General features: G+C 38.8%; 3 protein-coding genes and 1 long non-coding RNA gene across 6 annotated transcripts; 2 read left to right on the forward strand and 2 right to left on the reverse strand.

The window, feature by feature from the left end:
• Positions 1-33,298: 33,298 nt before the first annotated feature.
• LOC134136415 (uncharacterized) lies at positions 33,299-37,880 on the reverse strand. Its single transcript, XR_009957503.1, has 3 exons — positions 37,795-37,880; positions 37,563-37,661; positions 33,299-33,371 (listed from the first exon to the last, which is right to left on the reverse strand). It is a non-coding gene; the product is annotated as an uncharacterized LOC134136415 (long non-coding RNA).
• A 1,767-nt stretch (positions 37,881-39,647) lies between these two features.
• MRPL15 (mitochondrial ribosomal protein L15) lies at positions 39,648-47,774 on the reverse strand. 2 transcript variants are annotated; one of them, XM_062568224.1, is made up of 5 exons: positions 47,643-47,774; positions 44,793-44,950; positions 42,019-42,184; positions 41,388-41,511; positions 39,648-40,240 (listed from the first exon to the last, which is right to left on the reverse strand). In XM_062568224.1, the coding sequence occupies exons 1-5, from the start codon at positions 47,739-47,741 to the stop codon at positions 39,903-39,905; spliced, it is 885 nt and encodes a 294-aa protein (XP_062424208.1). In that variant the 5' UTR covers positions 47,742-47,774; the 3' UTR covers positions 39,648-39,902. The 2 variants fall into 2 exon arrangements, with proteins under 2 accessions (XP_062424208.1, XP_062424209.1); XM_062568225.1 differs by lacking the exon at positions 47,643-47,774 and adding an exon at positions 46,678-46,731.
• Positions 47,775-50,978: 3,204 nt separating this feature from the next.
• LYPLA1 (lysophospholipase 1) lies at positions 50,979-63,429 on the forward strand. Its single transcript, XM_062570361.1, has 9 exons — positions 50,979-51,099; positions 51,427-51,458; positions 54,624-54,689; positions 56,186-56,233; positions 56,672-56,742; positions 57,418-57,491; positions 58,207-58,308; positions 58,963-59,139; positions 60,103-63,429. Exons 1-9 carry the CDS (start codon positions 51,031-51,033, stop codon positions 60,154-60,156), a joined length of 693 nt encoding a protein of 230 aa, XP_062426345.1. The 5' UTR covers positions 50,979-51,030; the 3' UTR covers positions 60,157-63,429.
• Positions 63,430-68,012: 4,583 nt separating this feature from the next.
• Positions 68,013-99,204, forward strand: TCEA1 (transcription elongation factor A1). 2 transcript variants are annotated; one of them, XM_062570359.1, is made up of 10 exons: positions 68,013-68,173; positions 75,307-75,369; positions 80,707-80,812; positions 88,617-88,704; positions 89,734-89,882; positions 91,822-91,878; positions 92,893-93,047; positions 95,972-96,118; positions 97,033-97,104; positions 98,180-99,204. In XM_062570359.1, exons 1-10 carry the CDS (start codon positions 68,105-68,107, stop codon positions 98,186-98,188), a joined length of 915 nt encoding a protein of 304 aa, XP_062426343.1. In that variant the 5' UTR covers positions 68,013-68,104; the 3' UTR covers positions 98,189-99,204. The 2 variants fall into 2 exon arrangements, with proteins under 2 accessions (XP_062426343.1, XP_062426344.1); XM_062570360.1 differs by lacking the exon at positions 68,013-68,173 and adding an exon at positions 79,276-79,458 and having other exon boundaries at positions 75,314-75,369.
• Positions 99,205-102,709: the final 3,505 nt, after the last annotated feature.

A 102,709-nucleotide genomic window follows, 5' to 3' on the forward strand; every position in this document is an offset into this window, starting at 1 on the left:
GGCTCAAGTTAGGCTTACCATTGGAGATAGACTGAATTTAGGACAACAGGAACTTAAAAGCTAAGGAGACCACAGGATCCTGCAAGGCCACATTGAGGACTATTACCCTGTCAAAGCAGTGACTAACGATATAGATTAAGTTACTGGCTTATGACTATAGCAAAGCAGTTAGTTCCATACAATTATAAAACTAGCCAGTACAGGGTTACTGTTAGGGCTGGAATTGGCAATTTTGCCTAGTGACCCAAATACATTTCCAAAAGTCACTGGCTGAGCTTGCCATTAGGAACTCTGTAGCAAAAGCTACTGTAAAATCCAGTGGAAAAAAAAAAAAGCTAACTCTTCTACCGTCTTAGCTGTAGTGTCCTGGGCCCTATGCCTTGCTCCAATAATTCAGTTTTAACTACATTTCAAAGATTTCTAGCAGCCACAGAATTAATTGTGAAGTATTTCACCTTGCTGTCTCAAACCTTAGCTCTTCCTAGGTCTGCATGCTTTGCAAGCTTCAGCAATAAAGCTAGCTCTTCTTTGTCCCTTATCCTGAAGGAAAACTCCTTACCCAGCCTTGGCCATATTGTGGTGACTCACAGCACTAACAATAAGCCGGTCACTTCTGCCAGCTCTGGCCCTTATCCTCACGGTGCCAGCCTTGCTCTTTAATGCATTCTGCAGTACAGAAGCAGTTCTTAAAGCGGGATATGATTTCTCATGGGGATGCCTGACTCAAACCTGGGCTGCATAAGAAATCCTGAACATTTCCATCTAGCCCTTGCCTCTCCCTCACTTTCACTCTCTTATTTTCCTGTTTCTCTTGCTCTTCCTTTGAGCCCACCAGCACTCTTTTTTCCTGCAGCTCTGTGGCATGTGCCTCATGTAACGCTGATGCAGTGTGCATGGGAGAGGACAGGCAAGCGATAACAGAGGCGGTGTCTGTTATAACATGTGTCTGGCAAGCAGCAGCCAGCTTATAGGACAAGAGCTGCTCCTCTCTTCACCCCTCTCTTCCCTTTCCCCACCTCTCCTTTCTAGAAGCCAGGAAAATTCAGGGCAGCAGCTACCTCTGTCTTGTGGGTCCAGCAGTTTGCCCAGGGAATGCTTGGGCTGGTCGAGCAGAGTAAGGCAACTAGGACATTAGGTCACATCCTCATGGTGTGGGCTGCCATGGGAAGAATTAAAAATTTTGGCATAAACAAGAGGCCAGGGCCTGCAGGAACCAGGAGCAAACTGGGGTAGTCCTGGTTCTGCAGTGACTGCGGAGATATAGGTACCTAGGGAGGCAGGCAGCAGGGATGAAGCAAGCTGATCAGGTCCCCAGCAATGTACAGCAATGTTCTCCTTGACTTGAAAAGGGAGATGCACCGAGACCAAAGCGAAGCAAGCCCTTTTTAGTCGGGCTCTGAGCTTTCCAGGTAATGCAGACGAGTCGCAGCTTGCCGGTGCAGGACACCAGGGCACCGGCTCCCCACCTGCCTGCCCTGCACGCCAATCCACAGCCTCTGTGTCTGCCACCTCTCCAGCACTGTATTTACATGCCAATGACGTTTGCTCTGCTCAATCACAGATAATCAGGCTGCTGGGGAACAGAAAGCGGTGGTCATTTAAAAGGCAGGCCTATATTTTGCACTATCAAAAATGTAAATACTCGATGTCATTTTAAAGCACTGTAGGAGGGGAGGGATTGGTGGGAGTTATCAAAGGGTTTGAAAATAGCTGTAAAACTTGGGCCAGGCTGTCTCTCTGGCAGTCCACAGCACCCAAATTAGCAGTGAATGTGAGCAATGAAAGGGTTCCCAGGAGCCGTGAAGGAAATCTCGTCCGTTCCAGTTTTGAGCTAAAGGTTCTCATTTTCCTTTCCTTATCATTTAAAGGTTACAGATTTGCTTCCAGGACATTCCACAGCTTCTACTTTTAATTTACAGCTATTGCAGTAGCTGTTAGACAAGGTCCATATGCAAATGGACTACTTCCTCCTCACCCTCATGCTTGATCAAAATCACTGCCACACTGAAGGGCTTTTTAGATCATGCTGACAGCCACTTGGCCCATCAGGCGGGCAATTACTTCTCTTGCTGCATAAGTTCCCTTCCTTGAAAGGTTCAAGGATTCCAGCTTCAAGTACTGCGCTAACTATCTTCTTAGGGTAGCAAGAACAGGCTTGTCCAAAGGACAAGCAGGGACTTGTTCGTTTAGCGGTCCTTCCTTTCTTCTTTCTTTTTTTCTCCTCCTTCTCTGATTAGCACTGCACTTCACTGTGGCAGACAGAGAGCTGAACCATGAACCATTCAGCCCGTGGGCAGAATTTGTAACAGATGAGCTAAATGATATTTACCTTCAATTCAACTAGTAAGGGCTTCAGCGTACTGCCTGGATACATCATGGGTCTGTTCCTCAGAACTGCAGCACCTCAACATTTCATCCAGGTAGAAAGTACTTTCCCAGTTGAGTGGTGCCTCCAGAAATTGCAGTAAGCAGCTGTAACTTAAAATATAGACACATATGATATGAAATATGAACCACCACTGGCATTATTTTTTTTTCTTTAGATTTTGGAAATAGCTCGGAGTATCTTCTAAAATCAACCAAACAAACGAGTGAACACTTCTACAGGTTTTGAAGCCCTGGAGGCCCATCTGTTTTCAAAGTTTGAGATTTCAAGAGGTTAGACATATTTCCAAATGATCAGGTATTTTCTAGGGTGTTTGTAGGAGAAATCTGCAAAATTTGAAATAGCAGGCATGTTTATAAAAGTGGCTACTTTTTTTTTTTTTTTTTTTTTTTTTTTAGATATTTCCAGGTTATGAAACCAATGCAGAACAAACTGTTTTAGTGAAGACATTTGCCATTTTTTGTCACTATTGTTTGCTGTTGAAATACAGGAATACCAACTGTGCACGAGTGTGCTCACTAAGGAAAATCTCTGTTTGAATGGCAGAGTACATTACGTACGGTAAGGATATTGTGTCCTGGATTCTCATACCTTTTCCAGACCTGCAAGCTTGGCTATCAGCCTGCACTAATAGGAGGTGCTTAACTGATTGCTAACAACAAACAGTACTTTCGGATCTTTAATCACTGATAGACAAAGTACAGTATGTGCTGTAAACTGTATTTCTTATTCAAAAGGAGAAACTGTCCAAACAGGGCATATAAGGTATGAGCAGAAGGCAACTAGACAAAACCAGGTTGTGCTCCCAGAACTCTCCTAACTCTGGGTTCTAACATTGCCTCAACATTATTTCAGTGTCACCTGAAGCATCTGACAGTGACAATTTCAAAAGCTACCAGCTCTCAACAGTATTGATTCAAGAAGCCATACCAATCTCAGCTTTACAGCAGACAGTAGGTAAGCCTGTCAGCAACCTAAATAAAGTAGATGAATGAATGCAGCCGTCTGTCACATGTGCATTGTGTGCAACAAAGGTAAATTTAAGTTGAGCTAAGGATGTTTTAAGAGCAAGTGTGCAAAGCTGAGCTTCTGAATAGGTATTATGTCCTATCAAGGACTCATTGTTTAGCAGATCCTATATCTAACAATGCCTCATTGTGAAGGCTCCAAAGATCAGTGCATTAAATACCAGTTTTTCAGACCCCTTCACATTTTCAGTGTCTTCCAGTGCCGCAAGCACTTGGATATCCCTGCTACTCGCATACCTGTGTGTGCATCTATTGGCCATGTCTACCTTATTCAATGGATGGGAGAAACAGCTCATATCAGCGGGTTTAATTCTTCAAGAATCTGCTTTTGCCCCATTCCAGAGAAATCTCCTTCCCTGGATATTGGAAAGCTATTGCACATGTGAAAAAGGAAATTTGGATTTCAGAAATGATTCCACCTGGATGGCTATTTCAGTCGGAGACCAGGAGAAATACCAGTGTAAGGACTCTGTGTGTGATGTATGTGTTTACATCTCCAGGCTCTGTGTATGTAACTGGAGGGAGGATATGGCCTTCTATAAGACGAAAGATTCTGGTTCATTATACAGCATGTAAGAAGTGGCTTTATGCAATGCTGCAACAAGTACAGAGCTACAGTACTGCTTTCTTGCTGACAGCTACAAGTGTGTGGAAATGCTATAGTTGGATTACCAAAAATTAGTGGAGGACTGATAACAGAACCAAGGACAGAGTGGCATCAGGATTCAGAAGTGCCAGCTGAGGGATCTCCACATCTACTGCTGAGAAGGTGAGATCTAGCTGTGGATTTGAACATCGATGTAATAAATTGCAGCAAATGTTTGATTTTGAACAATTCCAGCATGAGATGTGTCCATGAGATTGAGCTGTGACACAGGTGGAGGGAGAGTGGGGGCTCATCAGTCTTCCAGGTAAATTAAAATAAGGATTTGCATTTCTCCCTCTGGCACAGCCTCCAGCAAGGAAGCCCTTAGGGGCAGGTTGGAGGAGGAAGGGGAGGAAGGCGGAGTGAAGGGGGAGGAGGTCCTTGAAATCACTGCTTAGGGATCGCACTGGGATGTTTTCGTGTCTCAAGCAGCTCTCCTAACCTCTGCACAGGTACAAGGAATCTGCTGGGTTTCAGAGAAAACTACAACCTCTGCACCTTTTGCAGGCAAAGGAAGGAGAAAGAAGATTACGATAAATGTCCCTTTCCTGTTGTTGAAAAGTAATATCTAATAAATGCTGTACAGTGAGTTTGACCAAGACTTCCCCTGGGCTTGTCGCGCAGGCTAGTTGTTTTCAGTTCTGTATCTCAGCCTTTGTAAACACAAATCTCTGCCCCAGCTTTCTGCCGGCTAGTACAGAGCATATAATAATCCACCAGCATCATGGTAAGAAGAAATGTTACAGCCCAGTTTTGCCATGGATAGCAAACAGCTTGCTGGCTCTTTGATCTAACTGAGCTCAGCTGGGTCTCAGAGGAGCAGACACTGCATTCAGAATATCCAGCTTAATAATGGAATTCGCTTAATCAAAATCTGCACATTTTACACATACCTGAAACTCCTCTGAAACAATTGAATGCCAGCGACTTAGGTATTACAAATTCTTGACGTGTGCTAGACTTGCCATTTACAAGCATCTTTAGAGACTAATAAGAGTCTGGGTCTGTCCATATGAGGATGATTAAATTCAACTGTAAAACACCATAAGTCACTGTAGAACATGCTCACATAAAATCAGCTATGCTAAAGCACAGTTCAAGCTAAAGATGTTTTCTTTACCTGCATATTTAAGTGCTCTTGTTACCATATTAAGTTAATTGGTTTATAAAGCTCCTCCCTAGCAGAAAAATTTCCCATTACAGAAAATCAGTACAGTAGAACTGCTGCCAATTCCTCCTTGCTCCTCCTCCAAAAGCTTTACATTAATATGAAGAAGGAAAAAGGTACAAGAAAAAAGTCTGAACGCATTTAAGTTCAAATGTAGCAAATCCCAATATTCAAATATTTCAGACTAGATTTTACTTCCGGGTCCGTACTGGTGAGAGATCTGACTCATATTGAGCACAGAGCAATGTAACGTTTGAAATTCAGCATCAATTTTTAATTGAATCTACAATCCTTCAGAGCTGCTCAGCTCTGCAACTCAGCAAAGGTGTTTCCAGCTTGGGCTAGTTTAGAACAGCTCTAACTGCTTTAAGTTTTATCAACACAAAAATGCTCTCCACTATGTCTTCTCCTGGCATTCAATGGCCCTGATTTCTGGCACTCTCCCTCCTTCTCTTGAAATGATAGGGTTTTTATCTGATTAGCTCTAAGTGATCTTGATAACTACTCAGATCTAGTTATTTCTTGAATTCATTGCTTGGAAATCAAACATTACATCACAAGGACTTAATCCTGTTCCAAATGAAGCCAAGGACAAAACTCCTATTGACTTCAGTGTGTGCAGGATAAGGCCATAAATCCTTGAAAAGGTGAGTGTCCAATTTTCAAATTAAAACATAATGAACTTAATAGTCATAGATTTGAGGGTTATTACATTTCACATCTTGCCTGAGATTCTGCAGCTGTGTTATAAGCACTTTTCAAACTTTGATGCTCTGAGGGAGGGTCATTTTCTAGGAGTTCACATCATTATCTATCAGGCCAGTACACAAAACACACAATGGAAGTGATACTGCCCTGACTGCAAACAATGCCTTTGGAAAGCTTCAAACAATTTCTTAGTAAACAACTGATCAGGGTAATTACATTTTCTAATCTGAAATGGTGCTGTGACATTGTTTCAGGTAACACATGAATCATGTTAAAGGGTTTTCCTCTGCTAGTGCTGGCTAGATTATCTAAGCAAGCACTAGTCTAAGGATTGCAACCTAAGCCTGATGAAGTATTGTAGTGGCCCTGCAGGTAGCCGCTCCACCACCTGCCCAGAGACTCCTCCAATCCACTGCTATTGTTGGGCAGATAGCTCAGCAGGTAATTAAAAGAAGAAGAAGAAGAAGGAGAAGAGGAAGAAGAAGAAGGAGAAGAGGAAGAAGAAATAGCGAAGCTGTGCCTAATGCCTCATGATCCTAACTCATTCTCTCTTGGAGATGAGGCATCAGATGGGACAACGTAGCTGCATATCTGAATGAAGCTGAGTCCAAGCAAGAGAGCTACAGCCTCACTTAACAGGAGAAGGCAAACATGGCTTTGATGACTTTGCGCTTGCTAATGAACACAAATGACCTAAAACACAATGAGTGCGTCTCCCACCATCTTTAAGCCAAGCTGCAGTGTAATGAAGTGGCTGTCAAATCCTCACCATGACTTGGGATTGTGTTAACAAACCAGTCCAAGGTTATTTCACAAAGCATGATTAAACACAGAAAAGGCAGCTCTAGCTTTCTGTTTTGTTGGATTTTGTTTTTTACGGTAGTTACAATAGAACTGCAGTATGACCTGGCCCCTCAGTATTCTTCTATTCTTCAATCCCTTGTCATGGATGCAATCTGTCCACTGCTTAATTTTTGTTATCATTGCCTTGGATATCTACCAGCTATGATTGTCATGATTAAATCAGTATTAACTTAATTACAAAGGGCTTTACTCAAGATAAACAGTAAAGAAGTGATCCAGAACAGTGAGAACTGCAGTGCTGAGGATGTCTGGCAAAGGCCTTTCAAACAGTGAGCTATCTTTTCTTTTAGTCACTGGAGATTTCTTTTTTTAATCTAGATGTGTTGTTTTTGTCAAATCCCAGAAATAAGATCAGTCTGTCACCTCAGAGTCTGCTCCTTGAAGCCAGCCTCTTCAATGCCTTTGGCCATGATCGCTCTTTACTGCCTTCGGCAGCTACGTTTTTAAGCTCATTCCAGACTCAGTCTCACTGATGGTCTGCCATGAGTCAGACTCAAAGGTTTTCCCTAATTCCTCTTCGTGGCAAAATGAACAAAGGACATCAGGATCTGGCCCTGTTCCCACGTTCATCTCCCACTCCAAGGTATTCCCGTTCTGCAGCAAGAACACAGAATCACTGATCTCGCTTAGTCGGCTTTGTGGAACATTAAATGTAATTTAGGGATTGAATCTGCCTCAGCCTTTCAGGCCTTTTCTAATTAGGGAAGCAATCGTGTACTGCCGACCCCACAGCTAATGATCTGATCTTTTAGGAAGCCTTTTTTTTAAAAAAATCAAACATTTCCACAAATTTTTTTAAGATTACTGAATAGCCAATATACATAAGTCACGTGTAAATAGATGGAAGGAACATTTCAGCATTTTGAGTGAAAAGCTCAGTTTCCACAAATTATGCAAGGTTTACTTAAAAATTTAGCACCAAACTATTTTTTTCAGAGACCACAGTCTGTGTATCCAGTTGTTTGATTCACAACTTGTAACCAACCACTATCTATTCTCCAGAGAGAAGCCTGAAAACCCTGGCATCAGCAGAAGTACAAATATCCTGTTTTTTCCCCTCAGAACCCTGCCTTCTCGAAAGATTACATTAGCGTTCCCCTGAGTACTGTCAGCAGAAAAGGAGACATGGTATTCAGCAGGGAATTCAGATGTGGATTTTTTTCTGAGATGTATTCTAAAGAGAAAATATTACCAGATACTGAATCTTTCCTAACTTCTCCTGCATGTACATCCAGAAATTCTGCTTGTTCTCCAATAGCGGAAAAAAGGGGACATCCTAACACTCTACCTCACTAGTGGAGCAGAAATGCTTATTTCTGGCCGATTTCCATGAAATGTCACTGGAAAGGTCAGAAGGGACTACCTTGTCTCTTCAAATGGGTTCATTCTTCTGCCTGTTCTCCCTAATTACTTAATACTTTGCAGAGACCAGAAAATAACTCAGTTAGGGATCTGTCCTTTCTCTTCACAGATATTATTTTCTCATTTTTTTTCCCAGTGAGACAGCTACTTACAATCTTCTCTGTTACATTTTGGCCTAGCGCAGGATAGTTGCTCTTCTGTTACTAGATACGTCCTATTTGGGACTAATCTCTTATGGACAGGCTGATTCTCAAACGCAGAGATTCTGTTGTGCAGAGATGTTGGGGGGGGGAATGGGACAGAGGCTGGTTTCTGATCCATGTGCTTCTGGCAAAAGTCAAAGCTCAAAGGCAGACCTATGGAGAGGATGCTCCTATGGAAGAAGGAATGATGATTTTCTGATCTTTCATACACTGTATGTCATTTCTGGCTGAAAGGAACTTCGTAACGTTCAGCAGGAACAAATGAAAGGTCCTGCCCCTGGGACACAAGAAACCCCTACAATGGTACAACCTGGGGACCGACTGGGGAGGGAGCAGCTTTGCAGTGCAGGACCTGGGGTAGAGAAAACGTTGAACATGAGTCAGCAGTGCGCCCTGGAGGCAATGAAAACTAAGCACATGCTGGGATGTATTATTAAGAGTATAGCTTGAGGGAAGCAATTATTCCCTTCTAATCGGCACTGGTGAGGCTGCATTTGGAGTACTGCGTCACATCCAGTTTGGGGTTCACCTGTAAAAGGCACTTATTACTGGACCAACTCTGTTGGAGGTCACCAAGACTGTGGGGTATGACATTCAAAGAAAAGCTGAGGAAACTGAGTTTGTCCAACCTGGGGAAGAGAAGGCAGGAGCTGCAAGGGGATCTAATTATAATCTTCAATTACTTAAAGGGATGTTACAGACAAGATGGAACCAGACTTTTCACAGAGGTGCACAGCCAAAGGACAACAGGTAATGGTCACAACATGCAGCCAAGGAAATTCTCAATGGGTATTAAAAAAAAAATCACAGTAAAATTGGTTAAATCCAACCAGAGAGGTAGTGAAATCTCCATCCTCAGAGATTTTCAAAACTTCACGGGACAAAGCCATGAGCAACCTAACCTGACTTTTAAGTTTGCCTTGCTTTGAGTTGGACTAAATGACTTCCAGAGGTCCTTTCTAACCTAAATTATTCTCTTATACTATAAATAAAGTTATAAGGAAAAGGACCTAAATCAGATTCAGGAGTGGCCTGCTTCTTTCCCGTGTTGAGAGAATAGGCCTGCAGGCTGTTACTACCACTGACCTCTTAAGGGCTAAATGATTGAAAATCACTCCTGGACACAGCAGAGCACGTGTCCCCAGCGCTGCACTTGCACTGAGCCATTCCCAAGTTTCTCTAAGCAGTGGACTTATCTGGCTGGAGTGCTCTCAGACAGGCATTTTTTTCCTTCAGATTTTCTCTCACCTCGTGCCACCACAATGCATTAAACCCAGTCTGTTAAAAGGTCTCACCTAAAAATTCACGCTCCAGGAGTGGGAGTGTAAATGATGTTTGTAATAATTTCAATTTGACTTTTTATAATTGCAGTTAACAGAAGGCCATTTGTACCTTTGATGACATAAGCATTGCACAAATAAAAGGCTTCCAGTTCTGCACAGGTTCTAATTCCTGACCTGGATTAGAACACCAGTCAACAATAAGCAAAAATGACAAGAAATATTCCCATCTCTTTCTTTTAGCTTAAAATGATTTTACTTAGAATAAATAGGACCCATATTTTAATAAATCAGATAACTTCAGAAAGTAGTAGATAGGAGTGACAACATTTTTCATGTTTGGAATATGTACTTTAGTTCCTAATAAAAAATGTTCTGATGTATTTCTTAGAAAAGTTTTACTTAGCTGTTGGCCATCCGCCTTCCTCAATTTGCACACAGTAATATTGATTAAAAAAGAAAACCTTAAAATCACGGAGTTGGATTTTCAGAGTGGTCAGCTGTAAACAAGGAACATTTTCATCTGGTTATACCCACCATTTATGGGAAGCCAAGAGACTAATAAAGTGGTCTTGTTTTCTTTCTTCTGGCAAAAAATATTGGAGTTTGGATTTTCTTGCTTCTTATCGATGTAAATCAATAAGCAGCTCTGTGCATGCAAGTAGTTATAGTAATGAAGATTCTCTTTTGTTTAAGTTGTTCCTAATTTATTTTTCATTTGGTTCAAGCCTGTAAGAGTAACAACCTGTGATAACAGTAACAAGAAAGGTCTATGCTACAATAAATTCAATAGACTTACAATATTTTATGAACAAGTTTTTCACTCTATTACTTCAGTTCCCCAAATTTCCACACTTTGAAGATCTTCATTTTTTTTTCCACCTGATATTAGTAGAAATGTTATCTTGTGTTAAAGTCTTGCATTTCCTCATATTCAAAATTTGGCATTGACATGCCTTAGTAAGTCATCTTTGCTTATGGAAGGAAAGATGAGAAATGTCTACACTATAAAATTAACAGTAGGTCCAAGAATAGGCTCACATGTAAGAAACTCCATAATCCTGGCACACATTCAGTCTGAACAGCTGCCTATTAGTCCAGATAGGGCTTAAACTCAGAATACTCATAGGATATGTTCTAAGGACTGTAGCATCACACTCAACCTGTCCATCCTGTGGAAGAGGAAGCTCAGGTCACCCCACAGGACCAGTGTGCTAAGGCTTTCCTCTTAGCACACCACAGCTGAGACTTGGACACATGCTTACCTGACAGTGGAAGTAGTCTCCAGCTGGTCAAATTATCTCAAAAGTGATTAAGATGATAAGTAAGTAGACAAGCACTTTTTTTTTTTGAGCTGCGTTAAAATATTTTCTACCAAAAAAATCAGTTTTGTTTTTGGTTCAGTTTGGGGCTCAGCTTCTCACCAGTCCTTACACTATATTTGTGTAGTCAAGTGCTACACTCTGAAATCCATTAAGGTCAGCATTTTCAGACAAAAAAAAAATGTCTTTTTTATTTTTAAGAAAACCCAACTTTTAGCATTTGCTGAAAGCAAGAGCCTTTAAAACTGGGAACTCAGAAGCACATGTGGAAGTTACATGCAGTAAGTCATCCAAAGACCAACAGAATTAACTCACAAGTCCCTAGCTCTTCTTTAAATAGGCTGTTTAACAAGTTGCAGAGTTTAATGCATGCTGCCACATCCCAGTCCTATTGCAATACATGGCAAAACGCCCATGGATTTCAGCATTTGTAGGCTTTAACTCAAAGTTGACAAGTTTAGAAAGAAATAAAATAAGGCAGTAACATTTTAAAGCCTTTATGTCAGAACAAAAAGCATCTTAGAAGTTCTATAGCAGCAGCAAAGACTGAAACTGGAATTTAACTCCAGTTTTATGCGTACTTCTAGCCTTTATGCCCGTATACTGACCAGTTTCTTTAAATACAATAGAAACTCTGCCACTTTGAAGATAAGCTCTCACAGTTAGCTTAAAACAATAATTCTGTACTTTCTTTCCTGTTTCTAGATTTATTTTAAGTATTAGTATAAAATGTCAGAGTCTGATAGCAGCCAGATCAGTTTGTATAAAAATCGACTGCCTGTTTGTAGTATATTACAGGCTATATTTGACACAGGAAAGCACTTAATCATGAATGCTATCAGCACACCACACCCATCTTTGTAAGTGCCTTATAAGCTAGATTTATCACCATGAACTTGAACTGGATAGAGACAAGTAATAATGAATAATGCAAACCCCTTCTGAGGAGGTAGGATTAAAAGTGTATTATCCACGGTACAGCTGCCAGACTACAGCACAGAAGCCATGTTTGTGCCTACGAGCTGCGCAGAAACATCAGGCTCAGTTCTCCTTAAACTTGTATTGATGCCCACAGGACTAGTTCCAGATAAACAGAGTTCAGATAAAGTGACAGAGTTTGTGTGATAATGTGCTTGAGACAGATTTTTTTTTTTCCTTTCTTTTCGGTATTTTATATGTCTTGGCTCATTTTATTTTTCATAGCAGAGCTGACAGCCCTCCAAAACTTAAAATAAAAACAAAAAAACCAAACAAACATCCACTGTCACGAGTGGAGTGTCATTTTACCTTAGCTTTCTAAGTTTTTATCTTTATTCTAGCTTTTGAGTTCTGTTATACCACTTTTTAGATATGTGCACTTCAGATACATCCTAAAACACACACACACGTTATGTGGGGGCACAATACTGCTCCCTGCCCTAGAGACTGCCCCTGTGGTCTGCCCCTCCATCTCTCCGTGCCTCCTCTGGGCCTCTCTTCTCTCATGAGCTTTTCCAAGCTTTCTCCTCAGCCCGTATATAGAGCCGACCAGTAAGGATGGAGCTCTGCGGGTCTGCGGTTGCCCCCCTCCCCTTGCAGGATGTATCCAAAAATTTAGGAGTGAAGCAATTAAAAGCACTACAAAAATTACAGCACTTGCAGAAACTAACTTGTGAGTAAGCTGTGATGGTCACTTTGAGATTTATTTGTGTATATGCAAGTTTTCTGCACAGGCTCAGTACTGGATATATTTGTGCACATAAAAAAAAACCTCAACTGTTAATGACATTTGTTTGCAGCAGCCCAGTTAGCAACCATATTTTAAAATCCGAGCCCTTATTCTCATGGTTAAAAGAGAAGTATTTTGGCTGGGCTTTTTTACCATGTTAAGTTAAACCTAAACTCAATAGCAGTTTTCCTCGTATAGGAAGCCAAAGCTTTTTGGCCCTGCATATCCTCAGAAGTTAAGCAACACTTACTGGCATAGTATTACCCACTGAAGGCTTTGCTTTGCATCCACAGGGGCGTTACGTGTTTGTATGCATCGTGAATCACTTCCCCCTTCACAGATGCCTCTCACTCAAGCACTGAACATGAAAGCTGCCCACCAGCACGCTGAAACCCACTGCAGTTTAAGAGAAATGCTGATGGCAGAACAGAGAAATACTACCTGGCTACAACATCGTTTTCTCTCTGGTGAGGAAGAGAGAGCTTCTCATCACCAGTTTTATACGTTGTCTGAAGGATGCCTCCTTCAGCGGACGAGTCCCAGAGCGCAGTGGTGAAGGACCTCTTCACAGTGCCTCAGAGACGGCGTGCCACCTACCACGCTGAATCACCAAAGCTTCCTGGAGCACCCACAAGTTCCCAGGTGGCCCAACTTTGCCAGCTTGGGGTGAGCTAATAGGGCTGCAGACTAAATAAAGACAGAAATTCCTGAACAACATTCAAAGGGTTATAGCAAGGAGATGTATTTTGAATTTTAATAAATAAAAGTCACTCTCATTTAGGAACATGATTCTTCCCCCTTTCTATGCCACCATGCAGAAGTAGATACCCATCCATTCAGGAACTTCTTTTTGGATGTTGTTAATGAGCAATTTTTATTGAATTAGCAAACTCTACTGCTTTACTCCCTTAATACACTTACTCAACTACATAATGCTATACTTAGAAGAAATAATAGGTTTGCTACCCCTAAGGATAGGTTTGAGCATTGAAAGGCAAAACAACGTTAGATTACCTTTATCTCACCACTCTAGCACTGGCTTTTTTACCCAAACATCATAAGCGTTCATACAACTGATTAACATCTTAAAAAATACAGATATATTATTGGCTGAATAAGGTAGAAAATACCACAGACCGTCATTTCATTCATTAGAGGTAGGTAATCATCTGCGGGTAGGAGATCTAAGTTCAAAACAACATGGTGTAGGATGGAAAAAAAAACATTAAAAAGACACCATTGATATTAAGGCTTCACATTACATCAGCTGGAAAAGAAAAATCAGCAGAATGCAGATGTACAGAGTGGGCAAGATCCTAAATGAGCTCACCCTAGGACAAGGAGACTGTAACAACTCGGGGGGAGCAGAGCTAAGTCTCTGACAATCCCACACCCAACACTTTCAGTATTCAAAACTTTGGTTATATGTGAACATTTTGAAAGTTTTGGGATTCTGCTATAGGTCTGACCCTCCATGTGATCTGCAGGTATGCCAGAGAATTTTTTGTGAAAATAATTCAATTATGACGCATGATACCTGGAGGTACAGAAAACAGCAAAAAAAACATAGATAAATGATAGAAAATAAAGGCAGTATTAAGTAAATAAATTTGCTGTTAATTTAATGCTCATCAAATGAAATGCCAACAGTATATTTGTTTCATAGAGGTAGCATTAGAAAAAAATGTTAATCAATTCTAACTCACGAAATGGCTGAGCCAGCTCAGCTGCTGCTTATACACAGATTCTTAAATCCATCTCTGCTGCCAGCTGCTTTTCACGTTTTTGTGGCCAGATTTAGCCTTAAGACTTGCTGTGACCCACACTTAACGACACAGAAATAGAAAATAAATCGTTATGTCTGATAATCATTTCTAAAGTTATGGAGATGCTTCTCTATATGCTTCTCAAAATGCTGTTTTCATTACTGCCTATATTTTCCCTCAAACAATATGAAAATCAGCTGGAAGGGGATTTCACAACACAGATGCCAGGAAGATGAGGGGCCTGAAAACGAAGGCCTAAAAATTGCTTCCGAGCCTGTGCGTGTTGCTGATCTCCCTCGTGGGGCGATGCCTCAGGGGCTTCAGAGCGCCAAAGCTTGCCCCGCTGCCCCGATCGCCGTACGCAGCGATCGAAGGAGAGGCAAGAGCGGGCGAAGAGGCGGCAGGGCAGGAGCGGCGCTGCCGAACGGCGCCGAGCCGGGCCCCGGCGCGCGATGGCGTGCTCTGCCTTCCGGGGACCCTCACGCTGCCCTGAGACACGCGGCCGCCGTTTGCACGCGTGCAGCTAAGCAGTGGTACCACGGCAGTGGTCTCAGGGCTCTGGGTTTCAGCTCCCAGGCAGACGTGGAAACGGATGGACTTGGGCATCGCAATGTATCTATGCATCATTAGGCTTATGTGTGATGAATTTGCTATTGATATCATAGATAAATTAAATTTCACCACCCTCTGTCTTATATGCTACAATCACCCATTTTAACTCGGTAATAAAATATCTTTATAATCTCATCCAGCAGATGTGCACATTATGGTCTATAGGCAAGGAGAAGATATCCTTTTTCTAAATTGTTCATTATCATTTAACTTAAGGAGATGTTAAAAAGCTGACAATGCTCTTACCCCTCCAACCCAATGGCAGAAATACTTTCCATTAAATTTGTCAGCTTTCACTCCTGTCTTATCATTATTTCAGCTTGGTCACAGACTGTTCCAGGGACAAGCGCGATTCAAGTTCCCGATGTTAGAAAACAAACAAAAGAAACATAAGTAGAGAGAAAAAAAAATAAGAAGAAATCTAAATCTCTTTTCTGCATTACAACACAGCCAAACCAAAGCATACACCCACATTCACCCCACTTTGTAGTTTGCTTTTAAGTAGTGCTGTGTCCAGCAGCTGGAAGTTGTCTTGCTGTATTGGACTGTGTGCAAGGATGTGCCAGAGATTCGCTCTTACTCCCTTGGGCGGGATGTAAAAAATTCCTCTCTTCATAGCTGACATTCCTACTGCACTGAGTCATTTTGTAACCCAGACAATATCACACAAGTCTTCTTCAAACACCAGCAGAAATGGGGATTTTTTTTTCCTAATCATATAAATATTACAATGTTCATTGGATATGAAGCTTACTGGCCAAAATGTGAGAACCTGTATTAAAAAATAGAGTAGACCATACTCACCACCAGCAGTTAGAAGAGATGCTTCATTCTTATCCAACCTTTCCTAGGTTAATTATGAACATACAAGACTGAAGGGGATTCAATTCATAGTGCAGCTATTGAAATAAATGAACACATGGAAGACGTGAAAGTCAATAATTAAGAGATGGTGCCTGTTCATTCCTCCTAGTAGCAACCAGCATAAATACCATAGTCTGTGTTACTTATTGTTCCTGAGCGTAAACCCACACGATCCTTCAGCAGTAGCCTTGGAAGGACATGCCATCCTGTCTGGCACGTTTGTGCTGCAGCGGCACGGTAGAAAGAGAAGGGTTGATTTGCTTGTGTTTTTAAAAAAGAGGCAGTTAGTTGGAAATACAAATGCTAGCCGAAACTGAAGATGGTTACAAGTTGCTAAAGTTGGATTTCTGTTTTGAAGGCATTATTACGCATCTGAACATAGATATCACTGTTGTATAAGACTCTCTTGGATCTTGAAAAACCTATAGAGACAAGAGGAAGAGAGGAGAACTAGTTGGTTCAGATTTTGAATTTAGATCCTATTTATTAAAACCCCACTAATGTTGTGATGTTGGCACTCATGGTTTTGGAGCAGATTGAAAAGAGTGGGAAGATTTAATTGCAAAATTAGGGTTTGGATTTTACACCAATTTCCCTCTGCCCTTCCAGGCTGAAGTGATTGATATCCTCACTGACGTTAGCGATTATCGTTCATCTGGGTTATGAGACTGGTTATCAGGTGAGGGTGTGCGGGGGTGTATCAAAGCTCTGGGTGTGCCAGAGGGACACGGGGATATCAGATGTGCTTCTCTGTGTGAAGCAGACGGGCACGTTTGGGCTATGCTTTACTACAACTCCTAGTTCTTGGTACACTTCGCTTCGTACCTTTGCTCACACTGAGTTTCTTCTATTCAGATTGCCCAAATCAAAGAGCCTTTCTCCCCTCAGGATTAATTAAATGTGTGTCAGCTCCCTGAGGTTTAGATATTTCATTCAGTTATTTATAACTGGTTCCTACTTCTTGTCCCAGAATCTGATGAAGGTAACTTGGAATTACAGGACAGTGGATCCAATTCATCTTGCAATATATACTGAGTAAAGCTATCTTGCCATTTAACAGTAGATCTAAGGAAGGTAACAGGATTAATTCCTCAACAACATAAATTCTTCCTTTATTTAATTTACTACTGTTGTAGCCTCTGACTGAGAGACAAAGACAGATCGACTAGAAAACAGATGATATTCTGTTGATCAAGTCAATCTCTTGGATTATGCCTTAGTTTCCTGGCCTAATGTCATGGGGCTACTTTGCAGTGGGTCAGTCTTTCTGATTTTGCATATACAAAACACAGAAAGCCCCTGAAACATCTTGGGCTTATTTCAGTGCAAACCAGGAAACATTTTAAACTGTAGAAAAGTTTAATGGAAATCAAAGATAATTTCTTGTTGGGTCCACCCAATATCTACCCAAACACCTACCAAAACTGACGTTGCATCCAACACTTGCCCACACAAGAATTTGGATTCTGGATGACTAGAAATTTATCAACACATTTCACACACAAGTAAGAGCTCTGTTTTCTGCAAGAAAAACAGATGCAGTGTATCCATGAGTTAAGCTTTGGAAACTGTTTTAATAAAAAAAAATATGTTTACTAATGCATATTTTTTGTATACACTAAAACATGCTAAAAGATAATTGACACATGGTATGCCATGGTCCTGGCAGCAGGAACCAGGACATCACTAGTGTCTGGTGTGTTTCTAAACCTATTGTTGGCTTAGACAAGTAACATCAATTTTAAACCACAGGCAAAATGAAGTCACTTACTGGAACTAACCTACTGGTTCATTTTGGGTCACTTTCTCCACTCAGTTCAATGTCAGGGCACCAGTGACTCCTTTCCTGTGCTGGCTGGGATGAGGATGTGCCAGCTGAGGCCAGAGACAGCCAGGCCCTGGGGAACTGCAGATGAACCAGAGGAACTGGACTGGAACATCTCTCATATAAGGAACGGCTGCGAGAGCTGGGCCTGTTTAGCTTGGAGAAGAGAAGACTGAGGGTGGCTCTTACTAATGCCTACAAATACCTTAAGGGAGCGTGTCAAGAGGATGGGGCCAGACTCTTTTCAATGGTACCAAGCAACAGGCACAAACTGAAACACTCTGTCTGAGTATGAGGAAAAACTTCTTTACTGTGAGAGTGATGGAGCACTGGAACAGGTTGTCCAGAGAGGTTGTGGAGTCTCCTTCTCTGGAGATCTTCAAAACTCACCTGGTCGTGATCCTGTCTAATGTACTGTAGGTGCCCCTGCTTGAGCAGAGGGGTTGGATTAGCTGATCTCGAGAGGTCCCTTCCTACCTCAACCATGCTGTGACTCTGTGAGCTGATTACAAGCAGTGGGTGAGGAGCTTTCCATAGAGAGAGAGATGGACCCTGCTGAAGAAGGGAGTTTATTTATCCAGTCTCCCACTAAAAAACAAAACAGTAGGTTACAAAGCATAAACATGCAGAAAAGATAAACTGATTATTTAACTAATGTGTACTGAGCTAAAACAAAATTATTTTTTAGCCAACCTTTACAAAAATCCCAATTCTCTTGTTATTGTAAAAGGTATCACTACGTGCAACTAAGCCAAGCTTCTCTTTGTATATCAACATGTTTACTTAAAAAAAAAAAAAAAAAAAAAGAAAAGAAAAGCAAAAAACATAATGTAATCTTGTCAGAAATGTAAGACATATTGGTGCATAACTGTTATATAATAAACACATGTCCTTTACATGAAATTTTCATATAGCTTTAACTGGCACAGCAACTGCACCTCTACAAATGGAGGCAGTAGGTGCTCAGTACCACTAGCACTATGGCTTGTGGTCTTCTGGTCCCACTAGCCACAGTTTCAAGACCCGTTCCAAAAAACCCCTCTCTTGTCATGCTGTATAATGAAGAAAAGACTTTTCTGCTTTTTTGTGTTCTTCTTGCTTCCTAGTGTGTTTCCCATGATTTCCGTAGCACTATACCAAGCATAAATTTGATGAGGTAGTTGTGAACCTTTATTAAGGGAAAAAATTGTAGTATCTCTTTTGCTAGGTTAAAAATAAGGCAGCTAAGATCCTCAAAATAATCCTATTGCCCACCGTGATTAACTACACTCACAGCACCAATAACCTGTCTATCAACTTGCAAATGTAATAAAAGTGCCAACTTTTTTTTTTTTTTTTTTTTTTTTTTTTTTTTAAGCAGAGAGTTAAAGCATAAAAAGTTAATCCAGTGACTGCATTCCGTAGGGAAAAGTGGTTCATGGCTATAGCTTACTTTGCTTTCCTGCAGTTTCTCCTTTCTACCTTTGTATGCTCAAGTTTGATTTTGATGTTTCAACCAACATTATGATTAAAAATCTTCTAGTATTTTCCTTCTATGTATAAAATCCTCTACATTCAAAATCTTGTCTTTTTAAGAAATAATAAAGCATGTAAGGTTGTTGTCTCCCACTTTTTTGGAAGCGTTTTGCTTTTATTCCTATTTAAAAAGATAGAAAACACACTTGATCTGCAAAGCTCTCATAGTTTCTTCAGAACGCTATAGAAGAGTGACTGGCTCAGAAATCATGTTTTCTTTGTAGATTGTGAGTTCAGTTGCCAGTAAATTCTGCTGGATCCTGAAAGCAGGTCGAACAAGGCTCTGGGTGCATCAACCAAAACACTGCCATTCTCATGGAAATGCAGAGCAATGCATCAGCAAAAGAGTTCAAGAAAACTTAGATTTCTTTGATCAGGCTCAGATGCACCCATTTAGTGCTGACAGCAGCCTTAATACAGGGCGTTGCTCCAGATACTTTGCACCACTTCACCCAGATAGTGGTTTTGGTACTGTCCTCTGAATTATGTCTTAAGTAGCCTATGTGATGTCTCCCTGGTAGTGAGCTGCTCCCACACGCACTTTTCTGCCCACATCCAAACGAAAGGAGGTGTAGAAAACGAGGAATAGCCATGACACACATAACTTCAACAATTTCTGCTTGCTGTTGTGAAAGCTGTTATCACAGGAGTCAGGGCTGTGTCCGGGTTGCTGTACAGATGATACCAGGTGAGCATCAGTAGAGTATGGGCAGGAGACACATTGCACCACAGGCCTCCTCTGCTTCTACTGAAGTTCTGCTGACACTGGTCACTAGATTGAACATAACTGAGCAAAACAAACAAATCCAGCACCAACGTGGAATCGAATTCTGACCGCCTGAATTTTCCCTCAGCCCTCCTTTCTAAAGATCATTTTTTCAGAAGTCCCCTTTACATAAGTGTTTTACCTGTATTCTGTTTTATAACTCTGTCATGCTTGCTTCTCCCCCCTTTCTTGTGCATGTGTGTGCATGTACTCTTTTGTTACTTGTATTGTATAAGGTGCCTGGGGATATTCGCATCCTGTGCATTGTGTGGCATTGTGTTGAATAGGAGGTACAGAAATTAAAAGAGGGTCTCCTCCTACCCACATATGCCTTTTCTTTTGCAGGTTTTCCTGGAAGTTTTGTGTGAGGAGGGAAGGGAAGAGGTAAAATATGACTTGGCTGAGATTGCCGGATGCTGAATCAGCTGTGATTGCCTCACGTTTTTCCTTTCTTTTTAAATAAGGGGTACAGCTTTCAAAAACGTCCATCTGACTTCAGGTCCTACCCAGCCTGGCAGCCCCTGGTAAGTCACTTTTTTAAAATGGTGCATAAGCTCCTAAGTCACATGGGCACCTTCTGAAATGCCTTTATAATCTTTCCCTTCCAGGTCTAAAGACTAAGTGCTCCGGGATGCAACAACCTGCTGCAGCTGCTGCCAGCTAGCACAGCGCTCATGTCAGCCCCCGAACTGATTTTCCCCTCCCTTAAGCATTCTCTGCAGAAAGAGGAGATAGTCGCACTCCCTCCCTCCCTCCCTTCCCCCCTAAAAAAAAAAAAATAAAAAGAAAAAAGAACCTTAAAAGAAGAAGTTTGTTCCGCTGCACTGCTATGTTTAAGGGAGGCGACTCCTGAGAGCTGACTCCCTGCTCCTCACACCTAACCCTTATGCACAGGCACAGGTCGCTCTGGCAAAACTGCCCAGAGACAGTGGGCTGGGGCAAACGTGAGCGAATCTGGGAGCAAGCAAGGACTTTAGCATCAAAATCCTTCAAAGCCTCAAAGGGAGCCTTTTGTTTTTCTTTTCTTTCTTTCTTTCTTTTTTTCTTCTTTTTTTTTTTTTTTTTTTAAAAAAAAAAAAACAAGACTTACGCATCCTGGAGTTTCAGACAGATGAAAAATGCTATGAGAAACAGAAAATAATTCTAATTTCTTCTCATGACTGACAAGAACTGGCTTGTACTCGTATCAGTGGAACAATTGGCTTCACAATTTATTTGAATCAATTCTTGTTTTGTTCGGATTCCACCTTCTAATAAGGGTACTGCTGATTTTGAACTAGAAATCAGACATTGGCTAGGAGCTAATTGCCGTGCTCTGCAGGCATGATGTCTATTTTTGGCAGGGGTTAGTTAGTATTTTATTTCCACAGCATCTTGGTTGTGCACTAAGTGTCTCCTCAGGTAAAGGCTCATCCAGTCCCGCTCGCCTAGCGAGGCAGCTGCTGGGACTCGGTATTTGAAACCCTGGCAGAAAAGCAGAGGAAATTGGGGTGCCAGAGACCGGGGCCCTTGGAGGTGCGCTAGGAGAAAGAGTGAGGACCTGGCAAGCAACCCTTGTGCGTTGAAAGGTAAGAAAAGTAGCTGCCAATTGACATTTTTTCGCTTTCTCCTTTGCAGAAATGTATATGTATTGGTCTCATACAGCCAGCATTCAAGGCCCTTATAACTGGTTTTATATGCTCTCCTAAAGGTTATTAATTCTTCCTACGGTGTTGCAGTTAGTTGTAGTACCTTATAATATAACTTCCTCATTAACATCAAGAGCTGTGATTATACAGTTGTGTTACCAAGGGCTTCAAAGACACAAAGCCTAAATATAATCTTACAGTAGCTTGTTAGAATACAAAGCACATCCTCTAATACATTTTTTTTTGTTTGCATAAAATGCAGTACAATAATGGTTCACTTGACCTTTGCTCCCCTGTATAGTTCATTTTAACATTGTTTGAAGAGCACACAGTTTGCATTTTGCCGGGCACAGGTGCTCCATCGCCTACTGGACATTGAGGCTGAGCCTCGCGGTCTTAGCGCAACCCTTCTCCCCCCTCCAGCAGCTGGACTCGGGGGATTGCTTTTGTGGTCCACCAGGAATTTCCTGTGATAGAATATCAGAAACCTACTGGTGACTGGTAGGAGGTGACTTCACAGGGCAAAAGTTCTCCCTCCACAATAAACATTCTCAGCGCCGCTGTGTAGATTTCCTACGCGGACCTGACAGCAGCGAGCTACTTGTCATCTTGACAGAGAATGGCTCAGCAGAGGAATCGGAGCCCTCTACCACTCCGAAAGCGAGGCTGCACCTCAGCTGGGTTATAGCAATTCACCTCCTGAGAAATGGAAGAATTCCCGCCACCTGCGTTTATTAAAACACTCCAAAGACCATGACTGAAAAGACTGTAAAAAAACACAAATCCACAGGCAAAGACAGAGCATACACTGTATCACGCGGCCGGGTATCTACAGGCACTGTGATATACAGCAAGAGGACTAACTCGGTAATTAGGAGAGCACGGCACCGTACGCAGGCTTCCTTGGAGGATGTGGTGGTGGGGACAAGCAGGGGATATGCAGTACAGCATTTCTTGCAGGGGACTGTCATGGGGAAGATCCAAGGAGTAAATCCGACACTGTCACGTTTCACCAGGCCAGATGAAATAAAAGAGCTGTCAGCGGGCACTGGATTTGTTTGGCTGGCTGAAGTAACGTGCAACTGGGCAGAGTGCAGTGAAGTTTACAGACTGAAATAGCTTTGGGGAAACAATACATTAATTTCCTGTGGAAAATATGTCTACTAAAATGGAGACTAGCTTTGGTTGAGTGCAACAAGATAAAACAGTAAGCTGTAAAGCTCAAAAGAAAATACAGCTCAATGTTGGCTTGGAAGCTGCAAAATGCTGAAAAGTAATATTATCCTCAGAATCAGGGCTGTGCCAATGTTGTCCTTGGTACAGGCAGTGAGAGGAAGAGCAAGGATTTCCAGAAGATACGTTTAAGCTATCCCACCAATTCCTCAACATCCTTTAGCATTAGGCACCCAGCCTGCAGCCATGTCCTTCACTAAAGGCTTTCTGACCAGGTTTCACATTCAGTGGACAAAACTCAGCACAGATCAAAGGCGCTTTATTTCTTCTTGAAATCTCATCACCAGCTAAAGGCCATTTCCACAGACAGGCCTCCATCAGGACGTGTACCTGTCCAGCATCTCCTAATTGCACTGCAGCTAGCAGCTCTGCACCATGAAGAGGTGAAAAAAGGCAATGGGAGACCAGCAGGAATACCCACAGCACTGGAAACGTTTGATGCTACACACTTTGCTTGCCGATCCTGAGGTGCTCCTCTGCTCAGCCACGTTTGCATCAGCCCACTGTCGCCGACTCCACCACTTTGTCAGAGCAACCTGAGCCTCTGCGCAGAGGCGTGAGGAGCAGGGAGTCGGCACTTGAGCTCCTTCAACCAGAGCAGAGCAGCGGAGCAGAGCAGAGCTCTGGTTTTAAGATTTGTTTTCCTCTATATTCTGAGATAAAAATTCCCCGCTCCTAGCCCCATTATAATGTTGAGAATAGCACGATTTCTCTGAGCACTCTGAAGATTCTCTCCAGAGAGCTTAATTCAAAGAAAAAACATCCACCTTACTGCACCATCTGCTAACGATGTCCTGGGAGAAAAGACAATATATTTAACTTCACTGTATTAACTAAACTCAAATTAGTTTTAGTGCAAAATAGATGTTTGTGCTGAGGAAAGACTAAATCCATCCGTCAAATACTTTGTGTGTATGATCAAGGTTGATATTTTTTCAAGTCTCAGTGACTGAACTTCAGATCAGTTGCTATGTACTTAGGAGGAAGAAACCAGTTTGGTTAGCTTTTTTTCTATTTCACAGCAAGCAGAACACTGTATTCCATCTCTGTGGACCGTGACATCCCATGGCATATTAAAAGCCTTATTCAAACTGCAAGACAGCCATATTTTACACTCAGCAGGAGACTTTACGAAGAAGTATGAGGCCAGGGTTATTCTGACTCTGGACAGCTTGTCAAACTGGGTGCTAGGAACAAAGCTTAGGACATTCTCTGCCTGTTCATATGATCCTGAAATAAATAAGTAGAAGATTGCCTCAGCTGGGATTTTCTTTATATTACAAGAGGCTCTACACAGAAAAATGTCTAAATTCATAAGTAACTGAACCTGTACCAGTGTTTTTGTTCCAAATCTCCATCCATTGTGCAGTATCACAAAATCTGTGGAAGTGCTGTGGGCAGTTCTGCAAAGAACAGGGTTTAATCTTCCTTGTCCACACTTGAACAGAGTATTGAAACAGCAATACCTCAGTTTAAGACATGGACAAGACTCACTGGTATCTGGGAACTCCTCTTGCAACCTGGTCTGCATTGCATGTGCTAATCCATGGTTTTACCTAAAAACCATACCAAAGTCATTGGGTAACAGAAGAGCTTGAGAACTCCACTATTTGTCTGCTCAGCGTTTGATTCCAACTATCTTTTCAAAGAAATGACAACTTCATTGATAGAAACCACAGGAATCTCCTCTGCTTTCTGAAACAACAAACTACATTTATTGATCTCTAAAGCAAAGTCTCACGTGTTACTCTTCATTTAAAGAAAGAGTACCTTCTATTCCAATGTTTAGCCAGTTCGACTGTGCTGGAGAGAGCGCTTATGTGGCTCCACGTGCCAGGAGCCCTTTTTCTTCTTCCTTTCCACTCCAAAGCCATCTGAAGCAACCAGAAATGGCAATTGCTCTGCAAGCTGGATATTCTTCTTGCTCTTCCACTTTAGCATGTAAGGCTGGATTTAAGCTGGAGAGACTGATATCTTGAGTGTGTGCTGAATGACATAACTATTCACATCTCTCCTGAATGCCATATGAAGAAGAATTAGAAGCCTCACTGACTTAAAGTGATTGCTTTCTGTCTTCTTAGCTTAAAACTACCTATTAACAACCAGATGGTGACAGATCTATATTTCATGTACAGCTTTACCTGTTTGTAACACTGGAGAACTGGCCATATTGTGGCTAGGTCCATCGAGTGATTTGATTTTTGGGTGAAAGAGAATAGATGCCTTTTTCCTTCACAGTAGGCAGCTTAGTGTCTCATGCCATGTTACAAACACAGAATGCACATCACAAAATTGACTTCTCATTACACTTTATTTATAGAAACAAATACAAAAAAAATCATTCATTTGTATTACAGTTGACTTTCCCCAGTTACTTGTCTAGCATTTGGCTGTTTGGTACTGCTTTCATGCACAGAAGACTAAGTCTCAGCATATCTTTAATTTGCAAGCAGAGCCCTAGAGAAATAACTTCACTCCCACTACTCCCACTAAGCAGTAACTTCACAAGCATCTTAGTGGCACTGTTTGCAGAGTGAGTGCAAGGAAAGTAGTAGCGTAATACAACTCTAACCCCCTTGAAAACTAGTCCAAACATATTATGCTTAATTAGTACTTTTCATTGCTACTTAAATCTTTTAAAATAAAGAAGAAAAAAGAAAGAAGAAAAAAAGGGCCTTTTTGTATTATCTGTCTAATACTTCTAACAAGCTTAAAATGTTCGACACAGTTTAATTATTTCTTTGTAATGACAGTATTCATCTAACCATTTTTGACTTACAGATATCCTCAAAGATCCTCAAATATTGCAGTTTTTAACACCAGGAAATGTAAAGGTACTAGAGCAGCAGATTTCCTATTTGCTAACTGTTATCTTTTAAAACTCCTCTTTCCTTCTCCCAGAAGTTGTTGCCTCATTAATCTCCACGCCTGACTGAAAGTGTTAAAAGCTTTCATGATCAATTTATTATAAAAAGATATCTCAGAGAAGCTGTACTTCCTCTATTTTTAAATAGTACTTTCTGTTTTGGTGCAAACCACATTTTTAAATGTTACAACCTCAAAGCACCTTAGAGACTTTTCATCCCAAATTATATAGATTTTAATCACAGTAACTACTTAACCAAGAATTGAAGTGCTTGCTCTGGTAGCTCAGGAATAGTAACAAGCCCAGCTGGCGCAGAACAGCTGGGATAATATCTCCCCCCAGTGGTCATTAATAACCGTCATGCTTAGACACTTCTCTACATTAATCTGTGCAGGTAGTTTTAAAGAAAAACAAAGACTTCAGCCTTAATTCTCACTTCTTGTAAAGCGGCAGAGAGTTCATGGGCATACCTCCTGCAGTACAGCCACGGAGGTATCTTCTTGCAAGTAGAGCCTGGTACCACTACACGCTCAGAGCTTTGCAAGCCACAATTGCAACAGTCCTGTGCAGGCATCAGAAGGACTTCACATGTTGACTGCTTTCTTAACTGATGGCACAACCCCAGAGGGCTAAAAAACACTTCTACAGGCTAGAGGCTGCCCGTTGGTGCCTGCTTCCTCCTTACCTCTTGCCACTCTCCACCTTCATCTGCGTTGTCCTTGGAAGACAAGCCAGGTCTTCCTACCTTCCTCCATGAGTAGTCAGCTGCCCCTTCTTCTGGGTCCTGCTCTTTTAAGGAATAAGAACATTTTGGTGGCTAAATCCCCTAGAGAGAGGCCAGGAAGTCAGCAACATACCAGCCAACCTCTTTCTTGAGCAGTGAAACACACTCTGGCTCTGCTGGTGCTTCTGCATAGCTGATTTACCTCCTAATTTCCTGCTGACTCACAGAGGCAGGTGCACTTTCTTAACTCCAGCCAGGGCAGAAAAGAAGCTGGTTCCTCTCCCAAAGAGAACTAAAAGAAAGAAGGGATGTTTCCAGGTAAATGGAAAGCAGTCCACATCTGGGGAAGAAGTTTAGGCTAAACATCATGCTTGGTGTTTATCTGAGTAATCAATAAGCCAAGCTGCAGATGGGATAAGTTAGAAAAAGGATGACTGTTCCTCTCAGAGAAAATTAGGAAATGATCTTATTAATGTAATATATATACTAGGCTAGCAGTAGCTACTTGTCTTTCGTATTCTCAGTATATGCACTCGAAAGCTGTCTGTCTGCGATACCACTGAGCATCAAAATCTGTCTTGTCAAGGAGCAGTAAGCGAGGAAAAAAGTGCAGTCAGAGTGTAAGCGAAGAGAAGTAGGTAACTGGCACAGATCAGCATAGAAATTCCACGTGCGAACTTCGTCAAATACATTCTGAATGCTTTCGGAAGCTGGGAACTTCATGATGTAAAAGCGAAGGGTTCTAACTGCCACGGCGTTTTAACCTTGAAGGGCTGTCAGCTTCACGTAAATCACACTGCGACGGAAAGCGTTGGTTTTACCAGTGTTATATAACATTAAGATTGCTGCCGCTGCAGAAAAAATTTTTAGGGAAAAAATGCTTTTGTTTCCGTGTTGCTTCTGACGGGATGATTTGTGGATTCCCCTCTCTGGTCAGCATGTTTGTGCGCATCCTTCAGCCAGCGGCAGGGAAGGGATGTGTATGCCCACACAAATAATTTCAGAGCAGCACAGCTACGGAAGTCCAGCTTCTCTGGCTTAAAACTTGGAGTTAAATTTTCTGTAGTCTAATGAGAGGAATTCATATTTATGCCTGTCTTGATGTGGGGAACACATTAGTCTCTTTTTTCTATCCAGCTAGATCAGCAGGATTAGCAGACAGGCAAGCATGTGCAGTTGCACAGTGTTTGTTCCCTTAGGAAACTGAACCGAAACAGGAAAACTTGGTTGTAGCATCCTCCTAAAGCAAAGGAACGCCGCTTGTGACTGTGAGAGGTTATGATAAGGAGCCATCATGTTACAGGAGTGTCAGCTGGTGTTAGTATTAGCTACCAAAGCATATTTCATTTCCTTCGTGACTGGATCTGTGGCTGAACTTTGCCGGCTCTTGAACAAGTGGCTGTGCAGGCGCTGCCAGCTCTTGCTGTACCTGGGCCTCCCAAACGTTGTGCCCAGTGGACTCCTAGCAATCGTCCAAAAATATTGTAAGCTGTCATGCATCCAGGTCGAAGCTTTATTTGAAAACGCTGTAAAGATTGTTTAGCATGATAGCTTATTTATGACTTGCAAGCCACAGCTTGAGAAAAATCAGTGGCTTACATACCTTATTCTTTGACCAAAAGAAATTAATACCCAGGGAATAGCTTGCTGATGGGATTCTGATCGTCAGCTAGGGGTTAAAAAAAGTATGCTTCAGTGTAGATTTGTTTTCAGATTGAATATGGAAGAAAGCAAAATAAAACAAACAAAAAAAAAAAAAAAACAAGGAAGATATCTAATTGATCCAGACAGGGAGGGCTTAATCAAAAATGAATTATGCCATGAGTCGGAGTGGCCTGTGTCCCATGGGATCAGCAGAGAGGTTTGTCACATGGTCAGAGAGGCCTCAGAGTCCTAGAAAGGATGGCACAGAGCTGGTGGAAATGGGGGAACGGAGGAGAGAAAACATTTAAATTCCAGGAAATTAAATAACCTTTAAAGTTTCTCCCATGTCATAAGAAAGGCCTCATATGAAAGAAAAAGTTATCTTTCCCCTTTGACTTTTCTTTTAGTAACAGTTTTCTGTTCATGCTAACAATCTGAATGAATTGCTCAAATATCCAAAACAATTCAGTTACTTCTTAGGGACTACGAAAGATGCATCATTATTTAAATGTCTCTGCACTGTACAGCTTAGGGCATGAAGCTGCACTTCCCTGTGTTCTCTTCACTTAGATTAGTTGATATGCTTCTACTAGGAAGTGGCATTAAAAATTTCTTCCAATTTTTTTCAAAAAGAAGTCAAAATCTTGACACTGTAAGCAGAAATAATCACAGTTGCTTTCTTCTAATAATGAGTATTAGTGGATAGAGATAGAAACTCAAAGGTCTCTCCATAGTGTTTCAGTGTAGATCATGCACTTCCTGATGGTTTTCTGCCACTAGAAGAAATAAAGAACCTCGGCAATACAATCTGATATTTGAAGTTTCACTACTTGGTATTTTTAGAAGAAAGCTGGGTAAAATTCAAGTGAATGTGCAATGGGCAGAAATGCTGAACCATGAGAAGACTAAGATCAAGTAGGTACACTTAGCTTTAACTTGCACAATTCTTTGGCTGTGACTGAGGTTAGGAAATGTCTCTATAATTGCAAATGTATGATGAATGCAGTCACATTATGAATAAAATACAGGTAAAAGCCAAGTGAATTGGTGGAAAACCTTGTGAAGTAAAAAAGGAAGTATATAAATAAATGGCCCAATTCCTTCAATAGTTCAAAAAAGTCTCACTGAAGCGCTTGAAATTTTGGATGCTTAAGAAAATCAGAAGAAAAACATCAGGATTATATGACCATATTTTTTTTCCCCAATGCTGTATGCAAAATTCTTACAAAGGCAATTGAGTCTGAAAGATCAAGCTCTTCTGGTATGCTGGTCTCGTTTCATTTGCAATTATTCAGGGAAAGGAACCACTTACAAGGTACAGCTGACATTGGGAACCTTTAGGTGAGTTCCTCTGGAGGACAGATGAGAGTGTAGTCCCACGGTAACGCATTAGCAAAGTGTCCTTCATGCACAGACGTTCCAGACTTTAGACAGAGGTGTGCAAACTGCTCACTGGCAAGTCACTATCTCTGTCCCAGGAAGAACAACTTTGCCTCAATAATTAATTGGAAAATATTAAAAGAGACAGCCCAACTCATTTTCAAAGCTACCCCTTCTTAAAATCTATACCCTAGTCTTAATCATATGGCTTTTCTTCCAGAAAGGGAACAGTGCCTCCACACTACTGAGCTTGTAGGCTTCCAGGTGGAACAACAGGACAGAGATTTCCACCTCGAATATGTCTGAGACCTGTCTGCTGCTGCTTTTCCTCAGAGGAAGGCTGAGCAGGTAGCATTGGCTTTCTCCTTTTAGACTACTGCCTCACCCTCATCCACAGCTCTCCTTACTGGATGTGCTTCCAGCTCCTAACCCAGCAGCAAAGCAGTTCAGTGCAGGGAGCCAGGTGGGCTGACAACCTGCTCCCCATCTGCTTAGGACGCTGGTGCGGGGAGTGCTGTAGCCCACGCTGGGATCACAAAGCTCTCCAGGGGTCCCTTTCTCCAGTGCTTAACATTGCTGGAGGACTATAAGCACACGAGGGGTGGGTCAGGGACAGTTTTAAGCATGTTGGAGGGTGTCACTGAGTGCTTTCCTATGGCTATGTCTGCGAGTATTCCTGTGTCTACGCTGCTAGTGCTGTATACTACATCTGATTTCAGGCTGATCAGACATACAGCACAGGATTTATAAAGCTGCCTGAGACTCTGGGTAGATTTTCCAGGTGTAAAACCCCAATCGAGCTTTTTTCCAGCTGTAATGTTAGCACTAGTCATTGCTAAACCCATTTAAAAGAGCTCTAGTACTAGTTCATGTGCTGCGGTGCCTGCAGAATAGATGTATCATTCACGGCTTGTAACAGAGTTTGCAGTGACAGACAAGCAGCGCTGCAGCTTAACGCCTAACCTGACACTCAGGCATCTGGGCTTAAATTTCCCTCTTGTGTGAGCAGAGATAATCACTAAGGCCCAGGACCACAAATGGATTAGAGCGACCCAAATGGGATTTAAATAGAATTTAAGCACCTACAGATACAGCCAGACCAACACAATTATTACAGCTCAACGCATCTGTCAGCCAACCTCACCGCCTGACGGTTTGCGGGTGTTGAGCCTGCTCGATGGAGAAACAGCACAGTAGCTGCAGCCACGAACGCTCTGCTTGCCCTAAACCGAGCTGATCGCACGGGGCCATGGCATCACCTTAAAGCTCCTCTCCTGCTTCTTCGCCAGCACCGGCGTCCCAAACACATCCAGCCAGCTCCGAGTGCGGACAGGGCAAGCCTGCAGCTACCCTCACTGTCCACGCAGACACAGCTGTTAATCAGTGCCCTGCTTTACTCCCTACAATCACAAGAAGGTACTTCGACACTGGAAAACGTTAACTTATTTTTCCCCATAACACTGCTGGGAACAAAGACAGGAATCTTGCACTTACGGTCTGAAGTAAGGAAAACAAGTGGCTTAGTCTAACTGATCAGCAAAACTCCCATTACCTCAAAAACAAATGCAAAGAAGGGGAGTCATTAAAGACCTGATCCTGTGCTCCTTATAAACTTAAAGGTCACAGTCAAGGTCTTCTGAATATTTAGCTTTCAAAATTAAGAACCTGAGTTCTCTTTATGACTAAGACGGGTCAAGTCACTGTCTGTGACTGAATGAGCATAACACAGCATTAGCTTTCCAGTGTGAGTAAAATTATCTTTGAATTTAAGTCAGTTTTCAAGATTTTTTAAGATAATTATTCAAACTGACTATGCACATGAATTTCCTTTTAACCTCATTGGTAAACTCACTGTGGAGAAGAAACCAAGGAGAGCTGCAAATGCAGGTGAAAAAAACATGCAATTTTTCATTCAGGTAAATATTAGCAGGCAGCAGTTTTGAGACACGTATCAAATTCCATTGTTAGTTTTTCAAAGAAGGAAAATATTTGCATTACATTTGGGTGTAAAGTGTTGCCGTTCTCATTCCTGATGCCCAGGCGCCGCGGGGTCCCGGGGGCAGCGTCGGGCACTGCCACGGGGATGAGGATGTGACTGGGTGGGCACCAGGATCAGCCTGCCAGCGCCCTCGGGGTCCTGAAACCTGACAGAAACCTGTGAAAACTACAACAATATAAAAAGAAAAATAAGCCACAACTTTGCAGACTACTTTGCATAAAAGTGAAGTTTCATGCATAAAGCATCAGAGTATCTGAATCCCAAGCTTACAGAAACGCAATGACTGTTTCAAGGTTGATATTGCTTAGAGATTTCAATCTGCTGCCTTTGATAAAGAGATTTTTGCCTCAGGAATATGTCAGCCATGCCTCCAGAGAAACATTCCAATCACTGATGGTTAGCTGATGAAAATACAGTGGATTTTAAAATACAGAATCTTTATTTTTCTCATGGGTTAATTAGAAACATACCACGGATACAGAATCTAAGTTGCATGGAAAATGACTCAGATGTAAATAATTATCCGGAGGGAGGGAAAAAGAAAAAGAAAAAAAAAAATAAAAGGCAGCTTTTTCCATTCAGCAGCACAAGGCTGGTACAAGTTCCTAGGTATTTCATCCAGGAAGAACCAAAGTTTTCTCTCAACCACAGAAAAACACTGTGCTCTTGACTCTTCGTATAGCCAAATGCTGTGCTAGTAGCAAAGAGCTACACTGAATCAACCAGAATTTATATTTTCAACATTCAACAAACATTTGAAAGACAAAAGACCCAGTCCTGAGGGCTCCTCTTTAGGCCTACAGCTTGGGTTTCATGTGAAGCCCACTAGCGTGGGGGCAATTCAGAACATCACAGGCTGAAGTCTGATTTTTCTTACAACGAAAAATGTTGCTTTGGTTACACTGGGAAGGTTGTTTCCCCAAATTTATATGGTTACTTTTTTTTTTTTTTTTTTTTTTAAGCAAAAATCACACATAATCAGCAGTATGTTATAAGCTTGAAAATTTAGGTTAAAAAAAAAGAAAAACAGAAGCATTCTGGAACTTAGCCTTTTAGTTAGCTTTTACTCTTCATCTTTAACAGAAAATTTGCTCAGCCATAGTATTTCCATCAGGATCTGCCATGGTAAAGGAAAAGGTAGTGCTTTTCGGGTGGCAGTAGCCTTGTCAGGAGTTTTGCTTGGGAGGCAGACATCAGTAAACAGAAAATTCTACGACTCGGAGAATATCCCTCCGTGCTTAACGTTGGATTCTCTAAAGCGGGATGTGCAAAGAGAATCCAGACAGCCACGATTTTATTGAGGAAAGAAAATAAAATCAGGACCTTAAGCTGAATGTCCTGGCGATTGGCGTTGGCTGTTGCACAGCTTGCTTAGGGCAGCTGCAGGCGGCACTCCCAGGAGACTACCAGCAAAACCTTCAGGGCTCCAATGTTTAAACAAGCTTCCAAGCGACCTTAATTTAATCTTTGGAAGACTATGCTAAAAACAAAGCCCCAAAGCAATGATGGAATAAATGAGCTGTTCACTCTGAAGTTTAAATCTCCCAGATTAAAAGAGTGAATAGTCACTGAATTCAGTGAATTCCCATAGGAATAAATGCATCTGGTCACTAGGTGTCAGCCTTGTCTGCACCAGAAGAACTTCTCCCTATCCAGTGAGCAGATGCAATTCCTACACTACTAATGAGCTTAGTGGCCTTGTAAAATGGGGAGAGGAGTGAGAAGAGGATGTTGTTTGTGTGGGATGGTTGCATAATTTGTGTTGAATGGTCACTGGATAATATAATACATGTTACCTGCAGGGAAATGTTGAATGTTTCTTTCACGCTGAGGAGACTGGACACTGGAGGTCAAGTGCAGAGACTGTAGAAGATCTGAAACAATGAACCAGGGAGCCAGAGGAATAAAATCAGCAGGGCATAAGTAATGAATCAGTAACTGTTTTGCAAGGCTCACAATATTTACTGTTGGTCTTAAAACACCAGTTGTTGGAATCATGCCAATGCATGAAAATGCTGGCTCCAACTTTGTTTTAAATTTATTTCTAGCCTTCTTGGATACAGGAACAATGCATGGAAACAAGATTCCTGCAGAGCTGAAAACTAAGGACAACAAAGAAAACCTAAAGCGTATTCTTTAAATGATTTCTGGAACACTTACAGTTAATAACAGTATAGTCAGCAAAAGCAAATCAGCAATGCAGCAGAGTCTGAGCAGTGTTTGCAGCATACTAGTACATTTATGGTTTTGGAATTTCTTCCAGTGGAGACTATTATGCTTTGTTTCTCATTTTCCCGGATCTGTGAAGATTGTCTCTCTCTTTTTTTTTTTTTTTTTCCTGCTAGAGTCAACTACACTACCACAGCTGCAAATCACTGCCTGCTCACTGGGAGTTACTGCCTGTACGGATCTATTGCAATTGCAGTTTCTGGGCATGGCTTCGCTCCACTGAAAGCAACAGTTTAGGCTGGAAAAACATGCATTTTTCACAAGATGCAGCAAAAATGATTTGACTGCTTATAGCCCTCCATTTTCTGCCTAGGCTGTCTTAATAGATAGATACGCTTTTCCACAATTAATGAAGACAATATTTGATTCCCTCAGATACTGACACAGGCAGCGTGTTTACATCCTGGCTAGGGTAATTCATTTCATGATTTCCCTATAGTGAGCACCTATCTTGAATGCTGAACTTGTAAGGGTGTCTTCCAATAACAAACAAACAAACACACAGCAATAACAAAAAACAGTAAGAAAGCCACAATTAGCCCAGATATTTTGCAAGTCCTGGAAGTCAGGGAGGCAGCAATCTGATGCCAGCCAAGCTCAACATAAAACTAGTAGGATAATATTTTCACTGGAACAGTCTCAAGTCTAATGCATGGCCCATACCCAGACTGTCTGCTGTGGGGATTAGTGTGATTTACTTTGCAAAGAAAAAGGTAAATAATTGCCTACGCACAGAACAACAAACAAGGCTGTTGGGTTTCAGGGACCCAGAAATCATTGAAAATAGAAGATATGGCAAGTTAAGACCTGCAGAAGGATCAGTCTTGAATCTGTTTTATGTATAAAGATCACCATTCATCACAGCTGTTCTGCGTTGAGGACCCTGAGACACATTGGACGACTTATTCTCAGAGCACAGTGAGTGTGTTTAAATATCTTGGTCACCTTTTCTGGTAATCACAAGCACCACTTGCCAAAGCAGGCACATTAAGGGCGCTACCCTCTTCTCCCATTTTCCCTAATTTGCAAGTGCAGGTGGCTTTAATTTCCAAGGCTTGCTTTCACAGAAAATGTGTACTTTAAAGATAGCACAGATATTAGCAACTTATTAAACAGGTATCAAGAGAGTAGGCAAACAAATTTTGAATGGCAATACCATACAGAGCTGGGAGTCATCCACTGTGAGAGAGCCAGAGGCTTCTAGCTGGGGTTGCCACTGACTTCTGCATCCTGGAAAAACTGCTATGCCCTATAGCTGCACAATAACATTGATAACCTGATTGCTAGCATTTCATCTCTTGTCACAGCAGAATTTGCTCCAGCTTGGTTTTCTTAGATCAGCATGCTTATTTTCAAAGACAAATACAATCTACTATACGAAGATTCAATAGTTCCCAAAGATGAGCCAGGTTTACAGCATGTATTAGGTACTTCACACCGGTGACATGGATCCTGGAGGAGATACCCCAATCATTAACTTCAAGCAACTTTTGTCACTGAAGACAGCCCTTCATATTTAAGTTTAGATGTATAAAAACACACTATATGTTAAAATTACCTTTATAGTTAGAAGAAGCTAGACAGCAATTTATTGATTGCTTATCTGCTTCAGGATTAACCCAATCATTCTTCAGGCTCCACTGAACATACCCATCAGATTTCCACTTATTATAAAACAAGCTTTGATAACTGTCTAAATGTGAGCCATATGAATCTAGACTGGCGTTACTTTTGAAATAGAAAGTATCTCACTGCATTAAATTTATAGGGAACTGAGATTCCAACTTTTGAAGCTCTGAATCATGGCTATGTTAAAAGGAATAAAGAATGCAAGTAGAGAATCTATCCCTGTTACATATTAAGAGTGAATTTATACAAGGTACTCCACTTTGGGAGCAAACTGAACTACACTTCATCACAAGAAAGTCCATAGAGAACCAGTTTATTTTAAGTTTACACATCAGCTTATTTTCCAAAGCCAACTCGACCAGACAGCACAATCCTACCAGGATACTAGGATGAAGCTTACGGAGGTCGGAGTTCAGGTTTCCAAATGTGCCATGAGAGACTGATTTGGGCAGTGACACATCGAAATGCAAAGCATCTAACCATCAAGACTAGTATCTTGTGTACATAATTCTGAGTTAAATTCACAGGTATCCTTGTAGGAGTTTTTCTCAACTCCACATAAACTCAGAATCTATTGCTTAAAGGGTTCTCCAGATCACTGTTTGCAAGCGCCTTGGAATCTACGAGGTTAACAACTAAACAACATTGCTGTTGACATTTTTAACAACAAAAGCAACACCAGTGCAGGAAACTCAAGCCATGAAAAACCCCATCGTATAAACAGATGCAGGAATGATCAACACTTTTCCTGCTCTAGAGGCACATAAAACAACCAGATTTTCAAACTTAGAGTGGGCCAGACAGGATGACACTGTGAGAATGACTGAGCCTTGTAGTTCCCACAATTGCAACTGAAGAAGTGAGAAGAGACCTCGAAAGATGCAGATTCAACAGAAGGAACATTACCAAAGTGGTTGGAATAGATCTGAGGATAGTTTGTTCAACCGAGAAGCTTGACTGTTCTTTAGATAATGCCATATTTCTGCTGCAAAAGACCAAGATGGCCACTTGGGCTAGGAGATGAAGGAGCATAAAGATCGTAATCTTCCTCTAACTGGTAACTATACCAGACCAGGACTTTTAACTCTGTATTTTCATATACTAAAGCACAACACCATAAAGTCACATAAAACTGGTACTTACAAAGAACTATTCCGATCTGATCCCTGAGGATCAGGAAATTTTAAGAGACAAAGCTGCATATAGAATATATGGCCACTTTGGACTGACACAGCATCTGTTGTATTTCAGATGCATACAAGTAAGAACTTGTGCAACTGTTCCATATTAATACACTGTGAGAAATTTTTACAGCACTCGCTCAACTTTGCAAAGTTAAGTTTTTGCATTAATATTTTAAGATACATCAATAAAACAGAAAATAATAAATACCAATGGGAAGCTATCTTCATAATTGATCACTTTTATATGACTTCCTGGAGCACTAACATCAATTATGCTCGCATGTCAAAACAATGTTGGCACACTGCCAGCAAAGATTCAGATCAGAGCTATGAATTTATGCATCTTTCTCACTGCTTTCTTAAAATCAGTGAACAATATATTGAACTTCTGGGTGTTAAACATGAGTATGATACTATGAAATGTAATGAATGAAAAGTCAGTATCCCTTTAAAGTACCAAATTTTTTGTAGGCAAACATAAAAGGAAAGATGCATTTATGTTAATCAGCTTCAAGTCTGCAGTCAGCAACCTCTAAGTACAGTATTAATTAGCTAACACTAGTTAGTAGAGTCTATCTCATAAGAAATAAGCAATTTCTAATTATGAAGGTAGGTACCGGTTCAGAAGCCTTCCTTTTGATTGCCGCTTTGCAAATGTGATCACTTTTCTCAAAGAGCATTCAAGAATATGTTATCAATAAAAATTAACATGACTCTCAATATTTTATGGCACAAAATTCTTTTTCCTCAGCTACTTGATAATGCTTTTCCTGTTACAGCAGATCCAATTCTCTTGCTGTGAAATACACTGTTGCATACAATCCCCCCCCCATCAAAACAGGATATCCAAAGCAATTATTTATCTTATGAACATGAAAACATGGTACATATGCTTAAGTAAAGAGATTAGCCTTAGATGCCAATGCTGGCTTAGTCTTGCAAAGAGCCTGCCCATCATATAAACGACATTCCATTCAGAGGCTGTTTATTACGGATTTATTAGAAACCTTGTCAATAACTCACTTGTGCTTTTGATAATTCTGTATGCAGTTGCCAGGAGACTTGTGCTCCTCAGGAGATAAAATGAACAGGAAATCCTCTATAGCCCTTGTCACTTTTTCACTAGTAAATAAAACAAGAATTACTGTTATAAAAGGCTAGCTACTGTAAACAGAAAAACAAATATTGCATATTTTAAATACGGCAACATAGGGCCCTTTTTGCCCTCTCCAATTCTAAGAGGATAAAAGATCACCTTTATATGGTAGAATGACCGGATTTTGAGGAACGTGGCTGTTTTGGCTCCAAGGTATTTGTAGCATTATAGTATCAGAACCAGGATACAGCTGCCTTGTGACTAAGACGTCGTTCGCTGAATAAGTGCTATCCAATCACTCGACGTCACCAGACATCTGTTTCCTGTTTTCATTCTTTCTTTCACTGTTATCATTTTATCCAAGTTACCCTTTCACCTGAAAACCATTTAGAAACCTGGAATAACCAGCATGTGCACGCATGTATGTATCAAAGAAGTTGATCTGGAAAAAAAAATGCTGAAAGCAATTTCTTCATTTTAATGCAAACAGAAGGAATAGAAACAAAGTTGCCTTACCCCTTTCCCCCCTCCCCCCCAAAACACACAATGATACATAAACACTTTTGTCTTCTGGTCTTCACTAATATGACTAACTTCCTTCTTTGCTTCCAGTTAAGTAGCTTTCCTGTTGAGTACCACAACCTCCACAAAATACAATTGTGAATTGATTCATAAAAACAGAAACATTATGGCACAAATAAGGGAAGGCAATAAATACTCCTTTCCCCCCCCCTTCCCAACTCCTTCCCAAATGGAGGCAGTAGTATTGTAATAACAAAAAAAAAGTATCGCTTGTCATTTAAGTTTCCACACCAACAATCATCAGGATGCAGAACAGGATACATCTAAAGTGAGAAAGTTATTTACTCCACATTCAAGTTAACACCAGTTATATTTTTTTGGCACAAAGTAGTATTCTTAATGTGCCAAAAAAAGTGTTGTGCATCTTATAAAAATACTCTTGTTAACACCACTGAGACCAAATTCCTGCTATTCACAATCCAGTCTTACACCAGTGTTGTTTTGCTATGTTGCACCTATACTTAAATGACAAGTCAGGAGAATGTCCATTATTGACAGCGTATAACACACACTAACAGGGACAATAGAAACTGAAAAATAAATTGTCAAAAATTAGTGACATTTCATTGTTAATCTCTGGATTACAGACTATTTGCTCAGTGGGAGAATGAAAGAGCTTTGTTTTATTCTGCTTGTGCTAACAGATGGTCATATTAATTGACAAATTAGTTACAGTTGTTATATTAGAGATGCAGGAGACTGCCACTCCAAGGGTTTTCCCTACAAGATGGGACGGCTTGGCACCTACAGGAAACCGTAAGTAGCATTTCCAAGGGCATGTAAAAATTGGAAAGCAAAGTTTATTCTTGTGTTCTGATCTTCCGGTCTGTTTCCTGCATCCTGATATCCAAATTATCCCTATTTTAAAGCCAAACTCAGCTTTTATTGAAGCTGAAGTAATTATGAAGCATCTCATTAATTTGTGAGGAGTCAGATCAAGTTCTAATACATTAGTCTCTTCTCTTACCTTTCAATCTTGATCCATGGTCCCATATGTCCAGTCCTAGGCATCCAGATGAATCTTAAAATATCAATGCATAGTAATAATGTCTAACATCTTTCTCAAGGGTATTATCTGAAGAAATGAGTGCAGGACACAAAATCAAGATCTTTCAAGCTCACTTGATGGCAGTGTCAGAATTCAAAAAATATAATAGATAAACTCTTCTGTTCTACGGCATATTTATTTTTCTTTACCAAAAGAATGGATGGTCTACCTCTCAGAGGTATTCAAGATAATGTTTTGTATACTAATATTATAATACTCTGATATAATCGTAACACTAATATTAGTTCTGTACCGTCATGTCTGAGATTTTAAATTGTGGAAAAAAAATAAGTATTAGGTCAAGCTACTCTGTGGAACGCTCTTCTAAAATAAATGCAACACTAAAATACTTTGAGAAAGTAACAGGCAAATCACTGCAAGAGAAAGTGCTCAAATACACACTTTATTCATATCAGACTCTACACTGTTTCCAAAGTTAAGACTTTTCATTACATTGTGTTATGACAACAAAAAAAAATGACAGCTATATCAGTAGATTACATAAAAATTTGTTTTGTCTAGTACAACAGAAGTCAAAAAAAAAAGAAAAAAAAAAAAAAAAGAAAAACCCACTTTGTAGCCATTATTTCATACCCAGATGTTTCCTGTACACCTGCAGTTGTCTCCAACCCTGAATTCATGAGCTATAGTATTTCAGCAGCCTCTCATCAGTTGGCTTCAGGATTTTCTTGTCAGTCATGTTTACAACCCATCCTGGAGCAAGACCAAAAAAAATCTGTCTAGGATCCTTGCGCGTGCTTAACATTTGGAAGAGTTCATCCTTAGTTATGTCAGGTAAGACATAACCATATTTCTTGGCAAGTTCAAGCCTGGCTTCTGTAACCTTACATGGATCTGCCAGATACCCACGATTCCTGGCATCTGTGTAGTAACGGACTAGATCTTCAGGTGGAAGCATTCGCTTTGGAATAGGCTGGCCACGCAAAAAAAATACTACTGGCTTACATAAAATTTCTGTGTACAAGCAGAAAAAAAAAAAAAAATTAGATACTATGCTTCATAATCACTGTTTAAAAACATTAAATGAAATTTTATTTAATGAGGGTATTATTTGGCTAAATAAATTATTAATCTCACTTATGGAAAAAAACAAGTGAAAGAAGACTCTTAAGAATATTCTTGTTCAGAATGAGATACTGTTTTACAAGTTTCATTTAACCAAACAAATAATCCCATTGCTAGAAATATCAGTTAAAGCAATCTCAATGAATCATAATTTCTAGCATGTTTAGAATGCCTACTTTGGAAAGATACAATAACCTAACCTAGAAGATGCCAAGTGATTTAAAGCACTGACTTCTAGCTTAGGAACAGTATATTTGTACCACTGTTAACATAGTGATATCAATAAACGTCAAATTTACTGTTTCTGTCAGTATTTTACAAAAAGAATCAATAGCATGTGCACTTCTTTAGTCATTTGTAAGACTCTCTCTTCCTGAAGTTTTACCACAGTTGGTAAATTACATTCTAGATCCATTTAACTTCAGTATTTTGATTTTTTTTCTAATGGTTTAGAAAAAAATAACTTGCATAAACTCAAGGTAAAATATTTTGCACGCTAAAAATGTCTACCCTCTTGTCCTCTACTTCAGTCATGACAAAAACTCCATTAATGTCAATAAAAACTGCATAAATGAGTATTAGGCAGGATGCAGCCTCAAGTAAAGCAAAGCCAAATCACATTCTTCAGTGAAAGTGTTCTGAAAACAATAGCCATTTTGACTGGAATGATTCTGAGCTTCTATAAATTAGTTATTTCCTCACTTTTTATGGAAAAACATTTAAAATTAAAAATATAAACATCCACAGTGTTTTTAAATGTAATTTTTTTCTGAACTTTCTTAGGGTTATTAAAATATGTGGGAAAGTTAAAAGAGAAAATCAAAGAAATTATCCTTTATTTGTTCCTCTATTTATAGAACAAGCTAATTTGTAGAATGCAGAATGGAACTGGCTGATTGGTAAATGATTATTAATACTGTTAGGGCTAAAGAGGTGAACAGTAAAACAAAAACAACAAAAACCTTACATTTGAGGCTTTGATTTGGATCATTTAATATTCAAGAAAAATAAGACAGAAATGAAGGAAAATTCTTACCCAGACTCCTTGGATCGTAGAAGGATGTTGTAACAACACCTCCATTTTTTTCAATGGCAGCAATTGCTAATTCAGATGCCCTTTGTACTTCAATGTTTATTTTTGCTGAAAAAATATCAGCACCCTGTAAGTTTCAACACACATTAAAATGAATAATTTGAGGAACACATTTATTCTTCTCTGAAAAGTTGTAATAAATACTAACCCCTGCAAAATATTATGATTTGCCTTCTCTCTGCACCAACAAGGGTAACCAAATTCAGTCATGTGGATCAAATTTTAAAGTATTTGCCTTTCCAAAATGTCCGTAATTTCTTTCAGTACATTCTAGTCCTGTTTTGTTCCAAAATACCTGCTCAACTGCTCTGTATGTGCTTCTTTAGTATTATTTACTTTGTAAAGAGCTTTCCAAGTCTAAGACACCACCTAATTTTCTTGCTAACACATAGTGCCCTCTAGTGGATTTAATATTACAAAAAATCCAGAGCAAGTAATTTATAGATGCAAGGATGTTTCCAAAACAGAGGGAGAGAAAAGGGGAATAAAACAGCCTGGTGCAGAAGAATTCACCTGAAAACCCAATGCTTTACATTACTTAAAATAAAATAATAAACCTGTCTTGTATGCTTACTTCTTCCACCAGCTGGACACCATAATCCCTTTTGAGAGGTTGTACTGTTACACCTCTGGCATTAGTGAGCTGTGTTAAGTCAATCGGTTGTGTGGGGTCAACTCTGCCCAAATCAATCAGGTACTGCAGCCTCTGAAGGCTGAGTGGTTGATACTGACGTCTGAGGCTGGAAAAAAAGAGAAATTCAAGGTTTAAGAGGAACTAGTCAGCCAGAACACAGTGCATTTTCCATTTTCTACCTGTTCCTAAAGATACCAACTATTTTTTTCAAAATAGATCCAAACTACATTTGCATTAAATTAAACTTAGAAGCTCTAGTTACAGCCCATTATGCATTCAGTTTGTTTTTTTCTTTTCTTTCGGGAAGAAAGGGAGGAGAGGGCAGAGAGAAGAGAAGAAATAAAAGTGCCAGAATTTCTTGGCAAGTCAACAAGAATCTGAATAATTACCACCTCCAAAGGCAGTCCAGCCTGGTAGGTTCAGTGATACATTCCGAAAATTTGCCCCCTTCCCCTCCCCCCCCCAAAAAAACCCCAGACAACAAAATGACATCCCCTGCTATCCCCGCCAACAACATCACAATTTAGTCATATAATATAAACCATAGACAATCCATGCTCCTTCATGGCTTGCTTCTATCCAACAAACAAGATACACCTAAAAAGTGTTAACACTGTACCTTACATCTCAAAGGAATTAAACTGAATCAGCCTCAAAATACTTATCAAGTGAGAAAAACTTTCGGGAAGTATGCATTAACCCATATCCCAAGAAGAAACAAGAATATTTTGACAATAGCATCAGTTTCAGTAAAATCTACTTTTACATTTTATAAAATTCTAACTTTATTAAACAAACCAACCAACTCTTAAAGCAGCTTTCCAATTCTAGTTTCTACAACTACTCCATACCATTTATGTTGGTGCTCAAAACTGTCTCATATGATCATTTGATTGCTGTTATTGGAAATTTGAGTGATAGTAGAAAACGAGAAAAGAAGTTGATCTCTGTTAATGGTAAGCTGCACACAGTAAAAAAAAAAAAAAAAAAAAAACAAGCAACAGAATTGGCACTATCAGACAGCTCCTAATAGAGGAAAAGTTGAAAAAAGTAGAGAAATATTACTGTGGACAGAAAGAATATTAATAGCTGGAGACATAGTTCAGGATGCTCCCATCTTGCTACAATACTGTCTTTCAACTTAATGTATAATGTTAACTGAAAAAAAATTACTGTAGCCTGGCATTGGAATTTTGCAAACATTGGGGAAAAAAAAAAAAAAAAAAAAAACACTCTTTTTGTTACAACTTGCTGCCAGACGTGATTAAAACACAGAAGGATGCTGCTAATTTTCTGTCATCGCGGAAGCTTTGATTGCTGTTGTTAACAAACTTGTGACCACTGTTAACATAAGAAACTCAGTATCTGCATTCTACAGCATTTCCTTTCTGGGACTGCACATCCACAAGCTCTCTTCACCTCACTTCATTCACTTTTACAACAAATTAAGCAAAGAGGAGGATATCACAGTATTTGGAAATCAGTTTTGAAGTGTGATTCAAACTATGAAAGACTTGCAGAGAAAATAATGAGAACAGATCAGTAAGTTACACTGCATGCACACAGAATGGAAATGTAATAATACACAGCTATCTGCTGAAGTTATATTAACAACACGAAATCAAACTGTAACCATAGCAATTTATGAATAAATATATTAGTTCTTTCATTTTAGAACTATCTGGTTGACTATACTACATTCCAAAAGAATATCTTACTATTGCTTATTACTGTGGCAATTTCTGTTACCACTGCCTGTAACAGCAGTGTATGGGTAGAGCAGTTTTCATGACCATACCTAAAAGCAACAGAATGGTTGGTGACCCAGGTCATGCGCATGCTGATTTTAAAAACGGAAATAACTTTTTTTTAAAAAATCAAAGTATTATAACTGTCAATATACTGAAGGAAATGGTAACAATCCTGGTATGCAGATCTACAGCTGAGAAAAGTGACTTAAGAAAAGACACTTTAGAAGAATCATTAAAAAGCTGGAAGAGAGACATGGCACAAGCAAGCACAACATGAAAAGAGGACAGAAGTGCAAACAAGACAGAATGCCCAAGTAAAACAATGGTGAAAGACAACTTAACAGCTTCACCCAAAAGATCTGATATTAAAGAATTTGATGAACTAGGTGGAAAAGGTAGAGCAGAGACAAACAGAGACATCAGTTTTCTAGTGCTAAAAAAGTAGAAAACAAGAGAAAGCAGAAAACAAAGAGAAACAGAATTGTTTGGTTAGTAGCAGGTCAGAGCTTAAGGTGAAGAAGGCACAGAGAAACAACAAAATGGACTTTGAATTATACTTGCATGCCTAACACCTTCACATAAGTCCACTGAAGTCAATGGGACTGTTTTCAGTCAGGTCAATGGGGTGACCCTTGTGAAACCTGGCAGAGAAAAAAGCAAGCACATATGGAGAAGCAGTTCAGAGGGAAGAGGCACTCAGCTATAGGAGAAAGGGGAGACTGCTACACATGAAGGATTATGCAGAGAAGAGGGCACATCAGAAGAGCTGTAAAACAAGAAATCAATTGATTAAAAAAAAATCTCACAATAAATGTGTGCTTCTACTGGTAAGGCAGCTGACAATCAAAAAATACCGTCTCATTTTCAGTTAGGCCTGTTTTGTGAAATTAGATTACCAGCTTCAAGAGAAAGATAACAAAAGCAGACAATGTTTTATTTCTGAGTAAGTACGGAGAAACTTACCTATGTCCCTCATTAAATCCATATTTTGGTATGACCAAATAAAAGGGAGTTTGTCCACCCTCAAAGCCTAATCGAGGGCGATTTCCTCTTTGTCTTTGTCCTTTGTGACCTCGACCACATTTTCTGCCTCTGTATCTTCCACGACCACGTCTTTTCTCCTTCAAAACAAGCAATGATACATTCAGTCAACTACTTTGGACATTAATATTTATTAAATGTAAGATTTCAGAGATAAAAAACAATTCAGAAAAAATGCTGATGCTTGGGGGAAAGTTCAAACATAAGCTCTTTTCTAAGAGGAAAAATAGTCAGAAAATCAGTTAATGTGATTTCTGCAGAGCACAGCTTGAGGCAGGTACCACAAATATAAACACATGAATACATATTCTGATAAAAAGAATTCTACCTCATTCTATCTCTAACATCTTGCACTCTCCAAGACAGATAATTTTCCTGAATTAACTATTGATATCTCCTCCTACTTCATGAGAAAGTGGTTCAAAGTTGGAAGAAAGAAGTTTCTAAACACTAGCAATGGAAAACTCAATTATACTTCAGGGTGGAGGGAACAGAGTATGTATGCCATGGATACATATGACCCTTCATTTGATAGACTTGGACTTTCTAAAATCTACAACTATTGCAATTTCTATTGACTACAAATCAAAAGGGCAGATTCAATTTCAAAATTCAGTTCTGCTTAAATTAAGACTCTGAAATTAAGCTATTAGTTTTATGAACACCTTAAACTGGCATTGTAGCCGTAAGTAGCAGTTTAACAGCTCTCTCACATCCACCTTCTCCTTATGCAAGCAGCAACACTTGCATGGCTAAATGGTGAATAGGATCAAAGACCTAAGCCAAGGTAAATCTTTTTTTAAAAAAAGAAAGAATACATCTAGTCCAACATTTGGCATAACGAATGAGTATGCAAATATCCATACCATTACAATAGAGGCAGCAAAGCAAGGACAGAAAAGAGTGGTTGGAAGTGACAGTTATTAAAAAAAGCAGTGCCAGCTAACTTTGAACTAAACTATCAAAAATCTACTGTCTAAGATGATTTTATTCAATTACTGAAGATTTTGCAGTCCCAAGGCTCACTTTGATTCATACTTTGCTAGGGATAAGACAGACCCACAAGCTTCAGAATCCTGCTTGCTCCATCGTGCATGATACAGCTCACTGCTCAGCTCTGGGAAGCATGATCATATCTATGCATCAAACTGATGGATGCATTTGATCTCACAAAGTTTTTCCCTTTTAAGCTAACATTCACTAGAGTGTGAATACATATGAAAGGGGCAATGTCAGATGGCTATTTAGCTTCATAGCTGTACTATGTAATTTACACACTTGCTGTATCCATTCTATTCCTCAACTTCAATCAGTCATACTGGGAAACATGCAACAATGTATTTTGAATAGTACTCCTAATGCTTATCATCTAGTGTAGGCTAAGTCACAGCATAGTCACTGTTAGAGCAATAATAATTCAGATAAGTCATTATTAAAGAGACTACAGTAAGTTTCTTCACATTCTAGTTTTTTTATTCAACATTCAGATAACCAAACTCCAGGCAGCCCTAATTCTGCAAATCACTCTATGCAGTTATACTGCTGCACAGAATATTTAATAAAACTCAGTATGAAACTGATCAGTACATCATGGTACTTAGTATTATCCTGATCATTAGGGTAACACCACAAAGACAAAACAGGGTATTTTACACTTTTTACTGTGTTCGTTAGTCTTCCAAGGTTATGGAGTACTTAACGTGCACTGAAATATTAGTATAAGGGCCTGGACAGATATAAATCAGAAAGACAAATGCATTAATATGGTTGAAATATATCATCTGATATAAGATACAAGTTTACTTACATTAATTAGCATGGAGTTCAAGTGCAGTTTTATGCTAGACTAGATTATCTCTGCCACCGAAGAAAAGCCATCTTGTTCCTAACCCATACACTATGTTTCTTTATTCATAATATTTCTTGTGTGCAGTTGTGTGGCTTTGCATGGGACAGATCAGGGAACTAAACTGAATGAAAAACTAATTTTTGTCTGATTAGTTTTCAGCTGGTTTAGTACTCTGATACGACTTACCACAAAACAACCAGCACAAAACACAGAGTGGCAATGTGCACCTGAATTCAAAGGAAGGCACAGCTGGATCACCTTTTCTGGCAGTTGTTCGTGTACACCACAGATTACATGGCAACTTTAGTCAGTACAGTACACTGACAGTATTTGGTCACAAAGAGAACACGATTGCTATATTTAAGAAGCCAGTGGAGCCAACCAAAAAATTTGGCTTTATTCCAGAACTTATTTTTGTAAAGTCAAATGCTGTTAAGTTTGCTTATTTGAGGACTTGATTAATCACTAAAAGAAAGATGTCAGACTTAAAAAAAAACAAAACAAAACAAAAAAAAAAAAAAAAACACGTACGGATTCAAACAGAACGCCAACAGTTACAAGTAACACGGGAAGAAAAATGCTCATTCCTTATTTGAAGTTGCAAGTTACTTGGTAAAGCCCCGGGTGGGTGAGGTTTAGCTAGGGCCACACATCGGCCAGTGCTCTACGGGGAAGGCAGTGAGCACAGTCGCCACCAGGGAAGCGAAGGGCAGGGACGGGGCCGATGCACACGACACGGCCACCCCACACGCATCCCTGCGGCGCTGCCCCCGGGCTCCCGTGGTTTCCCCAGCGGCCTGTGCCAGCCCCGGAGCCGGCGCCACCAGGACCGGGTTTGCCCCTTGCCACGGCGGTGGAGGGTCCTGCCGTTCACCGCAAAGGAAGAGTCCCCGGGACGCATCCTTCTAGCTGCAGGCACTCACCGGTTTCTTGGAGCCTGCGCTAGGCCTTAGGTTGGCCAAGCTGACCCGGGGCAGCGACCGCAACAGCTCCAGCGCCTTGACCGCGCCATCCCCGCCCATGGCCTCCCAAGGGCGACGGTTCAGCCGCGCGCGCCGCTTTACGGCAGGGCCGTAAGCCGCGCCCGCCGCGCTTTCCCGACAGTGTCGCGCAGCCCCTCCCCGGCGGGAGTGGGGCGCGGCGGGCGCGGGGCCGCCCTGCCGCGGGGTGGGGGAGGCCGGGCCGGGCCGCGCTACAGCCGTCTGGGGCTGACCTGGCCGCGGAGCTGGGACGCTGAGAAAAACCAGCGAGGTCCAGAAAGTTACACTTTAAAATGGATCATTCTCTTGAGTGCTTCTCAGCTGCGTATGTCAGTACGTTAGGCGCCGGGCCCAACTTCCACTTCGCTTTCAGGGATCGACTCCTCTATTGCACACGCCGATCTCATCCACGTGTCTTAAAGCCAAGACTTAAAACCCTCAGGCTGCATCCTACCGAGACGGATTGGTGCTGTGCAGAACAGCGATCAAGTGCAGTGCTCTGCGTCAACCCTAAAAGCTTGAAGGGGGACCCTTAAGGCATGCCTTATTTTTAGAGGCTTTCCCTGTGGTAGTGTAGTACTCGAACACTTATTATTTTAATCTAAAAGATGGACCTATTCAATAATCATACTGCAGTTTCACTCAGTATCGTGTATTATCAGTATTGGTCTGGAAGGAAGTTATTTTCTTCTAGAGGAGATGCAGGATGTAAGCTAAACTGGGTAAACTAGAAGCTGCCACAGAATTTGCATAGCAGAAAGGATGGTATTTAGTATTAAAGTCACCTGATATTTCCCAGTATAATATTCTGCTTCAGTATCAAGGCTTTTGTTTGACCAAAACCTTTTTTCATGTTAAAGGTCTGCCTCATTTTTCACAAAAAGCCTTATTCTGAGAAAAGATTACCAAATAGCTCTGTCAGTTTACAGAATAAATAACTCAAATGGAAACTTGGAAATCATGTTACAGAAATTTGAGAGGTTCAGTATGAAATTCGTATAGCATCTTACTGCATTCAGAAAAGTAGCAATACACATTAAATGCTGCTAAGGAAAACAATCATATCTAAGTCCATTTCAGCTGCTTGGACAGGGAGAAAATACATTGTTTAAACTATGCCTTGAAAAGCTCTCATTACTTTAAGCAGAACCTTGAAATTAAATAGAAAAATACCATTTATATGACACCTCTTTCACTGTAAAGAAACAAGGCAACTTACAAGGCTTTGGAAGATTCATAATTCGGATATATTTGATGATTATTTCAGGATTTTAAAAACTAAGTTCCTTGAATTTGAGGCATTTTATTTCCTTTAAGTTAAGCTTAAGTCCCTGTCTGCAACAGGCATGCTTTGTCCCGTAGCTGAACAGGCCATTCTGCTATTGTGACTCTGGTATACCTTGGGCATTTGAAAAATACCCCTATGTTTACATGGACAGTTTTGTTTTGAAAACTCCCAAGAAGTACCTGAAAATGATTTGCATCCATAAAGTTTGGATTTCTGCAGTGACTCTGAAATACGTTAGCAACAGCAGTGAATCTGGTAAGATCATTTCAGCTATACTGATCCAAGATTTTGTTCAACGAGGAGCAGATTACTGATCTTCTGGGCTGGATATTCATCATCAGGCCACCAGCCAACCTCATGAAAGTTAAAGTTACTAAATAAAATAGTAAACAGCATAGTAGAAAGAGAAGACAGAATCTTGTTCGTGTTCCAAGGGCACATGTTACAGTGAAAGTCAGGTTATGCATACCTCAGAAGCACTTGACATAATATTAAGCTCCTGATCTTTTAGGAATCTGTACTACATTTTCATACAGTAGATTTGAATGGGGTACAATACACACAGCAATAACAAATTAGGGAGAGAAACTAAAATCCAAAGTGCTACTTGTGAAATTAACCCAATTTTGCCAGGGATCCCATGACATAATTATGTATGAATACCTCATAACAATCAGGGCAAAATTAAGTTGCATATTTAACATTACATAGTTGATACAAAAAGTTTATCCAATGTATTTTGTACAGCCATGCTGACAAAAATATTACTGGGCAAAACCTTTGTGAAAAAACATCTCTGTCTGGATGGAGCATACCAGTGGGAAGGACGTGAAAGAAATACAGCATGCTGCTATACTCCACTGCTGTTTGAGCTTCCAAAATAGCATCTATGTGAGCCAGATGCCACCCAGCAAAAAACAATGACTAGATTGATTTTCTGGGAGGAAGCATCTGACAAAGATATAGAGAAAGAAGACAATGAACAGAGTATTTCATTTTGATAGAAATGTGTTTGCCATACTTACTCAGAGCTGGTCTAAGTAGTCAGAATGGACTGGAATGATCCAGTAATTTCAATACAGAGTGCCTAAATAGGCTAATACATTTCAGGATGAATAAGAATCATTCATTCATTGGCTTTGAGCCAAGATATTTAATTCAGTGATAAAGACATCTGAAGAAGACAAATGAGCTGCACCTAACAATACTGCTTGCTGTGTTTATGCTGGAGTTCCTATTTCCCATGTTTACTATTTTATATCCATTTATTTTGTTAAGGCTTAGAAAACATCCTCACATAAAAATGACTTTAAAAAAAGATTCAACTCACAAGCATGTACTAGTTACACTGTGAAAGTGCAACACAACCTAGCAGATATACCTGTGTCTATTTGAAAAGTAGATTTTAAAGGCACCAAGTATTTCAAGCTCTTTAAAGCCACTGGACACCCAAAGACTTGTAATGAGAATAAAAACACTAGTAACTAGTGCATGGAAACGCTAGGCCTCAGCCTCTCTTCATGTAAGAGTACCCTTAGCAGGCGTTAGCTGCAGCAGCTCTGCTGAGGAGGTTCGCAGCGCTGACACGCGTGTGCCCGCCACAGCTCGGGACCCCCGCTCGTGCTAACGGCCGGCCCAACCCGCGCCGTATGGGGGCGGGACGGACCGCCACAACCCCGCGCGGCCCCGCCCGCTGCTGCGGGAACGCTTTACCGCCGGGCGGCCGGCGGCCACGCCCCCAACGGCGGGCCGGCCGCGCGCCGCGGGCCCGGCGCATGCGCCAGCGCGCGGCCCTGCCCCCGCCCTCAGCTCAGCGTCCCCGCAGCCGAGGCGCGCGGGAGGCAGCCAATCGCACCGCGAGGAGGGCGGGGGGAGGGGGCGGCGCGCGCCCGTGGGTGCGCGCGCGCGGCGGCGGCGGCGGAGGCGGGTGGCGAGGCCGCTGCCCCTCCCCCGCGGCGCCGCCCGCCCCGGCCCCGCCCCCGGCGCCGCCCCCGGCCCCGCGCTCCTGGCCGCTGTCCCGCTGGCCGCCCCGCAGCCCCGTGTATGTGCGGCAACAACATGTCCGCGCCGCTGCCCGCCATCGTCCCGGCCGCTCGGAAGGCGACGGCTGCCGTGAGTGCGGCCGGGCTGGCGCGGGGAGCTGGCGGCGGCGCGGGGAAGGGCCGCGGAGCCCCGCTCGGCCGCCGCCGCCCCGCTTTGTTCTCCGCGGCGGCGGCGGCCTCGCGGCGGCGCGGCCCGGCGCGGCCCGGCACGGCTGGCAGGTCGCCGCCGTCCGGGAGCGCGCTGCCTCGGCGCCCCGCGGGAAGCGGCGGCTTTCGAGAAGGCGGCGTTTTGCCCCAAGCGGAGCAGTTTCGTAGTGCGCTCGTTGGTGCGTTTGTTAACGTGCATTCCTTTTTTTTAGTGATCTTATATCGCTAATGCTATTTTTTTCTCTTTTAGGTCATTTTTCTACATGGATTGGGAGATACGGGGTGCGTATATTGCTTTTCAATACATATGTAGTTTGTATTGCTACAGATAAAAGACTGCATGTTTTAAAGGACATATGTAGTTTGTATTGCTACAGATAAAAGACTGCATGTTTTAAAGGTCTGACCAGTTAAAGTTGCTTCTTACTCTGGAGTGCCCTCAATGGACTGCAGTGGCAGGAGACTGCATCAGAGGAAACTTGATAAATTCTGGAGTGACGTGGTGACAGTTCTAAGTTTCCCTGCATAAAGCTTGAATCCCCAAAAGGATTTGCTTCTTTCTGCTCATTTGCAGAAACTGATCTGAATGTGACCATTTTTGTGCTCTGGTTTCAAGATTAGTGGCAAAAGATTTGTTGATTTCTGATCTTGCTTTCCTGAGAGTAGGTTCTTGGTTATTTCTCTGCTCGTCTAAAGTTTTTTATTACTGGATTTGTTGCTTTCCAGTTTGCTAGTAGGTGCAGTTAGTCCATAGTATCTTCTTCATTAGGTAATATTTAAGTCAGCCTGGATTTTTAAGTATCTAAGCAAACTCCTAGCTAATCACCTGATTTCTACTAACTTTGCTGTGTGACATATGGTCTTCAGACTCAGAAAAAGCAAGACAGATTGTGGAATACTTAAGTCTGTTTTCCATATTCCTGTTATTTACAGGTTGGAATAGAAATGGGAAGAATAGGGAATTCTTGGAAGGACTTACACAAGCATGCACACTCTGTAGGTGTGATGTGATGTTCCCGTTTGAAGTTTCTGTGTGACAAAACACAAGCGTATGTTCAGTCTTACTGCTTTGGTAAGGTACTGAAATAGAAGTTAGGAATGTATTGAAACCTTCTTTGGTAGAGGTCTACCAAGGAAGCAGCAGTTAGATACTGAAAACAACTGTCATGAGTACTTTGTACTTCATGCCCCTTACGGTCACAATTACATAATATTAGGACTCTGATAAAGTTGGTAAGGTTGGAAGGGACCTCTGGAGATCATCTAGTCCAACCCTCAAGTGAGTGGCCCATACAGGGATCGAACCCGTGACTTTGGCATTATTAGCACCATGTTCTAACCAATGCTTTGTTACATAGAACTTTAATATCGCTTCTAGGTTGAAAATTGTGATGTTTAAGAAATGATTTCTCTTTTTTTTCTTTCTTTCTTTTTTTGTTTTGAAGAATCCAACCAAGTTAATTGGCTGTCCAGATTATGGAAACATAAATTCTGGCAATAAGTTAAAAACAGTTAAGTCCATACCCTTGGCCATATTCTACAAGTGGAGATGTTTGCTCTCATTTATTGTTCTGACTGTTGGCTGCTAACTCATCTCCTTATTTGAATTGTCCCTCCTCCTTTCTGCTAGTGGGATGCATCTGAAGCAGCAGTACATATCCCTTGCATCTTGATACCAAATGACTGCAGAATCCTTTGAATTGCTTTTCTTATTTGCAAAGAAAAAAAAGCCATCAAGACTTGCTCTTCTACATATATTGTATTCCTCATACAAGTCTGGTATTTCCATTTTAGTTACAAAGCTAGCCTGCAATCTCTAGCTTGCAAATATACTGAGCATACTGCAGTGTACCTGTTAACAAGTTATAGTACCTCTGCAGAAACATGCTGACTACCTGCGTTTGTTCTTTTAGACTCCTGTAGATTAGATAAGCTAAAGCTACCTTTAACTTACTACCATTTCCCCCCAAAAGCTGTAGTAGTGACCAAAAAAGGGAATTGTCTGATGTAATTAAAGATTTTATAATTTCTCACAGTTTTAAACTGATCTGCTTGACTATGGATGTGCCTAATGTTTTGTGAGGTTATGTTCTTTTTGTCTGTTGACTCCTCTATAAATGGCACTTAAAGATTGGTACATTTCAAAATCTGAACAAAACGTGTAACAGATGATTGTTCTAAAAAGTTTACCTAAATGTGTGTGTAATGCTACTTTGTAAATTTGGCAAATTAATCTTTCTATTTGGCAAAAACAATTCCAGAATCCTATGTAACTAGTTTTTCCTCATCATATTTCTTCTTAGATTCTTATTTGGCCTTTTATATTCCTGCAGGTATTAGGCAATAAGATTACCCACCATTTGTAAATAGCGTATGTAAAAGTATTGGTAGGAAGTAGGTTGTGATATACAGCTACAGTTTCAAAGCCTATGCTTTCTGGGTGCTTGGAACCTATTTAAATTTTAAGATAATACTAAAATTAAAACATACATGAGATTATGGCTTTGCTCTTGGTTTGATTAGTTCAGCTATGTCATTGATGTGTTTATTACAGATGTTTTCTATTTACAGTCAACTTTTCATCTTCTAATTTAATGAGTGAGGTAGGACTACTGAATAATGATGGGAAAAAAATACAGCCCTATTGAGTGCTGTGGAAAGCAAAGTGCAGGCACAGGCCACGGTTCTGCATTGATTCACATTTGTGTCAGTTCTGGAATATATCTTTCAAATCTATTTTTATTTTTTGTATTTATTCAGAGAATCATGATTCCCGGTTTCCTGCCTTGTAGAAAGCTTGACTGTTCATTTGCTGTGCAGCTTTCGATTGTTCTGTGCGTTGGTACAGCATGCATTGCTGTGTGGGAACTGCCCGGGGAACATGGAGCCTGGTTCAGGGCTGCCTCAACCTGACAGCATTCGAGCTCAGCCAGAGCTAGTAGAGCTGACAGCTCTACACAGATCCATCCCAAACCTAACTTAGGTGTCAGTTTGCTGCTCTTCCAGAATGTGTTGCAAAAAGCCCAAAGTTTGTTGTGACAAGAAGCTGGCTTAGATTTACAAAAGCAATAAAGTTCTCTCTGGCCAGAGCTGAGTCTGGAACCTGTGTTCAGATGTTGCAGCACCCAAGTTAATAAATCCTACCGGAAAAAGAGCAGGCTTTGTATAGAGCCAAAATGGTATTTAGGCAGCCGTGCCACAGGTGCAATCTTCAAATTAGATAAAGTATCCCTGGCTGCACATACGCAGCAAATACTCAGAGGCAAAATGGACCTGTTCAGTATAGTACTATATTTATAGTGTGTTGAATTTCTTACAACTTTTTGGAAGTGTTGTTTGTGTTGACCTAATTCAGCCTAGTTTGTACTCTGTGTGCAGTCACACCACCAGTAGAAATTAGAGCTAAGTCAAATCATAAATGCCATTTAATATATTTTTTGTTTACAGGCACGGATGGTCAGAAGCACTTGCAGGTATCAAAAGCCCCCATGTGAAATACATCTGCCCACATGCGTAAGTTCAAAATTGTTACTGTTTTTCCTTTTCTGTAGAGTTACACATTAAGAGACTTGCACAGATGGTGAAGTCAAATGGGATTTGGATATAGCTATACTTTGTGTAAAAGATGTTTAAAATAATTTTGTTGCTATTAAATATTTTGTCCTTTTTAGGAACGGCTGTGTGATTTACTTTAGAACAATATTGTATTTTTATGCATATTTTGCATTTGTTACTGATTCAGGCTGAACAAATAATTGGAGAATTTTATGTGCAAAGTTGGATTGGTTTGTTTGCCTTCACTGGATCTATTTTACAATATACTTCATATTATTATATGCATTTCTCAAACTCAAGTGTGCGTATAGTAGATGCAATGTGCCAGTTACTAACAGTGCATTTCAAAGATTTGTGGGATACTCTTATTCATATTTTCAGCAAATAATGCAGCTTGAGCTTTTTGTGCAGTTTGAAAAGTGAAATATTTGTGAATAAGTCAGGATTCAGTAAACAAAGCGTTAAAAATCTAGTATTTCCTGAACAACTGAGAAACTAATATAAGTATAATGCTAATTTATTTTAAGAAGAAATTCAGATCACATTCTCCCCCAACAATCTTGGGAGTTGTGGAGCAGGCATGACAAGGAGATAAGCAGGCTATGTTTTGGTGTGTATCAGCTATTACTGGGCTGTGATTTACGCATTTATTTATTATTCATTCGTTTATTTTTACATGACAAATTGCTGAGCCATTTATAAAGATCTTAGCAGTCTTTGCTGTTCCCTTTGCCTGCAATTTGTTTTCCTTCTGTCTTTCCCCGCAGAACTTCCCTCCGTTTCAGTAGATTAAAACTATATCAGATCTGATCCCTGGCATGGTTTAATAGAGTTATCTTGGTATGTCTGTGAAGATGACATGTGGCAGCTTGGGGTAGGAATGAGTCATGCAGTGGGGGCAGGTAGTGCTGTTCAGAGAAGCATTGATGTATGTCCAGACTCCTATCAGGAGCTTGCAGTTTGGTGCAACCTTAGGTGTGCTGACACTCCTATGTAAGGTGACATTATCCACTGAGTATGTATATGACACAGTAAACTGATCAGTATACTCTTTATAAACAGCTAAGCAGGATATATATATGTGTGTGTTAAACATGTATGTGTGTATATATATTTATATGTATGAAATAAATGTATAAAAATACTGCATGAATTATATATAATTATGTAATATCACTATATTTTAAATAAATTAATAAAACCAACCCATTACCATTTTGTTTGCTCTCCATCAAGAGTGGTAAGTCAGCCCTGAATGATAATGTGTTTGGGGTGACAGGTTTCAAGAGATACTTCTTCAAGAGATGCTATAGGGTAACTAATATTAAGTATTGTTTAAAGTAAGATTAAAATTTGGGATATGTAGTTGAATGACATAACTATCTCTGCATTATTAAATTTCAGTGTATACCTCATATCAAGAGTATGTCAGTGTTATTCATTCTCATTTCCAGGCCAGTTATGCCAGTTTCTTTAAACATGAACATGGCTATGCCATCATGGTAAGTACTTGTTTAATTGAAAATTATTCTAGCCAAAAGCTATTGAAGTGTTTGAATTCATTGTTCTGATTTAAAAATACGGTAGATTTCAATGATCTTAAACCAATCTTCATGGAGTTTTTTTGCTTATGTTTATTTTTCCTAAATTTCTTCAAACAGTATTTTAATTTGTGCATGCAACTCTTAATTAAAATCCCTACTGATATTTTGAAGCAAATAATCAAAACTGCAGTAAATTACAGAGAGAGCAAAACTCTAAAAATCTTTCAGTTGACTAGGTCTAGAGTTTTACCCATGTGCACACATTGTCCCCTATTTCTTAATATGTCAACTAACAACCATTTTAATTTGTTGAATATCTCAATTTTGTTATCTATATTTTAAGGAACCACAATGGATACTCTAAATAAAGTAATGCTTTTGTTCATGTTCTATAAGGTTTGATATCATTGGACTTTCTCCAGATTCACGGGAAGATGAAGCTGGGATCAAGCAGGCAGCAGAGAATGGTATGTTCAGATATACTTTTAATGCCTTAAAAATACTTCAGTGTACGCTTAAAAGGGGATTATCAGTCTGAAACAGTTCACCCATGTGGTGGGAGCCACTTCACTTTTTTTTCTTTCTTTATTTTTATTTTTTTTAATTTTTAATTTACTTTTATTTAGAGCTTCTGTATAGCACAGCCAGTTAGAGCTGTACAAGCATCCACTTGTGATGCTGGATAGTTAGAAGAGGATACTATCTTCCTGGCACTGGGAGTTGTGTGAGACTAATTTGCTTATTTTCTTCTCTGGAAGTGGTACAGTTGGTGCTTCACAGAGTCATAGAATCGGTAAGGTTGGAAGGGACCTCTGGAGATCATCTAGTCCAACCCTCCTGCTCAAGCAGGGAGTCCTAGAGCATGTTAGACAGGGTTGCATCCAGGCAGGCTTTGACTATCTCCAGAGAAGGGGATATGCTTATGGCACTGGAATTTTTGATCATGTCCTAGACACACACACACACACACACACACACTTACTTTTTATTTTATTTTATTTTATTTTTCAGTATAATAGATCAGATTCTTCTCTCCCTTAACATCAGGGAGATGACCAAAAATAGGTTGGTCAGTCTCTCTCCTCTCTTAAATTTTTTTCAGAACAGTGGATTTTAATTACTGGCTTTCATTTATGTTGCAGTTAAAGCGCTGATAGATCAAGAAGTAAAAAATGGAATTCCTTCTAATAGAATTATTCTGGGAGGCTTTTCTCAGGTGAGATACGGTTGGAAAGAATTGCATATATTTCTAGGAAAATAACTTCTGGCTTTCCTAATGTGGGAATTTCTAACCCTTCAACTGAAAAGAGATGATGCTAGGTGCTTCTGAAATTTTAAGGTTTCAGTTTTCCTTTGCCTTAACAAATTAAGTGTCTTTAGATTATGAAAATAATTGCTATTCATTGAAAACCTGCATCTGGAAACAGAGCTACTAAAATCAATAATATATATATAGTCTTTAAGCACTCTAATTTTTGTAGCTTTGCTTGAAAATCATGTTACTGTGTTTATTTTATCTTTAATTTGTAAGATATTTGGTGGCCTGGATTTATTTGAGAAATACTTCCTTCTTTCAGACTTTCAAAACAACTGTTTCAGGTAGATTAATAGATTAGTTGGTTCATACAATAATTCCCTGATTTAGGTAGGGGTATTGAAATAAAGCAGTATCACTCATGTCAATATCACCTCTGCTTTATTATTTTATGTTTAATTTTCAGCTGTTGTTTAATTTTGTTTTACTTGCAAATTGATCACATTAACTTAGAGGAAAAAATTTTTTTTGGCAGTACTGTTTATAGCCTTAGTTTTAAGGAAGAATTAGTTGAAATGCAAGAAGTTCTTTAAAGGAGAAAACAAGAGATCTTGAAACAGGCATTAAAAAGGAACATTATCTTCAACATTCTTAATAACTGTATCTTTCTTTCTAGGGAGGTGCTTTATCATTGTACACAGCACTTACAACACAACAAAAATTAGCAGGTGTTGTAGCGCTCAGCTGCTGGCTTCCTCTGCGGGCTTCTTTTCCTCAGGTATTTGTGCTTCTTTCCTAAGCTAATTTACACTTGAGGAATGGACATTCTCGAAGATTCTGTCTTGTGTGGGAATTAGTGAACATTACTGAGTACTGACTGTGGCTGAGTAATTCGGAAGTTTTAAAAATAGAACCTTGAAGATTTAGAATTGGGCAAGTAGAGAAAGAGGAACTACTCAGTAGCTACTTCTGCTAAAAATGATATTCCTAGGAAACTTACAGGATCAAGTAAATGTTCCATTTATATCAGTTTTTTACTTTGCCACTTGTTCTGTCTGCAAGACACTATCTTATTGGAAAATAAGTTGAGAAGATAATTAAACGAAATGTTGGGTGTTTCACTTGTCCAGAAGTCATGCTTTTTGAGAACTGTTCTGAAATTAGTACCAAATTTTTGTAATTTGTGGATTTTTTTTACTTAATATGGACAGAACTTACTGCCTAAGGAACTTGCAAGCTATTCCTTGTATGTTTTTGTTTTTCCTTCATAATTCAGTTTACCTTGTCACATCACAGTGAGCATCTGCCATAGTGTTATTTTATCTGCAATATGTTTGCCGTATGTAGCTCTGTGCTTTCTTCTGCTCCTGTACACACTGACTGTCTTCCTCTTCTCTTCCCCTCTCTTCCCCTCTCTTCCCACCCTTGTCAGGGCACCATCAGCAGTATCAACAAAGAGATTCCTGTTCTTCAGTGCCATGGGGACTGTGACCCATTGGTTCCTTTAATGTTTGGTTCTCTCACTGCTGAGAAGCTAAAGAGTATGATAAATCCAGCCAATGTAACCTTCAGGACTTACTCAGGCATGATGCATAGCTCATGTATTGAGGTAATTTTCTAACTTTTAGATCAGTGGTGTTAATTTTGTTTCCTTCTTAAAACAAATACGTGGAACATCAGGGTTTTGTTATTTGTTTTTAATAACAAGAACTTGATGTTAATGACTTGTTTCACTGAATAACTGAATGCTTATCTGAAAAATCTTCTAAGGCAAATATTTTTGAGACTAGTGAGAACTACCTAGCAAGTTGTTTCTTTGTTCTTTAAATTATTTCTTTTATTTCTTCTTTTTGTCAAAATATTTTTTTCATACCAAAATTATCACTGAATTGGAAGGCAGATTGAATTCTCACAGCATAAATGCAACCTGGTATTTTTGGGAGAGGAATCTGGCTAGTTTAATCAATGGCCCTCTCTTCCTTCTTGCAGTAGCTCTGGAGCTGACCAAAGACTTCTTTGAACTGTTGGAACTTGCTAAAACAGCGAAAGCTGCTAGCATAAGCTTTTGCTGTTTTGGGGAAATTTATACAATTTTACTGCATTTAGATAGTAATAGCATTGAGTAATCACACAGCTATATTAATAGCAAATATTTCTTGCAACATTGTCTTAGTACTAGATGATATAGAATTTTTTTCCTCATTTGCACTTTTTTTGTCATAATTTCAAGTTTTTCTAAGCCTGTGTAAATTACCACCATCATAAAGATGTGCTCCTGTCAAGTACTCTGATTAGGGAGCTGATCTAGCTATAAATTAAAAATATATGTATTATTTTTAACATGGTTTGTTTTCCCAGTCCTGTTGGAGAGAGAAGAGGGAGTTGCCTGTGCTCCTTTTTCTTGTGTTTTAGCCTCCTTTAAGTGATTTGCCTTAACTCGCTGCCTGCAAAGTGATAGCCTATCAAGTAATTAATTATACAATGTTTGTAGTCCAACTGCTTATTATAACTGGGAAGTTGAATATATATTATTAATGAGCTTTGACAAATATATACTTTAATTTTTGAACAGGAGATGATGGATGTAAAACAGTTCATAGACAAACATCTACCTCCCGTAGACTGAAATGATATGTGAGGGGACTTCTGCATAAATACACCAGCATCAACTGTGGTAGAGTGTTAAACTTTTCACATGTATGATAGAAAGCGTTACTTTTACTCCTGCAGTGTTACTACTGTGTTGCAAATTTATACTTACGACAATGATTAAATAATACACATGTACAAGAAATCATAATCTTTTTAGTAATAATCATCCACTGATGGGACTATAAGAATGAGGCAGCTAGGTAACAATGCCAGAATGCAATTTGTGCATACTATTTTAAGATTTGCATACTATTTTAAGATATCTGATTTTTGATTGCGGAATTTTAAGGTATTTGTACAAGTAATTAAAAGCTCAGTTTGAGTGAGCAATATAAATGTGACTGTTTAGTAGGCTTGAGATATAATTTTAATCGTCACTGAAAATACATTAAAATGTTTTCTTAATCTAACAGATGCATAAAGTACCCAGCATGTAACACAGGAGGCATATGATGGTAGAATGAATGTTATTGAGGGCAAAGCTTTAAATGTTAAATGTTAATCCTTACTGCAGGTAAGATGAGTAATTCTGCTCCAAAAATGACTATAAGTCAGCAAAGGGTGGCTTAAATATGGGAAGTACCTAATTTTTAACTTTTCATACAGGAAGATATTGTGGAAATTCTAAACGGACTCTTTCCTTGTTAGACCATTATATATCACTCTCTTTTAGCCATTTGTTTTTAGTTTACAGTAAACTAATGTCAGATGCTGACCCAGAACAGAATTCTGAAGAACTGCATAGGATTGATTTGAGTTTCATTTAAAAATAATTGTGTTTTCATATTGGATGTTCATCTTGTGCTTTGTCTTTGTAATTTTTACTTGAGTAGAAATGTCGTTGATGTATTTTACACAAGCAATTCCAGCGTATAGTTTTGATTTCTCTGTCTGCTTTGGAGTAACCAACTGAAAACAATGCAACAGTTGTGCATCATTGAAATCTCATCTGTAACACAGGCAGGCATTGGCTAATCTTAATTCCTCAGTAATGTAATGGAAATATGAGTGGAAGTGGGATAACTTAATCTTAAAATTGATAGCCTCTAGAGAAGGAGACTCCACGTGCTTGCTTTATTGCATTCCCAATATGATTTTTTTTCCAATTATTCATTATATTATTCTAGAAATATATTATTCTGCATTTCCCTAGATTAGTGTAGCAGAAGACTGTGAAGATCTACTATAAAAAAAATCTAAAGGGATAAATCAGGAATTATGCATTAATTTAATTGTGCATTAACACCCTTTAAAATAGCTGTTGACAGAAATTTGAGTTGTTGACTGGTTTGAGTACTCAGTTTTCCTTACTCTTCTTCAGGTGTATTACAGTTCATCCTTAGGAAGCTGTTTTTCTTTGCTAATCTGGTTTATCCGGATTATTAAGTATCTCTTGATACACAAAATTGAAAATGAGTTTTTCCCAAATGGCACTGAAACACTTTCAAAGATTGGGTCTGTCAGGATGAGGAGAGGGCATGGTATTAGCTTTCACTCAGTCACTCTTCTTTATATGTTAGCCAATTTGTCTTTCAGTTAATTTGCTTCACAAAAGAAACCACAATATTTTCACTGTAGTTATGCCAAAGTTATGTGGAAAACACAGTATCTCTCAGCTGGAGTCATTCCCAAATTTCATTAGCCAATTCAGCAGTCCTGCTGAATTGCAAACTTGGTAAGCAAGCTCTGTGTTATTTCCCTTAGTTTTTAGCTTTATCTACATTCACCTTTCATCTACATTATTCCTTGAATATTGGCATATTTCCAAAGTTTTGCACACGCTTTTGCCTTTTTTCCTTTCCTGTTTTCTTGCTTTGTTCGGAAATTGTTTGGTATCTATTCAGCTTCTAATTCAATGTGTGTTCATTTCACAAACATGTTCTTTCTTCTATTGGATTTAATCTAAAAAACTATGATGATAAAATGAGATCAGTTCTAGCTTTATTTTCTGTTAGCTTAATAACACTTTCTTCAGTTTGATACTTTCTGTTGAGAGCTGTTGCCCACTTTCTAGTATGTATGCATTTTTATTCAAGTCAGTTTCAGCTGTTGTCTCTAGGATGCCTTCAGATGTTTGTAACAAATGTTCATAGCATAATAAGATTTTTTTATACTGTTGTCTTGCTGCTTGCTTTATGAAGAGCTGTGTTACCAGTATAAATGTAAGTAAATGTCTTGACTCATTCTGGACTTTTGTGTTCTAGAGAGAAATCTTCTTCTCAATTTTTATTTTTGTAGAGGAAGAGGAGTATGTTGTAATTGGGGTTGTTTAATGCAGATGCTGGAGGAGGTTTCAAAGATGTATTTGAAGCCTGTCCTGCCTCCTCCCATATTACAGCATGTCTCTTGAGCTTCTGTCTTTTGTAATTTCCTGGCTAGTTGCAAACCTGAGTGCATGATTATGTCGCTGAACTTCTTTGCTGTCTGATGTGATTTGATGCTGGGATTGTTGTCATAACTGGCATGTATTTTAGGTGGAACAATAGTTTAGTCTTTTTAAAAAGACTTTTTTAAAATAGTGTCCTACTAAAAGAGAGGAGTTGGACTGTCAGTGTCAGTTCTCTTCTCATAACCTACAATTTGAAAAAGTCCAATATATTATATTTTGTAATGTTAAACTTTCTCAAAATAGAGATGATACCTCAAGTCTGCAAAAACATTGGTGTGAAAATGTGTTTTGTTTGCAGATCACTTGATTTCAGTGGGTATGTAACTCCTCAATAATACATTTTTAATGTCAAATTTAAGTAACAATTTGAATATAGTTTTGTATAGTCAAAAGTCTGAGTTCTTGTTGGAATTTTGCCTACTTGTTCATAAACACGAATTGAATTATGTATTGTAGGCTAAATCCTCTAGCCGTTCCTGAAGTAAAACTGTATTGGGGTCTGTACTCTAGTGAGGGCTGTATGATTGGATCTTTGCCTCCTATCTTGTATAATTACAACACAGTAGATTGCTAAAAAGCACTGTACACTGTAACTGGTATTAGAACTGTTAATTAAAAATGTTCTCTCTAATGGAGTATATTGCACTTCATTAAAATTATTAGGATGCATCTTTTATGTAGAGGTGTTATTTGTCAAGTTAATGGATATGATCAAGAATATACTGTGTAAGATGTTAATGAAGCCATATGTAAAAGGCCTGAGTATCCTAAATTTTATAAAGAAATACTGAAAACTTATTCTTTGTGTTATGAAATACAAGCAATTTATATTTAATTAAACCTTTAAGATGAAATTCACTTAATTTGCTCATTTTATTTATGATAAGAAATCTCAACTTTGTTGAAATTATTTCTGAAGGTGAAAATGTGAAATCTTTCCGTTTCTGTCATTATGAAATAAATCTCAATCAGTGTTTGGGAAAATGCTAAAGATTTTTTTCATACTTACACAGCACATGAAACCACCTTCTTTCAGGTAACAGGCATTTTAGATGCTTCTTGCAAATGTATTTCATTGCAACGTACACATGATTCTGTAATACAAAAGAGTGCTGATTTGTAGTTACTGTAACGGAAAAAACATCAGTCAGGACCAACTCGTGTTGCTATCTTGTTGAGAGAATGTAAAGTATAATTCAATTTTTCATATTAAAAATAATTTTTACTTAATGAGCTTTGATTTTGAAGTAATTTTAAAAGGGAGAGAAAATATTTTATTTTCTAGTACCTTTATTATAGGATACTGCAAATCCAGTCTTCTCACTGTGTACTGTTACACTTTTCTTTGAGGGTTCTGCAGTGTCAGGGAAGCCTTTTCAGTTATATTAGGTTTAGGTTAACTGTAATGTTTGAGGATGATCAGTGGTATAGGTTCTACGAGGCGCTGTCCAGAGAAAATTTGGCAATTTCATGGGAAGAGATACTGTGCTTAGCAGAAGAAATTTGAGAGGAGCACAGGATCATCATGTAGTCAAGGTAGACTTTCCTTTCCAAGAGCACTTTAAAGCAGCTGAAAGGCTACTTGTGTCTATTGACTATGGCATCTAAAATTGTTGTGCAGTACCTTTATGAAGTTCATGAATGTATGGAAATGCATGTCAGATGCAGTGCTATATGTGAACTTATGCAGGTAACTTAAAATATATTAAAAGCTAGTAACAATAAAGGTGCAATAATATGCATGGTAAATTGCCAGTTCATATATATTTCATTCTGAAGTAATCTTCAGCTTCCAATTAACTTTCAGACCTAGCATCCCTTTTGGAAGCAGTATAATTGCAAGGAGGAAAGTTGCCTGAATTAGTACAGTAAAAAATTACAGTGTACAATTGTATTGACCTTTATCAAACACAGTACGAGGCCTCTGTTGTGGTAAGTAAATAGATAGACTCACTTGATATGAGAATGCCCATAGCTAACTTTTAAATGTAATTCTTGAAGAATAGTAGATGTAGAAGAATAACTTTTTGTTTGCTTACCACTGTCATGTTACCACCATTTGCCTTTGCAATAACAAGTTTTATTAATTCTCTTTGAGTGAAACAAGTGCCTGTGATGTAGCTGATTGAAATAATTTGCTTAGTAGTAGTATTTAAAATGATCTTGAGGGTATTTAAAAAGACTTGAGTATTTTGAGTCATAAGCAAAAATATGCAAAGGTTGTCCCAGAAATAGGGAATGTAGCTTGCTGGAATTATAGTCTAATAATGTGACTCTAATAAAATCAGATATTTTCTTAAAATTTTTCCAGTTTTCATACATAAATATTCCCAATTGCATATTATAAATCCAAAAAGTGAAGATAAATCATCAGGTCTTGAAGTGAACTTAATGTATTGCAAACACCAGAATTTGAAAACGATGCTTTGGTTCAACTCTAGGTCATATGCCTACATACATACCTACTAGGTCTACAGCTAGTACAGGGAAATTAAAAGCAAAAAAATTCTTGAGCAATAGAAACAACAAATCAAGATGTGTGTTACAATTTTAGAATATTTTGAAGAAAATTTTGCAATTAAGAGGAAGCAAAACACCAATTTGCTGCAGCTCTTTTCATGTAGCTGTGATTGGATTACTCTTCCCACTCACTCCTTGTGAGTAACAAGGGTCATCTGGTTGATTTAGACTGGCTCAAGTTCTGTTCTACTGGTCTCAAGTTATTATTACTCCTCTTTATTTTAGCCCTAAGTGTAATGAGTGTAATATGTGGTTATGTAAAACCTCTTGGAATGTTTAGAATTTTATATTTTTTTATAGTTGTGCTAACATTTAATTAGAGGATATTCTTTCACACAAGATGTCAGTTATGAAAATGGAGGATTTTATTTATATCCATAGGAGTTCGGAAATCTTCTGCTGTAAGTTGTGTGCTATTTTTGCCCCCTCCACTCCTCATTAATTTCTCAATGTGCTATCTCATAACAAAAGAGACTAGAAAAATCTCACAGTATTTCATATGTGCATTCTCTTAAGAGTCATTTCTGTCGATTAATCTTAAAATTTGTGGAAGTTCCTATGGTCCAACAAATAACAGGCTGGAGTAAGTTAGACATTGGGTCTTTTCAGCATGTGTAATGCTTCTCAGAGAATGTTAAAAAGATTATGAGAATATGCTATGAGTGGTAAATACAGTGTGAAAAATGGCATGTTATTTCTGTTTTCTGATAGGATGATGTAGGAGAAAGAAGCTAAACGGGAAAAGGGTATATATTTAACTTTGGTCTTTTTTCTGCTGTTTTTTACACTTCTAAAATGCCTATTTTTTAATAGAAGAGATAGTTGCTTGTTTTAGAACCATCAAAAATAGAACAACTATGCAGTGTGCTATGTATGTCTTTACAGTAAAGAACTGTTGTCAGGATGACAGAGCAGCTAATCTGGTTAGTGCTGATCCAGGTAAGTGAGTATCATTCTGATATTGTAGCACGTAGTACAAATAGTGTAAGCTGGGTTTTATTGCTTTGTTTCAATGCAGCCATTTTCAGAGAAGGATATGCATTACCATCTGGTTAGTCCTTGATTTCTGTATTGAAATATTTTTCTGATGATGCTTATTTTTATTAGTTTAGATGTTAAACATGTATGACTTGCTTTCCCCTTATAATCCTGCAGCAGGCCTTTTATCAGTGCTATATAGCATTTAAGTTAAAATTAATAGTTCTTTACTGATACATTTTGAATGTTAATAGGGTTTCATCTGCAATTTTGAGCTCTTTCCATGCATTTCCAATTAACAAGGTATTGAATGGTATCTTTTAAAAGAAATAAATACTTGAAAGAATTTACACAATTTAAATATTTTTAAACGAACCAAACTGACTTGAGATTTCTGGTTTTTTGATAGTGTTATCGCTGGCATAACTTGCACCTATGTGTTCCAACATGTTCACTGCATAGTGGAGCTATATCTGTAGTGTTGCACTTGTGTGGAGAAATGGTAATTATTTGAGGTCATCTTTTTTTTTAATGATAAGGTCATCATTACCAGTACTGTGTTACTGCATCTAGACAGAATTGAGTTAAACCTGAATTGACGTGGTACCTTAAATGTTGTGGTGAGCATTACTGTTTTTGTTTTTCCTCCGAAATCTGTCTCTGAAAGAAAAGATTCCTTTCCTTAAGGAATCCTTTCCATGTTTTTTGTTCTTTTTGGCAAAAACAAGCTGTAGACAATTTTTCTGTATGCTTTTCCAGTTCAGTGCCCAGGCTGAACTTACGGAAAGATCCTACCTAGCTCCCAATGATTTTTACTGCTTCTGCTATACCTTTTAATTGTCAGGTGCAGCTACCATCCTTCTGTGTGCATTGAGCATTTCGTAGACGTGCCTTAACGCTGCCCTTCTCAGTGCGGCTTCACAGCGTGAGAGGGGCTTGCAGTATACGCGACACACACACGGGCACTGCCAGCACTCCGTGCTGTGGTTCCTCCCCTAAGTAGCAGTTCACAGAAAGCACCTATCTTGCCTTTTTTCCGAAGCGTGCATCTTTCACGGTCCTCAGTCGTACGACTCGCGTATCTGCAGCGCTGGACCGCGTGGGGCTAGCCGAGGTCGGAAGCGTGTGTAAGCACCCCGTGGGATCGGAGCGGGGCATGAGCTTCGCACAGTCGCTGTGTAACCGTCAGATATGCTTGTGATTTGCTTGAGATTAACATTGTTCGGAGAAAATGGCTGAATGATGGGGTTTTTTTCCCCTCAACAATTCTCACATAACAAGGCATCTATGATGTGAAGGGCGTTTTGCTTTCGTGCTTTTATGAATTTACAGTGTAATTTTCTGACAGGCCTTCTAAAAGCAGCGTAGCGCACGCAGACACGTACACTGTCCAGAACACACCTGAGCGCGGTATTCGTGAAGGAGGGAGTGGCGCCTTCGCCGGATTCTGCGTCCTGCACTAGCTTTAACGTTGTAACCGAGAAATTCTCAGTGCAACTCCTCCTTTAGATTTTTTTTTTTTTTTTTTTTCTGCTATCAGGGAGGAGATAAACTTTAAATAGATGGAAAACTATCTGCCGTTCCTCGGCAGCGGCGCCGCGCTACGCTCGCCCCCACGGGAAAGGCGAAGCTCGGGCTCGTTGCATCGCTTCTCGTAACGCCAAAGACGGGGCCCCGGCGCGGGCGGCCCAGCCCGGCGGCCGCCGCCGCCCGCTCCCGCCGCGGGGCGCCCGCGCCGGGCTGCGCTGCCGCGGCGCAGGGGCCGCCCGCCCCGCTCGCCCGCGAATGCTCTCGGCCTGCCTCAGCGCTGCCTGGCTCCTGCGGCCGGCGCTCGATGAGCGCTGCCTGGCGGCGGCGGCGGCAGCGGCGGCGCCGCGCGGGCTGCTGGGTGGCCGCGTTGCTGCGCGGCCCGGCTCCATTTCTGCCGGCCAAGCTCGGCGGGCGGCGGCTGCGGCTGCTGCGCGCGCGGCCCTGCACGGTGCGCGCTCCGCGGGCCCAGCTCCCACGCAGCCCGCCGCGCCGCGCCTCAGCAGCCATGACCACGGAGGACGAGATCATCCGCATCGCCAAGAAGATGGACAAGATGGTGCAGAAGAAGAACGCGGTGAGCGGGGCCGGGGGCAGGCCGGGACGCGGCGCCACGCAGCGCGGAGCCGGCGCGGGCCTCAGCGCAGCCCCGGCCGGCTCCGCGCGCCCTCCTGCGAGCTGGCGCGGGGCCCGCGCTGGCAGCGACCTGGCCTTGCCCGCTTCCCGCCGCCGGGAGGGGAGGGGAGGGCGGGCAGCGGCGTCTGAGGGCCCCGCCGGGGATCCTCGGTTCCTGGGCTCCATTTTCTGCTCCCGCCGCGGTCGGCGCTCGGTTCCCGTTGCCGGGTGCCTCGGCGGGTGCCGCGGTTTCCTCGGGGCCCCGCGCGCGGCTGGCAGCCGGCCCCGGCCCTGCCTCGCGCCCTGCTGGCGGGAGGGGGCGCGGAGCCGCCTCGGGCGCGCCCTCCCCCGCCCTTCGCCCTCCCTGGCAACGGTCCTGCCCGCGCGCGCGCGCGCCCGCCCCCCCCCCGCCGCCGTGCCCGCGCTCCGCGCCGCGCAGGGAGCCTGGTCTGGGGCGGCGGGGCGCTGCGCGGCCCTCCGCGGCGCCGGCGAGGTGTGGCTGCCCGCCGCTTCCCGCTGCGACCCTCGCTGAACGTCGGAGGTCGCTCGGGGCTTTCCCTCGAGCGCTGCTCCGAGTCAGCCGTCTGCTCCGCTGGGAGGAGGGTCCGCCGAAGGTAACGCCTCGCAGCGCGGAGCAAAGGTAGCGACTCCAGGCGGCCTCTCACCCGGTCTTTCAGTAAAACCACAGTGCTGGTCTCCAAAGAGTGCGTGTGAACTGATTTTGGGAAGACAATCAACTGTGTCGCTAGAGGAGAACGCATGGAGAGGGCATCTCATATAGATACTTTATTTTCAATTTTATGTGGGAAAGGTGAAGTTTAATTTGGGGTATTTAAACTAAAACGAATGAGAAACCCTAATCTGGCTTTGACAGGGTGATGAGTTCTGTGGACCAACCTGTGAAGCAGATGTGGAATGTGGAATGTGAGCTTTTTTTTTTTTTTTTTTTTTTTTTTTTTTTTTTTTTAGTATTGTACAAAATACCAATTTTACTTTGTTTATTAGTCAAGAAGTAGCTTTTGCCTCAGAGTGCTGGTAGAATTTGAGGTTGAGTTTGCTTTGTTTAAGTGTTACTCTCATATTTCCCCTTGATACAGAACTTATTTAGGTAACATGTAATGCCTATACTATTCACATAAAAAACATCAAAATAAGTAAAGTTCTTGTGTATAGTAACTGTCAATTAAAGGTTGTGATTACATGTAAAATATTTTACAAGTAAATTATGAACCTCATTTTGTTTACTACTAATTTAATATGCTGCATTTTTTGGTATTTTTTGTTCAGTGATTGATACTGTCCCTGGAAGCTGCTATTTTAGTACATAAAATTGACGTTTTTTCCACATATTATGATAGAGCATTAATCTTAACTACTGGTAGTTTAGAACAGAGCTGTATGGAATGTGGTTTATCGAAGTCTTAACAGATGCAGCAGGAAATTTTTTCTTCTCCTTTAAAGATGATGACAAATATAAATAACTGATCTATTTTTAGATTTGCATATATTAACATACTGATTTTATTAAACCAGAGGGCGACAATTGGTACTGAATCCAAATGATTCTTTGTAACTACATATAAGCTATGATTTACTGTTTCAAAACTCTTGATGTTTCTATATCATATGATTTAGCTCCAATAGAGCTTCTAATGGTAGCATGAAAACAGGAGCTTTGTCTAGTGTAATGAATCTTCTATAACCAACTTGTATTCATTTGCTTTTTATATATAATAATAATTATTATTCCCTTTCTCTCTGTCCCTTGATTGTTTGATGATGATTAGGATATACCCTGATAAGAGATTTGAATAGTTTTAGGTATCTGTTTTAAGAAACATGCTTTTGGATCTAGCCATCAAAATAGATGTCAAAAATGTCTCCATAAAAGTTCTTGAGATGTTTCAAGTTCTGTTCAGTGACTGTTTTCGCTTTGCCACCATAGAGACATTCGGTGTTGACAGATATCTAAGACTTGCAGATGTTCCCATGCTGAGGGGCACATCAGGTGCATGTTCTAGGAGTCCACTGACAGGATCAAAATTTTATATCAAACAGTGGCAACAAATGCTTTAAAAAACGTAGCTGACAGAAGGAACAATAACTTGTGTCGGTTGTGTTCACCAGTGGGCTTAGAGGTCTAGTAACCATGCTTGAAGAGTTCAGCTCTTTTCAGCCCCCTTCCAAAACCAGTCTTCGGGCTTTTCTGGAATGCAGTAATTATGAACTCTGCCTCTCTCTTTTTTCTTTTTTTTTTTTTTTAATTGCTATTTCTCCTGCTTGCTGTTCAGTACAAAAAAAATTGGCTGCCTCACTTTCCAAATTTTAAAATTGAGTAGTGGTTCTTCTTTATTCCAAGGATGTGTCAAAAGGATAAAAGCATACTGACAGTGAAATGCTTAAATATCATAGTAATGAAGATAAAATAGAATTGACTGCACTTTATCATCTGAAAGACTCCTTCTGATAATAGAAGAAAAACGGCACTTCCAGATAGTACTGTAATGGCCACTGATACTGGGGAGCATGAGTGCCGCGGTATCATAGATCCTCCTGGTGACCGTAATGTACTTCTTGGGGTTGTGGGAGGCTTACAAGTTTCGCTGTAATACTTAGCAGCAGCTGGGCACACGTATTTCATGTTTTAATGCATGTAACCTAAATAACTTTCAAAGCTCTAATGAGTGGTGCAGTGTCTTTGTTGGGGTTAGTTAAGTCTGATGTGGTCAAACCGAGCGAGCGCAGCTGGACGCTCAGGGTGTGTCTGCACCATAGTCCTAAGAGGAGTAGCACAGGGTGTACCCCAAGCCTTTGTGGGCTTGTGCTTAGCTTGAACAGAACTCATGCATTCCAGCCCATTATCACACATAAGTGGCTCTGTTTGCTTGATGGTGTGTCTCAGAAAACATTGAGGACCTGAGCTGCAACTGTGGGAGACAGGGGAAGTGCATCTGGATTTAACCTGGTGTATTTCTCTCTCTGTGTTTTCCTTAATAATCTTTGTCTGTTATAAGGTATTTCTGAATTGCACAATATGATTACTTACTTTATCCTATCCTACAGTTGAAATGCTAAGTTTAGCAAAATTAGGAGACCACTTCTGTGAAGATGTATTTCGTTGTCTTACAAAAATGAAGTTAAATTGAGAAATGCATTCTTACGTATTGGATAGTGTGTATTGATATGTTATTATATGTTAATAAAATAATAAACATATTAGATGATGATGTTCCTGATGACTTACATTTCTTTCCCCATTTTTCCTCAGTACAAACAGGATTTTTTTGAGTGTTTCTATATGCTGCTAGTAACCCTTTTTTGAGATACAAAATGCATTTTTATGTTTGAGTGAGCATTTGGTGCATGTCCGCGAATGAGAATGATTTAATGAAATACGTCAATAAAAATAAAGACTTTGATACTTTTTCACTCTGAAATTATCAAGAAACAGATGGAAGGAGGTACTGTATCCTAATCTGTCATCAGAAAGGTGACTATGTGGCTTGTGACAAAGTGCTGTTTGGCATTTCTTATTATGAGTTGAAAAGGCTGTCAGTGCAGACACCCTTCCTGAGTCAGACCATTGGTGATTTGCCTTAGCTAAAGATTTAATTGTAGCTACACAGGACTAACAATTAGTTAAGCGATAGATATGATTCTTTAAAGGACAAAAAATTATGCAATGTTGTATTTAATACACTGTTAGAAACACATTTCTGCTGTCTTTTCAATGTTTGGCTGCATATTTAAAATAGATATTACTATTTTTTCTTGAGGAAAAACTGCAGCTGGGTTAGAGTGTATATTGTACCTTCTTATAGCTTTTGTCATACGTAAGTACACTTTTTTTCCATGAAGTTACTGTAATGAATAGGTATGTAAGATCAGGTTGCACCCATGGATTAAAAAACTCAAGAACAGCTGAGTAAGTTTAGAGAAGAAAATGTGTGATTATTTCATCTTATTAAAAGTTTGTGCCCATTAAGTAAAACAGAATTGTAACTGAGCAGCTGTACTATCTTCAGAAATTTACTCTGTTTTTTTATAGCTTGAAGCATAGCTTTAAAGTATGAATAGATAACATCTTTCTGGTATTATAATCTGATCATTTGGGAGAAGCTGAGAGGAGTGATCTACTAAATCTGTATCGGGTAGATACTGAAATTGACTTCTGTTATTTCAAGTAACAAGGTAAATGTAAAATTGTTGCTTCCTTTCTATGCATAAAACCCATTTCAAGTATTTTTCATTTGTAGTAGATGAATGGTTATGCAAGACCTAGTAGAAATGTAATGGAACATTAATACAACTTTCAGCCCAGTGAAATGGGGCATTTTCTTTCTATAAAATTGTAGAAATGCTTTGCAAAAAAAGATTTAAAATGATGTTTTTAATAGATTTTTTTATATACTTATGAAGTTTTTCATAAGAAAAGTTGAAATTACAGGCCTTTCTATGCAACTTCCACTGATTTTGAGAAGAGGGTATTTGCCTTTAAGAAAAGTCCTCATAAAATCTGTTTAGCTGCTTTGACAATATAAATGCTATTTAAATTTAAAAGCATGAATTTCTTAGTGTGCTTAGTACAACCGATGAGAAGTGTTAAGACTTGTAAGGCATTAATGCGTTTCAAATTTTGATAATTAGATTCAGAAAATTGCATAAAATGTTGATAACCTACTTTGGGTAGAGGATGCTATTTTATTTGTGGCATGATTTGTTAAGCTACTGAGTATCAATTTATTAGTTTTGGAAAAGATTTAGACTGAGAATAGTAAAGTTGCTTTGACACCTACGATTTAAAAGAATATATTTCTAAGATGAGGTAAAAAGAGCATTATGATTCTTTATTTGCTGTAAGGTATCATTGTTATGCTGAAATAGTAGCGATGATATGCCATATATAGTGGCTAATGATATTTGGAGATAGAAATTATCAGATTATATGATTGAAAATGGCATTTTGATTTCTCTTGTTTTGGCAAAGCAAGTTCTTTCTTCCATTTGACTGTAGCAGTAAGGATAAATAACTTGTTTTACTTGAATATAGGTTTGAACAGAAGAAAACATGCTTATGACTGTTCAGAGAGAGGTATGGGTTAGTATGCTAACTCAATTTGGCACCTGAAAACAGCATGAGATTTCAATGTCTTGCATCATTGCTGCCAAAATACTATAGTTAAAATTGTAAAAGTTGTGTTTATTGCAAATGAAAGTGAGATAAGACTGAAGCTGTTTTTTCATAGTTATTTTTACTTACTTTTATAGCAAAAAGTAAAATTTGGCAGTTGTGTAAGGTGGGAAATGGTAAAGTGTTCATTTTTGGTGGCTTCTTTGTTGTCAGATATCTTCAAAAAAGCAATGGTGTTGCAGCAGACATTTGAAAGCTTCCAAAGCTGTTCCTATTCAGATGCAGCACAGAAGTTCTGCTTTCATCTTTCTCAGCCTCTCAGTGGTTATTTTATGTGATTATCTTTAGTGGTTAAATTGTAAGATGACATAGATGCAACAGAAAATTACATGAGTTCTTTTGCAAGAGGTATGTTAAGAGTTGATTAGGAAGAATATGAAAACAAAGATGAGCAAAATGCCTATTAAACAAAATAGAGTGAGATGAGGGAGGTAAGGAAAGGAAAAAGCATCAAATTCCAATGAACTGCAGGGGGATGATCATGTGGGGCTTGTTTCTCAAGCTCTGTGAATCACAAAAAGTGGGAAGGTAGCAGGATTAGCTCGGCTAGAGTGACTTTTACATGTGAGGTCTGTAACCTTCCTGATGTTCTTAGGTCACAGGTTTGGAACCAATTTCATTTGAAACACATCTTAACCTTTAGAGATTGCCCTAATCTGCTAACCTGTGTCTGCAGTAAGAAGTGGAAGGTGCAGAGACTTTTTTGTTTGTTTTAAAGGATGAGGTAAAATACCAAGGATGTAGAGGTTGAAGTGAATGAATATGAAACCTATTGCTGACACTCACAAAAACTTTTTTCTTAAATAAGGCTGGCATCTCAGAGGGAATGAGTAAGGAGTGTTTGAATTAATTATTACAGTAGTATGTTTGTATGTAGTTTGTTAGTGATAATTAGCCAACAGTAAAATCTCTGAAATTAATTTATTTATCCAGAAAAAACTACCGCTTACATAGTGTTACTTTATACTTTCCTTGTCCTTTTTGCAGAGGAAAAGGGGGGAAAGGAGGGGGGAGATCCTGTTGGAGTGATGTGGGACAACAATCCCACAACAGCTGAATAGTAAACAGGCAAGTTAGCTCAGATGTTATAGCACTTTAGCATGGGCTCTGGCTTCCAGGCTGAAAGAGGTTGATGCTTGGTTAGTCGGATACGAGCCGAGAAGTGTTCTCTGTCTGCGCTAATCTATGTATTTCAATGAATGTATTGTATTTCATTGAATACATTGAATGTAAAGATAAGAATGGCTGAAAATAAGATTTGAAAGCACTTCTTGCTCAGCTTTTTCATTTTAGCATTTACTGGTAGACACACTTAGTTTTCTTTTTCCATGTGGGAAACCATACTTGTTTCTGGTAAAATAGTATAACCTGAACACTATTTTTAAACCAATATACTTTCATGATTTTACCATACTACCATAAATACAGTTAAGAATGTTATTTGTAAAGAGATGGATTATTGATGGACATAGAGCTTTTCATCTCCAGGGTTTTGTCCTTGTATAGGTGAGGTCATTCAGAAATGAAAATTGCTGTTGTTTATTTGTTTCTGATGCTGTTGAGTGAAATATATCTGAAGTAATTTTCTAGAGGAAGTGAACTAATTAGACAGTATTTCTACCCCCTCTTCCGCTGCCGCCCCCCCCCCCCCAGGAGACACTAACTGGTATTTGTATTGCATAGGATAAAATTTCTCTTGTCTTGGCATGAATACTTTGAATTCTGAGTCTATGTCTGTTAATGGTTAGAGTGTGAGAAACAATTCTTCTTGTCCTAAAATTGTTTTGTTAAAAAATTAGGAACTGATAGTTTAATCTGGGAACTTTAAGGAAGTTAGGTGTATGTTGTTGAAATTATGTTTGAAATACCTGATTGCTTCTAAACTTGATTTTTTCTTTTTACAGGCTGGAGCACTTGATTTATTAAAGGAGCTTAAGAATATTCCCATGACCCTTGAGTTGTTACAGGTATGATTTTATATTGCTGGTATGTTTTAAAAATTAACTCTGTAATGGTGAGAGTGAAGAGAGTGAAGCTGGCACGTTTGCGTTGTTATAAGCATTATCATCAAATCAGCATTTTTATAGGATAGCTAATCTTACTTCAGCTCAATTTAGGGCACTTGTCATAGGTGTGTTCTTCCAGTAGCAAACTCTTAAAGTTGATCTTTCTGTTTAAGTTGAAAAATGGTTAATTTTGTCATGGACAAAAGGAAAGGGCTACTTAGAAATTTGCCTTACAGATAATCTTAGGTTCTTTCTATCATAGATACGACATGTTTCGCTCTGCCTTTGAGTAGAATCATCTGTTGATAGCTGATACCGCAGTTCTGTTTCTGGATTGAAAGTGAGGAGAGTCGCAGTTCGTACCTGCCCCATCTGTTTGATCAAAGACAGGTGTCTTCAGACAGACTGTACTTCATCATTTCCTTTTTCAATCCACCTTGTCCTGAGTACTGTCTTAGAGCAATTACACAGGCAACTTCAGCCCTCTTGCTCCTTTGTGCAGGAGGTTCTGGAGTGGTACAAGCTTGTGTAAAATCTCTCAGTTTGCCTATATCCATGTCTCTGACATAGTATGTTACTGTTACATTTTTTTTCACAAAAAAAGAGAAGAGTCAAGGGACTTTATCTAAACATCAAGTTTCAATGTTTGTCATGTAATTCAGCAGGCTTTTTGTCCAAAACAAATGGATATTAACTATACCAATGAAAAATAGCAAAGACAAGTGAAGACTCATTTTTCTGCCATCAATATGTACTGTCATTTTACTATAAGATCTGATTTGCTGTGGTAGCCATTTGAATTGGAAGAGATTGAAAACAACTTTTTGCTGAGTGACAGCCATTGGTCACATGGCTGTAGATACAGAATTAACTGAAAAGTTCAAATCTCAAGTGTCAGGGATTTGAGAATTTCACCTTCATGCATGAAGGAGCATGGCTGATGCAACACTGTATCAGTCTCCTCCTTCCTAAAAGCCTCTGTTAACCTAATTCTTTTGAGTTTCTTTATGCAGAACTTAGTAATAAGTATTTCCATAATAGATTTTAACCTTAGGAATGAAAGAAATCTCTGTGAATGCTCTAGAAATGGCTTTATAAGCTATAAATGTGAAAATGTTGCTATGCAGATATCATGTGCTTGATGTCGTGAATGAGACTAGAACACACAGTTTTACACCAAACAGCAGGATATTCTTTACCCATGTAAATTCTTAAGATGTTTATGGTAAAAGTAGATAACTCAATCCTTTTTAGCTGCATATGAAAAGCTTTCTTAGTAGCATTATCAACAGAGGAGAACTCTTGATTTTGATAAAAACAAACAAACCCAACTGCCCGCTTTTAGGGGCACTTCTGTGATCCTGACTTGACTTATAAACAGTTGCGTACTAATTCTGTCCCTTTTTCTATCCTATCTGAAATAAGCTTATTTTTTCCAATCCATATTGCAGATAACCTGTTTTTAAAGTGGATTACTATTTCCAAGAAAAGATTGTTTAGATCTGTACATTGGGAGAGGTCACCATGTGAATTTTTAAGAGAATGTTTCTCAGTGGCTTCAGTGGGTCTGAATGGACCAGGTATTTAGTCTACTCTTGCTCAATAGATTGACTGTAGCTTTAGTTAGGAGAGATGTATCCATTCTGCTGCTGTATCCAAAACTTTTTCCTCTTGAATAGAGGAATGTTGTTACACTGACACTAATTTATTTAGCAGCATATTTAGATTCAAATTTACAATATTTTTGTTGAGGGATATATAAATATGCAGAGTTAGCTGTAAGTTTTCTATGTTAGTCTGCCAAAATTACTTAAGCAATGGAGGGCTCAGAGTAACAGTTTAAATGGGGAGTAATCATACAAATTGCTTTGCTAGCCAGTCATTAGCAGTCTCGTCAAGGAGGATGCCACTGAGAAAATGGGAGTACTAACTTCTCTTCAGTGATTGAAATCATCTGTGAATGATGAAATCTGTGAAATCATCTGATGAAACTCAGGACATCCATTAAAAGCATACTTCCAAATTCATTTTTAAGCAATTTTGAAAACTGGCTGCATCAAAAATCTCTCTACAATCTTTGATGTGATGGATTCATTATTACTGTATAACGAGACAACTAACAACTTGTCCTGTGATGTGACTTACTTCAGTCTGTGCTGGGAAAATCCTCTGAACAATTTACAAGGGCTTGAAATAGAAGAGTGCACATCAGCAGTCTGGATTTAGCTTATGCTTATGTCTCTGGTCTTTTTTGCCTCATTTTTGTCACAGAAAGATGAAGTGGTTATGAACAATAATACTACTTTGTTGTATCCAACTTAAGTTAAATGTAAGCAAGCTGATCCTCGCTCAGTTATGCAGGGACTTGGTAACCATCATAACGTGATTATCTGGGAGTCTGAACTGCAAATCAATTTAGCAGCTGCACAGTACTAAAGGCATTGTTTCCATAGTGTGAATTTTGGGTAATGCACAGATGAACTGGGAGACAGTTTTTCATTCAGCTGGCAGACTCTCCTGGATACATGTACAAGTACGCAGAACTAAGCAGTGATGTATAGTCTTTGTTGGTGGCTTTTTGCTAGTTCATAAGTTGGTGGCCTATCAGACTTGGGAACTTGGAGATAGCTTCAAGGTTTGATCTGGCTCTTGTTTGTTTCAGGTGCTCACAAATTCTCTGTCCTGATGCTTTCTTGACATTTTAAAGTTTTTAACACCTTGGCTTGCTTCAGTGGTTGCTTTCCCTTGCCAGCTATGTTCCTTTCTTTATGTCTCTTGGTGTGAATTAGGGAGTCTTAATGAGAAGAGTGGCTGCCACTGTAAGATTTGTTTTGGGTTCAGTCATAGGTGACTTATATTGTGTGCCTGCCAGCTGTGGCTACTTCGACTATACTTTCAATGTTTTGGGGGAGAAATAGTTGTTTTGTGCAAGTCTCTGAGTCTCTTACCTTAAACAGGAAAGGAGAAATGCTCTAGAACTTGAGATGGGGAAGAGTGATCCATTCAAATGCATTTCAGATGTGTTTTTGACATGCTAAGGAGGGTGTCTTTTTTTCATATATCTACATATTCATAAACTGACACAGATACAAAATAATCCCAAAGATTAAATTGGACTAGGCGAAGATGTTGGAGTTCTATTTTCAGTTAAAATAATTCTTACAACAGGAGTTCTATGGCTAGAAGACTTGGTAAATTTCAAATGCCAATAGCTGATCTGCACAATAATTTTGAGTATAACAATATTTTGTGATTACTTGTGTCAATTTGCAGGCAAACATGTGGATAAATCATTCCTGCCTGTCTTCTTAAATGAGACCAGGTCAAGTGCTCTAAATTAAAGCAAGCAAGTGAGCTATGTTTACATACTACCTTAAGAAAGCCAAGAGCTTACACACAGTTACCGTAATCCTTTTCTCTTGTGTGATCAGAGGAAGAAATTAATTTGTTTAATTAGTGTTTTGAATTGTACTTACTTAGATAAGTTTGTATGTTGGTGTCTTCCCCTTTCTCTGATGAGAATAGGTAATGACTATCAACAGAGATTTTTTTTTTTTTGAGACACGTTTATTCAAGTATGAGGAGTAGTTGATGGAGTTCCAAACATATGTTAAACTTCACTGACTGAACATAATGTCCAGAGCATCTATTTGACATGTCAAAAGAGAGCAGTACTGATTAACAATTTAGACCTTTTTGCAACCAGTTGTTGCATCACACAAACGTATATGAAAGGGATATGTAGGCTCCTGTAAAGGCAGAAATGTAAAATTTTAGCCTGTATGTGGAGTTCTTGCAGAGAGATTCTACATATTCACACTCCATACTTGCCATTGGCTTTTACTTAGAACCATACTTACTGTGCAGGGGCTGAGGAGATGCTAGAAGGAATTGTACCACTGGCTCTCCATACTCACTTTCAGTAGCCTGTCTTCGGTGCTCAGCCACAGAAGGGGAAAAGTGAAAGGGAGTACAAGAGCTGCTGCATCTAGTTGGTGCTTTCTGTTAATGTCAGAATTCAGAGTCCATCCTGAAAAACTTTAGTTACAGGTGAGTAGCCATCCATTTTCTTTAGTCTATGATACATGTTGATAACTGTTGCTCAGACCTGAGGTTATTTGATGGATCTCCTTTGTTGAAACAACTGCGAAATATTTTAATACATCTCCAGTAATGTGGCATATCTATGGTGCTCAAAAAAGTGCCATGTGTGAGTTGCAAGGAGTAATTTACTGAAACAAATTTATATTTTTAGTATAACCGAAAGATTTGAGTTTTCCTTTAAAGAACAGAAAATATATGACAAACCACTGCAGAAATAAATAGATTAAAAAGTATTTTGTTGAGTCCCGGAGAGAGTAAATGCGACAAAACTGAGCATCCTAAAAATGATCTAAAAAATAGTCATCAAAGTAAGATGTCAAATAATAACTTGTTAGTAAATGCTGTTTTCCCTCACTCAAACTAAAAATGTGTAAATATTGTAAATGTGTAAATGTTTGTTATAGTAACACATTAGTCAGAAGTCTGTTAAAGTAAAACTTTTGCTGCTAAATTTGTGTCCTTACCTCCAAAGTCTTAAAGGAGTGGCTTGTAAATTAATGTCTTTTTCACTCTGTAGGTGGCAGTAGTGCCAAAGTTTTAAAGCCTGTCACTAACATGTCCTCTTCAAATGGTAGGCTATTCTTACTGTTTAAAAGCAGAAACCTTTGCATTTATGATTTAAAGACGCTAACTATTACTGCCAAAACTATTAGGCTCATAATACATGGTCACTCCCAATATTACAGCTTCTTTCACAGCCAGGGAATGGGAACTCTTAAGAACATTGAAGTGATTGAAACAGTGAGCTTCTTAAACCAGAACAGGAATACAGTCATTTTTTCAATAGGAGATTAATGTTTTCAGTTAGAAGCTTATCTAAAATCTTATGTAAGACTTGTTATGTTGTTAGATGTATTGAATATCATAATTATTTTCTATTTAAGTAGTTCTGTAGTTTATTTTTCTTTTTCTTGAAATAATTTAGGTTTTGTTTGGCTCTCCTAGCCCCCTGATCCTCTACCCCCCCCCCCCCCCCAAAAAAAAAAAACAACCCTGCTAAGGGGACAAGTGTTATTATTGCCGTCTTTCTTTGCAAAATATACAAATTTACAAAATAAAGTCTGTAAAGGCAATATTCTTTAAAAATACACATTTTTAAAAAAATACTGGGTCAAAATATTACTTTATGTGTGTGTATCTGTTAAATTTTCTATATATTACCATTTATGGTGTATATTTTTACTTCCGTTGCAGTCTACCAGAATTGGAATGTCAGTGAATGCAATACGCAAGCAAAGCACGGATGAAGAAGTTACATCTTTAGCAAAGTCTCTTATCAAGTCTTGGAAGAAGCTGTTAGGTATGACAGCACAAACTTTTCTTTTCTTTTCTTTTTTTTGAACTGTGTTTGCATGTTTTGACTATATGCAGTCTTAAATCCATGTCTGCCACTGCCTTCTAAATTTATCTATGCTGCTGTTTTAGTGTTGAAACTTTGTGCACTAATACAATTTTTTTTCCCCTTTGGCTACTGCCAGTGCATTAGTGCGTATTCACTGTATTCAGAGACAAAGTCAATGTACTTTAATTGGGACTAAGAAGCAGTAGGAAACTAGCTTCTGTATCATGACTCATTTCTGAAGTTTCATTGCCTGCTGTTGGGCTAGTGTGACTGTGCTGCAGCGCTAAAAGCTAATGAACCTGTTCTTGACTTGATTTCCTTTGTCAAATGTAATGTGTGTTTTGAAGAGTTTGTGCAGAACCTTATATAGAAGCATGGAGGCTTTCAAGTCTGGTTATAAAACGATTTATGAAGGGGAAAAAGCAGAGCAAAAAGATGACTTTAAAGGTCTCTCTTAACTTACAGACAATGACTATTTCTCTGAGTAGATCTATACTTTCTAAAATCTTCCTAGCATTAACTCACTATTTAAAATTACCTGTTTAATTTCCTATATAAGCAATGAATGCAGCTAAGGAATCCTTTCCGTTAATGTGTTTTTATTTAAGGATGTTTTGGAGCACCTGATTTGAATGTGGTTGAAAACACCCAAAGCTTAAAAACTATGTCTGAGATATTTTTGTTCAGTCATTGTGGTGTACTCTGTCTTATTTCTTTGTATCACATTTCAAATATATTAAGATTTAGGAAGCTTAAAGTTCTGGAACAGAAAACAGTTTTTATTGATTTCTACAGATTTCAATATTTGATACTGTATAGAAAAATATGCTAAGTATCAGGAAGTGTTAAAATCTCTTACTATTTGAAGTCAGCCTCAGTTTATCAGTTACGAAGTATTTTATCAAATGCTTTGCTACTCTTTTGTAAATGACGTAGAAATGACTTTATCCATTTGGCAGGATATATCTGGATAAAAAATGGACAAATTGTGACTACTTCCATAGTATGGTTTTCTAGTTTTTTGTATTTTAATGAGCAACCACCTTTATACCAGAGAGATTTCTTCACCCAATTTTAAAAAGTTAGATAATCTAACTAAGTTATTATTAGTAATTAAAGTTAGGTAATACTAGATATGCTCGTAAAACACTTTCGAAATCATGATACTGACCTTTATTTTAAATTAAAGATGTGTTTTACAAGCAATCTGATCAAAAATAAATGTAAAAAATCACATACTTTTTATATTGAAATTCCAAATTGAAAATTAAAGTCAGTATCTTACCACTTTTATCCACCAGATATATAACTGGAGAAATAGAGATTTTGTTATTCACTTGAAGTACCCTAAATACTTATAAAGCAGCAGTTGTATAACCTAGTTAAGTAGATACATGAATCTTCTTACACTTCATTTAAGTGGTAAATATAAAATGAATTTTAAAATAGCCTGATTAATTTTTTTTTAAGTTCATATTTTTGATACTTCAGGCAATTACATGGAGGAATACTGTTTTTTGGTAGAATACTGAGCTCTTGGCGGTAATTCTAGATAATGCTTTTGTTTGAGTTAACCCTTTTTGTAATCATTGAGCAAAGGAGTTACTATTGATTTCTTGAGATTACTTCTGCTATTTCCTATTTTTCTTTAATCCAGTATCTCAAGTCAGTCAAACTTGTCTTAATATATTGATACCTATAGGTGACTGTTCTTTAACTGTTCAGACTATTTAACTGAAACATACAGAGAATTATTCTCCATATGTTAGGACTAAAAGGTGTTCATGCTGTAAAAGTCTGGGATAATATTGTGGTGTCTGATGATCACAGTAGGTCAATCTAAGTATAGGCTGGTGCTGAAGAGGGATGGTCCTCATGTTTCTTGTTCCATGCTGTGCTAAAACAACTAGTGATCATATGGCTGTTCAGTAAGTTGGAGCAGGGAGCTGAGCAGATGGAAACTAATAATTGTATTTTTCTTCTGGACTGGATTTCGTCTGTTTCAGTTCCTTGATCTAACTTGTTTTGCCATTGCTGTGTCCAGCACAGGGGTTGTGGCAGTAACATTCAGATGGGGGAAAGGGGAACTTCCCCTTTTAATGACTCGCTACATTCAGATTGTCTTATGACAATTACTTGACTCTGCATTAAGGCTGCTTGCAGCAAGTGATACCAAACTTACAAGGAACTGCAGTATAAGCAGCAAATGTTTGAAAACAGTTGGATCTTGAAAAAAATCTTCTTGATCGTAATGTACACTTTATATTAAAGCATAGTAGAGCAAATGTTTTCACCTCTTGTTTTACTACTGTATACTCATTAATTCATTAGAACGTAAAATCTCATAACTCTTTGGAAGATAGGGCATCTAGGCTGTGTGAAATATGGGTGGGAATCTTACAAAGTACTCTTATTCTGTTTTATCATTAGTTTTGACTTTCTCAGAAGAATACGAAATACCATATGTTGAGCTGCTTGAGAAATCAGTTTCGATTATGCTGTTTATAGTGCATGTAAAATGGTATGGATCAAAGATGGCAACCGAAGCGGACAGCTGTTAATCGTTCCGAGCATTGTACTCAGAGATCTGAAGTCTTTGTGAGTGATTTTTATAAATGACATTTTAAATTTAGGAAAATCTTTGACTGTTCAGGTTGCATGTAATGAGTAAGTTGAATGCTTTTGGAACTTATGTTTTAAAAATGCATGGGAAACTTTAGAAGAAAGCAAGTGAAGTTTTGAATCACCAGAGCATGAGAAACGCTTATGGCTTGATTCAAACCATACCAGGTTACGAATGTTTTTTCAATGAGGTCAGAAGCTGGCCAGCAGGTGGCTTGCAAGTATTGACTGGTGAGGCACCAAGTGAGTTACAGTGCAAGATCAGGTTTTCAAATGCTGTTGCGAAAAAATTAAACCATGTGGCCTAGTTGATCATAGTTTAGATAAGGAAACAAATTCTGCTCTCAGAATAAAATACTGTTCAGTTGTAACACAGGATTTGCAAAGAGTGACTGTTTTACCAAATAAGTGAGAGTATATAGAATATGCTATGGAGACAATAAATATGTGCATATTCATTTAGGTTATAAGATGTGTGTGTTTGTTTTCAACTTAAAAGTTTTTCTTTAAGAGATTTAATATTTTTCATTGCAAGTAAATGCTTACTGAACTCTAAGTCAATACACTGGAAAAGGGTGTCCAGACCTTTAACTAAGTAAACTTAACTTCAGGGAGTTCATGTACTGGACTGGAAATGCAATATGACTGGACAATAAACTGACATTAAATATGTTTGTAATCATGTGTTGCCACTAATAAAAACTAAAAATGAACTGAGAGCTCTTTGAAATGCCTATTTCATAAAAATACATGTCTTTTTGAGTAATTTTGTTGTAAGAAAGAATACTTCAGTGCTTAAAGTTGTTGAGACGATAATACCGGCCAGACTATACAGAGATGTATTACTCAAATGTATTTGTGCATACAGTCTTTTGTTGTTTTGAACTGTTTGATTCTGCTGGAGCAAATTGGTACGGTCTAGGACTATCTTACAGGTATGTTACTGCTGTCATTCAGTCAAATTGTTCGAGGACATGAAATAACCTTCTGGATTTGCTTTTTTTTTTTTTTTTTTTTTTTTAAGTAATTGGAGAAACAAGTTTTTGAATTACAGTCTAATAGTGTTTATAGTGTTTAAGAATATTTTTTACTATTGATAGTAATTGTGTGGGTCTTTATGAGCTATCAGGTAGAATCAAGAACTTGATTCTGTCCAAAAATAGTTTTAGAACATCTCTTAATTTCCATATTAAGCGTGATCTTTGGAAATAATTTTGTCAGGTTTATATTTGGAATTATTCAGAGTACAATTAGTGGAGCTGTAATTTGCCAGGATCATCAGTGGAGAGGTAGTAATGCATGACTATATCCTATTATATAGGAGACAAAACATACGTGGCAAGTTCATGTGTCACACTTTTATCATTTACTATAAATTTTTTTAAAGGCAAACAGTGCCTTATTTTCTTGGTTATTTACAGAATTCAGATATTCCTGCTGCCTGTCCTAGTACTAGGAAGAAGCTTTTTGATTTTTACCTTCATGTCTTACTATATCCCGCAGAATTTGTAACAAACACACCTGCTTGTGCATCACAAGGTTGTTATTGCTCAGAGTCTGCAAAATGGGTCCTAAAGCTTTAATAAAGATGAGAATCACTCTTAAGTCATTGACTATGCCATCTGTTACCTGTTCTCGAATTTTTTTCTCTTATTTTAACTGAATCCTCATGAAACTTTCTGAATATTGGCGGTGATATGTGATTAATAATATATGACAACCTACAAAATGGAGTTCTCATATACTCCAAGAATATCAACCCTTCACTAACCTTTCAGAAAAATTCTTAGTGTTTTTTTTTTAATTTCTTAAATTTAGGGTTAAATTTATAAATTTGAATTAGTTTTTTTTTTTCCTTTTACTAGCAGATGTGTGATTGTAACTAGAAAAATCTACCATGAAGCTACTAATAGCTTCTGACATTCACATTAGTGATGTTGTCTCTGGTCATACATTATTACATTTAAAAGTTTATTTGGATGACAAAGAACACTATCGTGTCGTTTGAACCTAGAGAGATTATTTCATTGGAAAAGCTTTCCAATGATAAGTCACAGATGTGAACTGTGATGCAGTAGTGAGAATTTTGATAGTCTTATTCCAATGGCTGATAGTCAACAATTCATGTTATTAACTTATTCTTTACATTTTAAAGAAGAGGCATTAATATAACTTAGCTTTAAAAAAAAACCCTTTGTTTTAAGATTTAAGATGCGTCAAACTGATGCTGTGATAATTAAGTGTGAAGTTACGTTTTTCATTCCTAAAATTGACTACAATTTCAATTTATTTTTAAAAAGGAAAATTTTTAATAGCTGTAGAAACTTTAAGAAGTAATCATGCCTCTTTAAAGGATCTTATTATAATTTAAATTATCTAAATATTTGTATGCTCCTCTAGATTTTCCATTGTGAATCACTTTTGAGCTTGTGAACTTTTAAATACCTTTCACCAGAAGGCCATTTTTCATCTTAATTTGTTAGAATTTCTGTGGTTGTCTTTTGTTCTCATCAGCTGTCATTTGCCATTGACTTAGAACCTGGCCACTGATTTTTTTTTTTTTTTTTTTTTTTTTTAAGATTAATTCGTGGAGTCTCATTTTTAAGGAATATGTGGGGGTTTTTAATCCTTTCTCCAGAGAGTGGTTGACCTGGGATCTAGCAGACTGTTAACTGCCTACTGTTCTTTCTTTGATACAGTATTTAATAAAATAATAAATCCTTATTGATGTATTGATTTAAGAAAAAATACTGCTTGATACCGGATTACTTGTCCTCATTAACCTTTATGGAGCACAGATTGGAAAATACTGACTTAAACACTTAGGAAAATATTTTCAGCAGTCAGATATTAACGTTATAACTGTATGCTCAGATTTCTGAAACTGGATTAAACAAATATCTATAATTCTTCTCAAGTGATTAAAGAAATTGCAATTTTGAAGACATTTGCTCAAGATGGTCCAATTGAGGCGACTACTTGACCTTGATTTGAAGGATACTTGCATAGACTGTCACAGGTGTGGAAAGAGCCATACTTTTACTTCCTTCTGCTTACTCCTGCCTCATGTGTGCCCCTGCCCTCCACAAGTGGAAGAAGCATTCGCAGAATCAGCTTTTGCTGAACTGTTCACTGCTGTCTTCCTTCTCTGAAGGAAATGGTGGTGGGCTAAATGGAGGCATTTGGTAAACAGTAACTGTGAAAGAAAAATTATGGAGGCACATGAGCTGAAGCAGAGGTCTATTCTAATGTAGCTATGCCTTCTTCTAGAACCTGAGCTATACTTCAAGATACAAAGTGGTTCATCAGTTTATCTCAAAAGTTTGGACAAAGTTAATCAAGTACTTGAAAACAATTGAGGGTAAATGAGATTTATAAAATACATACATATATATGTGTACACACACACACATATATACACATACAATATTTCTTAAATTATCTAGCATTTGTGTACATTGCCACAGAGAGTATTCATGTGAATATGCATGTTAAAACTAGAGTTTGTTTTCTTTGGGTAATATTTTCTTTTTAGCAGAGAAGTTCTTTGACCCATTCATTTTATAGCATTGTTTTCTTAATGAAATTATCTTTTTAATTAGTGATACTTGATTGTATTGATATCTTTATTAGGACTTCTAAATATCATCTATATCTTACTAAAGTGTATCAATCCAAATGCATCATTTGCTGTGTTTTTGTTTTTAATGGAGGGATCTATCAAGAGTTAAATACAAGGTTATGAACAGTGGGGGAAGAAATCTCTAACCTATAAGTTTATGAAGGCTGGAGGAATATTCTGAAGAAGTATCCTTGAGTGTTTCCTTGGTACCTATACTGTTTCTAAGGCTCTGTTTTTGAGAAAAACGTCTGGAGACAGAATACTAGAGGGTTCTTGGTTGATCCAATATAGCTCTATGATCTGCGTTCACAGTGATGATTTTTTTGAACAAAGGCTTGAGATCTGTTGAACTCCTAACTTTTAATCCTTTTTAGTTTATTGTATCATTTCTGTGTAGATTTGAATGCAAATTGTGCATGTTAACAGTGAGCCAATACAATAATTTTATATTGTCAGAAGAAAAATTTTAAGCTAGGTGCTTGAGTAAGAGACCTGACTTTGGGGGGTGAGAGGCAGGGTCTTTCTGAAAATCAGGATATTTTTAAATGCTTAAGCAAGGATTTAGGTACCTAATTTAGGACGTCTTAATTTCAAAGGTTTGAGCCTAATCAGATTTTCCTATTTTACTTGATCTAGTTTTAGTACTCTTTAAAGTTTGTAATAGATGTTTATGCTAATAGTGCAGTCTACATGACTGGAAGAGAAGACAGTGTAATGGCAGATTTATGAGGGATTAGAGAAAGAGGAATCTACAAAATCTAACTTCAGATAACTGTGGCCAATCTTACTAGGCTTTCTCCATAGGCAGTAGAGGGAGTCATCCTTTCTAGAAAGGAAGTAAAAGCAGGAGCTTGGTTTAGTCCTTCTAAATTCCTCTTTACAATAGGAGGGCACCTCTGTGTTTCTCACTGAAGTGTTGTGAATGCCTTTTTTCATTACTGACTTCTTTCTGATGTAAAATCATCATTAAACATGTTCTTTGAGGGGAAGACAAGTTAAAGTCTTTTTAAATGTTAAAGCAACTGACTTTAAAGCAATCAGAAGTTAGTGCGTTTCTAGAGAGCTCTTCAAAAGCATGTGAGGTTTTCTTTTGAGTGTTTAAGTAGAAATCCTATGAATATAATTTAAAAAAATGATGTGCTTTTAGTGGGAACTTACATTTATTTCATGGAAGATTAATTCTGGAGACTTGATGCAGTAGTTTAAGAAGCTATTCTCTCTGCAGCAGAGTTGTCAATGGGAAAGTATAGAAATCTGTGTTTTCATCGTGTTTTCTCTGGCAGTTTAAACAGGTACTGAACTTGATCTGAAGCATCTGAAGTGCAGGCATACATTTCATTTTGCTGGGTTGGGATGGAAAGGGAGAGTCTGTATCCTAAAAGGAAGTCAAAGCATAATGGAAGCTGACACCATTTTTAACTGTCTCAGAAAAAAATTGTCAAAGATATTCTACCACTGCTTTGAATCAGTTACAGTTTCAATGTAAAAGGAATTTTTGATGTTGTTTTTTATTTCCAGATGGACCTTCAACTGATAAAGATTCTGAAGAAAAGAAAAAGGAGCCTGCCTCTTCCTCACAAAGCAGTCCTGAAGCAAGAGAAGAAAGGTACGTTATTTGTGATGACTATACAAATAATCTCACTTAGATATAAATTAATACTAACCTGAGAAATCAACCAGTATATGCACATAGTTAAACTTTTATCGAAATGTGTCATACTAGAGGCAGCTTCCACATTCTTCTGTTAAACACATGCTGTTGTAAAAAAAATGGTGTGTTGTCAAGAAAGTAAATCATGCCATTACTAGCATTAAAAAAAAAAAGAAGAAGAAGGAAAGAAGGCTGAAAGCCACTGGTCAAAATATGACCAGACTAGTTAAGAGTGTTTGTTCTACCTATCTTGCGTGTCAAGTACTCCTTTTCTCTCAATACTACTACAGAGCTCTTTGAACTGTAAAACAACTTCTAATTGCAATTTTCTGGTAGAATTATGTATGTTAGAGGCTTAGAACACTTTTTTTGTCTGTTTGCTTTTTATTAACAAATACTATCTCATTCTACAGCCTTTTTGGTAAATGTAAAAGTATGTTATCAGAAGAATAGGCCCATGTTCATGACATGTTAGGAGCTGAAAAACATTTGCAAAATAGTATCAGCAAGCCCATAGGGTTTTTTATGTGAACCTGCTTTTAGTGTATCTGTTTACAACAGATAAAGTTGAAAAATCTGGTTTATTATTTGTAAAAACTACATTAACTCTTTGTTTGTGACCATGGTACCCCTTTAGTATAGTAAGCAGTTACAAACGGGATGTTAGTAGTATTTCTTTCCTGTTTTAAGTTCCATGGAGAAAAATGTTTTCATGTTTATGTACAGAAGAGAAAACTCAGAATTTAAACTTATATCACATATAAAAGGATTAAAAAAACATCCTTCTCTGTATAGAATTCGCCCTGGTGAATATTCCATAGCTACTTACTAAATTATAGTAGAGCTATAAATAACTTCAAAAATGTGTCCTTTTTTACTGATTACCATACAATGGATGTAGCACAAGAACTGTGTTTTGCCCTGGAACTAAGCAATTGATGGGAGAAAGAAACCTTTCATATTCATTTTTTTGCCTCTTTTTAGCGGTTCAAGTAGTAATTCCAGCAGCAGGAAGGAAGAGGGTAATGCTCCCTCAAATTCTTTCATCCCTTCTTTTCCCCGTGCTCCAAGCACTTCGGATTCTGTACGAGTGAAATGTAGAGAAATGCTCTCCGCAGCTCTCAGAACAGGAGGTGAGCTTTGAAGAATATATTTTCAAATTTAACTGTTTCCATTCTCTCTACCCTTTTCCCCTCCACAAGTTTCTGAAATTTCTATGTCCATTTGTATATATATACCTGTAGGCCAGTTGTGTAGGTTCATCCAAACTGCAAATAACCAAGCAACCTTGGCAACAGTGGGAATGTGTTGATATTTATTTAGTTAGCTGATGATACAGGACACTTTGTGGCTTCCGTTTGCCTAGTATCTTGCCTGCAACAAAAACTTTTTTTTTTTAAATGGTACTTTTTAGGATATTGCCTCCATAATGCCTCACTTGAATCTCTTTGTAGAAGCTGTTATTTTTTATTGTTTTTGTTGTCTGTGAGAGAATCACTGTATACATGCCTTCTTTGCTTACACAAGAGATTCTGTGAGCCTTCAGATTCTGGTTATTGAAATATGCCTTTCAGTTTTGATTTAATCTTGAAGCCTCATTGAAGTACTTATAATGAAGAATCTGACCTTGCTCGTTCTTCATGCCTTTTGGGTAACTGTAAATTGCTTTACTGTCTAGGTTTTGTTTTCGATTTTTTTTCCCCCTCCCTCACGTATACTTGGGTATCTTTAAACTGCCAAATGGAATGGTAAACAAGATAGGAAGCAAACTGAAAACTGGACTTTTTAGAATGACTTGAATTCCTTCTTGCAGGTCTTTCTCTTCTACCAGGACTTACAACTTAGCTCCTGTTTTTCCTGTTACTAGCTTAATGCAGCCTGCCCCAGTGTAAGGGGACTTGTGAAACATCTGTTTTCACACTTTGAATTCAGTTAAAGATTCAGAAACAGACAGTTATCAAAGCTGACTGAAGACCATAGTTTATTTACCTGTGGATTTATAGTTTATATTTATTTTTATAATTATTTTAATAGTTTATTTTATTTGTTTCTATATTTACGTTCTAAAATAATTTGTGATCAGATGATTGCATATAGCATTTTAATATTCGTTTCTGTGTAGCTGTAATTTTGGTTAGATTTTCAAGAATTTTTTGCAGTATTACTTCCTGTTGCATGTATTGCCTGATGATCCGTGAGTCAAATACCAAACTCAAAGTACAGTTATTGTTTTTGTTTGTAATGGCCTTCTGCATGAGACAGGGAGAAATGGTGTCTGGATTACTGACTGAAGTTTGTCCATGCTAAAATGAGAAGGAAGAAAAGCATATTGCATCTAATTTATCCTAAGCTATGTTGAAAGACATGCATTTTTGAGTAACAAATTTGGTAAGAAACAGTAAACAATTATCTTTGAGACTTTTCAGGTCAGGTGTTGCATTATCTTCAAGATTATCAAGGTTTATTCTAAGTTGTATGTTTTAAGACACTTCTCTGTTTGCAAGTTTTTTTTAATATCTAGTAATATAGTTTCTGTTGTTACTCCCTTGCTTATACACACTCTCATGCACTCCCTCTCACATAGCGCACACTGATGCACACTCACTCATTAATTGCGCACACTTGTGTTGTATGGACTGAAAGAATTGATAAAACCATATACAAACATTTTGTTTCTGTAGTGCAGTTTTTCTACACGTGCAGATATGCTGTGAAGATAGGTAGCTGGTTGCCAGGCTGAGCAGAATGTGAAATCTTGCTGTGTGACAAGGTTTTTGTATTGCTGTTTGTAGCTAGAATTCTTTTCTTTTTCCTTTTTTTGGAGAAAAATCTGAGGCTTTTTTTCCTACTTTTTAGCTTCTGTTACTCTTCATTTCATTTGTCTTTGTTCTTCAAAGTAACAGGCTAACAAAGTTTTGAAAGGAGAAGTATATAGTAAACTTTTCCTATACAAAAGAAAATTTGTGTTTGCACAGTTTACTCTGTTTCAGAGTTCTGGAAGGGATCTCAAGGTGATGTAAAATACTGGTAAGACTGTCAGGTTGCTAATATTCTAATTTTTGTTTTCCTCAGATGATTATATTGCTATTGGTGCTGATGAGGAAGAACTGGGTTCTCAGATTGAAGAAGATATCCTTTGTTGTACATCTCTGTGCTCTAAAATAAGAATATTCATTAGAAGTATTGATATGTTAAAAATGAGTTGACTTGGTCCTTATATTAAATATTCTTTTATTTCATTTAAAACCAAGCAAACTGTGTTCAACATATCTGTGCAGAAATTCAGTGTTTTAAAATACCTCAAACTAAGTGATTTGCCTTTAAACTTGTAAGTATATACATATATGTATATACACACACGTGTGTGTGTATATACATATATATATATATGTATATAAATGTACTGTTACAGTTCTATATCTTTTCTTGCAACAGCAATATTATGTCTTGCTTAAGTATTCTGAGCCAAAATGTTAAGCTCTTGGATGTCTTTTAAATCTGTTCTTATTAGTACTTTTTTAATTTTAACATCTTGATTTCAATTTCTATGAATTCTTTCTATGTGAATTTGGAGTTTTCAAGAAAAGAGGTTCTGGTAACAATGTTTGAACAGTTACAGAGCAGAGGTGTGTGAGCTTCTGTTTTGGGTTGTTTGGGGGGGGAGTTCTTAATGCATAGAAATGATTTAAGTTTCTTTATCTAATGTGCTAATGTGCTTCTGTAATTACAGGCAACTGTCAGTCCTGTTAAGGAATTTCCTGTTTGCTTGGAAAATTTGTTTTAAAATTTTATTAATGAGCTTGCCAATATTTGAATATTTAATTTAGAAATTAATTCATCCTCAGAGTGAGGCCAAGGAACTGGTCTTAAATTCATGGGTGTTCTTTCAGAATTTCTGTTAAGATCCTACCACCCCAAAACACCCCAAATTCCACATTTTACTGACCCATGTGTGAAACTATGGGTAGGCCAGGGAGGGCAGTGGAATATTGTCTACTACGTTGAATAGGAAACAAACTGTTGTCTGACTCTGAAGGGGAAAAAGGGCTTGATCTACAGTGTATTGCTTTACAAAGATTGCCCCCAAACTGAATGCTTGATGGTATTTACTTGTTAACGTTTTGTTCCTTAAATCCAGAGCACCTATTTTTCAAGAGTTAAAAAACACTGATATGAAATACAAAAATAGAGTACGAAGTAGGATAGCTAATCTCAAGGACACAAAGAATCCAAACTTAAGGAAAAACGTACTATGTGGGAACATACCTCCTGACAAGTTTGCCAAAATGACAGCAGAGGTAAGTAGAGAATAGATCTTGAACTGTTCCCCTATTTGACTTATGTCCTGGCCTGTCTGTTAGCCATAGAATCAGTAAGGTTGGAAGGGACCTCTGGAGATCATCTAGTCCAACCTACCTGCTCAGCAGGGTCACCTAGAGCATGTTAGGCAGGGTTGCATCCAGGCAGGCCTTGAAGATCTCCAGAGAAGGAGACTCCACAACCTCCCTGGGCAACCTGGTCCAGTGCTCCGTCACTCTCACAGGGAAGAAATTTCCCCTCACGGTCAGGCAGAACTTCCTGTGCTTTAATTTCTGCCCGTTGCCTCTTGTCCTGTCACACGGGACAACTGAAAAGAGTTTGTCCCCATCCCCTTGACACCCTCCCTTCAGGTACTTGTACACATTGATCAGATCCCCCCTCAGGCTTCTCTTCCCCAGGCTGAAGAGGCCCAGCTCTTGCAGCCGTTCCTCATAGGGCAGATGCTCCAGCTCTCTGATCATCTTCGTAGCCCTACACTGGACTCTCTGTGGTAGCTCCATGTCTCTCTAGTACTGGGGAGCCCACAACTGGACACAGTACTCAAGATGAGGCCTCCCGAGGGCTGAGTAGAGAGGCAGGATCACCTCCCTCGACCTTCTGGCAGTGCTCTTCCTAATGCACCCCAGGAGACCATTGGCCTTCCTGGCCACAAGGGCACATTGCTGGCTCATGGAAATAAAAAGTGCAGATAGCTTGTACAAATTAAAAAAAATATGGCTTGTTTGTGGCTTGCACGGTCTGAATTATACTGGGCTGTGTTGGGGCAGAGGGAATGGAAACTTTGTACGTTAACTGTTTCTAAATGTCTGATTTCTCCAAGTCAAAAGTCAGGTAAACTGTCTCCTGTTACAAGGAATTTACACAAAGTGTGCAGCCATTGGAAGGCCACATTATGAGTCAGTGATAGCTTTTTAAGTTCATGGAGATGTATAGAAATACGTCTGGCTTGTGACTCCAAGCTGTCAAGCCATTCACCTCTTTGAATATGTAACATCATCATCAGTGTTAGTCTGCCCTGTCATTTGTATTTTTCAAATGCTGACCTCTGTTGTTTTATTTCTGTGCAACATATAGCACTGTGATTTGAAAGGTCAAGTCCCTCTTGTGTTGGTTGTCTTAGTGCTTATTTAAAGCTTATCTCAAATTTGACAGAATACTTCAAGTGTCTTTGAAGGGAACTCTTTGCAATAAGTAAATAGAGCCCTAAATGATGGGGGAAAGAAGTTAGGAGAATTGCCCTTTAAATCAAATTAAATTTCTGTTCTTGAAAGAATATTTTGAACACTTTCATAGAAATTCCTGTTACGATGCTTACTGTCTTTACAAATCAAAACAAAGGTAGGAATCGAGAAGTGCGAAATTAAATGTTATGGAAGAGAAAAATGAACTGTGGTTAACACCTGACATGAGTTTTGTAGCTCTGCTGTTACCTATTACATTCTCCCTCCCCACCCCATATGTGCACGTGCACGTACATGTGTGTGCTCGCAGTCAGATACCAAGGACTATCTTGGAAACTGAGGAGAAATTAAATTTATCATCAAGTAATGAAAATCTTGATTAACTTTGTTCTAGAGAACGGCGTTTTCTGTAGCTTTGTAGAGAGGGTAGGGCAGACAGGTTGATAAAGGAATCTGCATAAGGAAATGTGGGTGGTATCTTCAGTGAACATTTTGATTTTTTTTTTTAACTCTAGGTGTATGTACACGTACACAAACATGTTTCATGTTGTCTAGTGCTCATCATTTAGGTTTCTTATTCCTGTCTTGGATGAAGATTGTAAATTTATTGAAATGATGTAGAAAAGTTTCCTTGAGTATGAGCTGAATTCTCAGGAAGTGATAGATTGCTAAGAGATATTATAGTTTATATTGTCCTTTAGTGACACTGCTGCGACATCCCTGATAGAAATCTGACTGAGTCTTGATTTGGAATAGCACTTTTCAAAAGTCTTCCTGAAAAGGAAACTTGCTCTCTGGCAGTCTGGGCTTGGTGGGGCTAACAGCAAAACAATGGATTTGGGATTTGATTTTTCATGTGGAAAAATATTTTGTCTAAAATCAGATCCTGTATCTCCCTGAAAAAGCATCACTGGGTTATCTGTCAGGAAAAACTCTTTTATTCTGCTCTGTCTTTCTCCTGTATCATTGTTAGTGCTGCGTTTTATACTAGTGATTCTTAGATTTTTATTTATTTGTTTTTTTGGAGAGCCACTGCCTGGCAGTCAGGCTTGGTGCAAGCTTTGTCGTTGTGGTGTATGTGGTATACAATAATGAGGGACCGTGCAATTTGGCAGACCATTTTAATGTGCAGGCGTAATGCAGTCTATGGATCTTCGCTTTGGAATTGTACTTCTAAGTTAAATGAGAAATACTAGTACTCTGACTTCTGTAATGATCTGCATGGCTAGATACTGGCCTGTATGGCTATGGCTATACTCTATTTCTTAGTACAAATATGCAAATAGTTAAAATCGTGTTAGTTTTTCATATGATAACTGACTTCTGTGTGTCAGTGAGGTAACTATGCAAGTATCTAACCTAGTGAGAGTACTCTTTTTTTTCTTAATCCTTCTGTCCCTTGTATCTGTTATTTTTCTGAAGCTCAGAATTGTATTTGCAAGTGAATGTTTCTAGCTGTATTGTAACTTCTGCTGATTATCCAGGTGCTCAAAAAAATTGAAGATTTAAATTTTTTAGCTTCTGTGTTGTGAAACATCCCAGTTTAAGTCTTATAAAATAAAGAAAAAGATTTATAGAATTACTTTCCCTTTTCATAAGAAAATTTGTAGATTCTGAATCAAAATGGTATATGTCTTCAGAATAATATGGTATGCACACTAGTAAGAGTTTGCTTAAAATAAAATCTCTTGTAAACTCTTTCTGCTGTTTATCTGTAATAGGAAATGGCAAGTGATGAGCTGAAAGAAATGCGCAAAAATCTGACCAAAGAAGCTATCAGAGAGCACCAGATGGCTAAAACAGGAGGTACCCAAACTGATCTGTTTACATGTGGCAAGTGTAAAAAGAAGAACTGTACATACACTCAGGTACATAATTACTCAGATTGTTCATTTTTCTTTTTCAAATTTTAACTTCTTTATAAAGATTGTCAGAAAAATAGTTCAATTACAAGATTAATATGTAACAAAATGTTAACAAATTACAAAATTTAGCGAAGACAGTTGGAAGTACTTAAATGTGCTTGCATGAAGAATGTTTGTTGTATTAGTTCATGAAAAATTTAATGTTAATCCCAGCTGAGATTGAATAGCTTGAAATGTTGGTTTCTTGCAATGCTGAGTTTTTACTTACTCTTCCGATTACATCTTAATGACATGCTGTTAATACAGAAGAATTAATTTACTGCTTAATATGGTTGAAGTATTTTTCTTCAAAGAGTAAATAGCAAAAATACAGGTACATATAATTTATAATTTTACTAGCCGTAGACCCTGATTTATAATCATTCCTAGAACCTTTTCTTGTTTAAGGCACTTTTTGTATCTATTTCCTAATTAATTTGTTTAACAGTGCTGCAGGGCATGCCTTTTTGATCATAGAATCAACTAAATTCATAATATAATACTGTATTATAGATTCTTGAAGTAGAAGGCTGTTTCTCAGTCATAAGACATTTAAGCCTTTTCATCAGTAAATATGTGGAAAGCTATACTGAATATGTAGTTTTACTGCAAACTATTTTCCTAGAAGTATGTGCACAGTGCTTCATTGCTGAAATTGCTATCTTTAGTATTTTTAAATCTGTCAGAACTTAAGCTTGTAAGTCTGCTCTATAGTCTATACATAAATCTGATTTAAACCGGTATGAAAAGTTAACTTGTGTTTTTATCCAAATGTGTTTCCTAAAGGTTTAAAGTTTAACATTAACATTGAATGTATACTAGCAAAAGTTGAGGATACTAATTTTTCTTTTCCACTTTGGCTCTTGCCTTTGCTGAAGGTTCAAACCCGCAGTGCTGATGAACCTATGACAACATTTGTTGTGTGTAATGAATGTGGAAACAGATGGAAGGTAAGACCATTAAACTGTTCAACATATTTGCTAGTAGATGGTCAGGGTCTGTGCTTAATTTTCTATTTTACAGTAAATAACAAATGAGTTTCTCTTGACTTGTGGTTATCTCCTAACCCACAGATTAACTTAGTATGTTGATATTGCCAAATAGCTTTAGGTTATAAAAAAAAAAAAAAAAATACCCTTGGTTGAAGATGTGAGAACACACAGGTGGGGAGGGGGATAGGTGAGAAAAGTCAGGACATTGACTTAGACCTTGTGACATTCAGATACAAATTTTCTGCTTTGCTTTGCAAAGCTGTGGCAAGTCCATCTCTGCTTTTGCCTTTTTGAACACCAAAAGATGTTCTAATCCTCTTTTAATCTGTACTTCTATGAATAAAGTAGATCTTTTTGATCTTTCATTGTTTTTTCTTTTGTTTTTTTGTACTCTGAAAAGAATGGCAAATGAAAAAGAGAGAACTTCTGCCAGATTCCTGTGTCAGGACAGGAAGTGTGAGATATTGATAACTTGATTTAGTTTTTTAAACTTCAGGAAATGGGAATTTCGAAAGCTTCTGGGGAACAGTGATAGTCCAACAAAGTGGAGAAATATCTAATGAAGGACTGTTCAACTTAGGTTTGGTAACATGCAGTATAAAGCACAATATCTTTATTCTGTTATTTTGCAATGTTAAGGGTGCTGCAGCTCTGCAGAATCGTGTTGCGAAGCATACCCTAAGAGAAAGCAGAAAACAGATTTGTTTTTCTTACGCAGTTAAGTTTTATGTATCATCTGACTGAATATAGATCAAGTCTATACTCCAGGATATCTAAATAATTTATAAAGTTTAGAAATTGTGTGACACAGCACATAGAGTTCATTTGTCTCTAAAACTTTCTGTAAGATGGTGGTTAGAAAAAAAACTCAGTTTCTGTGTAAAGATGCGTAAGTGAAGGAATGCTAGTGTGATATAAGCAAATGCTTAAACTAATAATTTCCACATCCTAAGTATGATGTTGTTTTCTTCTTGCAAAGGTTTAGAAATAAGCTGTATGAAGATCTCATAATATATTTGTTTTCTTTTGACAGTTCTGTTAGAAGAAGAAATTATCAAGACATCTGGACCAGTATGAAAGTGGATTTTGTAATTAGCTTTAAAAACTAGGCTAAACATCTAGCTTCCTGCAAAAATGAGGGTGTTTTTTCCTTTTTTCTTTTCCTTTTTTTTTTTTTTTCTGTTAAGCAGCGTACATCCCTGAAGTTAGCCTTTGTTATGACACAACCATCATTTCGTTAAATGCCTTCCTAGAGTTAATAGTCAATAGGGCCAGGTTGCTCAACTGTATGGTGAATGTTAAAATATTTTTTCATTTTTATAAGTAAGTTGACATTAAACTTTTACCAATTAAACATTTTGGTAACTGGCTTGTTTTTTCCTAACGATATGAATAATATACTGTATTTTTTTTACAGTCTGAAACATGCATTCTCTTCCCATATGTATTTTACCTCTCCACTTCTGTTAAATTGTAAGAATGGATTGTGTTTCTTATAGCTGTGTTTACTAATACTGCAAAGAGAAAAGGCATCCAACTTCATTTTAAGCATATTGAATTCATTTGTTAACTGAATCACATTTGGTTAACTCTCTGGTTTGTACATAGCATTTCTGAATTAGTACTAGAATTCTGATCATGGGTTTTGGAAATTTATTAATGGATATGTTTTGCAATAGTTGGTTAACCCTGTTTATGTAACCAGTTTTGATCAGTGCAATTTATTTTGTTGCTCTAAAGTGTGTATCTTATGTTCTATCAGTAGATATTATTTCTAGGAACGTCTTAGAATACTTGGCTAAGATAAACTGACTGGAGTATTAATAGTAAATTATTTTCATATAAATGACATCAATTTTGTTCATGAACTGAATTTTGAAATGTAGAGTAACTAACGTAATTCCTTATCACAAAAGCCAGAAGAACAAGTAAAATGATAGAAATGCTGTTTGTTAGAGCTTGTTCTTTTAGCAGTGCACATGTTTAAAAGTATTTTCCACACTTTCTCAAGAAATATCAACGTCTTTAGAAGAGATAAAACATTTACATTACACCTGAGTTTGTATTATCATTTAATTTATCTAAGCCTTAGGCTGAGGAGGTTGATCCTGGCAATGTGTACAGAATTCTTGGGGGAAGTATGTGCAGTTTCTGGAGAATAAATTGCTTGACTGTAAAGGATAAATGGGAGGGTTTTTTTATTGGTTATTTTTTGTGTGATGAAGGCAGACTAAAGCATGGGATAGTATGATGACACTTTAGCCCTGAAGGGCAAAAAGTGTTTGTTAAATAATTTATAGAGCAAGCTTTATTGGTCAGCTTGTGCAAGGAAGAAAAACAGGCTTTTCTCGTGAAAGGAAAAATGATTAAAAGAAGAATTTAGTTTGATTATAGATTATATATACAGCCATTTTTAATGCAGAAAATTGTTCAGTATTTCAAAGTTTCTTAAATAACTTTCTATAAAAACAGTGGTTTATATTATTATTCTAATTCAGAACAACTTCTGTGTTAACTTTCAGAGTCAGTCAGTATTTTGACCCTATGGCAGGCTTGTTTAAGAGTCATTTAAAGATGCTTTTTATTATTATTTTTTTTTTTACGTTAGGACAACAGCAAATGAACTGTAGATCATATAATCAGTAAAGTTGGAAGGGACCTCTGGAGATCATCTAGTCCAACCTACCTGCTCAGCAGGGTCACCTAGAGCATGTTAGGCAGGGTTGCATCCAAGTGGGCCTTGAAGATCTCCAGAGAAGGAGACTCCACAACCTCCCTGGGCAACCTGGTCCAGTGCTCCGTCACTCTCACAGGGAAGAAATTTCCCCTCACGGTCAGGCAGAACTTCCTGTGCTTTAATTTCTGCCCGTTGCCTCTTGTCCTGTCACACGGGACAACTGAAAAGAGTTTGTCCCCATCCCCTTGACACCCTCCCTTCAGGTACTTGTACACACTGATCAGATCCCCCCTCAGGCTTCTCTTCCCCAGGCTGAAGAGGCCCAGCTCCTGCAGCCGTTCCTCATAGGGCAGGTGCTCCAGCCCTCTGATCATCTTCGTAGCCCTACACTGGACTCTCTGTAGTAGCTCCATGTCTCTCTAGTACTGGGGAGCCCAGACCTGGACGCAGTACTCGAGATGAGGCCTCCCGAGGGCTGAGTAGAGGGGCAGGATCACCTCCCTCCACCTGCTGGCAACACTCTTCCTATTGCATCCCAGGAGACCATTGGCCTTCCTGGCCACAAGGGCATGTTGCTGGCTCATGATCAACCTGTCATCCACCAGCACTCCCAGGTCAGCCAGCAGAGCCAGCTGGAGAGCAGAGCTGCTCTCCAGAACGTCAGCCCCCAGCTTGTACTGATGCCTAAGGTTATTTCTCCCTAGATGCAGGAGCCTGCACTTGCCCTTGTTGAACCTCAGGAGGTTCCTCTCTGCCCAACTCTCCAGTCTGTCCAGGTCTCTCTGAATGGTAGCGCAGCCCTCGGGTGTGTCAGCCACTCCTCCTAGCTTGCTGTCATCAGCAAACTTGCTGAGGAGGCACTCAGTCCCCTCATCCAGGTCATTGATGAAGAAGTTGAACAGGATGGGACCCAGTACTGAGCCCTGGGGGACACCACTAGCCACAGGCCTCCAGCTGGACTCCATGCCACTGATGACAACCCTCTGAGCTCTGCCTTTCAGGCAGTTCTCAATCCACCTCACCGTCCACTCATCTAACCCACACTTCCTGAGCTTATCTAGGAGGATGTTATGGGAGACAGTGTCAAAAGCCTTGCTGAAGTCAAGGTACACAACGTCCACTGCTCTTTCCTCATCTACCCAGCCAGTCATTCCATCCTAGAAGGCTATCAGGTTGGTTAAGCAGGATTTCCCCTTGCTGAATCCATGCTGACTACTCCTGATCACCTTCTTCTCCTCCATATGCCTGGAGATGACATCCAGAATGAGCAGTTCCATCACCTTTCCAGGGATGGAGGTGAGGCTGACTGGCACATAGTTGCCTGGGTCCTCCTTTTTGCCCTTTTTGAAGACCAGAGTGACACTGGCTTTCTTCCAGTCCTCAGGCACCTCTCCAGTTCTCCAAGACCTTTCAAAGATGATGGAGAGTGGCCTGAGAACAACATCTGCCAGTTCCCTCAGTCCCTGTGGGTGCATCCCATCTGGGCCCATGGATTTGTGGATGTCTAACCTGCCCAGAAGGTCTCTAATCCTTTCCTCCTCAACCAAAGGAAAGTCTTCCCTTCTCCGGACTTTCTCCCTCACGTGCAGGCTGCAGGATTCCTGGGGGCTGCCCTTAGCAGTGAAGACTGAAGCAAAGAAGGCATTCAGTAATTTTGCCTTCTCTGTATCTGTTGTCGCTAGGACCCCTGCCCCATTCAGTTGCTTAGTATTAATGACAGTGCTTTACTCTGAAGTGTTTTTAAGTTTAAAAAATTATGTTAAAAAAGATTGCGAGTTGGATGTCAATTAGATCTAAGTTTCTTTTGCTGTTCAAAATACGTACTGAACAGCTTTGGTTTATATAGCCTTCCTCATGTTACATGTCTTTTAGCCTTATGTCTAACTGTGACACATAAGAGAACTGGTCTTCTTGAGAATATATGGTAATTGTTTTTTCTGTACCTCCTGAGATATATATGGAACTTTTTACAAGATCTAGAACTGTAATAGTGCTTTCTGTGATGTATGTGTATTCAGTAGGCGCTCAAATAGATTCTTCTCTCACCTAATGCTACTTTGTGGCCATGGCAACAGCCTTCATGCTTCACTCTTCTGCTCCTAAAGTAAAAGCAGAAGCTTTTATCAGGTAGTGAAACCAAAGAACTAGATATAAAAAAGAACATATGTGTCCAAATTCTATTCATGCTTCATTTGGGTACCCAAATCCAAAGTGAAAACTGCTCAACAGTGAGCTCTGGATGCATCTTCGTTCAGCAAGTGCTTCAGTTCTCCCAATTGCGTGAAGTTGTCCTCTGTACCAGAGAGGCTACAAAGCCTAAAAAATATGTAGGAGAAGTTGTCAGATGTGTGGCTGGAACCATATCTCACTTTCCCAGATGCTTGGCTTAGCTACTCAGTTGTACTTTGACTGGCCCAGTACACTGAGGATTTTTTTTATGCAGTAAAAGATGTTAACAGGATTGGTGATCAGTCTCTGCCATCCTCAAATAGCTTTAGCAAGCTGCTTTAGTATCCTTAGGGATGTTTGAATCCTCTTGAGCAAAAGAGAGAATTGAACACAATTGTCCTATAGTCTAAGCTAGTATTTTAATACTATTACAGAAAAAGAGGTAGCCCTCTTCCTATTAAAATTGGAGAAAGAAAAGATTTTTAAGAAGTGACATTTTTCTTCAGGAAGATAGGATAGGATTTTGCTCTGAAAACAGTTGTAGCTTCTGAAATCCCAAAAGGCATTTCTTCATATACAACTGGTACCTTTCTCAGAAGTAGTGTAGGTTTTGAAATATCTTGTCTTGAATGACGCTTTTTTTACAAAAACTAAACAGAAGGTAAATACTAGATCAATACTCTCAGTTTTTATGAATCCCATTTTGAAGTCCTGTAG

This window comes from Rhea pennata, chromosome 2, assembly GCF_028389875.1.
Source record: "Rhea pennata isolate bPtePen1 chromosome 2, bPtePen1.pri, whole genome shotgun sequence".
In the NCBI taxonomy this organism is placed as follows: Eukaryota; Metazoa; Chordata; class Aves; order Rheiformes; family Rheidae; genus Rhea; species Rhea pennata.

Excerpts from the sequence above, each read along its gene's own strand:
- TCEA1 (XM_062570359.1), top strand. The coding sequence starts at position 68,105 with ATGACCACGGAGGACGAGATCATCCGCATCGCCAAGAAGATGGACAAG. Across the intron at positions 80,813-88,616 it reads GTCTTGGAAGAAGCTGTTAG|ATGGACCTTCAACTGATAAA; the intron begins GTATGACAGCAC and ends TTTTATTTCCAG. Across the intron at positions 93,048-95,971 it reads TTGCCAAAATGACAGCAGAG|GAAATGGCAAGTGATGAGCT; the intron begins GTAAGTAGAGAA and ends TATCTGTAATAG.
- LYPLA1 (XM_062570361.1), top strand. The coding sequence starts at position 51,031 with ATGTGCGGCAACAACATGTCCGCGCCGCTGCCCGCCATCGTCCCGGCC. Across the intron at positions 51,459-54,623 it reads CATGGATTGGGAGATACGGG|GCACGGATGGTCAGAAGCAC; the intron begins GTGCGTATATTG and ends TTTTGTTTACAG. Across the intron at positions 56,234-56,671 it reads AACATGGCTATGCCATCATG|GTTTGATATCATTGGACTTT; the intron begins GTAAGTACTTGT and ends ATGTTCTATAAG.
- MRPL15 (XM_062568224.1), bottom strand. The coding sequence starts at position 47,741 with ATGGGCGGGGATGGCGCGGTCAAGGCGCTGGAGCTGTTGCGGTCGCTG. Across the intron at positions 42,185-44,792 it reads GGATTTAATGAGGGACATAG|CCTCAGACGTCAGTATCAAC; the intron begins GTAAGTTTCTCC and ends CTTTTTTTCCAG. Across the intron at positions 41,512-42,018 it reads GTGTCCAGCTGGTGGAAGAA|GGTGCTGATATTTTTTCAGC; the intron begins GTAAGCATACAA and ends TGAAACTTACAG.